Source organism: Monodon monoceros, unplaced genomic scaffold, assembly GCF_005190385.1.
Source record: "Monodon monoceros isolate NGI ecotype Baffin Bay Population unplaced genomic scaffold, NGI_Narwhal_1 Super_Scaffold_11, whole genome shotgun sequence".
Lineage (NCBI taxonomy): Eukaryota > Metazoa > Chordata > Mammalia > Artiodactyla > Monodontidae > Monodon > Monodon monoceros.
The window spans coordinates 83,244,809-83,382,231 of record NW_021703767.1 but is presented as its reverse complement, the minus strand read 5'-3'; the positions used below and the strand labels follow the sequence as shown (position 1 = coordinate 83,382,231).

Sequence of the window (137,423 nt, the reverse complement as noted above, 5' to 3'; positions counted from 1 at the left end):
TGTCAGTGAGCCCAGCTTTCATATATAAACCAACCAATCTCCTGTCCAAAACTCCAGCCGCCTCCTTAACTCTCACACACCAAACCAACATTTCCCATGCCCTAAATCACCCTAGGGCCAGGTACCAGACTGCTAAGAACCACCCCTTGTGTCACCAAACCAGCTGGGATTATTCAAACTAGCCAACCCTAAACTGTTTACCCTGCTATGCCTTGATACCCATGGAAACCCCAGTAAAGGCTCTGTCCTATGCTTCCCCCTCATTTCTTTCTGCCTCCTGACTGACACTGGTGCTTCCGCTGTGGCCCTGTGTGACACACTGTGCTTCTTGTTTCTAGGAGAACTGTAACACTAAACTTTTCTTTCAATGGCACTGACTGCTCCGTGTTATCACCCAGTCACCTCTATAAATTAAGACTCATAAGTCACAGGTTCATGTTTATGTTTGAATAGCATGTTCAGCACAGAGGTGCTTAATGTTTTAGTGAATAAAACCACCAATTCTGTTTTTTATACGAGAGGCTATATACCTTAAAACAGGATTTTTTTTTTTTTTTCGCGATACGCAGGCCTCTCACTGTTGTGGCCTCTCCCACTGCGGAGCACAGGCTCCGGACGCACAGGCTCAGCGGCCATGGCTCAGGGGCCCAGCTGCTCCGCGGCATGTGGGATCTAACCTGACCGGGGCACGAACCCGTGTCCCCTGCATCGGCAGGCGGACTCTCAACCACTGTGCCACCAGGGAAGCCCCAAAACAGGATTTTTGAGTCATAGTTTGATAAACAATAATCAATGCATATGTAGTACAACCAAAGTGCCAATCGGTCCAAAGAGTCAAGGCTTTGAATACTCATATCTTTTTATTTAGAGAAAAACACGGTTGTGTGATAAAGGAGGAAAGAGGATTTTTAAACATATTTACGTTCTTAACACACTCCTACTGAGATGTGATGGATGATACCAAAGATAGTAAGGCTTTATAGGAATTCAGTGTCTGCAGGTGAGTAAACAGAGGAGGTGAAACAAAACAGAAAGCAACACTCCAAGAAGCTTTCTAGCATGGTGTGACAGCTATGGAAATAGACCTGACTAGCCTCCAACCACAGAGAGCATAATTGACCAAATGATGCCCCAGCTGCTGGCTTTGAAATCCATCTTGCATTTGTGCTGAGCCCACACACCTCCTACCAGCTGCTTTCAGCCAGTGACTTGTAACAGGGATACTAAGGCACACATGTTCCTTCTGATGGTGGATTTGGGCTCCAGGACTCCCCTTCTGCCTTGTGCAACCTTCATAAGACTACATGGCAATGTAAGATGCTTCTATCCAACCTTCTTTCCCTCTCCTTCACTTGCTTCTGGGGTCTAATGGCTCTCCCAGCCTTCTCTCTCTCTCTCTCCCTCCCTCCCTCCACGTTTTCCCTCACAGGGCATTTTCTTACATGTTTTTATTAAAATCCTTGCACATTTGATCTCATCTTAGCATCTGCTTCTCACAGGACTAGCATATGTAGCAAGTGGAAAAAGAATCCCTTGGGAATCATTGCCTTAATGATAAAGTTAGCACTGTGGAGTGATCCACTAAACCTGGTTTTCTGATAAGTCCTAGTTGTTACACTTAGACTAGGCTTGGTGGCAACATAATGTGAAAATAGGTTTTGAAGTCAGAGCTGTATTCAAATGTCAGCTTTAACATTTACTGCTTGTGTGTCTTAGGGGTAAGATGCTGAAACTTTCTGGGCTGCAGTTTCCCCTCTTCCTACTTAGGCTTGTTGTGAGGATTAAATCAGAATATAAAAGCATGTAATGTCTCAGCAAGCAGCCCTTCCCTGATTGCTATGTATTTCCTCACTTGACAGAAAGCTGCTGGAGGGCAGGGCCTGTTTCATTAGATTAATTCCACAGCATCTTACCCAGTGCTTGGCATCAATGGGAAGAAGAGACCAAAGCCCACTACTTGGCAGTGGTGCTTAAATCAGGAATGGTAGTTCTTAACAGCTGAGAGGTTCATTCGTTTATGTACTCATTTATTTATTTGACAAACACTGGCGTCCTTAATGTGGATCAGATAGAATGTTTCCTCTGGGATTACAGTAATGAATGTGACAGTTCCTGTTCTCAAAGTTTATAGAATGATGGGAGAAGCAGACATATGAATAGATAAATTCTACATATAGTATGATAGAGGAACTTATAGGATTCCAGGGACTGAGAGCTGTGTAAATAGGAATAAAGAATCAGGACTTTCTAGAGTAAAGAGATTGTATGGTCTCTTCTTTCCATCTGCTGCCAAGAACTGGGTAAGGTGCTATGGGATTAATAAGACAGGCCCTGCCCTCCAGAGCTTTCTGTCGAGTGAGGAAATACATAGCAATCAGGGAAGGGCTGCTTACTGAGACATGGAAATAACATTACACTAATGTCCTAGTTTGTTGCATTTTCCACTTCTCAACTTGTGGTTTCCATATACCTACCATTCATAAAATTGTTAGCAAATTTTGACCTCTGACTCAGTCTTTAATTTTGATTTCTGCCATTATCCTGGGTCATTTAAGCATATAGGACCCATTCCTTTGCTCTAGCCTCACATTGTTTTGACCTCTAGTCAACAGACCTTCACTCCCACTCACTCCCAAGTAACACAGAAGGCCATTCCTCGGATCATTTCATCACCCAGAATTATTTTTCCTATGAAACCTTAAACTCCAAAGTCTTTCTGTCTTTTGCCACAGCCTTCCTTTCCTTCCATCTCTCTCATTCTGTGATTTTCCTTGTGAGTTTATCTAGATCTCCAGTCTTCTAACACCTCTTCATGCAGGCCCCTGGGTTACCCATTATCCCTTTCCAGCCTGCATTCCATCATCACAATGTCATTCCAACACTCACCAGCACTCAAAATTTGCTCACCCTTTTGATTTCCCGTTCCACTTATTCTCCTACTGCCTCCATGTGTATCATCCCAGTGGTTGGCCCTTCTCTGCTCCTACTCCCAAGCTATTGAACACAGGTAGAGAAAATCAGCTAATTTATAGCTCTAAAATTGTGTGATCTCCAACTTCAATTGGGCAAGATACTCTTGGCAAGGCTTCAACTCACTCGCCACTCTCCTGGCGTACTCCACTCTCTTCTCAGCAGTTGATCTTGCTTTCTCCTTCAGAGACTTAAAGGACATGAAGTAGAATCTCTCCTCCTATACTTATTTCCTATCGTCTCTCTTCTGCAGGATTTAGGTGTCCCTCCTCCACCTGAACTCTGAATCCCACTCAACCAGCATCTTAGGGACTTCCCCCTACATCCTTCTCTGATTTTCAGCCTCTCTATGAGCACTTTCCCATAGCATTTTTTTTTTTTTTTTTTTTTTTTGCGGTATGCGGGCCTCTCACTATTGTGGCCTCTCCCGTTGCGGAGCACAGGCTCCGGACGCGCAGGCTCAGCGGACATGGCTCACGGGCCCAGCCGCTCCGCGGCTCCACGGCATGTGGGGTCTTCCCAGACCGGGGCACGAACCCGTGTCCCCTGCATCGGCAGGCGGACTCTCAACCACTGCGCCACCAGGGAAGCCTCCCATAGCATTTAAACATACTCTAGCCTCTCCCATCTTTAAAATCCTTTCTGCAGCCCCAAGTTCCTTTCTGGCTCTACCCTGTTTTTCAAAAGTCTCTCCTTTGCCTCACTTCTTCATACACCGCAATCTGGCTCACATACCCACACCACTACAGAAATCACATTTGCCAAGAGCTCCAATTACATCTTTGTTGTTAAATTCTAAGTCCCTACCTTATTTAACAAATTTGATGCTCCTGATGACATTTTCCTATCTTGTCTATAGCCATACTTTTCCTTCTCTTTCATGGGCTCTTCCTCTGCCTCTGCCCTAAATCCTCAATCATCAGGCTTTCTTCTTACCCTGCAGATAATTATCCTGGGTAATTTTATCCACCACTATGGTCCCAGTTATGACTATATTTAATGGATCCTAAATCTAAATGTTCAGACAAGATACTTATATCCAAATGTCTTCTAGAAATTTCTGTATGAGTCCTTAATATGGGACTACTAGAACCTGAAACTCAAAAGCAGCTTTCTCCAAAAAGATTCATCTTGTATTTTCCTTTCTGGTTAATAGCAACAAAATTGACTGAAACCTAAGAGTAATTTTTCCTATTATTCAATCATGCATTCAAATTTTGAGTACATACCTTGTGCCAGGAACTCTTCCTCTTTATATCTAAATCGATCTATCTGTCTATCTATCCATCCATCTTACTTTCCCTCCTCCCTACCAATGCCTTAGTTCAGGCCTTCATTATCTCTATGGAAGAGCCTTCTAAGTGGTTTGCCTAAGATCAAAATTCCTTGTTGGCATGTGACTGAAACAACACTATCTGAATAGGAAATTTATTGGAAGGTAGCAGAGGCTCGCAGAGTTGATGAGGCAGCCAAGTATCCTACCTAGAAAATAGGCATAAACTGGGGCAGCTCTAGAGAGCTATGAAGCAGGACACACACAATTATCTTTAAGCAAAAATAATCTGGATAGAACATCCCTACCCAGCCACCATGCTAATAAATTTATATTTACCTCACTGACTCCTCGATTGAAATCTGCGGTGGAAACACTCAGCTGACACCAGTTCATGTACCTGACTGGCTGCTAAGGGCTAGTGGAGAGAGAGGGAGAGAGAAAGATCTGAATTCCTTAGGGAGAGGGAAGCTTTGTTTCTTGTCAAAATCAATACAATTTGGAATTCCCCAAATCTTGGGTGGGGTGGGGGAGAGAGGAGGAATGCTTCCTGGGCTTACCCATCTCTGTGCCTTGGTTTCCTTCTCCTGGAATGCCTGGCCTCCAGCTATCTCCCCTACATTCTCTGAAAGAGCTAGGATTCATTTCCTCAGGGGAGCTTCCGTGATCACCCTCTTCCCATCCTGTAACCAACCAGAGCCCTATGGGGCCTTCCCAGAACAGGATCCCCTCCCTCATATCCTTGGCCTGCCTTTTGTCTATAGATAAACTTTAGTCAAAGAATAAATTTAATCAGAGAAGTGAGAAAATGCAGAAAGGAAAACAGTCAAGCGAGACAAAATAATAGTTTAGCCGTTAAACAAAGTCAAGGACCTTTGGTTCCTTCTCAAGGGCTATGGATGATATTCTGAGCCACATCCTCTGAGCTGTTTTGCAGATACTGAAACCCCCACCAGGTGGAAGAAGTTAACTGTATGCTGCCCACAACACGTAGACCCCAGGCCGGTTGGAACCGGGTTGATGATGTTGACTTCTGATCATCACCACCAACCAATCAGGAGAACGTCCACGAGCTGATCACACACCTCACCCTATCTTTAAAAATCTTTTCCTGAAACCATTTGGGGAATTCTGGTCTTTCAAGCACTAGCTGCCCTGGACTCCTTGCTTGGCCCTGCAATGAACGCTGTACTATCCTTCACCACAACCAGGTGTCAGTAGAGTGGCTTTACTGCGTGCGGGCAAGTGGACCCAAGTTTGGTTTGGTAATAAGCCCACTCTGAGTTAGATGGGCTCTTGTGTGCCCCCATTACCTCCTTGATATACCTCTGTGAGAGTACTTTACTGTTTACTTGACTCTTTACCTCCCTCTCCCAGATTATGGACTCTTCAAAATTGGAAACCATCCCTTATTTGGTGAGGTCCAAGAATCTAGCCAAGAATCCAGCCCAGAGGAGAGGACCAGCTGGGGTAAGATGCCTTTGTAGGTAGTTTTGGAAAGCCCAAGGTCACTTGAAAGTGAAAGGAGAGAGAAAGTGGCTAGAACGTGGGGTGCCAATGACAAATGGCCTGTTTTGAATTTGCCTAGACCTGAAAAATTTCATCAAAATGTGTTAAATCATATTTTTAATGATCTCCTGGCATCTTACATAACAGTGACTTTCCCTGATCTTATCATTAGCTTTTGGGTTTCTGTCTAAATCTAGGTTCAGCAATAACCCTCTCCTTGCTTCTGAGTCCAGATCAAATGCTACCTCATCTATGATGCCTTTCCTGATTCCCCAAACGGATTTATTTTTCACTCCTTGAGGGCAAGGACCAAGTCTGTCTTGTTAACCTAACTCTATCCCTAGGACCAGGCAAAGTGCCTGGCACAGAGTAGGTAATGAATATTTATTTGACTGATTATCAGTATGGGAGGCAGAAGGGATATGTTGAAAAATAGAGGAATGGGGAAGTTATAAAGCCTCCAAATTTCTTTAGTGATTCCTGGTTTTGTTCACACCTACTGCTTCTCTCTTGTTCGCTAACTGGAAGTCCTGATGGGTTGTTACCCAATATTTCATTCCTGACTTACTCTGCTACTGCTATCCCTAACCCCACCCCTACCCCTACCTCCACAACTGCTATGATCCCATTTTTTATCAAAAGTATATAAATTACTTCTGGAATAGTGGTGTGAAGAGTTTCACAGACCCCCACCTCAGCAAAACAACTGTAATTGGGGAAAATTATTTTAAAAATAACATTTAAAGTCTCTAGAAATTATCCTAAGGGCGTATAATAAGTAAAGAAACATTTATTCAAAAAAATCTGCTGAAACTTAGTAAGAACAGAGTCTGTAGCACTTAAACCACTATGCACGCTCTACCTCACTTTCCCTCCCAACTCAATGTGACAGAAGCTACACTCCAAGTGGATGTGGTCAAGAAGATGGGACTCCCCTGCTCCCAGGCAAAGAGGTCGCCACGGGAAGGGCAGGCCACCAGCATTTCGCATCCCCCCACGACTCCATGTTGCCTAGGCTAATTTCCAGGTGAGTATTGCTGAGAGGTAGAGGCACCTTTCCTCCAGCCAGCCCCTACTTGGATGGCAGACGTTCCACACCAAAAAAGGCAGGTCAAGAAGACCAGAGCCTACGACCCCAGCATAGCACCCTGCTTGTAAAGCTGACTGACTTTATTTCTAACAGAGTGTGGAGATGTTCAAACTGTCCACCACAATGGTGGTAGACAGTTAAGAGAAGGCTGGTAGCTCCAAGAGGTCAACAAACACAGGTCAGCTAGTTTACCAGTGAGAACTAGGGAAAGAAACCGCTAAGAAGACCCCTCCTGCGATCAGAATAAATCTCAAAGGCTGGCCTTAAAAACTAACCCTGCAGAGGAGTCAAAATTAAATTGAACTTCATAAAAGTTTAAAACTTCTGTGCTTCAAAGGATACCATTGAGAAACTGAAAAGACAATCCACAGAATGGGAGAAAATATTTGCAAATCATATAATCTGTTAAGGGACTTGTATCTAGAATATATAGTGTACTAGTTTCCTGAGACTGCCATAACAAAGTATCACAGGCTGGGTGGCTTAAACAACAGAAACTTATTGCTTCACAGTTTTGGAAGATAGAAGTCTGAGATCAAGGTATCTCGATTTCTTCTGGGGACTGCGAGGAAGAAAATGTTCCATGCCACTCATCTAGTTTCTTGGTATTTTCTGTCAATCTCTGGCATTCCTTAGCTTCTGCTACATCACCCTGTTCTCTGCCTTCATCTTCACATGATGTTCTACTTGTATGCATGTCTCTCTGTGTCCAAATTTTCCCCTTTTTATAAGGACACCCACCATATTAGATTAACCCCACCATAAAACCTCATTTTAACTTGGTTACATCTGTAAAGACTCTATCTCCAAATAAAGTCATATTCTGAGGTATTGAGGGCAAGGACTCCAACATATCTTTTGGAGGAGACACATTCAACCCACAACATATAGAGAACTCTTACCACTCAATAAAATAAAATTAAAAAACCCAATTTCAAAATGGGCAAAAGATCAGAGTAGACATTTCTTCAAAGAAGATATACAAATGGCCAATAAGCAAAGATGCTCAATATCATTAGTCATTAGGGAAATGCAAATCAAAACCACAATGAGCTACCACTTCATACCCACTAAAATGACTATAATAAAAAACACAGGCTTTGGGGTGGTTTTTTTTTTTTTTTAGTTTAAATAAATTGAATTTTTAAAAAAGACAGATAATAACAAATGTTGACAAGGATGTAGGAAAAATGGAATCCTCATACACTGCTGCTGAGTATGTAAAATGGTACAGCCACCTTGGAAAACAGTCTTGCTGCTCCTCAGAAAGTCAAACATAGAGTTACCACTAACCCACCTCCTAGGTGAGTACCCAAGAGAAATAAAAACATATATCTACACCAAAACTTCCACAGTGCTTATAACAGCATTATTTATTTGTAACAGCCAAAAGGTGGAAGCGACTCAGAGGTCTATCAACTGATGAATGGATAAATAAAAAGTGGAATTTCATTCATTAATAAAAAGGAAAAGAGAACTGATACATGCTACAGCATGACTGAATTTTAAAAGCATTATGCTAAGTGGAAGAAGCCAGTCACAAAAGGTCACCTATTGTACAATTCCGTTCATATGAAACACCCAGAATAGGCAAATCTATAGAGACAGAGGTTGGTTGGTGGTTGCTTAGAGATGGAGGGTCTGGGGGAAATGGAGAGCGACTGCTAATTGGCATGTGGTTTGTTTTGGGGTAGTGATTGCGCAATTCTGTGAATATATTTACTACAAACCATTGAATTGTATACTTTGAGTTAATTATATGATTTATGAATTATATCTCAATAAAGCTGGTATATTTTTAAAATTTGTATAAAATCTTTCAGGAACCTCATCCTACCCAAAGTTGCTATTAGAACTGTAGTTGACAGTGAGAAAGAACAAAGGTTCTTCCTTGTTTCCAGTGCAGTTTTCTTCCTTGATTTCTAGAGACAATAGGACTTTGCCCTGCTCAGCATCTCCTTACGTGGACAGGGAGCTGACTTATGGATAGATAATTACAATACTGTGTGTGAAGACCAGTAATAGGCACATGATGGGTATAGTATGGAGAGCAAGCACAGATTTTTGAAGCCTGACAGCCCTGGGTTTGAATCCCAGCTCTGCTACTACCAGCCTCTGTTTCCTCTTTTTAAATCGTGGACAATAATAATGAGCCATGGGAATGCTGGAGGAACTAAAGGAAATACTGTCATCAGAGCATCTATCACAATGTCTATCACAAGGCCCTGCACAGCAGTGCTTCTCACACTTCAGCTGGCATGGGAATCATCTGGGGATCCTGTTAAATTGCAGATTCTGATTCAGTAGGTCTGGGGTGGAGCCTGAAACTCTGCTTTTCTAACAAGCTCCCAGGTGATGGCCCTAGTGTTGGTTGAGGACCACCGGTTAAGTAGCAAGACTCTAAAGTACCCTGCGTATGAAGTGCCAAAAGAGTGTAGAGGAGGAAGCAGTAAATTAATTCTTCAGAAGGGAAGCCAGAGCTGGACTTTCCTTGAAGAACTGGTAGGGAGTTTGCCAGGAATGAGAAGGGGGATGTACATTCCAGACACGGGGAAGAGAATGATTGAGACCTTGACATAAGAGTGGCAGGTGACCTCAGAAATAACTTACGGGGACTTCCCTGGTGGTCCAGTTGTTAAGACTCCATGTTTCTACTGCAGGGGGATAGGGTTCGATCCCCGGTTGGGGAACTAAGATCCTGCATGCTGTGCGGCCAAAAAAAACCCAAAAAAACTTATGGAACGTGGTGAGCAGCGGCCAGAAACTGGGAAGGTAGGTTGTAAATGATTTAAACCTGATGTTAAAGAGTTTTAATTTTAGCCTAGACAAGTGGTTCTCAAAATGTGGTCCCTGATCAGCACCATCCTCAAACTTGTTAGGAATATACATTTTAGGACCCACCCCAGACCTACTGAATCAGAAACTCTGGAGGAGTGGCCCAGCAATTTATGTATAAACGAGTCCTTCAGGTTGTGCGGGTGCACAGTAAAATTTGAGAACCACTGGCCCTAGGTAATGGGGCCAAGGCACTGAGGTGTTTTAAATAGTAGAGTGAAGTGATCAGATGTGTTCTAGAAAGTTGACCCCAGTGGTTGAAACACACTAGATAGGGAGAGTAGGAAGGCAGCACAACCAGTTAGGAGGAGAGGGTAGAAGTCCAGGTGGAAAGGGTGGGCACCTGGACCAGGGCAATGGTGAGGGAATAAAGGAGAGAGGGCTGACCTAAGAAGAATTTAAGAGATGGATTCAGTAACACCTGGAGACTAACTGGATGTGACCTGTGAAGGTAAACAAGGAGTGGATGATTCCAAAGTTTCTATCTCAGATAACTGAGTGGGTGGTGAAACTAATCAAAATAGTAAGAGAAGGGAGAAAAGTAAGCCTTGGCTGGGGAAAAAATGAGTTTAATTATGGATAGGCTGAATTTGCTTCAGGGCCATACAAAGGGAAATGTCTTAAATGCACTTGAAAATAATGGTCTAGGTTCAGGTTGGAGGCCCAAATTCATGATCTAGATTTGGAACTTGTTGGTATGTAAGGGGCAGTTGAAGCTGTGCCCATGGAGAAAATTATTCAAGAAATGAGAATAGAACAAGGAGAGAAGACACAGAAATCTCAGTATTCAGGCATAGGCAGAGAAAGAGGAGCTGGGGGTGGAGACTGAGAAAGAGCCATCTGAGAAGTTGAGAATAGGAAAGAAGCACATTGAAGAAATCTCGTGTGTCATAAAGGAATGTGGTTGGCTGAAAATAACAGAAAGTCTGGCCACAAGTTGTTTAAACAAACAAATGATGTTTTTCTTACATAGCAAGTTGGCAGTCCAGGCCTGGTACCATCATAAAAGACCCAGGCTCCAGCTTTCTTTCTGTCCCGTTTTTAAGGTGTTGGCTTGAAACTCCATGGTTGAAAGATGGCTGCCGTACTTTCAGGCATCACATCCAAACTCAAGGCAGGAGGAAGGGGACAGAGAGGCTGAGGCAGGACTAGCTACAACTCTCCCCTTTCTTTGGGAGTCTCTCTTTTTATTCACTGAACTTGCGGTTTCATCTTCTTGGCTACAACTGAGTCACATGGTCACTCCTGGCTTCAAGGGAGGGTAGGAAATTGAGTGTTTAACTTTCTGGCTCCTATAGAAGAAGGCAAGGGAAAAAGGGTTGGGAGTGGATGTGACATCTGCCAAGCTGTCATTTTTGCCACATCTAAAAGGAGAGTTCCAAGGAGAGAGACACGGTGACGAAGGGGGCCAAGGAGAGGCACAGCTTCTCAGCCCTATGCTGTTGCATAAATAAATCTTTTACACAAAATATAAATGTCAACACTGTACAAGCAGTATAAAATTGAGTCAAAAAACAAAGCAAAACAAAACAAAAAGCAGCTTTCCCAGCTATCATTCCCAATATTATGATTTTTTTTTTTTAATCTTTACAACAGACTGCCTGCATTTTGGGCTATGAAGATCCAAACTCATTCTATACACAAACTCTGACGACTGAAATTCTCCAGTTAGTGTTTTCTATAGTGAATAGAATACAAAGCAGCTCAGAAAACTGACAGTTTCCCCTCCTTTTGTTCCTTTTATAATGTGAACAATTCTTCTCTAGGCACATTTATGACTGTTCTGACATTATCTGATGCTCAGCTGGGGACACCAAACCTGGATGAGTTTACTCTGAACATATGAATAAGGCATTTTTGTAAGCACAGAAGGAGAAACATAATGGCCATATAAAGTATGAGTTTAGGGCTTCCCGGGTGGCGCAGTGGTTGAGAGTCCATCTGCCGATGCAGGGGACGTGGGTTCGTGCCCCGGTCCAGGAAGATCCCACATGCCGCGGAGCGGCTGGGCCCGTGAGCCATGGCCGCTGAGCCTGCACGTCCGGAGCCTGTGCTCTGCAACGGGAGAGGCCACAACAGTGAGAGGCCCGCGTACCGCCAAAAAAAAAAAAAAAAAAAAGTGTAAGTGTTTGGAGAATAAAAGTTATTATGCAGGTGGTATGTCTCACTGCCAAGGTCAATTTATAGACGATTACTCTTCCCAACTAAAATCCCCTGTTCACTTGCATTTTAAGAATCCGAGATCTGACTACAGGGGCAACATCCCACAATCTACCATTGGGTGCCCCATGGTACAGGCCAAATAAGCCTCCCAATATCAGGGTCAACAGGATAGCACTCTGGGCAGTAACTGCTTTTCGAAACCTGATGTATATGCAATATGATTTGTTTTGGCTTCATCTAGGCCACCAGAGGCCTCTTATTATATTTGGGAATGAGGGCTGTTTACAGCCAGGACTATACCTCTTGACTGAGGGCATTTGTGGAGCATTTCTAGAACAGATGAGCCATAAAATAGGAAGCCAGGAAAAGATCATGATAAAAGCTACCAGAGGATAATATAAGTAAATACCATCAAGAAAATTAAAGTATATAAAAAATTCTGTCAACAAATTAATAAGCTTAGCACTAGTGTCATTATTTATCTTTAATAACAGAGGGCTGTAGTGTAGAAAACCACTTTAAAAACAATAAACAATAAATGAAAATATCACAGTATTGTATTAACTAGACACCTAACAGCTGATGAAAGATATAAGGAAATGTAACCAAATTAAAATCAGAAGTCTTCGGTCTTTAAAGCTTGACCCAGAAGTTTAAGCAGGACTATTTTTGTACATTCCCCTTTTTACATTGTCTAGATTCCACCACAATCAAATCATATTACAGCTGAAATTGTATATTTATGTTAACTTTACAAGAAATTTTCAGATATTTTTAGCCTGTGCCCAGAGATGACTTCTTTTTGTTTTTTAAACAACATTATTGAGATACATGCTTTTGCTATGAACATTCCTGTACAAATTCAGTGTAGACATATGCTTCATTTCTCCTGGGTATTTGTCTAGGAGTGTAACTGCAGGGACACATGATAACTCTGTGTTTAACATTGTGAGAAACCGCCAAGCTGTTTGCCAAAGCGGCTGCACCATTTTACATTCGCATCAGCAATGTATGAGAGTTCCAAGTTCTCCTCATCCTCAGTTTCATATGAAACAAATACAGAGAACCCAACAACTTCCAACCATAGAAAGTTTCCTTTCAGGGCAAATACCCATTTTTTTTTTTTTGCACCAATGAAAATGTTTTGCATCATCTTCCCCATTCCCCAAGTCTGCATTTGTGGTGACTGCCCAATCCACACAGAGGAGAAGCACAATGCATGGATTCTTTGTGGGTTAGGATGAGGTCCAGTAAGATCTTTAAGGGTGGGATATAGTTTTGTCAAAATCCAAAAAGGCCAACCAGACGTTTGGTTTCTTGTTTGGACTTGGTTGTGGACAATCATTTATTTTTAACAACCCGAGCATAATTCCCAGGCACTAACTACTTTAACAGTTTGCTTGGCACTGTACGTGTGAGGTTCTCATTTTAGAAGTCTAATTAGTGACTGCATCCTGGTAGGAGAACCTCATGACCACAAGGGCTCCAGGGGTCCCTGTTAATCTTCGGAAGGGTGGTTGGTCTTCCCAGGGTGGAGGCCAGGAGGATACTTCCAGCCTGGGGATCTCTGGGGCAGAGCTTAGCAAAATTGTCCATCTGAGCCAGATTCCCCTCCCACTCTCAGACAGCCTGAGCCTCACCACCCTTCCCAGGCTTTCCTTGGTTATCTGATTGCTGCTTTCAGTCTGCCCCACCCCTCCCCTCCAGTGGAGCCCTGCAAGAAGCCAGGGGCTGCAGCTCCCAGAGTGAGCCTCCCTTCCAAATACCAGCTCCTTCTCCTGGGTCAGTGCCATCATTCCTAGAACCTTCTTGACTAACTTTAATAATTGTTGCTTTTCCTTTCACTAATACTGTACGTTTAACATTCACCCCCACCTCCCTCCTCTCACACTTTTACTAAGGAAGGGACTGGTGAGCAATCGAAGTCACCCCACCCCCTCTTCCACTTGAGAGACTGTAAGACCCCAAACTGACATAAACCGTATTTTTCCCCCAAGACTTGAAACTAAGTTTAAGCATACTGTCAAAGTCTCCCAAGACCTCAGTCTCAGATCAACCTTATCTAAATAAAACTGTCTGAAATTGAAAAGTTAGTTATTTAATATTATGTTGCCTTCGCTCTGTGTCATTTTCATCTTTTATACTTGGGAATGATAGATCCCAAGTGTGTGTCAGAAGCGTGACTGTTTCAGAAGCACGGAAACATAGTTATGAGTTTCTCATACACATTTAACCTAAATACTAACCTGTTTTTATCAATTCTATCTGACCAGATAACATACAAACAGAAATTTCACAAATAAATAATTTTAAAATTCTTACCCATAGAAGTTAGATGCCTTTAATATTTTTAATATTCTACTTGGTATAGATAAATAATTCTCCAATATCAGAAAACAGCAGTGCAAATAAAACAATAAATGGCAACTGATGCTCAGACTGGGATGGGGTTTGCCAGGGACAGGAAAACAATAGGAAGTGGTGGAACCATGCCCTGCAGGCAACAGGGCTTTTCTAAATGGGATTGCAGCTTCCCAGCTGCACCCAAGGTGTCTAAGCCCTCAGGCCCTGGTGCCAGATAGCCTGGGTCTGCAACCCAGCTCCACAACTTCTTAGCTCTCTGATAAGTTACTCAACCTTTCTGTGCTTCAGTTTTCTCTTACTTAAAGTATGAACCATAAAAATCAAGTTGTTACTTAGATTAAATTTGTGAAGTGCCTGGAACACTGCCTGGTTCATAGTGTTAGCTAGTATCTAATTATAGCAATGTGGGCCCAGGTTACCACAGCTTGATTTTTCCTTTTTGCTTTTTTAAAATTTTATTTATTTATTTTTGGCTGTGTTGGGTCTGCTGCCGCGCGGGCTTTCTCTAGTTGCGGTGAGCGGGGGCTACTCCTCATTGTGGTGCACGAGCTTCTCATTGCGGTGGCTTCTCTGGTTGCGGAGCACGGGCTCTAGGCATGCGGGCTTCAGTAGTTGTGGTGCACGGGCTCTAGAGCGTAGGCTCAGTAGTTGTGGCGCGCGGGCTTAGCTGCTCTGCGGCATGTGGGATCTTCCCAGACCACGGTTCGAACCCGTGTCCCCTGCACTGGCAGGCGGATTCTTAATCACTGTGCCACCAGGGAAGTCCCTTGATTTTTCATAGAAGGGGAAATCCAGGTTATTATGTGATATTTCTCAACATTTGGAATGTTGTCTTGTATAAAGCAAAGTGTGACATGGGCTGTGACTGTGCAACCCCTCTGAACTGTGCTGTCTTTTCTCCAATCTCATCAGCTCTCAGAACTACCTGTTGACAAGGGTATGTTGACAGCGCTACCCACCAAGTTCTCTGAGCCCCAGAATTGTGTGCACAGATGCCTGTTTAATGTCTTCAGGTAGATGTCTTAAACTTAAAATGTCCCAAGAATTCTTGATTCACTCACCACTACCCCCAACATAGAAAACCTGTTCTCCCTTCAGTCTCTCTCCTCTCAGTAAATGGCATCACCATCCACCATCTGCCAACTCCAGAAAACAGTCCCCCTCGGATCTTCTCCTAATCTTCTCCTTCCAGGCCCCCCTCCAGTGCAGGAGGCCTGGCCAAGGAGGGGCCTGAAATCCAGTCTCCAGCTGTGGGCTCCACTGCAGGGCACCATCTGCTTGAAGGCTGGGGCTGCTTTTTCTCACTTCCCTGGTCTTCTCCCAGTTCATTACCAAGTCTCTCGGTAGCTTCCCTCCATCTCCGCTGCCCACTGTAAGGTACCCTCATTTTTCACCTGGATGATCAAATTGCTTTCCAACTGTGTGGCTGCTTCTTAGCTCACACACCCCTCCAGTCATTCCCCACCCATTTGCTAGGTCGAATATATTACCTTAAAAGGGCAAGTTGAGTACATTACTCCCTTGCTTAAAACACTTTGATGACTTCCTGTTGTTCTTAAGGTAAAGATAAAAATCTTAACACCACCTACCTGCATGATCTTGTTCTTGCCTGACTCAGCCCCAAACCCAGCCACTCTGCTAAGTTACCCTGAACTTCTCTCACTTTGTCTTAGGCTTTATTGGGACCCGACAGCTCCTACTGCTTTCAGTTTCACTTAATATGTTTTCAGGGAGGCTTTTTCTACCTCCATATTAAATTTGGTCCCCCTGTGCTGTGCTCTCTTAGCACCCTGTCCATTTGCTTCATAGAGCTTATTTCTGCTACTGAAATGTACACACTGTGTGCGTATGTATACAAATCCGTAGCTGTTATTTCTCTTTAAATGATGAAAACTTTCTGGTGGGTTTTCATTCCTGTTGGGGAGTGGGCTAAATTTAAGCTTGCCATACTTCTCAGCCATAAAATTTCACTCAGCCATGAAATTTTGCCATTTCCAGCAACATGGACGGACTTGGAGGGCATTATGCTAAGTAAGATAAGTCACACAGAGAAAGGCAAATACTGTATGATATCATTTATATGTGGAATCTTAAAAATACAACAAACTAGTGAATAAAACAAGAAAGAAGCAGACTCACATATATAGAGAACAAACTAGTGGTTACCAGTGGGGAGAGGGAAGGGGGAGAGGCAATATAGGGGTAGGGGGAAAAAAGGGTTATTATGGAATACATGAAATCACGTCTGTGAAACTTTTGAAAATCGTAAAGCACTATAGCATTTCAAGAAACTTTCATTTGATTAAAAAAAAATACTCCGGAAAAACAAACAAACAAAACTTGCCAGTGAAAGTTATATGGTCTTAAACCATCTCATTTTGGGTAAATATTCAGTCAATTGAAAGTTGTAGTACTATCAGAACTTACCCCTCCCCACTCTTGACTTCCCAAGATGGCCTGTGGGATCAAAGGGAAGCTTCGAGGGAGTGGCCAGAGGGGTCTCAGATCTGTGTGCAGAGCTGTGAGCCATAGCCTGGGTCCTCACTGGCCTTTGCAGCCATGTGCCTAGTCACACCTGGTCACCAGGGCCCTACTGGCATCAACTGCTGAGGTTGTTGGCTGTCAAGCTCATGATCTGTTGCTTCAGCTCCTTGAGAGTCTGACGTCTCACCTTCCCACCCCGACTCCTTCATCCCTGCTCCTCTCACCAGCTGACCTAGGAGCACTTCAGCTCTTGCTGGGGTTTTTAGCTCTGCCCATCCTTGGGGTCTTAGCCACATCATTACCTGCCAATTAGTCCACCATAAGGCCTCTGGTTTAGGATCACCTGGCCCCTGGCACAGTGCCCATTGGCCTGTCCATGGCTCTAACCCATGCTACTTTCTGCTTGCCTGGCAGAAGGCATAAGAGAAGTCTGGGTTTCTGGCACACCATCTGAAAATTGTGGAGACCCAGCAGCACTATCTCAGATTCCTCTTTCTCACTAATGCTGCTGTCTGCTCCTAAGCCCTGATCAATGTGAGACTTCTGCCAGAATTGGGCAGCCTTCCAAGCTGGGCCAGGAGAAGTGGGCTTCTAGCCTCCTCCACACTCAGCTGGATATTTCTAAGCCCCTGCCTCAGGGTTAGACCCCCAAAGTAGGAGAATACAGACATGCCCATGCTGACCACTTACCCTACCTCTTTCTCCATCAAATTTATTTTTATCTCTGCGATTCCCATTCTCTCTTTGGGTTTTAGCTTAAAGCTAAGAGAGTCCTTTCCTGGCCTTTCAGATTAGATTGACGGTAAATTTCACAAGGGCAGAAACGGTTTTGTTCATTTCTGATCCTCAGTATCTAACATAGTGCTGGGCACACAGTGCCAGGACATAGAATAGAAACACACAAAAAATTTGTTGAACAAATATTGTTAATCTGCCTTTACCCTTAATAGACATTAAGATCAGGAGGCCAACAGTGACATTTTATAAATCCCTCTATTCCCTTATCATGCGGGGCTTTGGAGTAAGTTCCTGGCCCTGCTATTCATTTATTCAACAAATACTTCTTGAGTGCATACTATGTGCAATGCACTGGGCTTGCAATTGGAGATATGAGTAAATCCTTTAAAACATTTTTATTAAACACATCCAAAAAATTGATAACATATACGTAAAGTGAAAAACAAATTATAAAGTGAACCCCCTCTAGACCTTGGTAATTCCAATGGTAAATCTTTACGTAGTGAGGAAAACAGATTGGAGGGGGACAGAAATAGATACCTGGAGACCACATGGGAGGCTACAGTGTCCTTGGGCAGAGAGATGATGGGGTCTACTCTAGGGTGGTACAGGGAGAAGGAAAGGGAAGGTTGGGCTCAAGAGATATTTAGGTGGAAAACAGTACATGATGGATTGTTACTCACTAGTTGTATGACCTAGATAACCTTTCCGAGCCTCAGTTTCTGCATCTGTAAAATAGGTTAGTAATAACTATAGTTATTTGTATCCCTAGCACAGAGCACAAAGCTTGGTACAAGATGACACATACAAAAATCATAGCTACTGTGGTCCTTGCTGTAGAAGCTTCATAAATGCCGGCAGAATGAATATTCTGTCTTTGGGCTGGAACTCGCCATCTTTCTCTAAGGAGGAAAATAATATATGATGGTGCCTTTACCAGAACCGGCGCCCATGCTCCCCAGGTAGCGGGGCAGGGCTGGGCGGTGCGGGCCAGCGCGTCCCGGCCCGGGGTGAGAGTCTAGGACAGCCTCAACTCCGCCCCGGCCCCGCCCACAACCTCGCGAACTCCGCCCCCGGAACCGCGCGCGTCGCCACCGCCCTTGCTGGTGACGTCCGGGCCGGACGGGTCGGGCGGGCTCTGCCGAGCAGTGTGCTTCCGCGGGCTCCGGGGTCGCTGGGGCCTCGTGGCGGGGCGGCTCCACGGGGCTTGGCCCGCTGCCTCCTCTCCCCCGTACCCTCTCGCGGCGCCCGGCGGGGCCTGCGCTTCAGCCGGAGACCCGGAAAAAGGGTGAGTGTTGGCGGGAGCGGGATGGGACCGTCGGGCGCGCGCTCCGTTCTCCGGGCATTGTCTGGGCGGGGGCGGCGCGGGCACGTGCGCGCCCTTCCCCCACCCCGCCGGACGCGCTGGCACCCTGGCTGAGGGGAGGGAGGAAGGGGGCGGGTGACTGACGAGAGGAGAGGATCCGAAGGAGGAGGCTGGGTCCGGGGTGAGTGTGTGTGCCGGGGGAGTCTCCGCAGCGGGAACCCGGAATTTGGGTGTGTGAGGGGTGTCATTTTTTAAGGGACACCGCGCTCTCTGAGGGGATGGGGGTCCCCTGGGCCCCACTGGCGGGAGCTTTTAGCACGTTAAACCTGGTGGCCTGCGATGGGATTGGAGACGAGATTTGGCCCCAGCACCGGCAAGTTGTGGATTTATCAGCAAGAATCCTGGAATCTTTCTCCAACCTGTCGGCTTCCCTACTGTCTCCTTCCACCGTGAAGGATGAGTAGGATTTAGAAAGGTTGGAGGATACTTTAGAGATGGTGCCCGAGTTAAAGCACCAGAGGTGTGAGACAGTGCGGGGTGGGAGTGAAAGGCTGCTTTGGTGGGTTGCGGCCAGATTGCAGAAGACAATGAGGTTTATCTCATAACCTTTTTTTTTTTCTATTGTGAATGTAATTATGTTGCGGGAAAATATCACCAGTAATTCTACAGCCCTGACACCTCATTCTTAGAATTTTGATATTTGTTTGCTACTGTTTTCTTTTAAGCTTGTAACAGTTACGGAGTTGTAACTACAATTTTCCATTCCCTTTTCTACTTAACATGTAAGAATATAATATTATGTAGTATTCAGCAATATAATTTCCTCTTTCTTAATAAGCAAGTAGTAGGTATTCATCATAGAAAAATTTAAAAATACAAGAAAAATGAGGAAAAGTACCCATAGTTTTACTGTCCAGAGATATTATCATGGAGTGTATATTTTTGGTTTTGTATGTTCTTTCAAAGATAGGAGCAGGTGAAGCCATTCTTAGGAATTTAGTTGTTTTTTTTTTTTTTCTTGCGGTACGGGGCCTACTCACTGTTGTGGCCTCTCCCATTGCGGGGCACAGGCTTGGGACGCGCAGGCTCAGTGGCCATGGCTCACGGGCCCAGCCGCTCCGCGGCATGTGGGATCTTCCCGGGCCGGGGCACGAACCCGTGTCCCCTGCATCGGCAGGCGGACTCTCAACCACTGCGCCACCAGGGAAGCCCGGAATTTAGTTTTTATGAGAACTCTTTTGAAGGCTGTAAGAAGGAAAGTAGCATAATCTGCTGGGCGGAGGAAGAGGGCAAGAGCGGAAGCTAGAAGATCGGTTAGTTTACAGTACCTTGGACTAGGTCCATGATTGTGGAGATGGAGAAGAGTAAGTAGAAAGATTAACAAATATTTTGGAGGTAGAATGAACAAGACTTGGAAATGGATTGGTGAAAGGGAGAACTCTTTGCTTTTTGATACTTGTTTTGAGCAACTTTGAGTAGATGGCGGCATTCGCTGAGAAGAATGGAAGAGAGAAATTTGAGGTGGGAAAAATCATGAGTTCTGTTTTGGGTGTATTAAATTTGAAATGTATATTAGATATGAAGTTGGTATGTTGAGGAAGCAGTTGGATGTACAGGTTTGGAGCTTCCAGAAGAGAACCTAGAGCTGGAGATAAAAATTTGGGAGTACTCAGTATATAGATGATATTCAAAGTTATAGGACTACCTGTGATCACTTAGGGAAAGAGTGTAGATAAGTGAAAATTGAGTGAGCCTCAGGCACTATAATGCTTGGAAATCTCATAGAGGAAAAAGATTGGGCACAGAACAGAAGAAACAGCCAGCGAGATAAGAGAAAAAAGCAGGAGACTGGTGTCATGGAAACCACAAGAGAGAAGTTTCTGGATGATGGAGGCTTGGTCCGTCAGTGCTTCTGAGATGTTTAATGAGTTGCTTACTTGGATTTGGCAACGCAGAGGTTATTAGTTTGGTCATTGGTATTATTATCCAGAGTACTAGAAGTAGGAGGTAGAAACAGATGGGAGTAATTGAATGGGAGTGGGGAAGTGAAGACAATGAGTGTGAATTAGAAACAAGTGCCCCTTGTTCAAGACACCTTATTTTCATCTCCCCCCAAACTAAATTTAATAGATGAAAAATTGTGTCTTTAATGTTTCATTCCTTGATTACTAGTATGTTTGAATATTTTTTCACATTTATTGGCCATTTGTGAATTTCTTTTCCTGCCCTTTGTGCGTCTTTTTATTTGTGTTTGTCTTTTTCTGATTGACTTTCTAATTGTCAAGAATTATCTAGATACTAAAAATATGTAGCCTGATACAGAGCTTACAGAATTTTCCCCCTTATGTGTGTCACCATTCCCCACCCCCTGGGAATAAATTGAGTTTATTACCTGTGCTCCATCAGGAAGGGCATGGTTAATAATGGAAAAAGCATACTTACCATTTAACTCCTATGTGTACTTTTTTTCAGGTGTAGTAAAATACACATAACGTAAAATTTACCACTGTAACCATTTTTAAGTGTACAGTTCAGTGGTATTAAATACATTTATATCATCGTGCAGCCATCACCACGATCCGTCTCCACAACTCTTTTCATCTTGTAAAACAGAAACTCTAAACTTCTCATTTTCCCTTACCCACAGCTATTGGCAATCACCATTCTGCTTTCTGTCTCTATGATTTTGACTAGTTTGAGTACTTCATATAAGTGGATTCAGTCAGCAGTTGTCTTTTTGTGACTGGCTTATTTTACTTAGCATAATGTACTGAAGGTTCATCCATGTTGTAGCATATGTCTCAATTTCCTTCCTTTTTAAAGGCTGGATAATATTCCAGTGTATGTATATATCACATTTTATCTTTTCATTCATCTGTTGATGAAAAATTGAGTTGTTTCCATCTTTTGGCTCATGTGAATAATGCTCCTAGGAATGTGGGTGCCAAGATATCGGTTTGAGTCCCTGCTTTCAGTTCTTTGGGGGTATTTACACAGAAGTGGAATTGCTGGATCATACAGTAATTCTATTTTTAATTTTTTGAGGAAGCGCCACACTGTTTTCCATAGTGGCTGCACCATTTTATATTCCCACCACCAATGCACGAGGGTTCCAGTTTCTTCACGTCCTTGCTAACGCTTTTCTGCTTTCTGTTTTGTTTTTCTAAAGTAGCCATGCTAATGGCTGTGAGATGATATCTCATTGTGTTTTTGATTTGTACTTCCCTAATATTAGTGATGTTGAATATCTTTTCGTGTGCTTATTGACCATTTGTATATCTTTGGAGAAATATCAATTCAAATCCTTTGCCCATTTTGAATCGAGTTCTAAGTTTTGTGTTTAGGTCTTTGATCCATTTTGAGTTAATTTTTGTACCTGGCATTAGTTAAGGGTCCAAATTCATTTTTTTGCACATAGATATCCAGTTTTCCTAGCACTATTTGTTGAAAAGACTGTTTTTTTCCCCATTAAATGGTCTTGGCACCCTTGCCAAAGATCATTTGAGCATATATGCAAGAGTTAATTTTTGGGCTGTTTTATTCCATTGGTCTATATATCTGTGTTATGCCAGTACCACGCTGTTTTGATTACTGTAGCTTCTAGTAAGTTTTGAAATCAGGAAGTGTGAGTCCTCCAGTTTTGTTCTTTTTCAAGATTGTTTTGGTTATTCAGGGTCTCTTGAGATTCCATATGAATTTTGGGATGGGTTTTTCTATTTCTGCAAAAAATGTCATTGAGATTTCAGTAGGTATTGCATTGACTTTGTAGATGGCTTCGGGTACTATTGACTTTTTAACAGTATTAGGTCTTCCAGTCCATGAAAATGGGATGTGTTACCATTTATTGGTCTTCTTTAATTTCTTTCAGCAATATTTTGTAGTTTTCATTGTATATATCTTTTACCTTCTTGGTTAGTTCCTAAGTATTTTATTCTTTTTGATGCTATTATAAATGGAAATATTTTTGTAATTTCCTTTTCAGATTGTTCATTGTTTGTGTATAGAAATGTAACTGATTTTTATGTGATGACTTGGTATCCTGCTACTTTGCTGAATTAATTTATTCTTCCAGTTTTTTGGTGGAATCTTTAGGGTTTTCTACATATCTTCCCATATTAAAATTCCTTTATAGTCATTCAGTGGATACACTGTAATTTGCTATGGACTATTTCCAGTTTTTTATTATGAAGTTTTTTATTCTAAATATATAGAAAGTGGAGAACTAATATTTAAGTTGTAGATCTGTTAAGTACAGCCCATATATGATGTGTATCACCAGTCTTGAGAGTATTTCCTTAGTATAGATTCCAAGAAATACTTGATCCTCCTCTCTTCTCATTTGCTCATGCAGAATAGAATTCTTCATTGCCATCTCCTTAAATTGGCCCCCCACCTCCTTGCTTTTAACTAAACCTGCCCCCCTTTCAGTCTGTTTTCTACACTGCCACTGAATGGAGGGTGAGGGTCAGCATTGGTGCACTTTTTCCTCATAGAAAACAAGACTTATGAAGCAGATTGTTTCTATAGCATCTGTTCTGTGGGAGTTAGAAAAAAAATTTTTGAAGGCTGGGGTGCACTTCATGGATGAATTGGAATTTATTTTGATTCTTGAAGGATGAATAGCAGAGCACAGGCTCAGTAGTTGTGGCGCACTGGCTTAGTTGCTCCGTGGCATGTGGGAGCTTCCCAGATGAGGGCTCAAACCCGTGTGCCCTGCATTGGCAGGCGGATTCTTAACCTCAGCGCCACCAGGGAAGCCCACCATTGTGTATTCTTTATACATTTTTTGACAGTCTGTATTTAATAGCTGTGTGTGTGTGCGTGTTTAAATTGCTTCATTGAGGTACAATTGGCATACCACAATCTGCACACATATAAAGTGTATAATTTGATAAGTTTTGACATATTTATGCATCTGTGAAAACATCACCACAATCAAGATAGTAAACATATGCATCATCCCCCCAATTTTTCTAATGCCCCTTTGTGATCCTTCTCTCTCCCTTCCCCATCGTTGCCCCATACCACAACAACCACTGATCAGGTTTCTGTCACTATAGTTTGCATTTTGTATAAATGTTACCATTGTAGTATATACTTTTTTCTTAAGCTGGCTTCTTTCACTCAGCATCATTTTGAAATTAATTCATGTTGCTGCATGTATTGGTTAATTCTTATTTTATTTTTTTAAGTTTATTTATTTATTTATTTATGGCTGCCTTGGGTCTTTGTTGCTACGCGCGGGCTTTCTCTAATTGCGTTGAGCGGGGGCTGCTCTTTGCTGCGCTGCGCGGGCTTCTTAATGCAGTGGCTTCTCTTGTTGTGGAGCACGGGCTTCAGTAGTTGTGGCACGTGGGCTCAGTAGTTGTGGCACACAGGCTTCAGTAGTTGTGGCTCGCAGGCTCTAGAGCGCAGGCTCAGTAGTTGTGGCTCACGGGCTTTGTTACTCCGTGGCATGTGGGATCTTCCCGCACCAGGGCTTGAACCCATCTCCCCTGCATTGGCAGGCAGATTCTTAACCACTGTGCCACCAGGGAACTCCCTGGTTAATTCTTTTTTATTGAAGAGTATGTTCTATTGTATGGATATATTGCAATTTGTTTATCCATTTGCCTACTAATGGACATTTGGGTTGTTTTTAGTTTTTGGCTATTACAAATAACATTGCTGTGAACATTTGTGTTTTTGTATGGACATAGGCTTTTATTTCTCTTGGGTAATACCTAGGAGTGGAATGGCTGGGTCATATGGTAGGGAATTTTTAATTTTTTTTAAGAAACTCCCAAGCTGTTTTCCAAAGTGGTTGTACCATTTTGCATTCCCACCACCAATGCATGAAAGTTCCAGTTGTTTCACATTCTCTGTAGTTGTGTCTTTTAAACATATAGAGAAGTAAGAAGAAAACAGAAAGAGACATAAACCCTTTCGGCATTTTCCTCCCCCAAATAATGCATGTACATGGTTAGAAAATTCAAACATTGTAGTCAGGAATAAAATGAAATGCAAAACCACTACCCAGAGGCAACTGTTGTTAAATCATTTTTTATCCTTTCTTCCAGAAAAACCTACACAGGCATCTACCCGCATATTTTTGGGTTTCTCTGCTCTTTCCCCTAGTTTACACAGAAAGAATCAAAGTATACACACCATCTGCACCTTGGCTTTTGTTCACTTTACAATTTATTTTAGAGGTATTTCCATATCAACACATTCTTTTTAATGGCTACATTGCAGAACATTTTTGCTATATGAAAACATGAATATGTTCCAGTGCAATTGATATAATAGGGAACTATTTTGAGTATAACGTGAATTTCACATTCGCTCATGCGTGATTTCATCTGCAAGAAATGCTAGGTGAATGCAGAAAACGGCACCTGCTGAATTGAGCCATGGCAAAAATACACAAGCCACATGCAGGCACACACCTCAGACATCCTCTAGCAACCTCAGTTTGCTGTGTTATGAGCCACACCCATCCACATCTGGTGTTAAACTTTTCTGTTGATTTCAGATTAGCCTCATTACCACTTCAAGGTAACTCAACAAGCTGTAACTTTTCAATGCCCACTTCCACAAGCAAACTTGAGATCTTTTTCAAGGCAAACTGCCACGTTTATTGTCGCACGTAGGTATTTCTTAACCATTTAATGTGTAGAACTGTGCTGCCATTTTTATAATATTAGATTCCTTTTTTTATTTGATTCCCTTTTTTTCTTAATGTCACTGATAAAATTTTTGAGTGTTGGGCCCAAACCCATTTTTCCTATAAGCCTTGTGGTTTTTGTTATGCAATTTTATACAGCGTGGTGATTTTTAGGAATGCATATGTCACATTACAGTGGAACTGATTTATTCCATAGTATGAATGTACATAATTTCTTTTAAGTTTTGTTTTTAAAAATTATGAAATACATCATATGTATATTAAAGAGCACATATAATAAGGAGGTATGTTTCAAAGAATAATAATAAAGTAACAAATACCTACTTAGCTATCACCCAGCTTAAGACATAGATCAGTCGGACTTCGCTGGTGGCACAGTGGTTAAGAATCCGCCTGCTGACACAGGGGACGTGGGTTCGAGCCCTGGTCCGGGAATATCCCACATGTTGCCAAGCAACTAAGCCCGTGCGTCACAATGAAGTGTAGACCCCGCTCTCCACAACTAGAGAAAGCCTGTGCGCAGCAACGAAGACACAACACAGCCATAAATAAATAAATGAATTAATTAATTAAAAGGAGATCACTAATACTTTTGAACCTCCTTGTGTTCCTCTCGCCGATCATTTTATACCTTTTTTGAATATCTGAAACATTTGATTAAAAAACTAAATTTGAAAGTGTTAACAGTCCGTGCCTCTGGTCTTCCAAATGTTGATTAGGAACTGGTCTTCCTAAGGTTGATTCCCCAGGTGACTGCCTTGCCCTCCTGCAAGTGTACACATAGCATGTACACGCATACTTGGGGAAGGATAACCTGTAAATAGATTTCTGTTTAAGGTTAATGTATAGTGGGTTTGTCATTGTTATTATTTATAATGCCTTTATTGAGTTCTAACTCACATACCATAAAATTCACTCCTTTAAGCTCATGCAGCTCAATATCAAAAAAAACAAGCAACCCAATCCAAAAATGGGCAGAAGACCTAAATAGACATTTCTCCAAAGAAGATATACAGATGGCCATCAAACACATGAAAGAATGCTCAACATCATTAATCATTAGAGAAATGCAAATCAAAACTACAATGAGGTATCACCTCACACCAGTCACAATGGCCATCATCAAAAAATCTACAAACAACAAATGCTGGAGAGGGTGTGGAGAAAAGGGAACCCTCTTGCACTATTGGTGGGAATGTAAGTTGATGCAGCCAATATGGAGAACAGATGAAGTTTCCTTAAAAAACTAAAAATAGAACTACCGTACGACCCAGCAATTCCACTACTGGGCATATACCCTGAGAAAACCATAATTCAAAAAGAGTCATGTACCACAATGTTCATTGCAGCTTTGTTTACAATACCCAGGACATGGAAGCAACCGAAGTGTCCATCAACAGATGAATGGATAAAGAAGATGTGGCACATATATACAATGGAATATTAGTCATAAAAAGAAACAAAATTGAGTTATTTGTAGTGAGGTGGGTGGTCCTAGAGTCTGTCATACAGAGTGAAGTAAGTCAGAAAGAGAAAAACAAATACCGTATGCTAACACATATATATGTAATCTAAAAAAAAAAAAAGATTCTGCAGAACCTAGGGGCAGGACAGGAATAAAGACACAGATGTAGAGAACAGACTTGAGGACACAGGGAGGGGGAAGGGTAAGCTGGGACGAAGTGAGAGAGTGGCGTGGACATATATACACTACTAAATGTAAAATAGATAGCTAGTGGGAAGCAGCTGCATAGCACATGGAGGTCAGCTCAGTGCTTTGTGACCACCTAGAGGGGTGGGATAGGGAGGGTGGAAGGGAGACGCAAGAGGGAGGAGATATGGGGATATATGTATATGTATAGCTGATTCACTTTGTTATACAGCAGAAACTAACACACCATTGTAAAGCAATTATATTCCAATAAAGATGTTAAATAAATAAATAGAGTAAACAATGTAAAAAACCAATTCACTCCTTTAGAGTGTAATACTTGGGGGTTTTTTTGGTTTGTTGTTTTTAGTATATTTACAAAGTTGCACAACCATCACTGTATCTAATTCCAGAAAATTTTCATCAATAGGTAGATTTTTGTAAATAGGTAGATTTTCTAGATTAGGCAGTGCTAAAGAAAAACCAATTTTCTGAAAAATGTCTTATGTTTTAAGGTACTTGTTTTCTTTCTAGAATCTCAGCTCTTAATAGAAAGGCATGAGACTTATCCCCATAGGATTGACTGTCAGTTTGAAAGCTCCAGTGAAAAAATCCCTATTTAGTGAAGTGTGCAAAATTTGGCTTAATTTATGTATTCTCAGTGACTGTGGCCAAGAGTTGGACACAATCTTGATCTGGTCCAGTTCCTTTCTTTCCTTTTCAGCCCTTATTTGTAGACAAGTCTTTTTTTTTTTTCCTCTTTTTGCTTCTCTTGGAAAGAAAACTTTTATGGCTTCACAACTGAAACAACAAGATTGTCATATGAGTCAGAATTGTCACTTTAGATAATTCCAGTGATTTTTGTCTGAAAGTGGCTCTAAGGAAGTTACTGGAGTGTTATATGGCCTACCTTCTGTCAACTTAAGAAGAATTTACTGTAAATATATCAAAACCTGTAAACTTCCCAGATAGCTCAGTCTGTCTACAAAGAGTATGTTTAAGAGGTCGGGTAAAGGAAGGGTAAACCTACCTAAAGCCAGCTCTCCAGTTGTTGCACTAATGGATAGAAGCAGGGCGTTCATAATTTAGAATAGCTGTTTGATCCTAAACTCTTTTTCTTGTTACTTTGTAAGACTGGAGACAGAATACTGTCCTGAATGGATCCTGGGACAGACCTTATATACCAACTTTTGTAGTCTTAAGCAGTTTTATTTATAATAGGAAAGTAGGTGTTTTTGACCTGGAAATATATAATACTTAAATAATGAAACAGTTTTTTTGAGCTCAGCTGTCTAACTGTCCCATTTTGCTCACCTCTTAACATGTCACACTGGGGACGGCTACATAACCGAGTGGATCACATCAGTTTGATGCAAATGACCAACGTCTATCAGCTTCCCACCATTCTGGTCCAGTGTAAAATTGTGGCTATTTTTATTTAAAAGACATATTTTTTCCCATATCAGGTGAGTTGAAGAAACAGTGATTGTGTTGGCTGACACAGGGCTCAAACCTGTGTCCCCTGCATTGGCAGGCGGATTCTTAGCCACTGTGCTGCCAGGGAAGTCCCAGCATACAGTATTTGTTTTTCTCTTTCTGACTTACTTCACTCTGTATGACAGACTCTAGCTCTATGCATCTCACTACAAATAACTCAACTTTGTTTCTTTTTATGGCTGAGTAATACTCCATTGTATATATGTGCCACATCTTCTTTATCCATTCATCTGTCGATGGACACTTAGGTTGCTTCCATGTCCTGGCTATTGTAAATAGTGCTGCAGTGAACATTGTACATGTCTCTTTTTGAATTATGGTTTTCTCAGGGTATATGCCCAGTAGCGGGATTGCTGGGTCATATGGTAGTTCTATTTTTAGTTTTTTAAGGAACCTCCATACTGTTCTCCGTAATGGCTGTATCAATTTACATTCCCACCAACAGTGCAAGAGGGTTCTCTTTTCTCCACACCCTCTCTAGCATTTATTGTTTGTAAATTTTTTGATGATGGCCATTTTCTGACCAGTGAGAGGTGATACCTCATTGTAGTTTCGATTTGCATTTCTCTAATGATTAGTGACATTGAGTATCTTTTCATGAGTTTGTTGGCAATCTGTGTATCTTCTTTGGAGAAATGTTTAGGTTTTCTGCCCATTTTTGGATTGGGTTGTTTTTCTGGTATTGAGCTGCTTGTAAATTTTGGAGATTAATCCTTTGTCAGTTGCTTAGTTGGCAAATATTGTCTCCCATTCTGAGGGTTGTCTTTTTGTCTTGTTTATGGTTTCCTTTGCTGTGCAAAAGCTTTTAAGTTTCATTAGGTCTCATTTGTTTGTTTTTGTTTCCATCTCTCTAGGAGGTGGGTCAAAAAGGATGTTTCTGTGATTTATGTCATAGAGTGTTCTGCCTATGTTTTCCTCTAAGAGGTTGATAGTGCCTGGCCTTACACTTATAGTGTCTGGTCTTTAATCCATTTTGAGTTTATTTTTGTGTATGGTGTTAGGGAGTGTTCTACTTTCATTCCTTTACATGTAGCTGTCCAGTTTTCCCAGCCCCACTTATTGAAGAGGCTGTCTTTTCTCTATTGTATATTCTTGCCTCCTTTATTAAACATAAGGTGACCATATGTGGGTGGCTTTATCTTTGGGCCTTCCATCCTGTTCCATTGATCTATCTTTCTGTTTTTGTGCCAGTACCATACTGTCTTGATTACTGTTGGTTTGTAGTATAGTCTGAAGTCCGAGAGCCTGATTCCTCCAGCTCCGTTTTTCTTTCTCAAGGTTGTTTTGGCTATTTGGGGTCTTTTGTGTTTCCATACAAATTGTGAAATTTTTTGTTCTAGTTCTGTGAAAAATGCATTGGTAGTTTGTTGGGGGTTACATTGAATTTGTAGATTGCTTTGGGTAGTAGAGTCATTTTCACAGTGTTGATTTTTTCAATCCAAGAACATAGTATCTCTCTCCATCAGTTTGTATCATCTTTAATTCTTTTCATCAGTGTCCTATAGTTTTCCGCATACAGGTCTTTTGTCTCCTAAAGTAGGTTTATTCCTAGATATTTTATTCTTTTTGCTGCAGTGGTAAATGGGAGTGTTTCCTTAATTTCTCTTTCAGATTTGTCATCATTAGTGTATAGGAATGCAAGAGATTTCTGTGCATTTTGTATCCTGCTACTTTACCAAATTCATTGATTAGCTCTAGCAGTTTTCTGGTAGCATCTTTAGGATTCTCTATGTATAGTATCATGTCATCTGCAAACAGTGACAGTTTTACTTCTTTACCTATTTGGATTCTTCTTATTTCTTTTTCTTCTCTGATTGCTGTGGCTAAAACTTCCAAAACTATGTTGAATAATAGCGGTGAGAGTGGGCAACCTTGTCTTGTTCCTGATCTTAGAAGAAATGGTTTCATGTTTTCACCATTGAGAATGATGTTAGCTGTGGGTTTGTCATATATGGCCTTTATTATGTTGAGGTAGTTTCCCTCTATGCCTACTTTCTGGAGAGATTTTATCATAAATGGGTATTGAATTTTGTCAAAAGCTTTTTCTGCATCTATTGAGATTATCATATGGATTTTATCCTTCAATTTGTTAATATGGTGTATCACATTGATTGATTTGCATATATTGAAGAATCTTGCATTCCTGGGATAAATCCCACTTCATTGCGGTGTATGATCCTTTTAATGTGCTGTTGGAGTCTGTTTGCTAGTATTTTGTTGAGGATTTTTGCATCTATATTCATCAGAGATATTGGCCTATAGTTTTTTTGTGACATCTTTGTCTGGTTTTGGTATCAGGATGATGGTGGCCTCGTAGAATGAGTTTGGGAGTATTCCTCCCTCTGCTGTATTTTGGAAGAGTTTGAGAAGGATAGGTGTTAGCTCTTCTCTGAATGTTGATAGAATTCGCCTGTGAAGCCATCTGGTCCTGGGCTTTTGTTTGTTGGAAGATTTTTAATCACAGTTTCAATTTCAGTGCTTGTGATTGGTCTGTTTATATTTTCTGTTTTTTTCCTGGTTCAGTCTTGGCAGGTTGTGCATTTCTAAGAATTTGTCCATTTTTTCCAGGTTGTCCATTTTATTGGCATGGAGTTGCTTGTAGTAATCTCTCATGATCCTTTGTATTTCTGCAGTGTCAGTTTACTTCTTTTTCATTTTTAATTCTGTTGATTTACGTCTTCTCCCTTTTTCTCTTGATGAGTCTGGCTAATGGTTTATCAATTTTGTTTATCTTCTCAAAGAACCAGCTTTTAGTTTTATTGATCTTTGCTATTGTTTCTTTCATTTCTTTTTCATTTATTTTTGATCTATCTTTATGATTTCTTTCCTTCTGCTAACTTTGGGGTTTTTTTTTGTTCTTTCTCTAATTGCTTTAGGTGTAGGGTTAGGTTGTTTATTTGAGATGTTTCTTGTTTCTTGAGGTAGGATTGTATTGCTATAAACTTCCCTCTTAGAACTGCTTTTGCTGCATCCCATAGGTTTTGGGTCATCGTGTTTTCCTTGTCATTTGTTTCTAGGTATTTTTTGCTTTCCTCTTTGATTTCTTCAGTGATCTCTTAGTTATTTAGTAGCGTATTATCTAGCCTCCATGTATTTGTATTTTTTACTGTTTTTTTCCTGTAATTGATATCTAGTCTCACAGCGTTTTGGTTGGAAAAGATACTTGATATGATTTCAGTTTTCTTAAATTTACCAAGCCTTGATTTGTGACCCAAGATATGGTCTGTCCTGGAAAATGTTCCATGAGCACTTGAGAAGAAAGTGTATTCTGTTGTTTTTGGATGGAATGTCCTATAAATATCAATTAAGTCCATCTTGTTTAGTGTGTCATTTAAAGCTTGTGTTTCCTTATTTATTTTCATTTTGGATGATCTGTCCTTTGGTGAAAGTGGGGTGTTAAAGTCCCCTACTATTATTGTGTTACTGTCGATTTCCCCTTTTATGGCTGTTAGCGTTTGCCTTATGTATTGAGGTGCTCCTATGTTGGGTGCCTAAATATTTACAATTGTTTTATCTCCTTCGTGTATTGATCGCTTGATCATTACATAGTGTCCTTCTTTGTCTCTTATAATAGTCTTTATTTTAAAGTCTATTTTGTCTGATATTAGAATTGCTACTCCAGCTTTCTTTTGATTTCTATTTGCATGGAATATATTTTTCCATCCCCTCACTTTCAATCTGTATGTGTCCCTAGCTAGGTCTGAAGTGGGTCTCTTGTAGACAGCATGTGTATGGGTCTTGTTTTTGTATATATTCAGCCAGTCTACGTCTTTTGGTTGGAGCATTTAATCCATTTACATTTAAGGAAATTATTGATAATGTGTGTGTTCCTATTACTGTTTTCTAATTGTTTTTGGTTTGTTTTTGTAGGTCTTTTCCTTCTCATGTGTTTCCTACCTAGAGAAGTTCCTTTAGCATTTGCTGTAAAGCTGGTTTGGTGGTGCTGAATTCTCTTAACTTTTGCTTATCTGTAAAGGTTTTAATTTCTTCATCAGATCTGAATGAGATCCTTGCTGGGTAGAGTAATCTTGGTTGTAGATTTTTCCCATTCAGCACTTTAAATATGTCCTGCCACTCCCTTCTGGCTTGCAGAGTTTCTGCTGAAAAATCAGCTGTGAACCTTATGGATATTCCCTTATATGTTATTTGTTGCTTTTCCTTTGCTGCTCTTAATATTTTTTCTTTGTATTTAATTTTTGATAGCTTGATTAATATGTGTCTCGGTGTGTTTCTCTTTGAGTTTATCCTGTATGGGACTCTCTGTGTTTTCTGGTCTTGACTGACTGCTTCCTTTCCCATGTTAGGGAAGTTTTCAGCTGTAATCTCTTCAAATATTTTCTCAGACCCCTTCTTTTTCTCTTCTTCTGGGACCCCTATAATTCGAATGTTGTTGCATTTAATGTTGTCACAGAGGTCTCTGAGACCGTCCTCAATTCTTTTCATTCGTTTTTCTTTATTCTGCTCCCTGGCAGTTATTTCCACCATTTTATCTTCCAGCTCACTTATCTGTTCTTCTGCCCCAGTTATTCTGTTCTTCTTTCTAGAGTATTTTTAATTTCGGTAATTGTGTTGTTCATCACTGTTTGCTCTTTAGTTCTTCTAGATCCTTGTTAAATGTTTCTTGTATTTTCTCTGTTCTGTTTCCGAGATTTTGGATCATCTTTACTATCATTACTTTGAATTCTTTTTCGGGTATGTTGCCTATTTTGTCTTCATTTATTTGGTCTTGTAGGTTTTTATCTTCTTCGTCTGTAATGTATTTTTTTGTTTCATGTTTTTTTTTTTTTGTTGGGTGGTGCTGTATTCCTGTCTACTGGTCATTTGGCCTGAGTTGTCCAGCCCTGGAGTTTGCAGGCAGTTGGATAGAGCTGGGTCTTGGTGCTGAGGTGAGGACCTCTGGGAGGGCTCACTCCGATTGATATTCCCTGGGGTCTGAGGTTCTCTGTTAGTCCAGCGGTTTGGACTCAGAACTCCCACCACAGGAGCTCGGGCCCGACCTCCATACTGGGAACCAAGATCCCACAAGCTTCGTGGCATGGTTAAAATAAAAAGGGAAGAGAGAAAGAATAAGAGGAGCAGTACAATATCAAGAATAAAAAACAAAATAAAATTCAAAAGATAAAAAATATATTAGTAGAAATAAAACTATAATTGAGACAACTGCAGCAAGGTAAAAGAAAACCACAACAGAAAAAAGAAAAGAAAAGGGGGGGAACAAGTCAAAAGGAGGGATCACTAACAAAATATAAAGAATAAAATAAAGTTAGAGAAATAAAAGATTTATTAGGAAAAATAAAAATATAAAAGAATCAAGAACAATGAATCAGCAAGGTAAAACAGAAACCCAATCTAAAAGAGGAAAACAGAAAAGAAAACAGGAAAAAAAAAAAAAAAAAAAGCCTTGGCTTTGGGGGCGGGGTTGGGGGGGGGGGGGAACTTAGGCAGGGGGGGGGTTTAGGGTGGGGCGGGACCTAGGCCAGTGGGGGCGGTGACATTTGAGCGTGGGTCGGGGCCTAGGCGAGGCACCGTTCAAGCCTGGGTCCAGTTCTCTGCTCAGGACCTGTGCAGAAGGGGAGAGGCAGCACGTGGAAAGGAGGGCCTCTGGAATGTGGAGTTCCCTGGAGTTTGGAGGTAGGGCACTGAGTGAGGGTGTGTGGGTGGGGTTTAGGCCCCGAGTGTTGGAGAGGGACTCCGAACGTAGAGGTGGGGCCCAGGGTGGGGGTGTGGGGTGGGGCTTGGGTTCTGCACAGCGGGAAGGAGGCTCTGAGGACAGAGGATTAGGCCCAGGAGCCCAACAGGCTTCCTGGTGCCTAAGTGGACAGGGAAAGCACTGGCCCCGTTCCCTTCTGTTCTTCCGTGCCCCTCCCCAACCCTCTCCCCCAGGGCCTCCCCTGTCACCGCTGGCCCCCTAACTGTGGGTGGGTCCCGCTGGGTGTAGGAACTCCTCCGCTATCCCAGCCGCCTCTCAGGGGTGCCGGTCCTGGAGGTCTGGCCTTACCTTTGCTCCCCTTTCCGTCCCTCCCACTCCCTCAGGACCTGCACGGCTGGAGGGGGCCTAGGTGGGCAGAGGATCAGTCCCAGGATCTCAACAGGTTCCTGGGGGTCCAAGTGGACAGGGGAAACCTGGCCACACTCCCTTTTGATCTTCTGCCCTCCCAGCACTTCCCCAATTTCCCCCTTCTGGCGTGGGATCCCTTCCCCTCCCCTAGCCTCCCCTCTGGGGAGCCAGTCCGCTCCTGCCTCCATTTCTCCTCTCCCTTCACTCCCCCCCATGCCGCATGTCCTACCCGGTTGCTGGGGGTCCCTCCTGTCCCCTTCGGTGTCTGTGGTCCCCCACTGGTGCCTGGTAGGTGCCCTAGTTGTGAGGAGGCAGGCATTCTGCGTCCTCCTAGTATGCCATCTTGACTCCACCTCTCCTGATCTCTTTTTTAAAATTTATTTTATTGAAGTTTAGTTGATTTGCAAGTTGTGTTAATTTCTGCTGTACAGCAAATTGATTCAGTTATACGTATGTATACATTCTTCTTTTTCATATTCTTTTCCGTTATGATTTATCACAGGATATTGAATATAGTTCTCTGTGCTATACAGTAGGACCTTGTTGTTTATCCAGACAGAAGTTTTAAATTTCTCACCATTCTGAGTTAACGTGATGAAATCTTGTGCCATCCCAGTTCTGTCCCACCTGGGATGTGAATCATCCCTTTGTCCTGTGTATTCTGCCCATTAGTCACTTAGTAGCCATCTTGGTATCACATCAACTGTTGAGGTATCAGTGCTCATGTTCAAGTCATCCTTATTTTACTTAATAATGGCACCACAGTGAAAGAGTGGTTATGCTGGCAATTCAGATATGCCAAAGAGAAGCCGTAAAGTGCTTCCTTTAGGTGAAAATTAATAAGGAAAGAAAAAAGTTGTATGCTGAGGTTGCTAAGATCTGCCTTACAAACGAATCTTCCATCTGTGGAATTGTCAAGAAGGAAAAACAAATTCATGCTAATTTTTTTTTTTTCACACCTCATATTGCGAAATTTATGGCTACAGTGTGTGAAGAGTACCTAGTTAAGATGGAAAAGGCATTAAATTTGTGGTGAAAGAGATGAACAGAAGACAGGGTTCATTACTGTTCTTTGTTTCAGGCATCCACTGGGGTCTTGGAACGTATCCCCCACAGATAAGGGGGCGACTATGGTAGACTGGATTTTGTGTATAAGACCTGGCTTAGAATAACTAGGATGGAGTTTTTTTTTTTTCTTTTTTAACATCTTTATTGGAGTATAATTGCTTTACAATGGTGTGTTAGTTTCTGCTTCATAACAAAGTGAATCAGCTATACATATATCCCCATATCTCTTCCCTCCTGCGTCTCCCTCCCTCCCACCCTCCCTATCCCACCCCTCTAGGCGGTCACAAAGCACTGAGCTGATCTCCCTGTGCTATGCGGCTGCTTCCCACTAGCTTTCTATTTTACATTTGGTAGTGTATATATGTCCATGCCACTCTCTCACTTCGTCCCAGCTTACCCTTCCCCCTCCCCGTGTCCTCAAGTCCATTCTCTACGTCTGTGTCTTTATTCCTGCCTGCCCCTAGGTTCTTCAGGACCACTTTTTTTTTTTTTAGATTCCTTATATATGTGTTAGCATACGGTATTTGTTTTTCTCTTTCTGACTTACTTCACTCTGTATGACAGAGTCTAGGTCCATCCACTTCACTACAAATAACTCAGTTTCATTTAGGATAGAGTTTTTGTTGCTACCAACTTAAATGAAAATTAGAACAAAATCTTCTCTTTTCCCTTTTAGATTTCCTTTGATCTGAGTCTTTCCTATAAATAGGCTACTTCAGATTGCTTGTATTGTGAAAAATAAGCATAATTTTGGGAAGAAGATTTTCAGTTATCAGTATCAATGGGAGATGACAGCTCTATGAGTAATCTTCAAATAGAGGAAAAAATTTAAATTGACACTGAAATATATATTTTGATTTTTTTGAAAGGACTTCTTCATGCCTAATGATTTTTGTCAGTATGATATTAAAATGGTTATTCTTTCTCAGCATGCACATTGGGCAGTCTTTGAGAAGCCTGGATGGTGTTGGAGTAAAAGCTGCTGCTATTTTTAGTTTGCAAGGTAAGGTATAATTCATGAAATGGATCATATGTATTTGGATTACTGAAAGTCAGTTACATTTATGTATTTCTAAAGGTCCAATGTTAGACCTATGCAGTTCAAATCACCTTGCTTCTGGAGCTCCCCAATGCTTTATTTATTGCTGGTAATAAAACCTTCTAGTCACGATGCACAGTTCTTTTAATACCCTGCTGGACTGGATTTGTATCTGCTTATATTCACAAATGAAAACTGGTTTCTCGTTTTCCTCTGAGGATGCCTTTTGACCACATCTCCATAGGTTTAGATATATTGTTTCCTTTTTGCTGATTTTTTTTTTTTTTTGCTGTACGCGGGCCTCTCACTGTTGTGGCCTCTCCCGTTGCGGAGCACAGGCTCCGGACGCACAGGCTCAGCGGCCATGGGTCATGGGCCCAGCCGCTCTGCGGCATGTGGGATCTTATTGGACCGGGGCACGAACCCGTGTCGCCTGCATTGGCAGGCGGACTCTCAACCACTGTGCCACCAGGGAAGCCCTGCTGATAATTTTTAAATAGTCTTATCGAAATTTCCTTCTTTCATATCATAGTGAGTTTTTGTTAATAATTTCATATTTAATTTTATCAAAATCAGAGAATAAAGCTGTAACATTTCCTAATTTTGCAGTAATTGAGACTTTCTTCATATAACTTATATACTTTAATTTAATGAATTTTTCTAGCTATTTAAAATATGTTTTGTTGGGTTCAGAGTTGTATGTATATATTAAATCTGGCTTGTAAATTATATTATCTATATCATCTGTATTTTAATCTGTTGTCTTCTTGATCTTTTAAATTTCTGAGAGACATATGTTCAAATTCTTCTCTAATGGTTTTCTTAAATTCTTGTAGTTCTGGTTTTGTGTTTTGTATGTCTTGACATGATGCTGTTTGATTTATAGTTTATGACATATCTTTATGATTGTGTCTTTTAATAGTAACAAACTTTTTTGTATTAAATGGTTTTTGCCTTAAATTATTCTCTCTGCCAATAATCTTGCCATGTGTGCTTTTTGTTTGCATGTGTCTGTGTGTAATTTCTTTGCATATCCCTTTATCTTAAACATTTAGCTATAATACCTTTGAAGGTATAGCAATATCAACAAATAGATTTGTAAGTATTATAGGAAGAATGATGAAAGCTAGTAGTTTGTTCCCTGTGGGTATTTATATTTTGGCATGTATTTTAGTTATCCCTTCACTTATTTATTCAGTAAATAATTTATTGAGACCTTCCAGGACCTTTGGAGAGGGAATATGGGGAGAGCTGTGTTCGGTAGTATGATCAGGGAAGGCCTTCTCTGATAAGGTGGGCATTTGAGCTAGCATCTGGTAAAGCTAACCTGGGGGAAGAGCATTCCAGGCAGAAGGAACCATAAGTCCAAAAACCCTAGGGAATGATTGAGGTGTTTTTGAGGAATAGAAGGAAAACCAAGGCTTACTTGGTGGTGCAGTAGTTAAGAATCTGCTTGCCAATGCAGGGGACACGGGTTCGAGCCCTGGTCTGGGAAGATCCCCTATGCTGCAGAGCATCGAGGCGCGTGCGCCATAGTTACTGAGCCTGCACTCTAGAGCCCGCGAGCCACAACTACTGAGCCCACGTGCCACAGCTACTGAAGCCAGCACGCCTAGAGCCCGTGCTCTGCAACAAGAGGAGCCACTGTGATGAGAAGCCCACGCACCGCAGCGAAGAGTAGCCCCCGCTCACAGCAGCTAGAGAAAGCCCACACACAGCAACAAAGACCCAATGCAGCCAAAAATAAATAAATGAAATAAATAAATTTTAAAAAAGAACAAAAATAAAAAACATTTTAAAAAAAAAAGGAAGAAAATCAGTGTGTCTGGATCTTAATGATTAAGGATGGAGAAGCAGGCAGGGCCCAATTCATGTAACATTTTGTAGGTCATGTTAGGGAGTATGATTTTATTCTAAGAGTTATGGGAAGCCACTGGAAGATTTCATGCAGGAGGGGGCATGTTCAGATACGTTTGTATAGTCCTTTTCTGAGCTGAGCTACAGTTTACATACAGTGAAATACACAGATTTTAAGTGTACAGTTGGAATGAGTTTTTAACGATTACATGTACCCGTGTAACCCACACCTTTAAGATAAAAAGTATTTCGGGGCTTCCCTGGTGGCTCAGTGGTTAAGAACCCGCCTGCCAATGCAAGGGACATGGGTTCAGGCCCTGGCCCGGGAAGATCCCACATGCCGTGGAGCAACTAAGCCCCTGTGCCACAACTACTGAGCCTGAGCTCTAGAGCCTGCAAGCCACAACTACTGAGCCTGCATGCCACAACTACTAAAGTGGACACGCCTAGAGCCCGTGCCCTGCAACAAGAGAAGCCACGACAATGAGAAGCCCGCACACTGCAACAAAGAGTAGCCCCCGCTCACCGCAACTAGAGGAAGCCCGCGCACAGCAACGAAGACCCAACACAGCCAAAAAAAAAAAAAAAAAATGTGGTGGGCCCCTGTGCAGACATGGCCAAGTCTGAGAACCACACCATGCACAACCAGTCCTGAAAATGGCACAGAAATGGCATCAAGAAACCCCAATCACAATGATATGAATCTCTTAAGGGGGTGGACCCCAAGATCCTGAGAAATATGTTTTGCCAAGAAGCACAAGAAGGGCCTAAAGAAGATGCACGCCAACAACACCAAGGTCATGAGTGCACATGCTGAGGCTATCAAGGCCCTCGTAAAGCCCAAGGAGGTCAAGCCCAAGATCCCAAAGGGCAGCAGCCACAACCCAGTCAGCTTGCCTACATCGCTCACCCCGAGTTTGGGAAACAGGCTTGTGCCCGTATCGCTAAGGGTCTAAAGCTTTAAGGCTCTGCTGGCCAAAGGCCAAGGCCAAGGCCGCAGTTGCAGGTACAGCTGCAGCTCCAACTCTAGTCCAGCTCAGGCTCCCAAAGCTGCCTAGGCCCCCACAAAGGCTCCAGAGTAGAGGCCTTTATCTACCAATGTGAGGACAGAAGGACTGGTGTGACCCCTGGGCTGCTGTCTGCATGGGACTGGTGTCCTCCTGTGCTATTTGTACAAATAAATAGGGGGAAAAAAGATATAAAATATTTCTGTCACCCCAGAAAGTCTTTATTCCTCTTCTCAGTCCGTCTCCACTGCCAGCACCCCAAATACTATTCTGTTTTCTTTCACCATAGATTAATTTGTGTGTTCTTGAACTTCATGTAAATAGGATCATTCAGTATGTGCTCCTATTATGTGTCTGGCTTCTTTTACTTACCATAATGAAGATTTATTCCTGTTGTTGGTTGGATCAGGAGTTCATTGGTTATACTACAATTTGTTTACCCATTCTCCTGTTTTGTTTTTTGTAGACATTTTTGAAATGTCTATCTGGCTAATAGAGGAGAATGGATTCTCTCTTTCACATGTTTAATAAAGGAGCACTAGTTGTCTTATTTACAGAGGGGAAAATATTTTGTTTGAAATGAAAATTACAGAAAGGACAGGGCTAAAGAATTATAAAATCATTATTAACATGTTAGGAGCATCTGTCTGTATGGAAGCAGATGGAAAATGATTGTACTGTTGCTCCCCATCCCCCTTCTTAAATCAGATAGGAAAAGTCATCTTGAGTGAAAGCATGAAATACAGTGGTTCTGGTGAGATTCAAATGCCATGAGGATCACAGAATTTTATATTGAGAAGGTACCTCACTTAGTAAAGTTTCCAGGAACCTTATTTATCAGATTTTATTCCTTTACCCAAGAGTTGGCCATATCTTGTATGATGTGGTGTTTGCAAGACAGGGTTCCAGGACTAGATTCTAGAGATTCTAGGTCTTCTCTAACATGAGAACTAAGACCTTTTACTAATAATTTCTAGTGACTCTATATTACATAATTTTTGGTTTAAATTGTACAATTTTCCTTTAAAAATTATTTTTCTTTTCAAAGTATAGAGCATTAAAAAGTTTTGTTTTTGGTATTTAACCTTTCTCAAAAACTTAGACTTGTTTATGTTATTTGAATGGGTGTGATACAGGGTGGTTTTGCTTTCTTACATTGTATTACAGTACATGGGGGGAGGAGAATGTGTCTTTTTAAAGTTTAAATTGCCAGTGTTTACTTTTTATAAAGAAGCTATTTCAATGAGAGAAAAATTTTAAATTAGAGGAATCAGCATTACATACATTTCTGTATTTGGATTTGGTCCCATGGTATGGAGAAAATCCTTTCTCACAGACAAATTATGAACAGTAACTGATTTTCTTTTTTAACAGTTTACCACATCAGTATTCTTTTCAATTTCATTTGATTCAAACCCTTAAGAGGATTAGTAGGACATTTTGTTTCAAAGTTGAACCTGACAATATCTAACAACTGTTCGTATTTCCTTTTCATAAATCTCAAAGACAGACAAGAAGAATCCAAAACTTACTATTACATGGATCATTTGTTACACATTCCACATACTTATTACATCATGGTGAGAGCATGCCTTGGCAGATGTGCCTAGCCTTAGGTAGCATATACTTGAATGTGGCATGTATGTCCTTTAGTATTGTTCTTGGTAGAACAGAAGCAGACCTCAATTACTAAAAATGCTCAGTACAGACCTAAATCTTCCTCAGCATGTTTATCGGGGGGAGCTCAAACCTATGCCCAAAGATGACAGGAAAGGCTTTATTACAGGGGCTGCATGAAAATGTGAATTACCTTGGCAGCATAAGTTAATTCATTGGTGGTTTCTTCCTTACCCACCCCACCCCCTTGCACCTCCAAAATCTTCTTTTTTCCCTTCTATTCTCTCAGTTTTAGAGCAGAAGTCAAAAGAGAATTTTGCTTTATCCCTTAAGTGAGGGTAAAACACAATACTGTTTTCTTCAAGAATCCCCAACGTTTTGGGGGAGGAGCCACCGTTACTCCTGAGAGTACTTGGGGAGAGAGGGGGTGTGGGAGGAGAATATGGAGATTATGAAGTCCGCTGAATGGATGAGTGAAGGTGATGCTGGACTCACTCATTTTTACAGATAATCCAGTAAGACTCTTGGTAAACTGTAGAAGACAGGTGGTCACTGAGGAAATGGTATGGTGCAAAACAGATTGGAGATCTGCTATGATGTATCTACTTCTGATACCAGGTTTATCTTGATAGTAGGAGGTTTTGTTGTTGTTCTTTTTCTATCTGCATTAGGGAAAAAGGAATGAGGTTTATTGATTTTTAAGAAAGTATTATTTATGTAATTGCCCAAGATTTTTTCAGGTTGTCTATAACTAGTTGCCGACCAAATGGAGAAGGCTAAAAGAACAATACCCTACTCTCACTTTTTATGAGCTTTAAAAACAGAAAATAATAGTTGGATTCAGGACTTCTCCAAAAATATTCATTTATATTCTAAATTAGAGCAGGTAGGTAATGATTGTGAACAAACATTAAATGGCTTGATTTAGGATGTTTATAAATGCTTGGGGGGGGGTGGGCAGGTAGGATATTTTAAAGTTTAGGGCCATTATACAAAATAACAATTATAGGAAAAATATTCTAGATCCAGGATTTACATACATATCATTACATAATGAGTCTCTCCCAGCTGAATCAAGTGAGTCTACCTCAGAGATTGGTGAAAGAACTGGACTAAGAGCTGAGAGGCTTTTAAATTGTTATTTCTGTCTTAACTTTGAGTGAACAAAAAAATAATTATTTTTGAGTTATATTTTATTTTCATTAATTTTATTTTAAAACTGTTTATTACCTCAATAAATACATTTTGTGTATTTTTGCCTTTGGTTAGGTAAATAATCTCCATCAGTGGTAGAGGAGAGGTTTGGAAATTAGGGAGCTCTTCTTGTCTTTTCTGTCATAGATCAGTCTTCTAAGGGGCAACTCATCTAACCTCCCTGGACCTCTTTTCTTATCTGTCAGTAGACCCTCGCTGCCCAGTAAGGGACCCACCAGCCACAGGTTGTTATTGAATGAACCTTTGTAATGTGGCTAGTCCAAATTAAGGTGTACTCTAGGTGTAAAAGACTTAGTACAAAGGTAAGAATGTAGAATATCTTATTGTTAATATGTTTATATTGATTATATCATTGGAATGATAATATTTTGGGTACATTGGTTAAATAAAATATATTATTAAAATTAATTTCACGCACTTCTTTTTCCTTTTTTAAATGTGGGCACTAGAAAATGTTTATTTCCATTTGTGGCTCACATTATGTTTCTTCTGGATAGTGCTGATCTGTACAGCATTTCCTAAACTGACTCATGAAATAATAAGTGCTCAGTGAAACACAGTTTGGAAGAGGAGCAGTGTCCAGTGGAACTTCCTGCAGTGATAAAATGGTCTGCATCTCTGTTGTCCAATTTAGTAGCTACTGGCCCTGATGGCTATTGAGCACTTGAAATATGGCTAGTGTTCTGAAATGTAGGAAAAGGAACTGAATTTTAAATATTATTTAATTTTAATTAACTTTAAGGAGCCACATATGGCTAGTGGCTAATGTATTGGGACAGTGCAGATCTAAAGATTTATGGGACGGTTTTATTTAAAGACTTGTATACCTAGGACGTGTTTACCATATTGCAAGCTTGTTAGTTTAATATAAGTCTATACAGTTTCTGTTTATTATGAATAATAAAAAATGATCAGTAACAATAATATTTATTAAGTACTTGTTATATAGCATGTACTATGTAAGTACCAGAGGGAGGATTTGTATAATAAATTATTTACTGAGCTATATTCTGTAATATATTTGATGCATTGTGGTTTCCAGGATATTGTGGACTTACCATGTTTTCATGAAAATCTGGTTTCTTTTCTTTCTATATGAGGTCCCTTCTGTGAAAGCCTGGCTCCTTTTGGAAGGTCTGAACAATGTGCTGCCTTGTTAAAGGATTTTCTTTTGAGAGGGAAATGCATGCTTTGTAACAGATGCTGATTTTTTTTTAGTGAACTTTTGAAGTTAGTTATGTTCTTAGCTTTAAAGGGGATGTGTGTGTGTATTTACACAGACTTATAAATATCAGTATTATGTAATATTCCTTTTGTATGTGTGTACACATACATGTATTGATATCAGGCAGTGTTATTAATTAATGTATTATTGCTTCACAGTGAAGAACGAATGTCATCATGTCTGGAATCAAGCGAACAGTCAAAGAAACTGACCCTGATTATGAGGATGTATCTGTGGCCCTTCCAAATAAGCGGCATAAAGCAATTGAGAATTCAGGTAGAAATTCACTTGCCTTAGGAAATTATTTCTTTGTTGACATATGCCTCCCTATAAGATTTATAGGAACTAAAATGAAATGCATGTCCACTATTGTGTATATTTTGAAGAGGTTTGTGAGAGGGATTAGCTAAGTGCTCTGTTTAATAGTAATATACCATGTGTGGCAGGCTGGAACATAATCAGGTAGACTGTGAAAGCGTCAGTAATGAGACAGGCTCTGAGTTTTAGCTATCATTGTGTGTTAGGTGTAATCATAAAGTCTTAGCAATGTGTGTACTACAATGTGGTATCATGTGAGATGATTATAGGTGGTACATGGATTAAGGTTTTTTATTTTAATCATTAATGTTAATGTCTATAGAAAAGAATGGTCTTATCAGACTTGCAGTTTCATGGCTACTGCTTAGGATAAGGCTAACTTTTTTTTTTTTTTTAATTTTAATTCTATTGGAGTATAGTTGATTTACAATGTTGTGTTAGTTTCAGGTGTACAGCAAAGTGATTCAGTTATACACATACATATATTCATTCTTTTTTAGATTCTTTTCTCATATAGGTTATCACAGAATGTCGAGTAGAGTTCCCTGTGCTGTACATATATGTCCTTGTTGGTTATCTGTCTTATGTATAGTAGTGTGTATATCTTCATCCCAAGTGTGTGTATCTTCATCCCAAGCTCCTTATTTATCCCTCCCCCCAAGGGCTAACACTTTTTAAAAATACTATTTAATGGCGTTAATTAGATGTTTCACATGGTTCTCAGATGTGGTAGGTAACTTGAAGGTGGTATATGAATGATGGAAATTTGGGAAACACTGATCTCTGCACTTAGCTGGTGGTGGCTTAGTTAAGGCTCAGAGGCATTAAATTACTTGCCCAAGATCATTTAATTAGTTGAAGACCAGATCATCTGTAGTTACCCAGAATGTTTTAAGCTGTCTCAAGAAAAGTGGCTATATTTGAGTTTCTAAATCAAAATACTGCTAAAATTCATTACTGTTTATTTAAAAAATAAATCTATGTAAGTTATTACAGCTAGATGAAGAAGGTCTCAAAGTCATAGATAAGGTGCTGCAGCTCCACAGAGATCAGGCCTCCAAGGTTAAGTGGTGAAGGAAATTCCGGTCTGTGTCAGTGCAGTCAAGTCATATGTACCCCACAAAAGTCTCTGTGTACCGGAAGTGATTAAATCCAGTTCCAAACAATATAAACATTTCACTGCAACTTTTCTCTCCATTCAGTTGTAATTTTATTTACAAGGATACGTCATTTGCTTTCAATAACAAGCCAGATAAATATGAAAGTATCATGAAACTTAAATTCATTATTCAAATGCATCACATGGCATATCTTTTTTGTAATAAAATAAGAAAAGGGAAAACTTATTGTTTTAGGAAACATCGTAATTTCAATTTAAATCTAATGTAAGTTCGCAAATACGTAGCCTAAGCAGGGACAGTTTTTTGTTACTAAGTGCCAATTTGCTGTTCTTCTTGGTGGCCATTCTCAACCTAATTCCTAATAAAGATTTTATTTTTATTCTTCAGAATTTTTCTCAAAGTAGGTTTGGTAGGATGCTTCCCTTTTTTTAAAAATATGAATTTATTTGTCCATCCACCTCACTGCAAATAACTCAGTTTTGTTTCTTTCTATGGCTGAGTAATATTCCATTGTATATATGTGCCACATCTTCTTTATCCATTCATCTGTCGATGGACACTTAGGTTGCTTCCATGTCCTGACTATTGTAAATAGAGCTGCAGTGAACATTGTGGTACATGTCTCTTTTTGAATTATGGTTTTCTCAGAGTATATATCCAGTATTGGTATTGCTGGGTCATATGGTAGTTCTCTTTGTAGGTTTTTAAGGAACCACTATACTGTTCTCCATAGTGGCTGTATTAATTACATTCCCACCAACAGTGTAAGAGGGTTCCCTTTTCTCCACGCCGTCTCCAGCATTTATTGTTTGTAGATTTTTTGATGATGGCCATTCTGGTGGTGTGAGGTGATACCTCATTGTGGTTTTGATTTGCATTTCTCTAATGATTAGTGACGTTGAGCATTCTTTCATGTGTTTGATGGCCATCTGTATATCTTCTTTGGAGAAATGTCTATTTAGGTCTTCTGCCCATTCTTGGACTGGGCTGTTTGTTTTTTTGATATTGAGCTGCATGAGCTGCTTGTAAATTTTGGAGATTAACCCTTTGTAAATTGCTTCATTTGCAAATATTTTCTCCCATTCTGAGGGTTGTCTTTTTGTCTTGTTTATGTTTTCCTTTGCTGTGCAAAAGCTTTGAAGTTTCATTAGGTCCCATTTGTTTATTTTTGTTTTTATTTCCATTTCTCTAGGAGGTGGGTCAAAAAGGATGTTGCTGCGATTTATGTCGTAGAGTGTTCTGCCTATGTTTTCCTCTAAGAGTTTTATAGTGTCTGGCCTTACATTTAGGTCTTTAATCCATTTTGAGTTTATTTTTGTGTATGGTGTTAGGGAGTGTTCTAATTTTATTCTTTTACATGTAGCTGTCCAGTTTTCCCAGCACCATTTATTGAAGAGGCTGTTTTTTCTCCATTGTATATTCTTGCCTCCATTATCAAAAATAAGGTGACCATATGTCAGCACTAGTTTTAAATTGGCCGTCTAGTGGCATATTTTACGGGGAGAAAATGATATGGGTGATTAAGGGTCCAAATTTTGTCTGCAATTTTTTTTACACCCCAAAGCATGGGTGGTGATTTTTTCATATTACAAACACAGGATCATTATGCAAAATCCCAGGTTTTTCAAGCAGTCATTCGACTCTTCTTTTTTTATTCAAACTACATTTTATTCAAACTACATTTCATATCTGATGTTTTTAACTCTTTGAATTGCATATTACTTTGAGTAGTCATTATCTGAATTGAATTGCCTTCAGAGACATTTTCTGTCCTTTTGAATTCTTTCTTTGCTGGTTCCTTCAGGTAGTTGTAATCAGAAACTGCTGAATTGCATGCTAGATCCTAACTTCCTGCCTTCTTATGAACTGCTCTTGTGTCACAGACTACCTCTTCCTCTAGCTAATTCTTTACTTTCTTTTTCCTTGGGGTTATGGTTTTTCAGAAGTCACCACGTATTTCTCTTGGAATCTTCATGGGTTTCTTTTTCTTTTTTGGTAATTTTATTTTGATGTGATTTCAAACAGAAAAATTGCAAGGAGAATTTGTATGTCTTTTGTCCAGATTAATTCACCGATTGTTTACATTTTGCCTCATTTGGTTTATCATTCTTTTCCCCCATCCCCAATCCATACACACACATACTACACAAATGCATGTATGCATGCAGGTATATATGCACATCGTTTTTTCAGAATCATCAGAAGATACATTAGATACTTGTAAACACATGTGTCTTTCCTAAGGACAAATTTCTTATGTAACCACAGTACAATTATCAGAAGCAGGAAATTTTAACATGTTACATTACATTATCTAATCTGCTGTCCATATTCAAGTTTTACCAGTTGTCCCGGTATTTTATAACTATTCCCCCTCTCCAGGATCACACAATGCATTTAGTTGTTATATCTCTTTAGTCTCTTTTAATATCCTCAACTTTTCTTTGTCTTTCTTGATTTTAGTATTTGAATGTATAGGCCAGTTATTTTGTACAGTGTCCTTCAATTTAGGTTTGTCTGATGTTCGCTGTGATTAGATTCAGCGTTTTTAGCAGGAATGCCACAGAGTGGTGGAGTCTTATCAGTACATCATATCAGAAAACATGCGAGGTCAGTTTGCTTGAATATTTGGTGATGTTACCTTTTCGTTATTGATTAAGGTGATGGCCATTAGGTTTCTCCACTTCAGAGCTACTGTTCCTGGGTTTCTTGTGTTGCTTTGCTGACTTGAATCAAGGCGGCAGCTGATTAATTGGACCTTGGATTATTGTATGTTCTTTGTGCAGCTCGAGATGCTGCTGTGCAGAAGATTGAGACTATTATCAAGGAACAATTTGCACTTGAAATGAAGAATAAGGAACATGAAATTGAGGTCATTGACCAGGTATTATGATGTTAAATTAAAAATAAAGGAACAGAACTATTGAAAAAAACTATGTATGATGAATTTTTTAAAATCTGTTGAGATGGAATTATGGTATATTTTTCCCCTTTGCTGTTCTTTTAAAAGTAGCTTTCTCGTTTTTGGAAAAAAAGACCTGCGCCTTTTTTTTTCTTTAAATGACATTGCAGAAAAAGATAAAGAAAAAAATCACTTGAAATTCCATCCCAAAAGATAATTCCTCTTTGCTTTTGTGCTCAATATCTTTGTGGACATTTCTCAATGAATATGCATATATACATACAAATACATATTAATATGTCTATATACTCTTGCAAACATCGTATTTTGTCATTTTTTAAAATATTTTGCCAATCTGATAGGTGGAAAATGGTCATTTCTATTTGTCTTTCTTTGATTATTAGACAAGTTGAACCTTTGGGTTCATTTACATTTCTTATAAATTGTATATCTCTTCTGTCATTTCCATTTTTTAAAGTAATTAAGTAATATTTATTTTAGCGACTAATTGAGGCAAGAAGGATGATGGATAAACTTCGTGCCTGCATTGTCGCAAACTACTATGCTTCTGCAGGACTTCTGAAAGTTTCTGAGGTAAGTTTTCCCCATATGCAGTCATTTCTGACCACCCATATTGTTGTGTGAAGAGAAATTAGTCTTGATGTGAAATCCCTGCCTTCAAAACATTTCTTATATTGACCATTCGAATTCAAGAAGCCTAGCCTGCCTTCCTGGGAATATACATAAATTTATCATTGTGTTCAACCATATCCTTTAATTATACCTCTCTACATTGTTATTAATCGTTAAGTAACATTTTTTTCTTTTTACTTAATTGTTCTGTAACTAATAGTTATCACTGTTGCTAGGCTTTGCAGATACAAAGATGAGTGTGACCCTGTTCTAACTTGCCTTATTCCTCTTCATTTGATTATGGATGGCTTTGGAATAAATTATAGATCGATTGATTTTTCTCTGACCTTTTACTGCTAATGAATGGCAATTGTTAGTTTCAGTAGATTTATTCTATTCAAGAAGCCCTGATATTTCCCCCTACTTTTTGTGAAAATTTTCAAATATATAGAGAAGGTGAAATAAGCACTTGTTTATGCATCACTTTGCTTCAACAGTTTTAACATTTTGCCATGTTTGCTTCATCTTATTTTTGTCTAAAACATTAAAAAGTTAAGTTCCAAGCATCGTGATGCTTCATCCCTAAATATTTAATCCTAAACGTTCGTCTTCTGTGTAGTCACAATACCTAAGAGAATGAGTTTCTAATATTATTTGATAACTAGTCCATATTCAGATTTTCCCAGTTGTCCCCAAAATATCTTTAAAGTTGGGGTTTTTTTTTGTTTTTTGGTTTTTTTTGGACAGGATCCAATCAGGGTTCATGGGTTACATTTGGCTGTTTTGTTTCTCTTGTCTCATTTTATCTAGAACAGTTCTCCCACCTTTTTTTTCCCTGTGATATTGACTTATTTGAAGAGACCAGGCCATTTATGTTGTAGAATGTCCCACATTTTGGACTTTTTTCCCCTTGGGTTGTTCCTTCATTCCTTCTGTTTTTCTGTAAAATAAGAGTCAAGTCTAAAGATTTGATTAGATTAAGGTTGAGTCTTTTTGGAGATAGTACTTCATAGGTAATGCTGTATACTTCATATTGTATCACATTAGGAGACATAGTATCAGGTTGTGCTACTGTTAGTGATACTAAGTTTAGTCATGGTTAATGTGATTACCACTAGATTGCTCCAGTTATAAAGGATGGGGATAGGATTGAACTGATACAGAAGTATTTCTTCTTGTTTGACGTTTTGATAATTTCTGCGTAAGTTTTGTTTTTTCTTAAGTTTTTTCCAGTTAGAATTAGATAATTCTCCTCTTGGGCAGTACTGGCTCAATGAGAATAGTGGAAGGGCTGCAGGGAGCATAGTAGCATGCTGCTTTGCATCATTCCCTGTGGTTTTTACAGATAAGAGGTACCTGCCATGTATAGGCTTTTGTGTTATCCTGTGGAGCTTTAAGGTATTAGGTATTGGTGATACTCCTGATGTTATCTTAGAGAAATCTGAAGCATTATTTGAGTTTAATCTTAGATGGTAGATAGTTGTTTCTTCTACTGCAGTAGTTTCCATATTACATTTTAGAGTCTGAATTACTTTGCTCAAGCTACCATAACAAATTACCACAAGCTTGGTGGCTTAAAACAACAGGAATTTGGGACTTCTTGGTGGCGCAGTGGATAAGACTCTGCGCTCCCAATGCAGGGGGCCCAGGTTCGATCCCTGGTCAGGGAACTATATCCCACATGCATGATGCAACTAAGAGTTTGCGCATGCCACAACTAAGGAGCCCATGAGCCACAACTAAGGAGCCCGTGTTCTGCAACTAAGGATCTGGAGAGCCTCAACTAAGGAGCCCACCTGCCGCAACTAAGACCCTGCGCAACCAAATAAATTTAAAAAATAAATAAATAAAGGAACCAGACTTTAAAAACAAAACAAAACAAAACAGGAATTTATTATTTCATGATTCTAGAGGCTAGCAGTCCAAAACCAAGTATGTTGGTGGCTAGGCCATGCTCCCTCTGAAGACTCTAGGGAAGAATTCTTCCTTGTCTTCTCCTAGCTTCTGGTGGTTGCTAGCAGTACTTGGCATTCCTTGGCTTGTAGCTGTATCGCTCCAATTTCTGCCTTTAACTTCACATGGACTTTTCCCTTTGTGTGTCTTCTCTGTTTCTTTCTGTATGCAACTTTACCTCTTTTAAGAATACTAGTCAATTGAAGTAAGGCCTACCCAAATCCAGTATGACATCATCTTAACTTGATTACATCTGAAAAGACTGTATTTTCAAGTAGCCACATTCATAGGTCTAGGTGGACATGAATTTTTGGGAGACAGTGTTAACCCAGGGCAGATTCTAAAGTCATCTGTCATATGGCTTGATATTAGACTCAACAAGATGGACATTGTGAGCTAGCAGCTGCCTGACATAGGACTGTAGCTACTCTGAAGAGCTGGTTATTCATTTAATGTTTTGATGCCTTTTTTTTTTAAACCATTAGCAGTACTGAACTGTGCTATTTGATAGTCTAGAAATGTACTGATTTTTATCTTGTATATTCTGATTGGGATTTATTTAAGGATATTTAGGTATATTTTTATCTTTTAGGATCTGCCAATTAATTATTTTTAGTTTGCTCTAACAAAATACATTTATAGCTCTAAAATAAACCTTTATTATTGTTGCTTTGACTCTGAAACACTAGTCTCTGGCTCCCTTTTACTTGCTAAAACAATTATTTTAAATTTCAATTAAGCAATTTCTAAAGCTGGGCTTCCTAGGAAGTAACTACAGTATAACAACACACTATTTTATATGCAAGTAACAAAACACAGAAAAATACCCTAGGCAGGCTTCAGTACTGGACTGAGGGCAAACTATATATCATTATTAATCATTTTAAACCATTCTATGCTACATTTTATTCCTACGCGGGAGCTATTTTACATACACATTTTTAAAAATTTTTATATTTCTTACAGGAATGTTTTATTTAGAGCAGTTGATGTATTTGTATCAAGCAATGTGAGGTTTATTTTTTTTAAGTCAAATCTGACTTTCCATGTGTTACTATATATATTTTTTTTTTTTAATTTTTTAATTTACTTATTTTTGGCTGTGTTGGGTCTTCGTTGCTCCCATGGGCTTTCTCTAGTTGCAGCGAGTGGAGGCTACTCTTCATTGCGGTGCGTGGGCTTCTTATCTCAGTGGCTTCTCTTGTTGCGGAGCATGGGCTCTAGGCGTGTGGGCTTCAGTAGTTGTGGCACATGGGCTCAGTAGTTGTGGCTCACGGGCTTTAGAGCGCAGGCTCAGGAGTTGTGGCGCATGGGCTTAGTTGCTCCGTGGCATGTGGGATCTTCCTGGACCAGGGCTCGAACCCATGTCCCCTGCATTGGCAGGCGGATTCTTAACCACTGTGCCACCAGGGAAGTCTCTATATATTTATCTTTACTTTTCACTTACCTTCTGAGGACTTGCATCTTTAGCTTTTAGTGTTAGGACCTTTGCATAATTATTTATCATTCTCTAGTTTTTGTTTTGTTGATTTGGGCCACGTTAAGGAGTTTGGACTTCATTTTATGGGAGTGGGGTGATTTTGAAGGATTTTAAGCATGACTGGAAATAGATAAGCGTTTTTGGGAAGATCAGACTTCTGCCTACTTTTGGTGGATATGATTAAAAGTTTGTTTTGCTTACCCTCATTTTTGCAGGGATCAAAGACATGTGATACAATGGTTTTTAATCATCCTGCTGTCAAGAAATTTTTGGAATCACCATCTAGGTCATCATCTCCTGCCAATCAGAGATCAGAAACACCATCAGCCAATCATTCAGAAAGTGATTCTTTATCTCAGCACAATGACTTCTTATCTGACAAAGACACTAACAGCAATGTGGACATAGAGGAAAGACTCTCAAGCAACACAGAGCAGAGACCAAGCCGAAATACTGGAAGGGTATAGTTGGATGGATGGGAGGGAGCCAAAAGAGAAGGGAACCAGTATTTATTAAGAATGCACATATTATTTCATTTAACCTTCATAGGAACCATAGGATATAAGTTAATTATATCCCTTTTAGAGATGGAGAAACTGAGTCTCTATGACGTTTAAGTTATATTTTTTCACAGGTATCAGAACTGAGAATTAAACTTTTGTTTTTTTATATTTGTCCACAGTATCAGAACTGAGAATCAAACCTGTGTCTTTTTGATTTTACAGTTCAAGGCTCCTGTGTACCGCACAACTCCTAGATGCCATTCATGTAGATTTGAAAGAAACTTAGAGGAGTTGGCAGTACTGTGTCCACTCTATCATGTTTATTCTCTCAAGAGCAGTGGCTCTTCTTCAGTTTCCTCTTTGAAATTTTATGTTCTAAGATGCTTTAATAACTGGAGGAAATTTGAAAAACAATAAGTAGAATTGAAAACTGTTTATCGCTCTTTGATCCTGTCAGTTTGTAATTTGAATTCCCATCTCAAGCTGCTCTGATCTTCTTGGTGTAATACTTGGCTATAGAATCCTTACTGGATAAGACCAGTGGTTTTTCTCAGCCAGATGTTCTGTGATAGAGGAAATTCCCAGGCTGCTTTCCACATACTCAGACATCAAGGATTTGATTATTTTGATAAAATTAAAAATGTTTTTGATTATAAATTCATATGTGTTCATTTTTGAAAATTAAACTGCAGAAAAATAAGAGAGAGTAGAAAAGTCATTCATAATGCCACCACCCAAAATCAGAACTCTTAGTGTTTGGATTTAGTTGTCTCCTTCTCATGTACTTTCTGGGGAAATACTGCATATGTTTTTCTTTTTTTAATTAAAATGAATTTAGGTCACACTAGTCATAGGATTTAGAAACCTACTACCTTTTATGTAATATGCATGCTCATGTTTATGTAACAGATACTTAGTGTTTACTGTGTACCAAGCATTTTTCTAAAAACTGTACAAAACCATCATCTGAGATAGATACTATTATCATCCTTATATTATAGATGAGGAAATGGAGACAGAAAAGTTAAGTAATTACCCAAGCTGACACATCTAGTAAATGTAAGGGCCAAGGCTTAAACACTGGCTGTCTATCTCCATAGTCAAACTTTAAATTAATCATTATGTTTATGTTACGTCTTATTGAAAAATTTGTAATAGTACAGAAGATTGAAAAGAAAGTAAATTCCGTTGACCCCTTCCCCCATTTCCATATCCCAGAGGTAACTGTTGTAGTAGTTTCTTGTGTATCCTTCCACATCCTATTTGCATATACAAAGCAGCTGTTTATGACTATTACAAACACACACACATATGTGGAATTACAGTGTACAAACTTTTTCTATAAACTAATGCAAAAATTATAGTAAAATTATTCTTTCATGCTCTGAGAACAGCCACAAAGCCAGAGAATTTTGTAATTGAAAAAAAATTGAGTTAGTCCATCCATACCTTTTATGATTTTGTGGTTTCTGCCTATTGAAAATTGTCTAAATTGAAAATTAAACTTGATTATGATTTTTTCTAGGACACTTCTGGTATTACTGGCTCCCATAAAACAGAGCAGCGGAATACTGATCTTACAGGAGATGAGACTTCACGACTTTTTGTAAAGAAAACAATAGTAGTGGGCAATGTGTCCAAGTGAGTATTCAGTTGAATTGTCTCATTTTCAGTCATCCATTTTTGGTAATACTCTGGCATACTCTTATTATCACAGTATTACAGTAAGTATAGGCCTCAAGGATTCTTTTTCCCAAACTCTTAGTTGTTTTGAAAGTGAATGAAAGTCCAGAGACTTGAGACTGCTCCAGTGTGTCTGCTAATCTTTGATGTAGGATAAAATTGTGCTTGGTAAAAATTTTGTAGATGTGAACTTTTATGCAAATGGTGTGTTTTATTAAGCATGTAACTGTGGATGACTTTGGAGGAACTTTTGACTTCTTCTGGCCTAGTTCTATCCTTAGGGGCCTTACCTATTCCTAAAAATGTTTATTTGGTTGCCCAAATTGAAATGTTTTAAATATATAACAAAAGGTTGTAGCTCAGGTCTTGAAGACAGAATTCCTTCAAGCTAAAGGGCTATCTCTTTAACAGTATTATCTCATGCTGTCTTGTGGTAACATCATCATTTTTGCCGAGTATCTAGGAATAGATAAAGACATCATAAATCTTCAAACAGCGTAAGAATGTTATTTCCTCACAAAGCCTTATTTGCCCTTCTCCTCACTAGGCATATTTATTTCCTCTATGCTCTCTTGTCATTTTTATCATATTATATAGTTATTTCCTATTTTCATATATTTTTTCAAATCAGGCTGAATCTCTTTTGGGTAGACAGTATATCTTGTTTGTTTTTGTATCTTGTAGTAGTTGGTGTTCAGTAAATATTTGACTGATGAATGAATCAGTATATTTATGAAAATTGTAATTAGATTCAATTACTGAAAATAAAGGATTCAGAATTACAGTAAATATCTGGGGAGGGGGAATCAGATCTCGGGGGAGTCTTCCAAGTCCCAATTGATGGACCACTGATAACAAATAAGAAGTACATTAAAAATCTCAGGATAATAAAAACAAAGATTCTCAATGGTCTGTGTCGTAGTATTTAAATAGAAGCATGAAATATGACTAAGGCAATTAGGTTTCTGTTGCATGGATTATTTTATTTTATTTTATTTTATTTTTATTCGTTTTGCGGTACGTGGGCCTCTCACTGTTGTGGCCTCTCCCGTTGCGGAGCACAGGCTCCGAACGCACAGGCTCAGCAGCCATGGCTCACGGGCCCAGCCGCTCCGTAGCATGTGGGATCTTCCCGGACTGGGGCATGAACCCGTGACCCCTGCATCGGCAGGCGGACTCTCAACCACTGCACCACCAGGGAAGCCCCTCATGGATTATTTTAGAATTAGCATGCATTCAGCTAAGGGGACTAATATGAAGTGTTGAGGTCTCAACTATAGTACAAGACAGGTCAGCCCAGAAAAGGCCAAAACTAGAAATTCATGAAGACTCACCAGGCCACCAGAAGATTGGGGAGAAACAGTTACTGACATTTTCAAACAATTATGTCTGATTTGTAGGTTTTGGTGTTTAAGACCAGCTAGAACTTAAAATACTGGTTAACCATGAATTTTAAGTAGAGAGGAATGATTGGCGTGAGAATTATAAAGTCCTTGTTTGTTCTGGAAGAGGATAAAAATATCGATTTACTTTGGACTTTGTTAAGAATGCTCATTAACATATCTAAGATAACAGTGAAAAGAACAGACATAGAGATTTAAACTTTAAAGGTAGTAAGGGGTTGGACTTCCCTGGTGGTGCAGTGGTTAAGAATCTGCCTGCTGATGCAGGGGACATGGGTTTGTGCCCCGGTCCGGGAGGATCCAACATGCCATAGAGCGGCTGGGCCCGTGAGCCATGGCCGCTGAGCCTGCGCTCTGCAATGGGAGAGGCCACAACAGTGAGAGGCCCGCGTACTGCAAAAAAAAAAAAAAATCCGCCTGCCAAATCAGGGGACAGGGGTTCGAGCCCTGGTCCAGGAAGATCCCACATACTGTGCGGCACAACTACAGAGCCTGTACTCTAGAGTCCGTGAGCTGCCCACAAGCCACAACTACTGAAGCCCGCGTGCTGTAACTACTGAACCCCACGCACCTAGAGCGCGTGCTCCGCAACAGGAGAAGCCACCACAATGAGAAGCCTGCGCACCGCAACGAAGAGTAGCTCCTGCTTGCTGCAGCTAGAGAAAGCCTGCGTGCAGCAATGAAGACTCAACGTAGCCAAAAAGAAAAATGTAGTAAGGTGTGAGGAGAATTGAATGAAGAAAAGGGGAAAACCCCCCTGATTCCAAAGGAAGGCAAGCAGGAGCAGGAGAAGGGATGTGGAAACGAAGAAAAAAAGAAAAAGACAAATAGTATAAAATAATTTAGTAGCAATAAATCTAAATGTATCAACAATCATGAAAAATGCATATGGATTTAATTATCTAATGAAAAGAAATAGTTATACTGAGATAAAATAACATCTTTATGCTAATGCATTTGAAAATTTAGATGAAATAGAGAATTCCTAGAAAAACACAACTTAAAATGACTCAAAAAAGGAAAAACCTTGAATAGTTTTAGAACTACTAAGTAAGTTTAATTATTGATTTTTAAAACATTTTCTTCATAAAACCAAATTAAACCATGAGGCTTAGATTGCTTTAAAGGCTGAGTGAACAGCTAATTCCAATTGTGTAGAAAATCTTATGGGGAAAAAGAGAACATTTGTCAGTTTACATTATGAAGATAGCATAAGTTTGTTAACAGAGCCAAACAGGGAGTTCATAAGAAAAGGAAAATTATAGGACATTGACACTGATAAATATAGAGATGAAAGGGCTGAACAAAATCGTTAGCAAACTGAAGTCAGTAACTAATGATAGTACTTCATGATCAGGAAATGCAAGTTTGGATTAACATTAGAAATTAATAAATATGATAAAGGACATAAAACATGACCACCTCAAAAGATGCAGAAACATTTGACAAAATTCAAGTCTATTTGTGGTGAATCCTCATGGCAGACTTGGAATTTAGTTAATCAGATAAAGAATATCTCAAAACACCTTCAACAAATATACTCAATGGTAAACAATTAAACACCTTCCCCTTTAGGTTCAGAACAAGACAAGAGATGCTCAGTGTTACTACTCCTATTCACCACTGCACTTGGAGATACTAATAGAGTCATAATACATTAGTAAATATGAGGATTAGAAAAGAAGAAACAAAGTGTCATTATTAATAGATGATATAATTGTCTACACAGAAAAATCTAAAACAATTCTTGATAGTTTTAGAGTTACTAAGAGAGCTTGGCAAGACTATTGAATTACAGTATCAATACACAGAAGTTGATTGTGTTTCTGTATGACAGACTTAGAAAACAGTTCTAAAAAGATGCATTTACGGGTTTCCCTGGTGGCGCAGTGGTTGAGAGTCCGCCTGCTGATGCAGGGGACACGGGTTCGTGCCCTGGTCCGGGAAGATCCCACATGCCACGGAGTGGCTGGGCCCGTAAGCCATGGCCGCTGATCCTGCGCATCCGGAGCCTGTGCTCCGCAACAGGAGAAAAGATGCATTTACTATAGCAATAAAAAATACAACATAAACAAAAGATATGCTAGCCTTTCATGAAAATGAATAAAATTTTATTAAAACACATGAAAGAACTAAGTAATTAGGAACTTCTCTGGTGGTCCAGTGGTTAAGACTCCATGTTCTCAATGCAGGGGGCACAGGTTCAATTCCTGGTCAGGGAACTAGGGTCCCACATGCCACAGGGTGTGATCAATAAATAAATAAATAGATCACTATACCATGTTCAGGATAGGAAGGCTCAATATTGTAAAAGATACCACTTCCCCCTAAGTTGATATGTAAATATTCTGATTAAAATCTCAGTAGCGTTCAGGAAATTCACAGGCTGGCTTTTATTTGTGAAAAACCAAAGGGTCAAGGTGGGACATGAATACTCCTAAAGAAAAACTAGATTAGGCAACTTGGCCCACTGCATTGCTAAGGATAACCATAGACATAGATGAAAGTATAGAAGTCCATGACCATATTTTACAACAAAATGTAATAAGGGGGCCTTGTGAAATAAAGACAGAGCTTCAAAAGGGAGGGCTAAGGATTCTAGTTTTACCATGGTCAGGATTTCAGGGAATGGCTTGTTTTGGCTTTTAAAAGGCAAGAGACCAGTTGCATCCTTCTTGGCAGCAATGGGTAGGAAACAGAAGAGTTCAAAGTTCTAGCACTTTGAAACCTGAATGAAATCAACCCAAAGGCTGGAGGTTTCCTAACCCAGGAATAAAGTATGCCAGTTTATTTCTACCTAATGTACCCACTTAGCAGGAAAAGCAAGATTGATTTTTTTTAATTGCATGGTGATAATCAGAAAACAAAACAAACTTTAAGGGAATGCCCCTTAGGCCAAAAAAAAAGTTTAAAAGAAAAGGGTTAACTGCAAAGATTCACTTTGGTTAGCTGTTAAATATTGAATGAATTTCAGGGGTTTTTTAAATTGAAAAGTTTCTCCCACCCTTATCCCCTGGCAACCATTTTTCTACTCTGCTTCTATGAGTTCGACTTTTTTTTAGATTCCACATCAAAGTGATACCAAGCAGTATTTGTCTTTGTCTGACTTATGTCACTTAGCATAATGCCTTCAAGCTCCATCCAGTTTGTCACAAATGGCAGGATTTACCTTTTATCTCAGAACTGAATATTCCCGTGTGTGTGTGTGTGTGTGTGTGTGTGTGTGTGTGTGTGTGTGTGTGTAGTGTGTGTAGTGTGTATGGTGTGTGTATGTGGTCATATCTTTATCCATCCCTTTTAAAACATTTTTTTAAACTGAAGTATAATTGACCTAACAACATTATATTAGTTTTAGATATGCAACATAGTGATTTGATATTTTTATACATTGCAAAATGATCACCACGATAAGTCTAGTTACCATCTATCACCATAGCTATACATTATCTGTATATTACGTGACTTATTTATTTTATAACTGGAAGTTTATGTCTCTTTATCTCCCTCATCTATTTCCTTCATCCACCAACCCCCTCCCCTCTGGCAAACAGCAGTTTATTCTCTGTATCTATCAATCTGTTTCGGTTTTGTTATGTTAGTTTTGTTTAGATTCCACATAAAAGTGAAATCATAGTGGGTTTTTTTTCTTAAATTTTATTTATTTATTTAATTATTTTTGTCTGTGTTGGGTCTTCGTTTCTGTGCATGGGCGTTCTCTAGTTACGGCGAGAGGGGGCCACTCTTCATCGTGGTGCGCGGGCCTCTCACTGTCGCGGCCTCTCTTGTTGCGGAGCACAAGCTCCAGACGCGCAGGCTCAGTAGTTGTGGCTCACAGGCCTAGTTGCTCCGCGGCATGTGGGATCTTCCCAGACCAGGGCTCAAACCCGTGTCTGCTGCATTGGCAGGCAGGTTCTCAACCACTGCGCCACCAGGGAAGCCCATAGTGTTTGTTTTTCTCTGACTTATTTCACTTAGCATAATACCCTCTAGGTCCATCCATATTCTCACAAATGGCGAGATTTCATTCTTTTTTATGGCTGAATAATATTCTATTGTATGTATATACCGCATCTTGATTCCATTCATCTGTTGATGTATGCTTAGGTTGCTTTAATATCTTGGCTATTGTAAGTAATGCTGCAGTGAACATAAGGGTATATTTATCTTTTTGAATTAGTGTTTTGAATATGGTTGGAATTTCCAGAAGTGGAACTGCTGGATCATGATAGCCATTCTGACAGTTGTGAGGTGATATCTCATTGTGGTTTTGATTTGAATTTCCCTGATGATTAGTAATGTTGAGCATCATTTCATGTGTCTGTTGACCATCTCTGTGTCTTCTTTGGAATAATGTCTATTCAGGTCCTCTGCCCATTTTTATTTTTTTATTTATTTATTTTTTTTGCGGTACGCAGGCCTTTCACTGTTGTGGCCTCTCCCGTTGCGGAGCACAGGCTCCAGACACACAGGCTCAGCAGCCATGGCTCACGGGTCTAGCCGCTCCATGGCATGTGGAATCTTCCTGGACCAGGGCACGAACCCGTGTCCCCTGCATTGGCAGGCGGACTCTCAACCACTGCGCCACCAGGGAAGCCCTCTCTGCCCATTTTTTAATCGGGTTGTTTGTTTTTTTGATGTTGAGTTCTATGAGTTCTTGGTATATTTTGGATATTAACCCCTTATCACAGATATGTCATTTGCAAATATCTTCTCCCATTTATCAGGCTGCTTATTTGTTTTGTTCATAGTTCCCATCAATGTGTAAAAGCTTTTTAGTTTAATGTGGTCCCATTTGTTTATTTTGGCTTTTGTTGCTCTTGCCTGAGAAGACATATTAAAAAAGTTATTGCGAAGACTAATGTCAAAGAGCATACTGCCTATGTTTTCTTCTAGGATTTTTATGGTTTCAGGTCTTACATTTAAGTCTTTAATCCATTTTGAGTTTAATTTTGTATATGGTTTGAGAAAGTAGTCCAGTTTGATTCTTTTGCATGTTGCTGTCTGGTTTTCCCAGCACCATTTATTGAAGATGCTATTTTTTACCCATTGTATATTCTCGCCTCCTTTGTTGTAGGTTAATGGACCAATAAGTGTGGGTTTGTTTCTGGGCTCTCTGTTCTGTTCCGTTAATCTATGTGTCTGTTTTTATGTTAGTACCATACTGTTTTGATAACTGTAGCTTTATAGTGTATATCCATTCATCTCTTGACAGACACTTGTTTCCTTGTCTTAGCTATTGTAAATAATGCTGCAGTGAACATGGGAGTACAGATATCTCTTTGATATCCTTTTTTATTGTCTTTGCTTATATATACAGAAATGGGGTAGTTTTTAATTTTTTGTGGACCCTCCATACTGTTTTCCATAGTGGCTGCATTTACATTCCCACCAACAGTGCATAAGTGTTCTCTTTTCTCCATATTCTCACCAACACTTGTTATCTCTTATATTTTTGATGATAGCCATTCTAACAGATGTGAGATGATAACTCATTGTGGTTTTGATTTGCATTTGCCTGATGATTAGTGATGTTGATCACCTTTTCATGTACCTTTTGACCATTTGTACGTCTTCCTTGGAAAAATATTTACTTCCTCTGCCTATTTCCAAGTCAGGTTTTTGTTTTGTTTTTTTGCTATTATGTGAGTTCCTCATATGTTTTGAATATTAACCCTTTATCAGGTTCATGATTTGCAAATATTTTTTCCCATTCCATAGGTTGCCTTTTCATTTTGTTGGTGGTTTCCTATCCTGTGCAAAAGCTTTTTAGTTTGTTGTAGTTCCACTTGTTTATTTTTGCTTTTGTTGCCTCTGTTTTTGGTGTCAAATCCAAAAAACCATTGCCCAGACCAATATCAAAAAGCTTACCCCTTATACTTTCTTTTAGGAGTTTTATGGTTTCAGGTCTTAAATTTAACTTGTTAATCCATTTTGAGTTTATTTTTGTGTGTGGTGTGGATAGAGGTTCAGTTTCATTCTTTTGCACATGGCTTTACAGTTTTCCCAATACCATTTATTGAAGAAACTATCCTTCCCCCATTGTATATCTTATCTCCTTTGTCGGAAACTAATTGACCAGTCGGTGTGGGTTTATTTCTGGCCCCTCTATTCTGTTTCATTGATTTATGTGTTTTTATGCCAAAACAACACTTTTGATTACTGCAGTTTTGTAATATAGTTTGAAATCAGGAAGTGTGATGATGCCTGCAGCTTTGTTCTTCTTTCTCAAGACTGATCTGGGTATTCAGAATCTTCTCTGGTTCCATACAGATTTTAGGATTGTTTTTCTATTTCTGTGAAAAATGCCATTGGAATTTTATAGGGATTGTATTGAATCTAAATTGCTTTGGATAGTATGAACATCTTAACTATTAATTCTTCCAATACATGAGCACAGAATATATATTTATTTGTGCCTTCTTCAGTTTCTTTCATCATTGTCTTATAGTTTTCAGTGTACAGGTCTTTTACCTCTTTGGTTAAATTTATTGCTAAGTATGTTATTGTATTTGATGCTCTTGTAAATGAAATTATTGTCTTAATTTCTCTTTCTGATAGTTTGTTGTTAGTGTATAGAAACACAACTGATTTTTTATGTTGATTTTATATCCTGTAACTTTACTGAATTCATTTATTAGTTTTAACAGTTTTGTGGTGGAATCTTTAGGTTTTTCTATATGATATTATGTTGTGTGCAAATAGAGACCATTTTACTTCTTCCTTTCCAGTTTGGTTGCCTTTTATTTCTTTTTCTTGTCTAACTGCTCTGGCTGGGACTTACAGTACTGTGTAGAAAGACGTGGCAAGAGTGGACATCCTTGTCTTGTTCCTGATCTTAGAGGAAAAGCTTCCAGCGTTCACCATTGAATATGATGTTAGCTGTAGGCTTGTCATATGTGACCTTTATTATGTTGAGTTATGCTTCCTCTATACCCAGTTTGTTGAGAGTTTTTATCATGAATGGGTATTGAATTTTGTCAAATGCTTTTTCTGCATCTATTGAGATGATCATATGATTTTTAGCCTTCATTTTATTAATGTGGTGTGTTGCATTGGTTGATTTGTGGATGTCAAACCATCATTGCATGCCTGGAATAAATCCCACTTGATCATGTTGTTGATACTTTTAACACATTATTGACCAGGGGATTTTTGCAGAAACTAACACCTGTGGCTGATGGTCTGTTATGTAAGTGAATATTGAAACACCTGTGTTTGAGTAAATATCAGCAACGTTTTTTTACTTAATGTATTTATTTGAAACTTTGTACATGTCTTACTAAAGCATTCTGGTATTTCGTTAGAGTGTGATAGGCAGTATAGCAGGCACCTCTGTGCAGGGGAACAGAGCATCTATTACAAATATACCATGTTTCAATGCACTTTCCCCTGGAATAGCAGACTCTACACTTTCTGGTGGCATTTTTTTTGGGTCCTGTGGGTATTATTTCCTCTAGAATATATTCTTTTATTTTACCTGATAGTTGACAAGGTGGATCTTTGCGGCGCACTGTTCTAGAAACGCCACAAGAAGGACCAGGTGTGGGACTACCGCTGTATTATCAGAATGGTCAATTCCCCATTCTCTAGCTACTGCTAACAAAAATTGCTTGTAAGTCATTTTATTCTGTGCATTAAGGCTGCAATAAATTTTAAACACATTGAATAAAACTGCAATTACTCAAATATAAACCTACTTTCTTATACCATTTTCGAATTCTCCGGAGGATATTGAAGTTTGCCAGATATTGATTGGATCGATCAACTCCCTTCATGTATTTATTATACCCTAATATACAGGTGGGCTTAGTTATCTGATGGCCAGTCCTCCGTCTTCTTTTCCTGTAGTTGCTATGGAGGTGTCATGAATAGTTGTCACCATGAGGACTAGCCTCTTGTCTTTCCATATAAGAAGAGTCACTTCTCCCTTCCATAAGAATGTCATTTCACCCCTCTGTAGATTTTTAGATTTCTCCTTTAATTGGTTTGGTAGACCACGATTCTCTCTTACAGTCCCACAAACTCTTTTTTTATTTTTCAACAATATTTCAGATGTGGACACACTGTTGTAATAATTGTCTTGGTAAATATAGTGCCATGAACCGAGATAAGGTTGTAGGACCAATAATATTGTTTCTTGCAGTTTCTTTCCTTCACCCATGTAAATCTCAAAGTTGCCTATATATCCGGTTTCACTTTCACTCACCATCCTGACCAAAATTCCATATTTTGTAAGTTTTCTGGGATTATAGGTTTTGTTTTCTTTTTTTTTTGGATTATAGGTTTTGAATCTGAGTTGTCCCCTCCACTTTATCATTGCCTCCTCAAGTGATAGCTCTTGTTTGGGTATATAGATCGATTGAAATTTTGGTAGAAAATAATCCAAAAGAGGTTTTTGAAATTCTGTCTGTAGCAAGTGGAGTTTCTGAGTTATCGGTAAAGTGAAGAAATACCATTATTTGTTGAAACCTTCTCGTCATAATCTTTGGAAAGATTGGTGTTTCGGGATCAGTCAACCAGTATTCTTTCCAGTGTGACTTTCTTAATTGTCCCATCAAAATTATTTTTATTTTATTTTATTTTTTTTTGCGGTATGCGGGCCTCTCACTGTTGTGGCCTCTCCTGTTGCGGAGCGCAGGCTACGGACACGCAGGCTTAGCGGCCATGACTCACAGGCCCAGCTGCTCCGTGGCATGTGGGATCTTCCCGGACCGGGGCATGAACCCGTGTCCCCTGCATCGGCAGGCGGACTCTCAACCACTGCGCCACCAGGGAAGTCCCCATCAAAATTATTAATCCAAGAAACTTCTTCATGTCACTATTGGTTACATCAGTCCATTTTAAAGCCTTATCATACTTTTTATTTATTTATTTTGTGGTACGCGGGCCTCTCACTGTTGTGGCCTCTCCTGTTGCGGAGCACAGGCTCCGGACTCTCAGGCTCAGCGGCCATGGCTCACGGGCCCAGCCGCTCTGCGGCATGTGGGATCCTCCTGGACCGGGGCATGAACCCATGTCCCCTGCATCGGCAGGCGGACTCTCAACCACTGCGCCACCAGGGAAGCCCCTTATCATACTTTTTATATGATTTTTCATTCTGTTGGTAATACAGGTTTGTTTGAGAACCGACCAACTTGAAAAAGTCATTACCAAAAATTAATTCTGTTATTTGACTAACACTTTGCGGGTTATTACATTCAGTAGTTACACCTGATACACCTGTAAAGTCTTCTAATTTTCGTGAAGTGTTGTCTTCAAACCACTCTTCCGTAGAAGCAAAGGAGCATTCTCCAGCACCGTGAGTTTCATTTTCACTTTCCGTATCAGAATCAATCACTAAGGTTTTTTGTCTTTTTGTTGGTCTAATAATTCACATCGTCTGAATCAGAACTATATTCTGAAGAACTGTCATCTTCTGAGGCACTAGTGTATATGTCACTGGGACAGTCAGAGAAAGTATCTGTATAAAATTCACTGAAAAATTCTTCTTCACTCAAAATTGGTGATGCGTCATTTTTGAAAATTTTATGGTAATAAACTTGCATTTATAATATACACAAGATTGGGACAAAAACCTAACAGAGCAAAATGTGAATGATAATGACAGTCATAAGTTGTATAATGAACCCTTGATCAATTTTAAGCTGTAACAACTTCGCACTGTGATGTTAATTGTATCACTCTCTATTGATACGTCTCCAGTCAATAACGTTCGGGTAACAAAAGACGCATTATTACCTCTCAGGTCAGTAATGTGTCAATGTACTGTTGAATTCTGTTTACTAATGTTTTGTTGAAGAATTTTGCATCTACTTTTATCAGGGATACTGGCTTGTAATTTCCTTGTAGTATCCTTATTTGGCTTTGATATCAGGGTAATTTTGGCTTTGTTAAATGAGTTTGTTGGGCTTCCCTGGTGGCGCAGCAGTTGAGAGTCCGCCTGCCGATGCAGGGGACACGGGTTCGTGCCCCGGTCTGGGAAGATCCCACATGCTGCTGAGCGGCTAGGCCCGTGAGCCATGGCCGCTGAGCCTGCGCGTCTGGAGCCTGTGCTCCGCAACGGGAGAGGCCACAACAGTGAGAGGCCCGCCTACCACAAAAAAAAAAAAAAAAAAGTTTGTTGAGTGTGCCCTCCTCTTCTGTTTTTTGGAAGAGATTGAGGATTGGTACCAATTCTTTAAATGTTTGGTAGAATTTACCCTTTAAAGCTATCTGGTCCTGGAATGTACTTTTTTGGGAGGTTTTTACTAATTCAATCGTATTGGTACCAATTCTTTAAATGTTTGGTAGAATTCACCCTTTAAAGCCATCTGGTCCTGGAATGTACTTTTTTGGGATGTTTTTACGAATTCAGTCTCCTTATTAGTAATTGTTCTGTTCAGATTTTCTATTTCTTCACGATTCAGTCTGGATGAGCTGTGTATTTTTAGGATTTATTCACTACTTCTAAGTTGTCTGGTTCGTTGGTGTTTAATTGTTCTCCGTCTCTTATGATCCTTTGTATTTGTGTAGTATGAGTTGTAACATCTCCACTTTCATTTATAATTTTATTTATTTGAGTCTGTTGTCCCCCCCCCCCCTTTCTTGGTAAGTCTGGGTAAAGGTTTTTGTCTATTTTGTTTATCTTTTCAAAAAACAAGCTCTTAGTTTGTTTGATCTTTTCTACTGTGTTTTTGGTCTCAATTTATTTCCACTCTGATCTTGGTTTTTTCCTTCCTTCTCCTAACTTTGGGCTTAGTCTGTTTTTTTCTTTCTAGTTCCTTACAGTGTAAAGTTAGATTGTGTATATGAAGTCTTTCTTTTTTCTTAATGTAGGCATTTATCACTGTAAACTTCTTTCTTAGAACTGTTTTTGCTGCATCACTTAGGTTTTGGTGTGCTCTACTTCCATTTTCAGTTGTCTCAAGATATTTTTTGATTTCTCTTTTGATTTTTTTTTCACCTATTTGTTGGTAAGTAGCATGTTGCTTAATCTTCACATATATGTAAATTTTCCTATTTTCGTCTTGTAATTGATTTTTAATCTTGTTTCAAGTAGTAGTTAATTGGTTTGTTAGGAAAAAAGAATTCGAGTAGTTTTTTTTTTCTTTCTCTACTCTAGGTACATACCTCCTGATAAGAGAGAAGAAAACGACCAATCAACCCACAAGTGGATGGTATATGTCCGAGGGTCTCGTAGAGAACCCAGCATTAATCATTTTGTCAAGAAAGTTTGGTTCTTTCTTCATCCCAGCTATAAACCAAATGACCTTGTGGAAGTTAGGTGAGCACACTTGCGTTATTAAACCTGAGAAGTACAGATTTACTGAAGTGGAAGGAAAGTGATTTAACTTGAGAACACTCCCTTGAAATTCTTGTGTCATTAATAATTTACTCAGTTTCGGCTTTTAGTCACAGTATAGTTTTAGCTGTGGTTCCCTCTTGCAGATTTCTGTCTCACTGAACAGGTACCATCCCCTTCTGTCAGGTTGTTACCATATGAATTATATTAGCTGATTCTCCTCTCCTCTGGAAATAGCTTAACTTGTTTATATAGATACAATGTTACTGTTTTTTATGATTATCAGAATATAATAGAATTAAATAAAGGTTTCTGAAATTACAGAAATATTTAATGTTGAAAGTTCTCCATGATCTCACCTTCTCAGAAGTAACCCTTAATGATATTTTTCCTGTATATATAAACCTAGTATAGTTGTTGAGGTTCTTTGTTGTCATTATTTCACAAAGATCGAATGATAATATATATTGTTCTGAAATTTGTTTCATTTAGGTGTATTCTTTACATCTTTATGTGATGTTACGTATCACATATATATTCATTATATGACTGTATTGTGGAAGTGGTTGTGGGTCTTTATCAGTGAAATCTCCTGTATCCTCAGCTTTCTTCAGAACATTCCCTCCACTCCTGACTCTTAAGTAAAACATGGCTATCTCCTGAGAACACCACTTCTCCCAAGAAAACTTTCAAGTGGCAGCTGTTTTTTCTCTCACACAGCGTGTACCATTGGGTCTAAAAATGGGGTGCATGTCTTTCTTGCTCATATTTGTGGCTTCTAGACCACCTTTTCCCTTTTTCTCTCTAAAAACCTCAGCTCCTTAGAAACTTCGTAAGATCTGCTGCTCCTCCTTGTCACAGGCATCTACTGATTTCCCAGTCAATCCTCTCTTTCAAAAACAGTTTTAGCACCTGGTGTACTGATTTTCTGTCTAGCAGTGCTCTTTTTTTTTTTTAATATTTATTTTATTTATTTTTGGCTACGTTGGGTCTTCATTGCTACTCACGGGCTTTCTCTAGTTGCGGTGAGTGGGGCTACTCTTCATTGCGGTGCGCAGGCTTCTCATTGTGGTGGCTTCTCTTGTTGTGGAGCACAGGCTCTAGACACATGGGCTTCAGTAGTTGTGGCATGTGGTCTTCAGTAGTTGTGGCTCGCAGGCTGTAGAGCGCAGGCTCAGTAGTTGTGGTGCACGGGCTTAGCTGCTCCGCAGCATGTGGGATCTTCCCAGACCAGGGCTTGATCCCGTGTCCCCTGCATTGACAGACGGATTCTTAAGCACTGCACCACCAGGGAAGTCCCTCTAGCAGTACTCTTGCCCTCATTCTTAAGGGCTTTGGCATGCAGATAGACAGTTCGTCCAAAACCCTGGTCTCCCAGTTCATTGATAACCTCACTTTAATAATAAGGTTATGGTAGTGATATACCATAGAATCTAAGCTGAGTAAGGAGAGAAGGAGATTACATAAGAGCAGTGATGGGTAGTGCAAACTGGTGTGGGCAAGAAATGGAAATCTCTGTGGGGGTCAAAGGCATGGAGTCAGAAGATAGGAGTTGTTGGTCAGAAAGTCAAATACCTGGAAATGAGATTTTTTTGTAGCTAATATAGAACATTTATCTTCTTCATATGGATAGTTATGCATTTATCAGTTACCAGCTGATCTGTCCTTTAATACATACTAAATTCTGACATAAACATGGATCTGATGCTAGATTCTGTTAATGATTTTGATTCCTGTACTAATATTATACTATTTTTTTAATTAATTAATTTTTGGCTGTGTTGGGTCTTTGTTGCCGTGTGCAGGCTTTCTCTAGTTGTGGTGAGCTGGGGCCACTCTTCATTGTGGTGCAGGGTGTGGGCTTCTCATTTCGGTGGCTTCTCTTGTCGTGGAGCACGGGCTCTAGGCGCAGGGGCTCAGTAGTTGTGGCTCGTGGGCTCTAGAGCGCAGGCTAGTAGTTGTGACTCACGGGCTTAGTTGCTCTGCGGCATGTGGGATCTTCCCGGACCAGGGCTGAAACCTGTGTCCCCTGCATTGGCAGGCGGTTCTTAACCACTGTGCCACCAGGGAAGTCCCTATACTATTTTAATTGTTTTGCTTTATAGTATATTCTGATGTCCGGTAGAGTATGTTCCCCTGATTATTATTATTCTGCAGTTTTTGTCTTGGTCATTCTTGAGTAAATATGTTGTTCCAGATTAGTTTAGAATCTCTGTCAAGTTATGGATTGAAATTGCATTGAATTAATGATTAATTTTCACACTTTTTATGATATTGAATCTTTTTGTCTTGTCTATCCTGGAGGATCAGTCAGTGTAAACAAGATTTTTTTCTTTTAATGTTTATAAAACTTCCTGTATTTTCTTGACATATTTCACTGGATAGAACCTCAGAAAAGTGTTGATAGTCTGTTTTTTTCTAATGGTAGGGTTTGATAGAGGAGCAATTACATTCTTAGGCTCTCAAACATTAGTATTGAGAAGGCCTTGTCTGTGATTTTGTTTCAGTCTATATCTGATTCATGAAATCTTTCAGAAATACCCGATACAGCTCATCTAGCCTCACCTGGAATTCCACTGGTGACTTAGACTTGTTTTCTTTGCTAGGAATACCATCTTCCTATTGTCTGTCTTCTTCACTTACACACACATGCACATATGCATATGTACATGCACACACTGTCTTTCTTAAGGTCTGCTGTTTATGCTTCAAGACATAACTCAGGTTACTTTCTCAGTGAATCCTTCTTTGCTCTACTTTCTTACAGGGGTTAAAATACAGTAAATGATTGTTTACTTGAATTCTTGGGATAGTAACAATATTTTATAGTTTAAGATAGCTTACAGAGTAACAGTATTTTCTGAGTTTAGATAAACTGACTCCAGATAAGTCCAGTATTTTAATACACATATTTTAGTGAGTTTGGTAAGAAATAGTAGGTGAGTTTAAAAAGTACTTTGTCTATAAAAATATAAATAATAAAAAGAATATATGGGGCCTTCCCTGGTGGTGCAGTGGTTGAGAGTCCGCCTGCCGATGTAGGGGACACGGGTTTGTGCCCTGGTCTGGGAAGATCCCACATGCCGTAGAGCGGTTGGGCCCGTGAGCCATGGCCGCTGAGCCTGCGCGTCTGGAGCCTGTGCTCTGCAATGAGAGAGGCCACAACAGTGAGAGGCCCGCGTACCGCAAAAAAACAAACAAAAAAAAAAAACAAACATATATATATATATATATATATATATATATGTTTTAATGTCCAGACCAGCAAGAAATTCCTTTATATAGTAAAAACAGCAACAAAAATACTGTTTTAGGAAAACATTTTATTTAATATAAAGCATGTGAATCAGTTAAAATGTATTAATCATATTTTGTATTGATGATAAACATCTGATTTACCAAAAATGGGATTAAAAACTCATTACATAAAACCCTAATACTTAATGATGCAAATCAATGCCTATTTTATTTCTCAGTTCTCATCCCAGGAATTGGAATTTGTGAAACACACTGAGTTCCTTTAAGTTTTAGAATATATCATGCAGTAATATATGAAGTTGCATTTATTAAGAAATCTTTACTAATCTGCAGGTAAAGGTGGCAAGTCACACTTATCAGGTTGTATTGTAATGGTCTGAGGAAATTCAAGGAAAAGGTCATACATATCGCTCCTCTTCAAATTTCTCTCTCATCTTATACATCTGTAGTATCTTCTGTTAATAGTAAATGAACTTTGTTTTCTGAAATTTCACATCATGGAAATAGCCTCTGACAATTATTTTCTGTCTGGTCCATGCCACTCTGACAGTATTGCATAACTGGCTGTGGTGGTATATCTGACCAGTTAGTTTTTCACAGCTTGTGAATTGCACCATTACTACATACCTTTCCCAAGAGCATACTTTCCCATACTTTATTAACTACTGGGTTATGATTTCTAAATAGTATTTTAAAAGAGATCCTTGCTTGTGTGCTTCTGGTGTTTAAAACTCCTGAGAAATAATTTGTTAATGATCAACCACATCTCTGTGTTTTTATAGCAAGTAATGTATATAAGTTTATTATTACACTTATTAATTTACATGTATGTCTCCCTTACTAGATTTAGAACTTCTCGATGTTTGGGACCTTTTCTTAATTCTTTCCCTCCCTGTGATCTAGCACAGTGTCCAGCATGTAGTAAATGTCATTTCTTGTTGAGTGAATTATTGAATTCATGATGTGAGCCATTCCATTTGTAGGTGGCTGTGTTTGTTTGGAAGTTTTTAATTATATTGAGCAGAGACCTAACTTCCTTTAACTTCTAAACAGTACACTTCCCGTTTATTTTGTAACACCACACAGAATCAGTGTAGTCCCTTTTCCATGTAGCTGTTCAAATATTTTGAAAGCAACTGTTAGGTCTCTTCTCCTCCAAGCCAAATATCCACATTTGTTTCAGTTGTCATCCGTGTGACTTTGTTTTATGTTCCTCTGCCATCCAGGTTATATTCTCTGACACACTCTGGTTTGTCTGTATTCTTTTTTTTTTTTTGCGGTACACGGGCCTCTCACTGCTGTGGCCTCTCCCGTTGCGGAGCACAGGCTCCGGACGCGCAGACTCAGCGGCCATGGCTCGTGGGCCCAGCCACTCTGCGGCATGTGGGATCCTCCTGGACCTGGGCACGAACCCGCGTCCCCTGCATCAGCAGGCGGACTCTCAACCACTGCGCCACCAGGGAAGCCCTGTCTGTATTCTTAAAATATTCTTCTTAGAGCTGAACTTTAAATTTCAGGTAGGACAGAACATTAACATGTGTCATAGATTTAATTATAAATCTGTGTTCTTTACAAGGCTTTTAAGGCGGTTCTTGTGTCAAGTATCTGAAGTAATGTGATGAGTAGGTGAAATCTTTTCAGCTGCCTTGAAACTTGGGGATAATCTTTATCTTTGGACCAAAGCACATGTATGTTCATCGTGCACTCTGAATCTCCTCATCAGAGCACATTACCTGATGAAGAGCATAAGTAGATTCTGTTCCTATAGACCATCTGTTTTCCATTTGGTTCAGTTATTCCTTAGCCAACTTCTAAAAAGCTGTGACTGTAAACTTTGCTTTTAGGCACAAGATAGTCACTAAGTGTATGCTAGGCTCAGGACTTGATACAGCGTTTGCAGAGATGAAGAACACTTGGTTACTGTGTCAGTAGAGTATTCCTGCCCTTGGTGCGTAAGAGACTAGAGTGTGCTCAGCCCCCAAGGGAACGCCCCAGTGAGCCTCTTCAAAACGTTTGTATCGTTAAAAAAAATAAGCATGGGCCCTGGAGTTTAAATCTCACATCCACTACTTATTTGCTGCATGACCTTGGGCTAGTTATTTAGCCTCACTGTGTCTCAGGGGATATTTCATATTGTGATTTAAAAATTAGATGAGTTAATAGATATAAAGGGCTTAGAACAGTGGTAGGATCATAGTAAACAATATAAGTGTTTGCTTCTGCTGCTGTTATAAGGAACAGAATGTGTTTACCCTGAAAAGAAGAGAACTTAGTGGAATGTTTTAGTTTTTTTGAAGGTCATGTGGAGGAGGAATTTGTGATTGTAGAAGGCGTACTAGAAGTAACATGCAGGAGGAAGATGAAATATTTTTATAACAGAGCTCTTTAGAAATGTGATAGAGAGTGTTACTAAAGTAATGAATTCTGGGTCACTAGAAGTGATCCTAAAAGACTGGTTGCCCATTTGAATTATTTGGGTGAGGAATTGTGCTTCATTCTGTATTTTTAGGAAAGCCATTTTTAAAGCCTAGTATTCTGTGGGTTGTCTTCTTGGTTATTGATACATTTCACCCTCTATGAGGAATCTAGAAATATAGAAGTCTGTTTAGGGGAAGCAGTCCCCTTTTTGTGTGAAATACATATGTCTTTTGAAGTATAACATTTCTGTAGCTGTCTTATCTGTTGGTAGGTCTTGGATTCCTTTTTTGTTTCCAAAAATACGGTTAGGGAGGAATTTCCTGTTAAAAAGCATTGTTCCTTTTTCCTGATTTGTCTGTCTTCTGTCTTCCCCGGCAGCAGTCCTTCCTGTCCATTCACTAGAGTTTAGCCTATGTACACAAATTGAGGAGCACAGCTGATTTACTATATCCTTTGTAAGAGAAATTCAGCATACAAACCATGAGATTGACGAATATTGCAAAGTGAATTTGGGCCTTCCACTTAGCTTTACTGGAATTTAAGTGACTAAACTTGTCATCAATAGAATTTCCCTTAATTATTCTTCTTAAGTCCACCATGTCTGTAGGCCCCACTGTATCTCTGGCTTTGGATTCCTTTTCAAGCTGCTGTCTCAAGTCAGCATTCTCATTTGACCCCAAGCCTGTCTTTATTGCTGTCTGAACCTATGCTGACATCATGGCTACTTCTCTTACTAACTCAGCTGGTTCCTTCCATCCAGGGCACTGTGTTTCTTTGCTTTCTTTTCTCTAGTTTATAATACAGCTGTTGCTTCCTCTACTTTCCAGGCTTCTCTCACACTCAGGGATTTTTCCTGCTTTGGGCTCTCCAGGTGGCCTCTGGTTTTGTGCCTGATGATTCATATCTGTTCCTAGACTCCTCTCAGGTTGTGTTCTTGGACTCTGCCCTTACTGAATTCGTGTCCCTCCTTAGTTTTCCAAAAGCACATCCTACTGAAAGTTCCTTTCTCCCTGCAATCTTGGCATTCTCTCATTATAGGAATTCCAAGCCATTGATTCATAATGAACATTATAATTTTAAAGTATTCTCTCTTTCCTCCATTAACTTAAACCATATTATTCTTGAGTACATGAAGGTCTCAATTAAATTTTTAAACTTTTTATTCTGGAAAATTCCAGACATATATTGGGTTGGCTAAAAAGGTCCTTTGGTTTTTAAGTAAAAATAAAAGACACATTTTTCATTTTCACCAAGAGCTTTATTGAACAGTGGATTCACCGTTTTGTTCCACTACCTTCTGCCAGTTTTCAGGCAACTTCATAATTCCATCTTTCCAAAACTTTTTATCATTTTGAGCAAAGAACTGTTCTAGGTGCCTTTTACAGTCTTACAGGGAATTGAAATTTTTTCCATTTAAGAGAATTATGTAAAGACTGAAGTAAATGGAAATCCAAAGGTGCAACGTCTCGTGAATACAGCAGATGAATCAGAACTTCCCAGCCAAGCTGTAACAGTTTTTGCCTGGTCATCAAAGAAACATGCGGTCCTGTGGTATCCTGATGGAAGAAGGTTATGCATTTTCTTTTGACTAATTCCGGATGCTTTTGGTCGAGTGCTGCTTTCAGTTGGTCTAATTGTGAGCAGTACTTGTTGGAAATAATCATTTTGTTTTCCAGAAGGTGCTCATAATAGAGGACTCCCTTCTAGTCCAACCATGTACACAACATCACCTTCTTTGGATGAAGACCGGCCTTTGGTGTGGTTGGTGGTGGTTCATTTCGCTTGCCCCACAGACAAAGCTTCCATTCCACATTACCGTACAGTATCCACTTTTCATCGCCCGTCACAATTTGTTTTAAAAACAGACTGTTTTCATTATGTTTCAGTAGAGAATCGCATGGGGAAATATATGGTCAAGAAGGTTTTTTTGCTTATGTGGAACCCAAACATCAAAGCGATTAACATAACCAAGCTGGTGCAAATGATTTTCAATGCTTGATTTCGATATTTTGAGTATGTTGGCTATCTCCCACGTGGTATAACATTGGTTCTCAATTAATGTCTCGATTTGATTCCTATCAACTTCAACTGGTCTGCGCGACCGTGGAGCATCGTCCAGCGAGAAATCTCCAGCACACAGCTTTTGCAAACCACTTGTGACACATTTTGATCAGTCATAGCACCTTCTCCATACACTGCACAAATCTTTTTTTGCATTTCAGTTGCATTTTTATCTTTCTTGAAATAATAAAGCATAATATGCCAAAAATGTTGCTTTTTTCTTCCATCTTCAATATTAAAATGGCTACACAAAAATTCACCAATTTTGATAAGTTCTTTTTTAAACGCACGCTGATATGACAGCTGTCACAATACAGTCTAATAAAATTGTTTCAAATGAAGTTAAAGACAACTAAGTGCTACTAGGAGCCATCTTACTGAAAAAAATGAACGTACCTTTTGGCCCACCCAGTACAAAGTAGAGTATATTGAATCCTCACGTACCCAACACCAATTATCAACAGCATGCCAGTCTTTTTCTCATCAATCTTCCTTTTTATTCTCTTCACAAATTACATTTTGACTGCTGAAAATTCTCTAGTCCAATTAGCATTCACACACATTCCTCTCTATTCACTAAAATTATATAAAGTCATATATAATTTAAGTCTTCTTAGTAGATAGTTTCAAATAAATTGTCACTTTCAGATTGAGCATTCATGATTTATCTTGTTTTTGCCAGAGTGGAGGAATAAATGATTGTCTTGGGGTAGGGAACATACCTCACAGCCTATGTCTATCAAGTAGCAATCAAGGATTCTGGCTTTAATACTGCGACATCCATCAAATCACCTTAGTTCCCTGTCTGTGAAAATAATGACATTGGATTGTATGGTATAAGTGTCTTAGCTCTAAGTATTCAGTAGTTGAAAGCTTAATGTAGATTTGAGTTGAATTTTTTATGATTTAGCATTTTAGGAAAATTCAGCGTATTGATTTAGCATCAAGTGAGGAAATCTAAATAATTATTAGAAACATGTGAAGTTCTAACTTAGCCATTATGGGAAAACTGTTCTTTCTAGAATGAGAGAGTGGACATGGACTAATACATTAATATCTGCTTTTCCCTAGAGAGCCTCCTTTTCACTTGACCAGAAGAGGCTGGGGTGAGTTTCCTGTCAGAGTTCAAGTACACTTTAAGGACAGCCAGAACAAGCGGATAGATATCATACATAATCTGAAGGTATTGTAACAAAACATTGCTCCCCAGAAATGAAGTATCTTTTTTTTGTGTGTGGTACATGGGCCTCTCACCATTGTGGCCTCTCCCATTGTGGAGCACAGGCTCCAGACATGCAGGTTCAGCAGCCATGGCTCACGGGCCCAGCCGCCCCGCGGCATGTGGGATCTTCCCAGACCGGGGCACGAACCCGTGTTCCCTGCATCGGCAGACGCACTCTTAACCACTGCGCCACCAGGGAAGCCCTGAAGTATCTTTGTTCACCTCCACTTAAAGTGGTGGGTTAGCCCTCTGAGAGAAGTGGCCACGGATAGTGGGAGCAGGATAAATCTTTTTGAGTGTGTTTTGCTTACTGCTACAACACTTGCCTTCTGAAGGCTGGGGAAGGGGTCACTTTACAGCAGAATGTATATTCTTTAAAAAGATGAACTGGTCAGATAATCAGAAGACTTGAATCTCTGATCAGAGCTCATTTGTACTGTGCTACCTGGGGCTAACAAGTAAATGAAATCTTTTTCTGTTTAATCTGTATTTTACTCTTTACATTTTAATTTTCTGTAAAAAGAGGCACAAATAATAAGCCTTGTCTATTTATCTCTTAAGGATAAAGATAGAAGTGAACATATTTTAGGAAATATTAAGTACTGTGGAAGGTTGTAATACTTTTGAAATCCTTAACTGATATATCCACATGGTTTATTATGTAACCATCACAAATTTTATTTTAAAAAGTGTTTTTTATACATGGGAAAAACTACCATTATAGTAAATGAAAAGCGTAGAGTATACAACTATGTATATAGTATGAGGTCAACCTAGATTTTAAGTAGGTGGAAAAAACACAAAAGAAATACCCTAAAAAGTTGGAGTAATTGAAGTAATGACATTGTGGGAGGTTTCTTCTGCCCCTTTTTTCTGTATGTGCATGTGTGTGTTTTTCTTTTCCAGTTTTGTATAATAAACATTTAACTTTCATAGTTGGAAGACAGACCATTTTTTTAAAGTGCCCCACATCCCTCGCTGTCGTAACCTCGTGTACATTTTCTCTCCGTAAAATATAATCCTAATATTGAACTTCTCCCAAAACGCCCTTTGTGATTTACCACATTATTCTCATTAATTGCCCCCAAGTGAATCTGAGTACATTTTCATAATTCCTGTTTTGTTCCCTTTGTTTCACAAATGTACCCTTTTCAACCTTAAGGCCGCCTGAGATTTGTCCTCCATTGTTGGTAAACAGCACTACTTAACTTCATGTTTAAGTTATTTTCTAGAGATTACTGTAAAACAAGATTGCCTTATAACCTCAGAGAAGAACTGAAACCAAATAAAGAACATACAGCCACTTTGTTCGGAGGGGCAGGATATGTTCCCACTTACTTAGAGGAAGGTCTGAAATAGTTTTGCTTTCCTCTTAACTTATTTTAAGCACTGTACATACCATCTTATATTGCACTGGGCCCAACCCTAATCCCTAAAATAAAGGGAATTGTTTACATAGTTTTTATACATATTTTATTGTCCTTAGAGTTCCTGGTGAATGATTGAGACAGTTTTTAAAGTATTTCTTACCAGATTTTCCTTAATTTTACTATATATTACATGTTGATTGGCCTTGAGAACTTAAGCACCTCTGTTGTGACCACTGATCTTTATTTATTCTGGAGTATCATTTTTCCTGCAATTTCTTTGTTAACTCTCAGAACCATCTTTGATTCTTCCCTCTGTGTTCTAAATATTTGTTCACTTGCAGACCATTAATTTTTCTTTTAGACTACCCTTCGCCCTTTCCACTCTTACTAGGCTATTCTTATACTCTGTCTCCTGATTAGCTTCTTTAATGCCAATCTGTCTTTTCTCCCTCAGTCCATTCTGTACACCGCCATCAGATTAGTCTTCCTAAAACAGGAGAACCATTATGTTGTTCCTCTCTGAGAAGCTTTGATTGAATTCCTGTTATTCAGGTTCAGACTCCCCTGCCTACTATTCCAGGCTCTTCACATTTTGACTTGACATACTTTACCGTAAATTATCTCACACTAATCCCCTGCATGAATATCCTACTGCAGCCAGGTCAGTCTGGTCATGTCCCAGAAATGCCTTAGGCCATCTCTTAAGTCTTTTATGCTCTTCCCTCCTCGAATGCCTGTGTGTATTCTTTCCATTCTTCACGTTCCTATGTAGCTTTTCCTGGCTATTAAAGTCCATAGCAATCCCTCTGTATTCTGAAATTCTGTAGTACATAACAATCTATATTTGATACTGTAATAATTACATTATATACTAAATACTCTAAGTGTTAAGAGTTCAATAAAATTTAAAGTTTCTGGGATGAAATTCGCATATCTGCATCCCTGACAGGTAGTCATCTAACCTCTCCTCAACCATCACTGGAGCACAGTAATTCCCAAAACAATCCATTTATCCATTTAGTAAATAAACTTTTAGAAGCTTCTTTCATAAATTTACCTAAAACTGTTACCCGTTTCTCCCCCGCCCCCCCTTCTAACCTTGATCTCATTTATCCTAGTTTGATTTCTGGAATAGTACAGAACAGGACTTTGTTTTCTTTTGTAAGAACTCTAAAAATGTTTAATGATAGCGTTTGTGTCTCTCCTTAAATCATTTCTTTCTCAGCCAAAACCTGTTCTTGTAACGTTTCTTGTATGCTGTGCTTTCTTTCCAGTTTCTCTTGTCATTTTGATAATAGTTCTGTTTTATCAGTGTCTCTCTCAAAATGTGGTCCCAAGAATAAAACATAGGCCAGTGCAGATTACAGAGACTATTATATCTGTGCTCTGGAGAATATGCAGAATGGATGTAGCCTTAAAATTGCCCGTATCTTTTTAACAGTCAACCTGTTGGCGAAGGTTTAAAACTCCAGATGTCTTCCATGGTGCTACTATAAATCTACCCTCTATTGCCTTTTCTATTATGAACACTAGGTCTCATAACTGAGTTGTCTTCTCTGTGTTGCCTGCTAAAGAACTCAGCCAGACTGAAATCTACTTCTTGCAAGCCTTTAGAATTTTCTATTTACTAGCCTATCCCTGGCTTCATTTTTTCCTCCATCTCGCCTTTCCTTTTCTTTCCTTTCTACCCAACTTAACCATTTTTACCTATTGATCTTACTGTATAAGATTTATATGGTAAGCTGCCACAAATCCTTTTTTTAAATTTTAAATATAAAGTATAAGAATAAGAACCTAACCTCTTTGTATGTAATTGTAAACTTTTTTATTTATATTATTGACATTCCCTCAATTTATACTCCTTTCTCTCCTCTAAAATAAATCATCCATGAAGTTAATATACTGGTAGTTATTAGTATTGCCTATATTGCCTAAATTTTCATTCATTTTTTGCACAAGTGCTTAGTAAATATACCCTAAGTATATAATTGTGTCATCACACTGCATGTATATTTTTATAGCCTGTTTTTATAATAACTACCTATATGTCTGAGGTTGTTTTTATTTATTTTACTCAGTTTTTCTCTCAGAAAATTGAGGGTTTTTATTGACATGATGAATTTATACGTTATGAAAAAGTAGAGCCTATGATGTGAAGACTTGCAGTGAAAGGGGTTTTAGATAAGACTGTATCCTAAGCTTTATAAGTAAGCATAGTGAAACTTAATACTCTTCTGTCTTTCAATAGCTGGACAGAACTTATACTGGCTTGCAGACTCTTGGAGCAGAGACGGTAGGTTATTTTCCTACAGTATTATTTGGGAACAAGTAGAATGAAAATTGATCTTCATTTTTAATTAGGAAAAAAAATGAACGCTTAATTTTATAAAAAGTTTCTCTCCCCCCTTATTTACTTATTTATTTTTAAATTGTGATAAAAGACACATAAAATTTACCATTTAATCATTTTAAAGTGTTAGGTGGTATTAAATATATTCACATTTTTACGCAGCTGTCACTACCATTCATCTCCAGAGAACTCTTCATCTTGGAAAACTGAAACTACCCATTTATAATAACTCACCCTCTTCCCGCAACCCCTAAACCACTCTTCTATTTTCTGTCTCTATGAATTTGACTACTCTAGGTAACACATAAGTGGAATCATACGGTATTCTTTTTTGTGTGTGACTGCCATATTTCACTTAGCATAATGTTCTCAAGATTCATCCACGTTGTAGCATGAATAAAAATTTCCTTCCTTTTTAAAGGCTGAGTAACATTCTGTTGTATGTATGCATCACATTTTGTTCAACCACTTTTCTGTCAATGAGCACTTGCGTTGCTTCCATCTTTTGGCTATTGTGAATAATGCTGCTAAGAATGTGGGTCTCTCTGTTCGTGTCCCTGTGTTCAGTACTTTTGGGTGTATACCCAGAAGTGGAATTGCTGGATCATACAGTAATTCTATTTTTAATTTTTTGAGAAACCACCACACTGTTTACCATAGCAGCTGCATCATTTTACATTCCCACCAACAGCGTGTAAGGGTTTCGATTTCTCCACATCTTTGCCAGTGCTTGTTGTTTTCTGCTTTTTTGATACTATCCAGGGAGTGTGAGGTGGTATTTCTTTGTGGTTTTGGTATGCATTTCTGTAATAATTATTGATGTTGAGCATTTTTTCATGTGTTTATCAGCCATTTATATATCTTTTTTGGAGAAATGTGAATTCAAATCCTTTGTCCATTTTTGAATTGGGTTGTTTGGTTTTTTGTAGCTGATTTTTAGGAGGTGTCTCTATATTCTTGAGATAATCTCTTATCAGATATATGATTTGCAGATATTTTCTCCCATTCTGTGGGTTGCCTTTTCACTCTGTTATCGTGTCCTTTGATGCACAGAAGTTTTAAATGTTGATGTAGTCTAATTTATCTGTTTTTTCTTCTATCTGTACGTTTTGTATCATATCTAAGAAATCATTTCCAAATTCAGTGTTATGACACTTTGCCCCTATATTTTCTTCTAAGTTTTATTGTTTTAGGTGTTATGTTTAGGCCTTTGATCCATTTTGAGTTAATTTTTGTATATGGTGTAAAGTAAACTTCCACTTTCATTCTAATGCATGTGGATCTCCAGTTTTCCCAGCACTATTTGTTGAAAAGATTGTCCTTTTCCCAATCAGTGGTCTTGGCACCCTTGTCAAAAATAATTTGACCATGTATGTGAGAGTGTATTCTATTCTGATGGTCTGTTTGTCTGTCTTTATGCCAGTACCACACTGTTTTGATTACTATAGTTTTGTAATAATAAATTTTGAAATCAGGAAGTATTAGACCTTCAACTTTGTTTTCCCACCCCATCCTCCCCCTCCTTTTTTGGTATTCATGATATATCAGCAGTAGCCATTATGATTAGAATTAGCTAAGTTAAACCTTACTCTCTTCAGGGAAATGTGCTGTGTTATGCCAGAAGTTATTTATTGAGCACATACTATATGCTAAGCACTGGTTCAGGTATTGAGGATACAAAAATGAACAAATGAGAGTAGCTACTACTCTCAAGGAGTTTTATTCTTGGTTGTATTGAGAGTAGGGAGAAGGTATATGGTAAATATAAAAGCAAATAAGATAATTTCACTTACAAATAAGTGCTATAAAGAAGAGAGTAGCCGGAGGACAAGTTGGGTGCTTTAGCTAGGTTGGTTAGGGAAGGCCTCTCTGAGAAGGTGACATTTGATTGAGACCTAATGGTGAGAAAGAGGCAGTGATGCTGAGATTGGGGGAAAGAGTGTTCTAAGGTGCAGAAACACTAAATGGAAGTTCCCCAATTTTATGATTGGTTTCATTGAGTGATCTATTAAGCCAGATTAGATTACATTCTGGGATAAATCCTTTAGTTATTGAGATTGAAATTGCCTTTGAAGTATGAATAGAAATCATTTGCAATGTCTGTTAGAGCACCATGTTTTGAGACAGGTTTGGGGCTTTCTGTGACATTGATGATGGATTCATGAGCCCAGTTGTTGCCCGATCGTGTAGGTAGTGGATGTTGAGCTCCATCGGCATTCGCTTGGAGAAGACACCGTTTATCCTCAGTCCTCCGAGTCAGACATCTCAGATGCCCCACCATCCTTGCCTTTGACCATTCCAGCCCCTGGGAAAGCGTCCTCACCAGTAAAGCAGTCACATGAGCCAGTACCTGATACCTCTGTGGAGAAAGGTAGTATATATTTTTCCTTGTATGGAAATGCATTTTTACCTTGTATAGAGCAGTCATTATGGCGTGTTCCTTTCCATCACTTGATGTTGAACTGCTGTTTTCAGTGCCTTATGAGTGTATGGAAAATAAATTTTGCATAAGTAGGCATGCTGCTCTTCTACACAGACCTATTATGAAAATAGCCAAGCCCTTACTCTTCTCAGAAGAAATTTTTAATGCAGCTTTATCGACATTTTATAGAACACAAAACTCACTGAAAAACATTACATTTTTATTCTTTGATGAATATAATGGTTTCCTCTAATATGTTACAGGAAGACTTTCTTGTTTGGTCCATAATTGTATGAAAAGAAGTTCAAATATTAGTATCTAATCTTATTTAAAATACAGTATAAGACTTATCATCAACAAATGTATTTTGACTATGGCATCTTTTTATTTAGTAAGTATATAAGTATATAGTTAAGTATTTAAGTGTTCACTTATATAACATATACAAATACGATATAAAATTGATTCTAAATGGTGTTAGTATGATCTGTAAGTCTACGTTTAATGTGATGTTAATATTTTAGTTCTTTTATAAAAATCTCAACTTTATTGCTCTTAAGTTTCAGTTGCATCCTTTTTATGGGCATTTAATAAAACAGGACATCATTAGATTAAGCTAATGCTTTCTTTTGAGTTTTTCTTCTCTAAACAGTTTGTCAATTCATATATAAAGAATGGGAGAACATAATGAACTTATAAATTTTATTATATAGTGTTAGCTAATATGTTTTATAATTTTTTGAAAGAAGCATTTTAATGAAACATGATTCTAGGCATGATATTTACATTTCACCAGAAAATACATAAAGCAGTGTTAAATACCAGTCAACTGTATTTATTTTACTACTGGTAAATGGCTTAAATGGTTCTTGAAATGGTGAGGGATTTCAAAGTGGTTGATGACTTATTTGCCTGTTTCATTTCAAGAAGGATTCCCAGCCAACACTGAAGCTGAGAGACACACTACATTTTATTCTTTGCCATCTTCATTGGAACGAACACCCACCAAAATGACAACATCCCAGAAAGTCACCTTTTGTTCTCATGGCAATTCAGCTTTTCAGCCAATAGCATCAAGTTGCAAAATTGTGCCACAAAGTCAGGTTCCTAATCCGGAGTCACCTGGAAAATCCTTCCAGCCTATCACCATGAGCTGCAAGATTGTCTCAGGTATACGTGGTATATATGAATTTGGTGTGTGTAAAAATTGTTAGAATGATAAAGTACTATGGCTTTTTTTTTCTTTTTTTTTTTTTAGTTTTTTTTTTTAGTTTTTCTAAGCAGGGTTTTTGTTTAGTTAACAAGCAAGCTCATCACTGTTGATTAGCAAAGCAAAAGTGTCACAAAACAAAAACAAAAGTCATTCATATGGAAACAATTTTTGAATGAGGAAAGAAATAAAATTCAAAGCAGCCAAATTTTCATCTAGAATCAGCACAGGTAAATTGTTTGCTAGGATGTATGGAGGAAACTAAGGTAGGAATTAAGTTTGGGAATTATATATGGAAACCAGAGTGACTAGTAATAGAAAAAAATTAGATGCCTTTTGGTTTGTAGTTAAGCTTCAGGGGTTGGTTTGGGATTGAGATATCTTTTATACTCTATAACCACACTACAAATTTACTCATTCCTATGATCAGTAGGTCGTTCTGAGGTTTCATTTTCACTGAGGTTGAATTGTCCATTACCGCGCAACAGTTTATGTTAGGTAAACTTCTAGCAGAAATATGCTTTATAGTTTTGAGTGTGCCACCTCACAAAAGACATGAAAGTGAGTCAATAGAAATACGTAGGCAGTGGGAGACTTCTATATAATTGTTAAATGAAGGGGGTGGGGGGAGTGTTCAGTGCTAAAAATAGCTAAGCAGAAATATGATCCAAGTCCTTGAAATTGATAAAAGGTAAAGAATGTATAATTTTACCTACCAGTTAGAAGCGTTTTGGAGCTTGCTGCTTCAGAGGTGGAATAGGCTGAACATATAAATTGTTTTGAAGGTTGGAGAAATTCATGGATAACAGATTTGATCAGTAACTGTTGAGGATGTTTAATGATGTATCTGTCGGTAACTTCTGAGAGCTATGGGAACACGAATCTCTGGATTGTGGCTGTGACATGGTATTGAGAGAGACTTTTGTTTTGGTGGATGAATTTCATATTTTCCTATTGGAAATTCATTGCAAATCAAGACTTGGTTCCTAAGTCTAGCTGTTCACTTGCCTCCCTAACTTCAGTTTCTTCAAGTGTAACCAGTATTATAACAACCTGCCCAAGTTGTTGTGACCTGGGGATGCAGCAGTTCCGCACTTGTGTAAAGCACTGTGTTTTGAACTTTAATGTGCCTGCTGGGGTCTCTTGTTAAAATACTGATTTATTGATATATTTGGTAGATCTGGGGTAGGACCTCAGTATCTGTTTCTAACAGGCTGACTGCTGCTGCTGCTACATGGATAAGGATGTAGAGAGTAAAATGCACTAACCCCTGGCCTCAGCTGCTGCGGCTGCTCCCAGTACCTGAAACTTACAGCCCCATTCTCTTTTCCCAACTTGTCGCCTTTGTACTGGTGGCCCTGCCCCTCTTCCATTTTCTTTAGCGTCCTCTTAGATGGGCTGAATATATCTATTTTGTTTAGTTTATTTTGTTTCTCTTTTTATTAATAAAGGTTCCCCTATATCAACCCCAAGTCCATCGCCATTGCCTCGAACCCCAACTTCCACTCCAGTCCATGTGAAGCAAGGCACTGCCAGTTCTGTTATTAATAATCCTTATGTTATCGTGGACAAGCCAGGGCAGGTTATTGGAGCCACCACTCCTACTGCAGGTGTGTGTTTGAATGGAACAATATTCATGCAATCCCCAAGATTTGATCTTTTTCAAAGGTGGAATCCTAATGTGACTTAGTAGCCATATAATGGGAGAATGAAATCTTCAACCATGAACAAGAGGAGGGAATACATAAGAGTGTGTGTGTATATATATATATATATATATATATATATATATATATATATATATTCTTTTTTGTTTTCCAGTGCTATTTGAGGGAAGATTTACTTCTTGTAAAAGTTATATTTTTAGGAATTTACTTAAGTTTTATTTTTTAATTTCTTAAGATTCATAGTGAACCATAATTAATTTTCTAAAAAAGGGAAAAAAAAGAATGGATTTTATTCTCATTTAGAAGACATTCTTTTTAGGCAATGTGTGATTAACTTTTCCAAATTAAGCTTTAGAGCAAGAATAGCTTTGTGAACCGTACATATTTTTCCCCAGTGAAATAAAAAAGTGATCTTTACTTTTCAGTGAATAAGATAAAACTTGCATGTGGGAGGGAAGCTGAACCCTGTAGTTATTTAAAACAAAAAACAACTCTAATAGGAAGCATAAGAAGTCTTTGGATTCCCCATATTTATCATCATAACCTCATATAAATACAGAGAGCGTTTCAGGTTTCTTTGAGATACTTTCACTAACATTTTATTTATTCCCTTCAATTAAACTGTTTAAACACGTGCACCTCTGTGTAAACTTTCCTGTAGCTTTCACTTCTAATAGAAATATTGAAAAGAGAAATAAGAGAAATAGCTATAAAATAATGAGACTGATTTTTTTCTAACATGTTTGATTTTAACACAGATTAATGTGTGTTGGGCCTTTCCAACTATTTTTTTAGAAAGTTATGTTCTTTAACAATGATTATAATTGTGGGACTCCTTTAAAAAATGCTACTTTCAGAGATTCCCTTTTGAGTACACCTAAGGATGTCAAGTAGGTGTCTTTTGAGGATGCTTAGTTTTAGAAATCAGCCAAAGTCTCTGCAGGCAAGTTTGGTAAATGGAGGAGGTGACCAAGTACCATTTTTAGTCTTGACTTACTGTTGACTGTAGATAATGTGACTTATTTTGATCAGACCCTAAAGCCAGTTGTACTGATGGAGTATAAAGCGTTTAATGTCAGCATTTTGGAGTAGGTATAACCTTCTAGTGAAACTACTTTGAAGGAACTAGCATTCAGTTGAATGCATACATTTTGGCACATTGTGAAATAGCCAACACCATTATGTTACAGTATCTCTTTCTATATAAGTGCAGAATATATAATGTCTACTTACTTTACTTATTCTTCTACACTTCCTTACTAGCTTCTTGTCCCTTTTTAGGTTGATGAAGCGGTCAGCTTCACAGGATGAATCCTTAAGTGTTTTTTTTCTATAATAATATCATGGTTGTGAGTTTTCAGCCCTTCAAAATGAACAATAAATAGTGGGGAGAAGACAAGGGTGGTGGAAAATGGCTTTAAAATTCCATTTTGTAAATTTTACTTTGTTTATACTTTATTTGTAAATCTACCTTGCTTATCAGGAAGTCCTACCAGCAAGCTCTCTACTGCCTCTCAGGCTTCCCAAGGAACAGGTTCCCCGATTCCTAAAATTCATGGAAGTAGTTTTGTAACATCTGCTGTCAAGGTAACACTCTTATTGCGCTTTGCTAGTTTCTAAACGTGGTACATTCAAGTTGAGCCAGAATTTGCAAGTGATAATGCAGATTTCATAAAGTAGAATCTTCAAGCTAAGAAGTATCATAAAGATCAAGTACTTCAGACTCCCCTACCTTACCTATGATTTTTTTGGACAGCTTTGTTATACATTTTTCTTTACAAAGTAATAATTCGTATCTTTCCACAGTGTATTTTCCCCTTCCCCCGCCTTCTTCAGGATAAGAAGTCCTTTGAAATTTAGAATTCCAAATATGATCTGACTTGTTCAGATCATAGTGCTAGATATCTGCTCACTGTTCCGCAGAGACAGTCACTGCTGTTGACTTAGTTATTCAGCTTATTTGTTATTGTCTTGGCTACCTTAAGGCTAGAGCCTCTGAGGTATAAACTCCTGTTTGAGAATTCCTGAGAATTCAAAGATCATCTCTTACATGACTGGTGCTAACACAGCATTTCTTATATCTAGGCACTTAATTGTGATGATACTGAATAGTTTCCTGATCCAAGGCGAGGTTTTTCTCTAATGCAGTGTAATCTGTGAGCACTGTGTTCTATGAATGCCTGAATTTTAAGAATTCCTTGAAGGTCTTAATTTTCTACCAGTGTATTTTTGCATGTTTGTTGATGATATTTTCATTACATAGTTAAACAGTGTTCTTAACTTTGTTTCTTGCCCCCAACATTTATTTATGGAAAATTGCCTCTGAGACTTGCCTTTTGTATTTGAGAATTAGAGACAAATGACAGTAATTTTGAATTTTGACCTTTGCTGTCTTTGTATTTGCTAATTGTTCAAGTTCTTTTTGTTGTATTGTTTTTAAAATTTTTAGTGAAAAATTTCCCCCTGCGTCCTGGGTATTTATTCCAGAGTAGCAGATCAAGTTGCAAGTACTGTTACAAGGGTGTGGTATACTGAAACACTGTCACTGCCTGTTACATTCATTTGTTTATTTAGTGCGTAGACCTTAGGGATAGAAAAGAAATAGAATACAGTACCTATCCTTTAGTAGCATCTGGCAGGGGACTCGACATGAAACCAATGAGTCAGCCAAATATTACAGGTAGTATGATAGGAGTCTTTCCAGTTTACAGTGGGCACAGATGAGTAGGTTCTTGCCAATTTATAGCCTTACTTTGAATTGTCTTTTCAAGCAATATTAAAATGCAGGTGTAGGGACTCAGAAGCCCGCAAAGAGTTTTGGGCTTTTTGTTTGTTTTTGTTGCTAGGGAATGTCACAGGTTTGTATTAAATATGTGACTAGAGTGAAATCACTCACTTTATCCTAATTGTACAATACGTATTTTTACAAACACAGCAGGAGGATTCTTTGTTCGCATCTATGCCACCTCTTTGCCCAATTGGGAGTCACCCTAAGGTTCAAAGCCCCAAACCTATCACTGGAGGACTTGGAGCTTTCACAAAAGTAAGTATTCATGAGAGGATTATCCCACAAGTGGATAAGCTCTTGTTACAGAATCTTTTTGTGGCATGTTGGAGTTGATTGATGCTACTACCCCACATCATGGAACTTTTTAGTATGTCTCATCTCTAAGACTGGATCCTACTTCTGAGACATGCTTCCATTTATTTAGTGGTGTTCACAGGGCAGCCCTTGGAGTCTAGCAAGATATCTGGGAACTTCCTGGTGCCGTTTTGCCACCAATGTCTAAAACAAATGACGAGGTTGGTTTGCAGATACACTGGATCAAGTCCACATCCTACTTTTGGTCCCTTTAATAGCTATTATGGGCTATACTTAAGCAGTATTTTTACCCTTCTAGTGGAGTCATTGTTTACATACAGGGCTTCATTAATTCATTAATTCCTGCAGACAGAATAAATTCAAATATTAGTAGCATTTTTCATGGGCTGTTTATTCATTGTCATTATCATGTTTGTTGCAAGGTAATCATCAAACAGGAACCTGGAGAAGCCTCTCATGTACCAACAACAGGGGCTGCCAGCCAGTCACCACTCCCTCAGTATGTGACTGTGAAAGGGGGTCACATGATAGCTGTGTCCCCTCAAAAACAAGTCCTAACTGCTGGAGAAGGGACTGCCCAGTCACCAAAGATTCAGCCCTCTAAGGTTTGTGTTGGGTAAGGATGGGGAAGTCAACATGTCAGTGAACGTTGTTTGCCTAAGTAATGGACAAGTGCTGAAAAGGGTGACGGTGTTGATGGTCCCGGGAAGACATGTGGATGAAAGCCCTGTAGGAAAAGCAGATAAGTTGGCGTTTAACCCACTTGTTCTTTTCATAGTTATTAACAAGAGCAGGGACATGGTTTATAGAGGGCCCAGGGACAGTTCAAGAGGTGAAGGGATGCCGTGTTATCTCTCTGGCAGTGAAGATGATTGACGTCATGGACACAACTTTACACTTGATTCAAGTCTAACTGACAGGATCGAGGTCCACTGTTTTACCTGTTTATTTCTGATAGGAGACTGCTATAGTTTGCACCTCTGATGTCTTGACTGTGTGATCTGTTAAATGATTCTTGGCTCTTTAGAGAGTTTATTTTCTTTATAATTTGGAGGTTTGGGGAATTTACATATTGGGAGAACTCTAAAACAGAGATACATGTTTCCCTGCATCCGTTGTACTTAGGAGTGCCAAAGTATATCATGCTCTTATTTGCATATTATCTGTAATCCTCAGACAACCTTTCAAGGTGGATATTTTCACTGCTGTTTTACAAATGAGGAAATTGTGGTTCTGAGAGGTTAAGCAACATCCTTGAGAGCATACAGCTAATAAGTGACAGAATTTGAACCCAGGTCTAGTTGACTCCAAAATTCCCCATTCCAGAACTATTAAAATTTGTGAGCCATTGTCTGTAACCTAAGCATGCTTTTAGAACATCCAGAGTTAAATAATCTTACTTTTAGGGCAGATATATCCTAAAGCTATTAAGAGTACTATGTGAAGCGCTTGCTTTTCAACTTTAAAATAGGTTTTAGATATTTTGGTTAGTCTAGATGGCTGCATATAGATTGAGTTAAAAATTCATAGTCTTATAGGTGGTTCTAAAATCTGTAAGAGTTCATTAACCACTTTCCCAAACTTTTCTGCTCATAAGACTCAACTGATGATTAAAAATGTCAGAACTTCTTGGTGACCCCGGGAATCTGGATTTTTAACAAACTCTCCTACTGACTCATATGATTAGGTAAATTTAGGAACCATGGAACTACAGCATCAAATTTGACTTTGGGGGGCTTCCCTGGTGGTGCAGATGGTTGAGAGTCTGCCTGCCGATGCAGGGGACACGGGTTCGTGCCCCGGTCCGGGAAGATCCCACATGCCGCGGAGCGGCTGGGCCCATGAGCCATGGCCGCTGAGCCTGCGCGTCCAGAGCCTGTGCTCCGCAACGGGAGAGGCCACAACAGTGAGAGGCCCGTGTACTGCAAAAAAAAAAATTTGACTTTGGGGATTCCATAGCCAGAATCACTAAAACAGGCAACCCCCAACTACTTCCTGATGCTCCTTCTGTTGTTTTGGCTTCAGGGATAAGCATTTTGTTCAAGTCCTTTCGTGAATCAGTTATTGTCATCTGGTCTTCGTACTCAGACACATCCTGTATGTTGTTTAAAATCTATTTTGCTTCACCTAGAAATACATGGTATTACTGATTTAGGCTTTTGAATCATGATAGCATTGCTATTTATGCTCAGAAGCTCTGAAAAGTTTCTGCTTTTTGCCACTTTTGCATTTTGCAAATCTACTCACCCAGTAATACTGAACAACTGTATTGGCTTTCTTGTCACATTCCCACCTACCTAATGGCAAGGTAGGACCAAGAGAAAATGGCCGGGTTTGTGCTAGAATGCCTTAAGTGTAAAGGTACCTGATAAGAAAAGCCACAGAAGAGTGTGAAAAAACTACAGAGAAGCAGAACATGAAACAAGACATCTATCCCAGAAATTTAGTACAAGCTTTAGACTTGAGATAAAGAGCTGTCTGCAAGTACAGGGTATCCCTGGTTATTGCTGAGGTGTAGTCAGAGAAAGTATGCCAGAAAACAGGAGGGTGAACAGAATGGTACTGTTTCACTTTCCACACAACTTTGGCACAATAGAAACACAGTTTATCTTTTTCATAAAAGTAGAAAGCGGTGCTGCTTTTGACATGAAAAGAGACAGTTGAGGAATTGGTGGTTCATATGGGAAGGAAGCAGTGTGGTGTAGTTAAAAGAGCATGAGCTTGTTACACATCTCAGATCTCAGCCACTCATTACTTGTGTGAGCTGGGCAAATTTATCTCTCTCAGCCTTGTTTTTTCATCTAGTAAAAGGAAATAATACCCTTTGCCTTTCAGTGCTGTAGGAGAATTAGAGATCATTGTATATAGAGGGCCTAGCACAGAGCAGGTGCTAAATAAGTGATAGCAGCTAAAGTTATGTGAGGATGAGTCCTGTGTATATATGTGTGAGTACCATGTAATAATTACTGTCATTGAGAACTGAATCGTAAGTGGCTGTATTTTTCAGCATCCAGGGAAAAATCACATATACAGAATCCTCACCTTCAGGTTGCTAAAGTAGATTCTGACTTGCAAAGGTCTGTACAGGGCACAGGGAGGGCAGGAATAGAAACACCAAATCAAAGCATGAATCAAAATTAAGTATTTATAACAGTACAGAACAAAGGTGAAACTAAGGAAATTCGGAATGCGGAGAGCAGTGCTGTGGGAGGGGAAGAGGAGAGAACAGTTGGTAGGTGATTTCAGGTTCTAGGCCAAAATGTTGTATTAAAAAGGAAAACAAAACTAATTTGGGGTTACAGTGTCCTACTCAAGAGACTTGCTTGTGGTGTCATAGACAGCTGTGCATAGGGTTTTCCCCAGTAGAATGCCAGACTTCCTCATTCTCCTCAGTGTTTTAGAATAAAGGGGGGTTGTTTATCTTGTGAGCAGTTTGCTCTTGGTGGACAAGCTCTGCTAGTAAAAACTGCCCTCCTGTGGCCAGCATGGTTATGTTTTATTTGGCTCTCGGAGGGATTAGGTGTGTCATATTCTGGACATTTTGAAGCAGTTGAGTGTGAGGATAGAGGTTGGCACAAGGAGGGAAAAGCAAGTCAGATGCATGGAATTGGAGGAAAGAAATTAAAATAGGTACATGTATGTATTATTTTCCTTTTTTTAAATTGAAGTATAGTTTATATATAATATTATATGTTACCAGTGTATTGTATAGTGATTCACAATTTTTAAAGGTTAAATTCCATTTCTACTTATAAAATATTGACTGTATTCCCTGTGTTGTACAGTATACCCTTGTAACTTATTTTATACCTAATAGTTTGTACCACTTAATCCCCTACCCCTGTATTGCCCCTCCTCCCTTTCTGTTCCCCACTGGTAACCACTAGTTTGTTCTCTGTATCTGTGAGTCTGCTTCTTTTCTGTTATATTCACTAGTTTGTTGTATTTTTTTTTAGATTCCACATATAAGTGATATCACATGTATATATTATTTTCCTTTAAGATCTTTGCTGTCTTTGTTAATTTAGGAACATGAAAATAGATTATGTGTAATTTAGCTTATACAAGGGATTATTAAGTGTGATATATTTAGGAAATGTAAAGACAGACGTCTTAGAAAAAAGTTCAACTACTATAACAAATTCCCAAACCAGGAGCTTAAATAAGTTTACTTCTCTCACACATGAAAGTCTGGTAGGCGACCCTGGTGTGTTGGTTCCACAATCATCAAGAATCTAGACTCCATCTCATTGCTCTGTCATTTTCAAAATTTGTTTTTCAGCTTGTGGCCTATGATAGCCACTTCATCTCATGCCACCGTGCTCACATTTCTGGCCAGCAGGAAAAGGGAAGGGAAGAGGGTTTGGGGAGAGCAGAACCAGAAATTTGCACTCATCACTTCTGTTCACATCCCTTTAGCCAGAAATGAGATGTCAGACCTAGGTGTGAAGGAGTTGGGAAATATAGTAGGTATTCTGTGTGGCCATGTCCCTCGCTGAAAATCGGGGGTTCTGTTACTATGAGAGAGAAGCAAAGAATACATATTGGGGTTCAGCTGGCAGTTTCTGCCATACCTTAAAAATAATTTTCTGGATTAAGAAGCTTTTTTTTATCAATGCAGAGAAAAGTTCTTGATTAGTAGGAAGAGTTTGTATATCTCCACATCTCTAGGGAGAATGAGTGTGCCCAGCTCTATAGCTACAGTAACACTCCATGTTGCCTATATAATGAGGCTCATACAGTCAGAATGAAGAGATTTGGATAATCATCAGGGATTGTTTTAACCAAGCCAGGATAGCTGGGAGTTTTCTCTTCTCCATTCTAGATGAACTTATTTCTCCCCCCCACCCATTGGTTCTTTGATTTTTTTTTTTTTTTTTTTTTTGCGGTACGCAGGCCTCTCACTGTTGTGGCCTCTCCCATTGCAGAGCACAGGCTCCGGACGCGCAGGCTCAGCAGCCATGGCTCACGGGCCCAGCCGCTCCGTGGCATGTGGGATCCTCCCAGACCGGGGCACGAACCCGCGTCCCCTGCATCGGCAGGCGGACTCCCAACCACTGCGCCACCAGGGAAGCCCTCTTTGATTGTTTTGTTTCTTCCTTTCTTGCCCTCCTTCCTTAAACGTACATAAAAGTGCAGAGACTATTGTAATGAATCCTACATGCCCATTATTCCATTTCAGCAGTTACCAGCATTTTGCTGACCTTCTCCTCCTAGAATATTTTAAGGCAGATACGAGATGTTATCTATATATTTTGATTTCTGTTTGATTAACTGAACCTTAAGATCAAGGTCCTCTGCCCTGGCCACATGCTGAAGATAGTGACAGGTGTTTATCCTTTGGCTTTCTGTCCTGAGTCTCTACATAGTCTCATAGATCACCAGTCTTCAGTTCATAGTGACAAGTGTTGTGCTGGCTGCAGCTGTCATTTACTGTGTACATCATGCTGGCTAGGCACTTTATAAACTTATTTTCATTTATGCCTCATGACCTTATGAGATATTTTATAGATGAGATATCTAAAGCTAAAACTCAAAGAGGTTAAATAACTGTGCAGCTGCTAACTGATGGAACAAAACTGGGAAAGGAGGTCTGACTGCTTATAAAAACCTATACTCTTTCCTCTGTGATACACTGGTTTATAACAATTGGTTAGGGGACCATTTTCTTTACATCAGCCATATTGTCCAAGCACATGACAAGTGTATTTTACTATATTCACATTCTTTGAAAAGGAACCATGTATGATTTAGTGATTATTTAACTTAAAAATCCCATTCATCAGTTGTTATATGGTTTGTCATTTTGTTCTACCTTAAGTAATGCTATTATTTTTTAATTTGGGAAGATTCTAAAATTTCAGTAAATACAGAGAATAATATAATCAATATCCACATATCCTCCACTGTGAATTAACATGTTCATATTTAATTCAACAGTTTTTTCTCCAAATAAAATATGACTAATAAAGTTGCAGTCCACTTTGTTCTTCCCCAAAACAACAGTCATGAATTTGGATGTGTAGCTTGACAGTCCATACTTTTTATGACATACGTAATAGCCGTAAGTAACATGTAGTGTTGTGAATTTTGAAGATTTACATAAAAGATATTTATACTCATATTTTTCTGCAACTCCCCTTTCACTCAATATTTGTACTTGCAAAGTCTGTTGATGTTGATATATATATAGTTCCAGTTCATTCATTGTAACTAACGAATGCTATTCTGTCAGTCTGTCTTATACCACATTTTATGCATTCCTCTATCTGTAGACATTAAGCATATTTCATTTTGTAGACATTAAGATTACTTACAATTTTTTGTAATTACAAATAATGCTACCTTGGACTTTCTGTGTATGTTCCCTTGAGCACATGTCTAAGATTTCTCTGGGATATATCCCTACCAGTAGAGGGTGAATTTTCAATTTTAGTAGATATCCTAGTACTTCTCTGGAGTGGCTGTACAAATTTACCTTTCTACCAGCAGTAAACAAAAGTTTCTGTTTCCCCATATCCTCTAGCCAATTCTTGGTATTATCAGGCTTTAAAATTTTCCCCTCCAATCTGATGGTTGAAAAGTACTTTCTTCTTTATCTTTTTTGCCTTTAGAAGACAGATCTTTTCCCATTCTTAAAAAAGAATGTAAAAGTCTTTTTATCTAGTTTCTGGTGAGAAGTTCTTTTTATGAAATAAAGAATTAGGGACTGTGAAACACTGCCCCAATTTTCCATTAATTAAGTTGTTTATTCTAATTGAAAATTGTACTATTGACCTTGTTTTAAAAGAGCTCTGAAGTATTCTTTTACTTGAAAAAATTTACGGTATTTTTAGAACTAGGTACTTCTAACTTTCATTCTTTGGGTGCTGGGATCTTTTTTTTTTTTTTTAATTGAATTAAATGTTTTTCTAGCTTACACTTTTTCTTTTTTAATGAAATGTCTACCTTTAAGGAAAGGAAAGATTAGAAAGTATAGAAAAAGATAACTTTTTAAAAAAATAAGTTGGAAGAGGTGTCACATGTTATACCATATAATAAATGACGTGAATTGTTAGATGTTCTAGTGATGGAGAAATATTGCTTCAGATGGGGATAACACAGAAGAGGTTACTGAAGAGGTGATATTTAAAAGTATGTAGTGGAGTTTATAGTTCATATATGAGAATGTTTATTGCAGTTTTTTCATAATGTGAAGTTTAAAATTATCTAAATAGTCACACAGTAGTGAAATATTTACTTAGATTATGGTATATCTATTCTAATACATTATTTTTTGGTCATCTCAAAATGTTTTTGAAAAATAACAACAGTGGAAATGGTTGTAACATGTTAAATTTAAAAATTATAAAACTATATGCATCCTAATCTTTGTTTCAAAATGTACATTTAAAAGAATCAGAAGTAAATACTACATTAAAAATATTAAGAGGGCTTCCCTGGTGGCGCAGTGGTTGAGAGTCCGCGTGCTGATGCAGGGGACACGGGTTCGTGCCCCGGTCTGGGGAGATTCCACATGCCGCGGAGCGGCTGGGCCCGTGAACCATGGCTGCTGCGCGTCCGGAGCCTGTGCTCCGCAACGGGAGAGGCCACAACAGTGAGAGGCCCGCGTACTGCAAAAAAAAAAAAAAAAAAAAAAAAAAAGATTATTTCTGATGAGTAGAGTTTTTTTCTTTATACCTCTGTATTTCCTGTGTTTTTTTTTAAAAAACACACATATTTTTATAATTAAAATAGGTTATAGATAGTAGCTGGGGTTAAGACCAAAGCTGTAACATTTTATTGTAATAACATCCAGACTGAGAAATACTGCTGTTCACATCATAGGTAGAATTCCTAGATGACTGAATTAGACTCCATGTGTTGTTATCTAGGGGTTTGCTTTTGTTCTTTGCTGGAACAGAGTGACTGTGCTGCTTTAAGACCCCTCAAGGGACTATGAGAAGAAGCACTTCTGGGTTCTCCTTTGTTTTGAACAGGTTGTTGGGGTTCCAGTTGGGTCTACCCTACCTTCGGCAGTGAAGCAGGCAGTGGCAATCAGTGGTGGCCAGATCCTCGTAGCCAAGGCCAGCTCGTCTGTCGCCAAAGCAGTTGGTCCAAAGCAAGTTGTGACCCAAGGAGTTGCCAAGGCAATTGTGAGTGGAGGTGGAGGAACCATTGTCGCTCAGCCGATGCAAGCCTTAACCAAGGCTCAGGTCACTGCTGCTGGCCCTCAGAAGAGTGGATCCCAGGGTTCAGGTAACTGATACTAATCGGGGGCCCTTTCAGCAGCAGCCCCTTCCAAAACGCTCTGTGCTAGTGATTTTATTTGCTATTTGGTTCTCTCTAGAAAAACCTAGTATGTTGATGTTTTAAGGAGTATATAAAAACATGTTAATCTTTTTCATGTAACATTTTACATAGAGGCCTGTAAGGCTTTTGCTCTAAGTTGTGTGTGCGCATGTGTGGGTATGAGCAAGAATAGTAAAAATAGAGGGTGTTTCTTGATACTGCTCTCAAGTCTGAAGAATAATTCTCATTTGTCCTTATTTCCACGTTGCGTTCTATTTCAGACTTATAGTCCTGGTATGGTCATTTGCCAGCAGCATTTTGAGATACTTGACTAAGGCATTCTCTACTAAACAAAAGTTTAAATACTTTGAATGTGTTTTAGTCCTTAATGTGTTGTTTCTGTGAGTGCATGAAGAAATATACCTCAGGTATTTGATATTTACTAATTTTTAAAGGTCTTGATGAGGCTAAAGAATGGTAGCATTGAGTTGGGAGGGTAGTGGAGGTCCAAAATAAAGATTTCAGAGGTGAAGAATTGCTGCTGATGACAAAGTTCTTTTGTGGCATTAAAAATGAGTGTTTGAGATGGGCCAGAAGAAGTGACCTTTGGAGTTTGGAAGATATAGCACTGAGAAGGCAGAGAATTAAGTAAGTCATCTATAGTGTTGTCACTGAGAATGAGCCTTTAGCACAGAGCACAATACTTTGAGTCCGGAGTCCGCCTTCAGCTAATGAGGGGAAGTGACTTGGGAGTTCAGTAAATGAGAGCAGAAAAGAGAGGGAGATGGTATAGCTAAGTAGGAGCCTCAAAAGAGGTAGGGCTTTTTTTCCTCCCCCTCTGGAATGAGCTGTGATAATGGTCTGAAAGTTTAACTGGAGAGCAAAAATGTTCCTTTCTTGGTCCTAGCCCTCTGATATTGAGGTAAGACAGAAGACAGCCCGTAGCTAGGGGATTTCTGGGGAAGTCTTATCTTCAGAGGACTGATGAGTTTAATTACCACAAAAAGAGATAATGTTCAAGGAGGTTGATGTTCTAGAGGGTGTAGTGATCACAGCAGGAATTCCTGGATTGGGGTGCCTGGTGAAAGAGTCAGGGAAGGAAGAAAGCATGAGGAGATGGGTTCAGATCAGGGACCGTGAGCCGTGTGGAGATGGGACTCCGGGTGCGGGTGGCAGAGAGGTCTGCAGTCCTGGCGTGGCTGCGATGCACAGTGGTGTAAGATGAGATTAGTTCTGGTCATAGTGAAGAGGGATGGCCCTCAGTTTAATGTCAGTCCCTGATATTGGGTGCAGCTTCCAGGGTTCCTGCCTCCCAAAGCTTTGCACAGTGAAGTGGTCCTGAGAGGTACTACTCTAGCAGGTGGCAGGAGGCTGAGAGTCCTTTCCCTGTGGGACTCACGTGGTCCTGTAGGCTCCAGTTCCTGGAGATTCCAATACAAAGTAACTGCAGAAAGTTTTCATGTTTAGAGGTTTCACAGCCATGTGCATCGAGAAGTAAATTCTAAGGGGTAAGTGAAAGCTGTTTGACATAGGTGAGACTTTTAAAAGATGAATTATAGTTTCATAGTATATGTGCCAGTTGTTGACTGTAGCATTTTTTAGTTCTTAGAAAGTGAGGGAGACTAGAAGTCTTGTTTCAAATCAGTAGATTCATCGTTACTAGAAATTGACTATAAAGGGGCTTTAAACAAATGAGAAGCAAATGTGTATTCATCCATAGAGAGGGTGATTATTTTATTGACTGTCTAAACAACAGTACTTTTGAGAGTTAAGAGTCACTATTAATTATAGTGGGACGTAGGTATAAATTGTAACGGCTTTGGGCAAACCAGGACATATGGTCACTCTATATACAGATATAAATTTCTTTATAGTTTGTAGCAGGCTCTTCTAGTATGTAAATATTTTAATTAGCAAGATAATGAAAAATGTCAGCCTTTAAAGCACTGTGCATCTAGGAAGCAAACTGTAGAGTTTATTGTTTGTTAGTGTTTTTGAATAAGTATTTTATTACTCTGTGTATGTTTTAATTTTAGAGATAGCATTGCCCTCAGTTCCAATTTATCTTAATGTTTTTCCTCTTTCTTTTTTTCCCTCTATTCCCTTCACCATTTTAGTAATGGCGACATTGCAGCTGCCAGCCACTAATTTGGCCAACTTGGCAAATTTGCCTCCTGGCACTAAACTCTACCTTACAACGAATAGCAAGAACCCTTCAGGAAAAGGAAAGCTGCTGCTGATCCCTCAAGGAGCCATCCTGCGGGCTACCAACAATTCTAGTTAGTCCATCATTAAATCATTTGGTTCTTGGGTCTCTGGGTACGTTCATCTCATCCACCTGAGGGGCAGTTCTTACCTGTTTCAGGAAGCATTTTCATAGCTCTGTTTGCTCAAATGGATTTAAAACATGCACACATTTTTAACTAGAAGTGGGTTTAAATAATCATAGTCTTAGGAGGTGACACTGTTGTCTTGGATTTCTCTGCTCATAGTCTGGGTTTGGGAACAAATTACAGTGAAGAGGTATGGCTACTGAGCCTGTGTTGGGAGAAAGCTGTATATGTGAGCTGGAAATAAAGAAGACTTCTTCCTGTCAGTGGTATCTGAAAACTGGTGACACCTGAGAAGATTGCTGGAAGCCTGTTTTTATTTTGAAGGGGATGGGAGTAGGATTGGAATCAAGTGTCTCTGCTTGCCATTATTTAGATGTGCGTCTTAAGTTTGCTAGGTTTGGAGATGGCAAGAGAAATACAGGCTCAGCCTTAGTGTGTAAGATGTAAAGCCCCAAGGAAATTAGGTGGTTTATCTAGGCTTATATAAACTTTTGCTTTGACATATAGAGAAAAACAATCTGGGTAGTGTTGAAAAGGAAAGAGTAAGAGGAATTATTTTCATCTGAGTCAGAAGTGTAGTTGGTACAGCAGTTAGGTTCATTTGAAATTAGTCACTTGCCAAAGCGCAGTGTTGTAATTGTAATCGAGCAAGAGCTCGTGTGCCCGTGGTACAGAAAACCGTTTCTGACAGTGGGAGTTTGCAACAAAGTTAGTGTTAATTGCAGGGCACCAAGCAAGGGAGTGGGAAACAAGTCTCAGATCCACTCCAACTTGGTCTTTGAGTTCAGGGTTTTTCAAGGGGAGGAACAAAGAAGCTGGTGTTAATCATCATCTTGTGATTTTCTTAATCATAGTTCTGGGTGTCAGGATGTCTCTGGTTTACATTTCTCTGGCCAGGTGGTCCATGGCTTGGGGGTCTATGAGCTCATCTTGCCCTAGGGAAACAAACATCTGAGTTTTTACCTTAGCGGCGTTATCTACAACAGCACTTTTAGTACATTAATGACGTTGTTAACAACGGCAGGTTTAGTCATCTGACTCTGGTTGATTAATGTTCAGTTAGCACAGAATTGAGGTCAGAGGGGACAAGAAAGGGAATAAAGTTTTGGATAGAGAGATTAATCATAAACTCAGCAGGGGAATTTGGTTTTAGGGGGACTCAGTTTCAAAAGCTAGTCAGCCATTTTGTTTACTGACTGTAATGGGTGATTTCCACTCTTACCCTGGTGTTTTTTCCTCATACCTAAGTAGTGGTGTATCAAAAATTTAGATATGTAAGAGAAAGACAATGTAAGTCTTCCAAAATTCATCCAGAGAGCTACTTAGAGTGTAGTTTACATATATAATGTCACCAAAAGGGAAGTAAGAAGGGTACAAAGGCTTTAAAGTGGAATTTGAAAAGCAAAAAAGACCTGGAGTCGTTATAAATATGAAGAAAGTCTTGGTTTTTTCCAGAGCAGGGGGGGAGATGGAAAAGAGAGAGTATTGCAAAATTACACTAAATTCCAGCAGTTTCACTGAAATTGAATCAGATGCCAGAAAGTTTGGGAGCACTTCTCTGAGCACATTTAAGTGTTGGTTAAAAACACTTGGTTAGAAAATGAATCTGACTCTCGATCTCTCACAACTAAGCTAAAACACTTGCAAAGATAAGTTCTTCATTGTAGTACAGTACTCAGAGCTGAACTAGTCGACCATCATTCAGTCAAACGTAAATATATTTCAGTCTTCAGCGTTAGAAAGTTCTCACTCTTGTCACGAACTTGTACATTACAAAAAAAAGGAGGAAAGAAGGAAAGGGAAGGAGTGGAGCCCTAAGGGAAACATCTCTCTGGGCTCATCTGTTTTTTCTCTTAAGCCTTCTCTTAATACTTTGTCATTGGTTGTGTTTTCAGACCTCCAGTCTGGCTCAGCTGCCAGTAGCGGTGGTGGTGGCGGCGGTGGCAGTGGAGGAGGAACCGGAGGAGCCCAGAGCCCTGCCGGCCCTGGAGGGATATCCCAGCACCTGACGTACACATCTTACATCCTCAAGCAAACCCCTCAGGTCTGCTCATTTGTGACTGGTATCTTTTAAATCAGTTATTTAATGACTGCCTTTAATTATAGTGGATTTACCTTTACGGCTCTGGGATCAGGTGTCAATACTAACATTTTAGTCATGTTATAAATCTGTATTATTTTGGGTTTGCTTTGTTTTGAGAGAAAAGCGAGTGGAGATTCAGAAGGACCTACGTAACTTATCCAAAATCTCTCCGCTAAGCCTAGTGGTCGGGTTTGGATTTAAACCCAGATCTTTCTGAAAGATTTTTGCTATGCTGTTGCCTCTCGTGGATTTGGAATAGTATTAATGTGCAGTTGAAAATTTTCTCCTAGACGTAACCAGAGAGATAGTATCAAGTTATGGTTTGGAGTTCCATTGGATTCAAGATTAGGAACAGGCTTCTGCCTCCTTTCTTTCCTCTTGTCGCTGGTCTTGGCTCCTCTCTAAGGAAGGGAATGGAATTTTGGTTCCAGATGTTCTTAGTGAGAGTAGATAGTTATCAGTCTCTGAAAGATTAAATCCAGCTATGAGGGGACTAGATTGTAAAACTTGAGCTTCCAACAGCCTGCTCTGTAACTCCAGTGCAAAGTTTGAGAAGTGGGGATAACTGTTGGTAGTGACACTGAGAGCAGAGCTATTCTTTTTAATCATTTTGATGAGTTGTAGAATTGAAGGGTAGCATTGTCGCTTATAATATGGGACCTTGTGATTTAAAGAATCAGAGCAAGTCATTTGAACTTAACAAATTACTGATCAGGTCTTTATTTGTTTGTAATTTAGGGCACGTTTTTAGTTGGCCAGCCATCACCCCAGACATCTGGAAAACAGCTGACTACGGGGTCAGTGGTGCAAGGAACACTGGGAGTCAGCACATCCTCTGCACAAGGACAGCAAACATTAAAAGTCATCTCTGGACAAAAAACCACTTTGTTTACCCAGGTAAATACACACACACACACACACACACACACACAAATATTTACAGCTTGTCTCTTTCCACAAAGAAATTATCGTTACCTAAGAAAATAAGCAATAAAATAGTATAGAAAAATAAGAATAAAATCATAAGATTTGGGAAAATATAAGTAGAATGAGAAGATAAGACCAGAGAGTTGTTTAGATATGCAAATAGTAATGTCCTGTATGTTTAATAAAATTTGCCAAAGCAAAATGAGAACAATGATAAGTTATAAAATTCACACTATTTGTGAGAGGAAAAAAAATAACCACACAATATTTTCTTAGAAGAAACAAAGATTTTCTAGACACTTCATTCTAAAATTTCTCTGGAGGGACTTCATATAGGAGATTCTGAATAGTGTTATAGGTGATTTCAGCCGTGATATCTATATCGTAAGTAAATGCTATAGGGAGTTTGGTGTGTTTCTACAGCGCCTTTAGCATAGGTGGAAGAATAATGACAGGGAATTTTAACTGGGCAAGGGATATCATAATCATCTATAGCTAAATCTCAAAAACTTACCAAATGAAACAAAGTGTAGAAGGATATAGACAGTGTGGATATCAACAAATAATGCACTTTTTATGACTGAATGTAGATCAGCAGTTCTCAAAGCATGAAATGATATTGGATTTTTGTCAAATGCTTTTACTGTGTCTATTGAGAGGATCCTATGGTTTTTCTTTTTTAGTTTAATAAGGTAAATTACATTGATTGTTCAAATGTTAAACCAACCCTGCGTTCCTAGAATAAACCCTACTTCATTGTGATATGTTATCCTCTTTTAATGTATTGTTGAATTGAATTTGAATTTTTGCAAGGGATATTGGTCAGTAGTTTTCATCGTAATTTCTGTCTGGTTGTTTTTTTTTTTTTTTGTGGTACGCGGGCTTCTCATTGTTGTGGCCTCTCCCATTGCGGAGCGCAGGCTCAGCGGCCATGGCTCACGGGCCCAGCCGCTCCGTGGCATGTGGGATCTTCCCAGACCCGGACACAAACCCGTTTCCCCTGCATCGGCAGGCGGACTCTCAACCACTGCACCACCAGGGAAGCCCTCTGTCTGGTTTTGGTATCAGAGTAATGCTGGCCTCATAAAATGAGTTGGAAACTTCTCCCTCCTCTTCACTTTTTGGGGAAGAGTTTATGTCAACTTGATATTATTTCTTCCTTAACCGTTCAGAATACACCGGTGAAGCCGTAATGGCTTGCAGTTTTCCTAATTGGGAAGGTTTTTAACTACAATTTCAATTTATTTAATAGATATATTGATAAGACTGACTATTCACATTATTTTGTCTTAAGGAGGTTTGGTAGTTTATATCTTTAAAGGAATTTTTTTTTATTATATCTAAGTAGTCGAATTTCTTAGAACAAACTTGTTCATAATTTTCCCTTATCCTTTAATGTCTGTAGAATCTTTGGTAATGTCCCCTTTTTCATTCTTGACTTTGATAATTATGTATCTTCTCTTTTTTTCTTCATCAGTCTAGCTAGAAGGTTTATCAATTTTGTTGATCTTTTCAAATTGCCAGCATTTGGTTTCCTTGAGTACTAAATTCCCTTTGGTCAGATGCTCTTTGCTGTTTTAAACAGGTATGAGGCCCCAGAATTCTTTAGGCAGTTCTTTAAAATCTTAGCTAATTTCTTCTAATCCGCTCATGTTGCAGCCAGTGCAGTGACTTTCTTTCTGTTCTGCCACAGCTAAGGTGTTTGCTGTTGCCTTTTATTAAGGTATAATTTACATAGAATAATGCACAGATCACAAATATACTGCTCAGGGAATTTGGACAAATGGGTATGCTCTTGCAAGCACTATCCCAGTCATGATATAGAGCATTTCCATTACTCTAAAACATACCCTCATTTCTCTTTCCAGTTTTTTTCTATCACCATTTTTCTGTCACCATAGATTAGATGTTTTAAAAAATTATTTATTTTATTTATTTATTGTTGGCTGAGTTGGGTCTTCGTGGCTGCACGCGGGCTTTCTCTAGTTGTGGTGAGCAGGGGCTACTCTTCGTTGTGGTGCGCAGGCCTCTTATTGCGGTGGCTTCTCTTGTTGTGGAGCACGGGCTCTAGGTGCGCGGGCTTCAGTAGTTGTGGCACACAGCCTCAGTAGTTGTGGCGCACAGGCTTAGTTGCTCCGCAGTATGTGGGATCTTTCCAGACCAGGGATCGAACCCGTGTCCCCTGCATTGGCAGGCGGATTCTCAACCACTGCGCCACCAGGGAAGCCCCATAGATTAGCTTTTGCCTGTTCTTGAACTTCATATCAACAAAATTATATAGTATATAGTCTTTTATGTTAGCTTCTATTGTTGAACAGAATGTTTCTGAGATTTACCCATGTGTGTATTGATTATTCTTTATTTTCGTTATTTTTCTTTATTTTTGGCTGTGTTGGGTCTTTGTTGCTGTGCGCGGGCTTTCTCTAGTTGCAGCAGGCGGGGGCTACTCTTTTTTGCGGCGCACGGGCTTCTCATTGCAGTGGCTTCTTGTTGCAGAGCACAGGCTCTAGGTGTGCGGGTTTCAGTAGTTGTGGCATGTAGGCTTGGTAGTTGTGGCGCACGGGCTTAGTTGCTCTGTGGCATGTGGGATCTTCCCGGACCAGGGCTCAAACCCGTGTCCCCTGCATTAGCAGGCAGATTCTTAACCACTGTTCCACTGGGGAAGTCCCCTTCATATAGTTCTAATTAGCAAGACTTTCTTGGGGATGCAGTATTCGGGGGGTGTATGTAGGTAAGGATTAAATTGTGCCTATTAACCAGGGTAACTTATTACTCCAATCCATTTTATTTCTGCAGGCGGCCCCGGGGGCACAGGCATCTCTAATGAAAATATCTGATAGCACATTGAAGTCTGTGCCAGCCACCTCACAACTCTCAAAGCCTGGAACCACAATGCTGAGGGTAGCAGGAGGAGTTATTACAACTGCCAGTTCCCCAGCTGTAGCCCTCTCAGCAAATGGTCCTGCGCAACAGGTGAGAAGTAGCATGATAGTGGAAAACCATAATGAAGCATAAAAGCAGTAAAAATGTAAGATATTCATCAGGCACACTATTGGGCCATATTACTTTTTTAAAAATTCAAATACAATTCACATACCATAAAATTCACCATTTTATTTTAATTTATTTAATTTATTTATTTATTTTTGGCTGTGTTGTGTCTTCGTTGCTGCTCTCGGGCTTTCTCTAGTTGCGGCGGGCGGGGGCTACTCTTCGTTGCGGTGCACGGGCTTCTCATTGCAGTGGCTTCTCTTGTTGCAGAGCATGGGCTCTAGGCAACTGGGCTTCAGTAATTGCAGCATGCGGGCCAGTAGTTGTGGCTCCATGGGCTCTAGAGCACAGGCTCAGTAGTTGTGGCGCACGGGCTTAGTTGCTCCGCGGCATGTGGGATCTTCCTGGACCAGGGCTTGAACCCATGTGCCCTGTATTGGTAGGCGGATTCTTAACCACTGCGCCACCAGGGAAGCCCTATAGTGAGTTTTCAATAAAGTTCATATTGTTCCACTTTTACATTCTGAGGTTATGTCCTCTTATGGGGGGGGGTGTTGAAATATCCTTTTATAAAGTGATATAATAAGTGGTGAATTTTTTTAATGTGGTAATCCTATGATACCTCCTTGCTTTAAAATTTAAAAAATTTCCTGGTCCGTGAAATCTGAAACTGTAGGAACCACCAAACTAGAGAAGCAGTTTTTTTGAATGGCATGACATTGAATAGGTAGCTAATAGCTAATAGCTAATTTTTTTTTTTTTTGCGGTACGCGGGCCTCTCACTTTTGTGGCCTCTCCCGTTGCGGAGCACAGGCTCCAGATGTGCAGGCTCAGCGGCCATGGCTCACGGGCCCAGCCGCTCCGCGGCATGTAGGATCTTCCCAGACCGGGGCACGAACCCGTGTCCCCTGCATCGGCAGGCGGACTCTCAACCACTGCGCCACCAGGGAAGCCCGCTAATAGCTAATATTTATTGGGTATGCTACATGGCAGTCACTGTTCTAAGTTATAGTACTTTCTTCTTAATATCTATTATTTCTGGTCCTGTGGGTTAGCAGTCGGAAGGAACAGCTCCCAGTTCATCATCATCTATGACTTCTGTAATGAAAACTTCTGGGCAGCAGCAAGTGTGTGTGAGCCCAGCCACCATGGGACCCTGCAAGGCTGCTACCTCCTCTGTCATCAGTGCTACGTCCCTGGTGTCCACACCAAACCCCATCTCTGGAAAGGCCACAGTATCAGGTCAGTTGTACCATAATATTATTTCTCGCTCCCTTCTTTGGGCTAGAGTATTTGTGGAAGGTCTTACATAATAACAGTTTTTAACAATAAATTGTTAAAAATCATTAATTCGGTAGCATTTTCCATATTTTCAAGTCTGAAATGTTTTTATGGATTGAATAACAATTCTTAACTGATATAATAAAACATTAGCCATCTGGAACTCTTCTGGGTATTTATCAGCAGTTTTGCATGGAACTCATGGTAAAACATCATACATCTCTTTTTGCTTTCATAAAGTACATAAAATTAAATTAGCATTGTTGACTCCAAGACATGATTTTTTTTTAATAAATTAATTTTATTTATTTTTGGCTGTGTTGGGTCTTCGTTGCTGTGCACGGGCTTTCTCTAGTTGCGGCGAGTGGGGGCTACTCTTCGTTGTGGTGCGCAGGCTTCTCATTGCGGTGGCTTCTCTTGTTGCGGAGCACGAGCTCTAGATGCGAGTGCTTCAGTAGTTGTGGCACGCAGGCTCAGTAGTTGTGGTGCACGGGCTTAGTTGCTCTGCGGCATGTGGGATCTTCCTGGACCAGGGCTCGAACCTGTGTCGCCTGCATTGGCAGGCGGATTCTCAACCACTGTGCCACCAGGGAAGCCCCAAGATATGATTTTTAACAGTAGTTATTATATTGGGTAGTGTTAGAATGACATGCTTGAGCTTTGGTAAGATGTATCGTTTCTCTGTGCCCACCCTGAATGGCCCCGGAAGAGTGTGCCTTTTACTTCTTTGGGTAACATAGAGCACAAATCCTGGAGCCAGATTGCCTAATACCTACCTCATAAAGTTGAGACGATTAAATGAGTAAATATAAAAAAGCTTAGGGTACCGTCTGACATGTAGTTGCCATTATATAAATAATTGCTGCTGTTATCATTTTTAGTGTCATCATTGTTGTTAGTCCACATTCCCTTATCTGCAATTCTGAAATCCAAAAAGCTGTGAAAACCAAAGGTTTATTTATTGTTGTTTTTCCCCATAATGAATTTTAGGGCGAAATCTGACCTCCATTGACAGGCTGTTTATACTACTTAATATGAATATTCATCTTTTGCCACAAATAGTAATGTGTTTGATTACATTGTACTGTCCCAGATGCCAAGGGCTGATATAATATACAGCATTACTTCTCAAACTTGAAAGGTCAACTTTGTTTTACTATAATCTAGTACAGACAGATACTTCTGTAAAATACAATAAAAATATCACAACAAAGTCAAACTGTTACACAACTTCTGAACGCTCAGTATCTGTATTGCCTTGTTGCAGATGAATAATAGTTTACCGACTGGCACTGGTATACAGAAAAATATATATGATACATATTCATACACACATGTATACACACACACAAACACAAACACATACACACACATACCTTACTATCTCTGCATAAAGATTGTGGGTATTCTTCACTGTTACTGCATGTAGTTTGCTAAAATAAAAGCATAGGCTTGTGAGCTTTTTGGTCTATAAATAAATCATCTTAACGACTCTTGGGTATTAAAAAAAAAAAAGATTGTGGATATTCTTGTTGTTCTTATTATCACTGGATTCCATACATGAGTCTAAATCAAGCCCCTATGTTTTGTTTGCTTTTTGGGTAGAGACCAAAAGATTAAGGCTGGTTTATTTTTCCCATGATTTCTACCTCCCAGTTAAAATCGACCAAGTTTTTATGTGGGGAGTGCTAGTTCTCTGCTAACTGAATGTTTAGAGGTACTGGGTTAGCACTGGAGTAGAAATTGTAGAAATAGAAGGAATTACTAGTTTAAGAAACGAATGCCCTCCTTTCTTCTGATTTTTAAATGAAGTCTCTTGCTTTAAGTTCTAGTTTCCTGAGATAGTGCTGATGAAACTTTATATTATTTTCATAAGAGAATCAAACTGTTTTCTACTGACCATTTTGTGTGTGTGTGTGTGTATCCTTTTTTTTTTAATTGAGGTATAACCTTTAATTTTTCAATTAAATTTTTTGTGTGCATTACAAACTTTTGAACAAGATTGCCATTGTGACTAGAGCAGAGTAAGCAAGGGAAAGAGAACTAGGAGATAAAGTCAGAGTGGTGGGGGCCAAATCACATAGGGCCTTTGTAGGTCACTGTAAGAACATTGATTTTTACTTCAAGAGAACCCATTGGGGGGTCTTCAGCTAAGGAGTAACATGAGCTGCCTTTTCCTTTTAACAGGTCACTGGCTACAGCATTTAGACTAAACTATGGGGCACAAGGTGGAAGCAGGGAATAGACCAAGAAGTAGACACTAAGAAAGAAACTTTGATGATGTATTAGGGAGCCCTGGCAACACAAAACTAAACGGAGTTCCAGAAAGAAAACAGAAAATAATGGGAAAGAAATGATCCAAGAAATGAAACAGTTTATCCCCAAATTGAAGGGCATGAACTTCCAGGTTCAAGAGGCACAGTGTCCAGCACAATGAGTGAAAGATGGCTCACATGAAGGCACAGTTTGTTCATGAAATCAGAACACCAGTGACAAGGAGAAGATCTGAAAAGCTGTCAGAAAAATAAACAGAAAAGTTTAGAAATTACATTATCATTGGGCTTCTCAGTAGCAGTGCTGGAAGCTAAAATATTGCTTTTCAAAGTTCTAGGGGGGAATTCTTGTAGTCTAGAATTCTGTAGTTGGCCAGATCTTTACTGAGTATGAGGGTAGAAATATTTTCTGACAGACAACGTTTCAAATGTATTTTCTATGACCTTGTCTCAAAACATAACTAAAATACATGTTTCACCAGAGTGAAGAGGTGTAGACCAAGAAAGAGGACAAAAATAGAGAGGAAGGCAAAGGGAATTCCCAGGGTAACTGTGAAAGGGCGCTCCCCGAATGAAGGCTTTGCAGCAGGCCTAGAAAGCAACAGTCCAATAGAGCGTATCAGAGTCCCAGGAAGGATAGCTCTTATTTTAAAAATGGAACTGTAAATTATTTAGGAGGTTTGACCATGTGGAGAGCTGTATAAAGGGTGATTTATAGCGTTTTTGAAGGACATGGGAAGACTTTAGTAAGATGTTGAAGGAGAACTAAATAAGCAAATGAAAAAGAAGGAAATTATTAACTCCAGAAAATGAGATCGAGTCATAGCATCATGATATTCTTTGGATCAGTAGAGACCAATATTGGAGGAGAGGGAAGAGCAGGTATAAATGCCTTACAGTGCTTATCTACCTTAATAGTAAGTCAGTGTGTAACGTCAAAATGAATCAAGGCCTACAATATACACATTCTCTTAAAAAATGCTGAGATAAATATTAAAACACCAAAGGGTTAAAAGTGTATGCTACTGGGGAACCAGATGAAGAGAGGGAGTTGGAGCAAAGGATGGCTATTTTTAGTTATATGCCTTTTAGCACTTTTTAACTTTTCAACTGATGAGCATGTAATGTTTTGATAGAAATAAGAATTTTAAAAATACGAAGAAACCAGGTCATTGTTGTACTCTTGGAGGGCACATCTCAGCTAAGTAATTACTACTTGACTGATCTAACACTCATCTATTCCAAACAACGATTTTCTTGTTTATTTAAGGCTTTGTTCTTGAAAGTATTTAAGACTATTCCTGTTCTCTCTCTTTTTTTTTTTTTGCGGTACGCGGGCCTCTCACTGTTGTGGCCTCTCCCGTTGCGGAGCACAGGCTCCGGACGCGCAGGCTCAGCGGCCATGGCTCACGGGCCTGGCCGCTCCGCGGCATGTGGGATCTTCCCTGCCCCCGTGTCCCCTGCATCGGCAGGCAGACTCTCAACCACTGCGCCACCAGGGAAGCCCAAGACTATTCCTTTTCTTAGCTCAAGCTAACTGCATTCCAGTGCCTTAAAGTATCTTTAGCCTCTGTCGCTGTTTTTTTTTAAAAAAAAAAATTTAATTAATTAATTAATTTGGCTGCGTCAGGTCTTAGTCGCAGCAGGCAGGCTCCTTGGTTGCATAATGCGAAATCCTAGCTGCAGCATACATGTGGGATCTAGCTCCCCAACCAGGGATCGAACCCGGGCCCCCTGCATTGGGAGCTCGGAATCTCAACCACTGCGCCACCAGGGAAGTCCTGTCTGTCGCTGTTTTTAAGCAGTTGTTATAATATGTGTTTGTGTTGTATCTTGTGTACTCTCTTTTTGTCACTTTTTTACTGGCCCTCTGAATGTCTAGAATAGTTTTATAATGGAAATGGGAGTATGGAAATTCTTTTAAAGCAAAGTGGGAGAGGATGAACCTTTCTAAAATAAGTGGAGAATATCTGGTTTGAAAAATAAAGGCTGCACAGAGATAGGAAATTATAAGATATGGTGAGTAGACAGACTAAAGTATTAGATATGTAAAGGTTGTTGTAAAGAAGATGCAGATAAATTAGGACCAGATTAAAATGGACTCTGGGGGCTTCCCTGGTGGCGCAGTGGTTGAGAGTCCGCCTGCCGATGCAGGGGACACGGGTTCGTGCCCCGGTCCGGGAAGATCCCACATGCTGCGGAGCAGCTGGGCCCGTGAGCCATGGCCGCTGAGCCTGCGCGTCTGGAGCCTGTGCGTCTGGAGCCTGTGCTCCGCAACGGGAGAGGCCACAACAGTGAGAGGCCCGCGTACCGCCAAAAAAAAAAAAAAAGGACTCTGAATGCTTTGACTAATTTTGGAAACATTCTCTAGGCAATCCAGAGCCAGAGAAGGTTTTTAAGTAGGAAAATGACAGTTATCCAAATCAAAATACAAAATTTTACATCCAGTTTGTACGTATCACAGCTATATACAAAACAAATTGTCATATAAAACAAACATGGAAAAGAACTATCTCAAAATGATGATACTGGTTGTCTCTGCAGTAGGACTCTTGGTGACTTTTCTCTTTTCTATTATTCCCACTTTTCCAAAAGTTTTTGTATTACTTTATGATAGCAGGGTAAAAATAAATCATTATCGTTGCATCTTTGCTTCGTTGAGAAATCAGCTGCATCCATTGCCTCATGCTTCCAGCTCTTTCTTTATTGAAAGGGTAAATGTCCTAAGAATGTCCTCCTGTGAGAAAATATGAATGCTGAAGAGGGCATGAACTTCAAGGAAGCATCTGATCTTCAGCTTGGCTTTATCTTCCAACTTATTTTAGGATTGTTAAAGATTCATTCCAGTCAGTCCAATCCCCAGCAGGCTGTTCTGACAATCCCCAGCCAGCTCAAACCACTCAGTGTAAACACATCTGGAGGTGTGCAGACTATACTGATGCCTGTGAATAAAGGTGAGTTCTTCACCTGTGGGTGTGGTTGTCTCTGGGTCTGTCTGGTGGGAAAGTCTGTATTCCATCACTTGGTGGCCGCTCCTCCCTTTTTTAGCCTGCCCTTGAGCTGTCACCATACTCCCTGGCACCACCTCTAGGACTGAAAGTAAAACCCAAATGATCCACTGACTTCTAAATAACTGCCCATTTCTTAAGTTGAGTAGAGGGGTTACATTTTAAGCATTTATGAGTGCAGGTTAATTGGATTTTTATTTTCTGAGTTTAGTGACAAGCTCCCATTTCCACAGTTGAAGATACCAGCTCATTTACCCTGGTACTAATAGTAAACAGCCACCTTGTCAATCACTGTATTAAAAAAGGACCATATCTGTTGTACTGAAATTGTTTTTGTGCTAGTAGCCTACAGAGGGGCTACCACCTGGGAGTTAGATCATTTTCATTAAAACAATTTCTATATTTCTTATATCCTCCCCTCCTTTTTTGCCTGTTAGTGGTTCAGTCATTTCCTGCCAACAAATCGCCTGCCATTCTGCCTGTAGCTGCCCCAACTCCAGTTGTCCCCAGCTCTGCTCCAGCAACTGTTACAAAAGGTATGTAGTTTCCCACAGTATATTTGCCCAGAAGTTTTGTGCAAGACATTACTGTAATATACTCCCTTGAATTTCAGCATCCATGAATCAGTCACTTCAAAAATATGTAGAGTGTTTATATATAGACTTGACATTAAGGGAAATAGCATCATTTCTGCCCTCCAAGAACTTATAATCAGGTTGAAGAGAGTTGCAGTAGACAGCAAGCAATGATTGATACATGCAGGGTAGGTGATCTGGAAAACGAATGCTGAAGTATTTCAATCTAGGATGTCTGGTCAGGGAAGCTGGGGGTGTTTAGGTGGGTAGCACTTTTGTGTAGCACTTTGTATGGGACACGGATTATAACCTGGACTTTAGAGTGAAGCATTTTTAGCTGTGGAGGGGTCAAGGGGCATGCCAGATTAAGGGAACAGTAGAGACAAAGTCTCAGAGGGTTTGTTTGGGGGAGGAGACCAATGAAAGGGACTCATCTGGGGTATGTAGTTGCGGTAAAGGAGCTGTAGGTAGGGCCAGACCTTGGCAGCTGGCAGTGGGGACATTTCTGACTGTTGAGTAGATGGAGATAGTGCAGTGGGTTAACACATTTTGACATTTGTAACATCTACAATAATGATAGCTACCATGTGTAAGAGCCTAAAGTGTACTAGGCACTATGCTAGCTGCTTTATATATATATCATTAATTATCACAGTACTTTAGGACAGCTATTACGCCCATTTTGCAAACGAGGAAACTGAAGTTTGGAGATACTAAGTCCATACTTCCCAAGTCTAGAAAACTAGAAAGCAGTACAGTCAGAATTTGAAATACTTCCCAGGCATGCCAGGATGTCTCATAATAGTCTTGTGAAGAGATGGATTTGGAACTTAGAGCATGACCATCCAAAGCAAGGGTTGGCTGACTGCAGTCTCTGCTCATTTTTTAATGAGCACATGGCCATGCCCATTCATTTACATATTGTCCATAGGTGCACTGCAACCTCAAGAGTTGAGTAGTTCCAGCTGAGATCATATGACCCACAAAACCTAAAATATTTACTGATTAGTTCCTTATAGGAAAAGTTAGCTAGTCCTGATGAAAGAATTGATACTAATCTAGACCAGCGTTTCTTCTCAGCAGTAGGTATATATCATAGGCCTTCCTCATACAGATTCTGATTCAATTAATTTTGGACTGGGGCCACAGCATCTCTGTTTTGATTTTAATTGAGGAAAATTTTGTGTAGTAAAGTGCAAAGATACTAAGCATACCATTTGATGAGTTTTGACAAATGCATAAACCCAAGTAACCAATATTGCATTCAAGCTATAGAAATTTCCATCACCTTGTGCCCCCTTCCAGTCGATTCCCATCCCGTATAGGCAACCACTGTTCTGATTTCTATTATGATAGATTAGTTGTGTCTATTTTTAAACTTTATGTGAATGGAAGAACATACATTCTTTTGTGTCTGATTTCATTCACTCACTGCAATGTTTTTGAGATTCAACCATGTTGTTGGTGAGTAGTATTCCACATTGTAGGGATGGATGGATATACCATAATTTGTTTATCCTTTCTCCTGTTCGTGGAGATTAGGGTTATTTTCAGTTTGGGGCTATTATATGTAAGTCTCAGCATATGTTTTCATTTCTCCAGTAGAATAGCTATCTCAACCTGAATATGGCTGATTATATAATTTTGTAATTGTCTGCGTGCCAGATTAAAGTGAGTATACTTGCGGGAATTCCCTGGAGGTCCAGCGGTTAGGGGTAGGCGCTTTCACTGCCATGGCCTGGGTTTAATCCCTGGTTGGGAAACTAGGAACCTGCAAGCCATGCAGTGTGGCCAAACAATAAGTAAATAAAGTGACTATACTTGCACCTATAGAACTGGAGTATCTGAACTTTTTCTGAGGCCTTCCTTTTGTTTTTTGAAGTCTTGGAATCACTAGGGGTTGGGGGAAGATGTATTGCTAACAGTGAGATTAGCGAGGTCACTCAATACAAGTCTGTATACATACAAAAGCCATTTTGATTTCTATATAGAAATTAACTGCTAACAGCCCACTAAACATTTCTGAGAGAAATTTAGAAGATCTAAATAAATGGAAGGATATACCATTATAAATATAATAAATTATAAATAATTATAAATATATTATTTAATTATATTAATTTACTGAAAGACCTGATATGTTATTAATCCTCCCCCCAAATGACATAGATTCAATACAGTCCCAGTCAGAATCCCTACATTGTTGTTTTTGTGCTTGTGCAGAAATTGACAAGCTAAATCTAAAATGTATATGGGAATGCAAGGCCTAGAGTAGCTAAGACAGTCTTGAAGAACAAAAAGCCAGGGGACTCGGGCCACCAGATATATATATACTGTAAAGCTACAGTAATTGAGATAGTGTAGTATTGGTTCAAGAATAGACAGAATATAGGGGTGGGGTAGTGGGAGGTACAAACTATTGGTTGTAAGATAAGCTCAAAGGATGTATTGTACAACACAGGGAATATAGCCAATATTTTGTAATAACTGCAAATGGAAGATAACCTTTAAAAATTGTTTAAAAATAAAAATTTTTTAAAAGAAACAAAAAGAATAATTGAACAGAAAAAAGAGCCCAGAAATAGACTCACGCATATATAGTCAGCAAACTCAGTAGGGAAAGGATGTTCTTTTCAATAAATAGAGCTGAGTTAATTGGATATATCCATTTGGGGAAACAAAACTTGGCCCCTGCCTTACACCATAAACAGAAATTAATTTGAATTGGATCATTGACTAAATGTGAAGGTAAAACAATAAAGCTTCTAAAAGAATATGAGAATATCTTCATGACCTTGGGCAAAGAGCACACAAGAAAGCTAGCCATAAAAGAAAAGATTGATAAATTAGACTTTATTAACACTAGGAACCTCATTTTATTAGAGGGACAAAATTAAGAGCGAAAGTCAAGCCACATCCTGGAAGATAATTTGCAATTGCATCAATTATATTTGACAAAGGAGTTCTGTTCAGAATATACACAGACCTAAAAATCTATATGAAAAAGACTGACACTGATTTTTTTTAAAGAGCAAGAAATGTAAACAGGTACTTCACAGAAGAGGATATTGAAATATAAGGAAATGAAAAGTTGTTCAACCTCATCAGGCATCAAGGGAATGCAAGTTAAAGCCGTAGTGAGATACTATTCTATCACCAAAATGAAAAGAACTGAAATTACTAAGTGTTGGCAAAGATGTGAAGCAACTGGAACTCACATACACTGCTCATGGGACTACAAATGGATATAATTACTTTGGAAATCAGTTTGGCAGTTTCTAATAAAGTTAAACATATATCTGACCTATCAGCAGATACACTGCTAGGAAACCGCATGTGTATGTCCACCCAAAGGTCCGTTAACATTGTTATTTTTAATAGCTAAAAAGATGCTGACACAAAAGGGTAGCACAGTATGATTCCAGTTATATGAAATTTAAAGTGGACAAAAGGTGGTTATCTTTGGCAGGAAAGAATGCCAAAAGCGTAAGGGAGCCAGGTTGAGGACTGGAAATACTCTATTTTGACTGGAGTGATGGGTACATGGATGAATACTTAGGTAAAATTTATCAAACTGTACCCTTAGTATTTGTGCATTTTATGCAAGTTATGTTATGCATCAAAAAAAAGGAAAGATGCACTAGTAGATCTCATTTGTAGACGCTTGCTTTTATGAAACTATTGAAGGATGTGGAGTAGGAAAATGACACTAACACGGTCCTTTAGGAAATTTTTCTGGTGCTCATGTACAAAATGGGTTGTTAGGGAAGAGACTGAAGGCAGGGACGCTGATACAGAAGCAGCGAGTGTGTATTCACAGTATTTTGATCAAAGAAGACTGTGAAAGTAAAGGAAGACAATGCTCCTGAGACATTGCTCTCTTCCATCAGTAGATTTGGTGATATTAAAAGCTGCGTGTGATTAGCTTGGATTTTTCCAAGCACAACGTATCTGATTTTTGCTTTTTGCCCTGTGTCTTAGAACACTAAGATAATGCTAAAAGTTGATAAACTTAGCTGGAGAGATGATAAGCAAAAGGATATTAGAACTTAGAACAGGCCAGCATTGTATTCTAATGTGGCATTGTTCAAGTGTGTGTGTGTGAGAGAGAGAGAGATAGATCTCACATAGCACTGTGGTTGGCCCTCTAAGAAATATCTAAAAAGCCACTTTATTGCGCCACCTTGTCATGAGACGCAGGCTAACAGTGCTCCCTTGTCTGCTGATCCTGCGATGATAGGCGCCGTCTCAGCGCCCTGGCCACGTCTCTGCAGCAGCTGCCGTGGCAGTGTCCTCACTGAGTTTCCATGGAAGAGCTTTTGTTTCTGCCCGCACGTGTCCTTCCATCATTGAACCCTAACAGTTCTCTCATTGTTGCTCTTCCCTTGTAGTGAAGACTGAACCAGAAACACCTGTGCCCAGCTGCCCCTCTCAGGATGGTCACACAGCAGTGAAAACAGAAGAAAGTTCTGAGCTGGGAAACTATGTCATTAAGTAATTATTTCAGTCCTCTCTAAGGGAGTTGTGCTTTTGGTGTGTTTATGGTACTTTTAAAAAAACCATCCCTGAGACAGCTGCATATGTGTAGAGTTGTGTGTATGAGTTAAGCCCTTTGATGGGTGGAAACCTTCTGTCCGTGTGTGGTGAACAAGTATTACCATTTGCTGCACAGCTCAGGAGTCTTCATTTAACCCCTTGACGTGACCTCTGAGCAGCACTTGATTTGTTGCCTCAAAAGCCTCCACTGCAATTACAGATCTCCCTCCATTTGAGCTTACCAACACAAAGTTTCTTTGCTGAATCTTTGGGTATGAAATTTTTCATGATGTAATTACTCAGGTGTGTATACATTTTGTGTCGGAGTATCCACACACCTGCCTAATCTTAAACAGCTGTCTTTTCATGGCCCATACAGACTCAGTGCTTCGTTTTTGTTTTTGTTTTTTTGCGGTACGCGGGCCTCTCACTGTTGTGGCCTCTCCCGTTGTGGAGCACAGGCTCCGGACGCGCAGGCTCAGCGGCCGTGGCTCACGGGCCTAGCCGCTCCGCGGCATGTGGGATCTTCCCAGACCGGGGCACGAACCCGTGTCCCCTGCATCGGCAGGCGGACTCTCAACCACTGCACGACCAGGGAAGCCCATCAGTGCTTCTTCTAAAAATACTCCCAGAGATTTTCTAATTTCCGAATTGGGAACCCACCTCTGACTGCATATTTTGAAGTATTTCAAACTGCTGGGAATGGTAGAAGCTTAGCCACTTGCACGTGACAGGTGACAGCATGAACTGTAATAACCCTAAGATAGGCATTGTATGATAGAGTTCCCTACTCTAGTGACAATCACATTGCAAAAAGATTACGTGGCTATTTAATTTTAAAATATAGATAAAATGAAATGTCGGGTTTGCATAATTTGTCATTCTTGGGGTTTCATCTTAGTGTTGACTTTTTAAGCATTGAATGCTCTTCATTTATAAAGAAGGCTATGCATAGAAGGAAGGACATACCAATATAGTTGGTTTAAATTTTAATTCCCTTGGAAAGGAGAAATATATACATAAATTCATATGTGTTATATGTGCGCGCACACACACACACACACACACACACACACACACATACACACACAGTTAGAAACTGCTCTGTGTATTCCCTACCTTAATTTTCTTTTCTTTGTCCTTCTCAGGATAGACCATTTAGAGACTATCCAGCAAATCTTAACAGCAGTAGTAAAGAAGATCCCTTTAATCACTGCAAAAAGTAAGACAATACTGAATATGTGGATGCATTTTTTTTAAAGCTGTGAAGTACTTGGGATATTAAGTCAACTTGAATCACTTGGTGTTGTAATTAATACTGACATGGTAGTTATCATAGAGGGTTTTAGCTACAGCTGTAGCTCATTTGCAGGGTTTTAGAATTAACAATATCTTGGTCAGTTAGTCTTACTATTTTCACGGTTTGATCTGCAGAAGGAATTTTTTTATCTTTCATCTAACACTCACTCTGTAGAAATAAACGACTGTCAAGACCTCCTGCAGTGATGTCTCCTCTATCCCTGCCCATTGTCAGCAAGACTGAACAGTTTGCTTCTCAGCCCCAATTGCTCTGACAGAATCAACAGCCCTCACCAAGGGCATGACCGACAGCCTGTGGATACTTAGGCTTCGGCTCTCGGGCAAGATCACCCGCGAACATTTAGAGGGAAGGGATGAAGCAGATTATCATTTCACATTCATGGGAATATGAAAGCAATAGGCCAAGTACAGACTACCTTGCTTATTTTTTCCAGCTGTAATAGCAAAGAAACTATTTTTTTTCCCCTCAAAGGGGTCATTTCGAGGTAGCTCAAAGTAAACTCAGTGATTTTTCTAGCCCAGCAGGAAAAAAATTTTTTTAAAAATTCAGATACAAATACAGAATATTAGAGCTGAAAGGCAGTTCTGGAACCGTCTTTCCCAGTGGTCTCATTTTACAGTTAAGAAAACTGAAGCCCAGAGAGATGATATAGGTTGCCCAAGGCAGCTTAGTGAATGGCAAGGCCAAGGCTATATCTCAGGTCTCCTGTTCCCAGTGGAGTGCCATTTCCACTTATTTTAATAGGTAGTCTACTGCCATGATACTTTCTCTACCAGAGAAGCTGATTTCCCAGGGAGGGCTGTTGTTTTGAGAACACACGAATGAGTGTGTTATGTTGCATCTGAACTTGCCTGTTAAGGAACATAGCCAATAAAGAGGTCTAAAGAAACTTTTGGACATGCTTCCAGCAAATAAGATTTTATTTAAATCATAACTTTATTCAGAGTTTGCTGGATATGTGCATTCTAGGTGAAGATGCCAGCTGTTTTTCTGCAAAATCTGTGGAGCAGTATTATGGCTGGAACATTGGGAAAAGGAGAGCTGCTGAGGTAATCCCATGTTTGCTGCAGGCCACCACTGAGAGCCTATTAGAGAAAATAACCAAAACACATGTGCATTCTGGCTGCTTCCATAAACCTCGTCACATGGAGCAATGATAAATTTTGCAGCATGTTTCGTTAAATTTTTTTTTTTTAACTTTATTTTTTGGCCGTGCCGGGTCTTCATTGCCGCACACTGGCTCTTCATTGTGGCGCCAGGCTTCTCTCTAGTTGTGGCATGCGGGTTTTCTCTCTCTAGTTGTGGCGCGCAGGCTCTGTAGTTTGTGGTGCTTGAGCTCAGTAGTTGCGGCGTGAGGGCTTAGTTGCCCCGTGGCATGTGGGATCTTAGCTCCCCTACCAGGGATCGAACTTGGGTCCCCTGCAATGGAAGGCAGATTGCTTTACCACTGGACCACCAGGGAAGTCCCTCGTTAAATATTCGATGGTAGAACTTTTTCCTTAGTTAAAAATCTCATTCTCCAAAGACATGTAGCTAGCCTTTGAAAGATCTACTTTTTCCTGCATTGGTAAAAATTTCTAAAAAATTTTAAAGAATTATATTAAAATTAAGTCAAGTATTTATTACTCAGTGTGGTAGCAACTATGCCAGACAGTAAGGTTATAAGAGGGAAGTAGCAGGTACAGAGGCATGCTTAGGAAGCTTTGAGAAAGTCAGTGTGATGAGTTTGGGTAAGGCTGGGAAGGCTGGGGAAGTGGGAGATCACAGGTTAAGACGAGGTGAAACACCTTGTAGGCCAAACCTAGGAATTTGAGTTTTATTTTATAAGCATTAGGTAAGAGTTTTTACTTTTTTTAAAAATTGAGGAGTAACACCATCAGATTTTTTTTTCCTTAGAAAAAAATGACTCTAACAAGTTAGCATGGTAGTTTAGAGTTGGGTGATTTATTTGAACACGCTAAGTTGAATTCTCCCCCTCCCCCCTCAATTTTTTTAAGTGGCAAAGAGCGATGACAATGCGAAAAGTCTTACAAGAAATACTGGAAAAGAATCCAAGATTTCGTCACCTGACCCCGCTTAAAACCAAGCACATTGCTCACTGGTGTCGCTGCCATGGCTACACCCCACCTGACCCCGAAAGCCTGAGGAGCGACGGGGACTCGATCGAGGATGTGCTGACCCAGATTGACAGCGAGCCAGGTAAGCACTGGTGGGACTCTGGCACCATCAGCAGCCGAGAAGTGTTTCCTTGGAGCACATGGTCACCTGTCAGCCTCCATGGTTCTCGGGCCACGTCAGCCCCAGCAGTTTTCCATGCTCTTTCCTTCAGCTGAGGTGAAGGGACCTGAGGACTCCAAGAGCTGCCTTAGAGAACAGGAGCCCACCCTGGGTGTCCCGCCCACCCCAGGATGGTCCCTACAGAACTATTTGTGCCCAAGTGTCCCAAGTGGTGTGCCCCAGCCAGGAATGTTCTGGCCCATGACATGCAACAGGAACACACTGTTCATTCAGGAGCCCCCCTTCCTCAGCATCATTTCTCCTTTGAAGACCTTCTTGATCTAACTCCTTTCCTTGTGGTAGAAGTGACTTCTTCCTTTGTGACCTTATAGCCACCCTCACACAGACGAGTCTTCTCCCTGAAGATGGGGACGATGTCTTATCTGTTACTTTATCTCCAGAACCTAGCCTGGAAGTGCACTGCCCAGTGCTGAAGGCACAGGTTTAAACAACTAATAATGTTGCAGATAAAATGAACTGTTTTATGATAAAGACACAAATAACTGAGCTATATGTGGGCAGGGGTGCAGGGGAGCTGGGTATAAAAGACATATGGGGAAAATATTTTGAATTTCACCTTAATGAATAAGGAGTGTTTTCTCCTCTCAGCCCCATTTCTGTAGAAAAACAGATGCTCCACCTCCCAGTCTGAGGGAACCTGGAGCACAGGAAGGGGTCTGGGGGGGTTCCTTTAAGACTTAGCACAAGTCCCATTTTCTCCATGAAGCTTTCCCCAGAGCCCTAACACAGGGTGGCCTCTCCTTTCTTTGATCTCCAGTGGTATTTAATATCAGAACCTTGAGGGTTTGTCAGATTTATATCTAAGCTCTTTGGAGAGCAGAGACCATGTCGATTACTTCTGTGCTTCACCGGTAGTGTATGTAAAGCACAATACTTTACCTGTACTAGGCTTTCTGTTAATATGACTGACTGATCTGTGAGCATCCTGCCAATAAAACAGAGAAAGCCAGGAGCTGGATGCTCTACCTCCATCCTGCTGGCTGCCCTTAACTCCATCTTGTCCCAGTCTGGACCTCACTTATTTATCTATAAAGTGAAAGGGATGCACTAGAAGATTCCCAGAGCCCCTGCTGGCTTTAAACTTCTAATACTCTTTGTTGGGCTTTGTATAAATCAACTTATTAAAGACTGGATGCATGGTATACACTAAAATGTTAGTAGTACTTATCTCTAAGCAGAGCATGGATGATTTTTAATTTCTTCCTTGTGCATTTCTAAATTCTCCAGATTTAAAATCTGGAAACAAATTACCAGTGGGAGTGGGGGGATGGCCTTGTTTTTGGTGGCATAAGTATGAATTATGTGCTGTTTTGACTTAGATTGTCCTTAACAGCACATAACGTTTTAACACAAGATGCCTGTCTTGGTGCTTGTCTCCCTTATGAATTACTAGTTCTCATAATTATAGATTCATAGAATTGTAGAACCAGAAAGAAGGTCAGCTCCCTTGATAACTTACCCTTCTTCTCTGGGTCTCAGGCTATTGGTCCCTTGGAGATGGACAGTCCCTTTCTTTTGTCACCACAGCTGTCATAAGACTGATTACCTCTCATTTAGAGTGCCCGTCATCATTCTCCTCTGCTGACAACCTCTGCCGGAAACTGGAGGACCTGCAGCAGTTTCAGAAAAGAGAGCCGGAGCATGAGGAGGAGGTGGACATCCTCAACCTCTCAGAGCCGTTAAAGATAAACATCAAAAAAGAACAGGACGAGAAACAGGAAGAAATGAAATTCTACCTGCCACCAACACCCGGCTCTGAATTTATTGGTGACATCACACAGAAGGTAGGGGACTAAGGCCTGTGCTGCTGGATCCCTAACCAGGTGCAAGGTGTTCAGCCTTAGAAACTGACACCAGACTTTCTGGTGAAGCAGGTGTATGATTTCCTTCTGCCTGGTAAACCTGGGCTCTGCTCTCTGGGCACCTGCCTTCCTACATCAGGGCCCTTGGGCAGGAAAATGAATTACATGTATAGAGAGGCTGCTCGTTGAACATGAAATTGAAGCAAAGGCAGCTAGGTGTAGGCAGTTTTTTACTTTTCATCTGCTCTTTTCTCATTTGCCTCAGTAGAAGCACCCTTCCCTCATGAGGCATGTCATAATGAGCTCTCCCTGACACTAATAGCTCCCAAGTGCCCTGCCAGGGTGTGGACGTGGCACTCAGTGCCCTTACGGTACAGGAGAGAATTATCTACCTACCTCCAGTGGAACGCAGCCTCACTTTAGCATCTGCCTGCTGCACGGCTGCCTGGGACCCAAGTGCTGAAAGACTAGTTTTTTTTCACCTACAGAAGGAGATGACAAGTGGGGCCGTTTCCAAGTATATCTTTATCACCTATTGCAAATAGGGCCTGAGAGTCTGATTCCAGGCTTTCCAATATGTTGCTCCCACTGTCAGAATTCATGGCAAATCCTACGTTCTCTCATGAAGGAGATTTGGGGGTAAGAGCAGGATTATAATAGCATTTTTAACAATCCCTTAGAAACATGGAGTGGTAGGATAACAGATTTTCGGGTTGTTATAGTCTGTGTTACTTCTCCATGAGTTTTGTCCAGAACGTTTGTGGAGTTATTCTTCCACCCGGACATCATCTTGGGTATCAGAAGCGTGCTTGTTTTTCATGAGGACATAGGAACAAATGGCTTTCTTCTGCTCTTCCAGATTGGGATCACCCTGCAGCCTGTGGCGCTGCATAGGAATGTGTATGCGTCGGTGGTGGAAGATATGATTTTGAAGGTGGGTGCCTGTGGGCAGCAGAGGGGGCCGTGAGCTGCCGTCAGGGGCTGAAGCGCTGAGGGGCCAGCCAGGCAGGACAGAAATGGAACAGAGATGACAGGCTTTACGATTTCTCAGCTTATTCGGGCTTAAAGTTTTCTCTTTTTTTTCCTTCTGATTTTTAAATGAATTAAATTGTAGTTCTACAAGAGTTTCTGTGCTGATGTCACTCTAATGATATCTTTCAGTGCCATTTCAAGTGTTTTTTAAGTAGCCTGAGGTGAGAGTCATAGGTCTCAGTGCTTAAAGAGGTGACTCACATGTCACAACAGTAGCCACAACTGTCCCACCCCTCGGTGAGAGGATGACGAAACCAGGTTCCTTACCCAGCCAGATCCTAGCTCAGCAGTTCCTTTCCTGGTAGATCTCCAGGAGCAGGGATACCTCACAAATAGTCCTCACCTGTCCTCCTTAAAAATAATGTCTGATTAATGAAAATTACCCCCTTCATAATTTCTCAGAATCATAGCCTCTGTAATTGTGGGCTATTATTTGTGGTCTATTATTCGAACCTTTAATTTCTTCCTTAAGGACTTTTGATCCTTAGATATAGCTGTTTCCAAGTTTAGGGTATGGGATGGGGGTCAGCTCTGCATCCCTTCTTGCCAGCAAGCAGGTGGCCCTTTTGAGAGTAACAGCATCTTCTGTTGTAGGCTACAGAGCAGCTGGTCAGTGACATCCTGAGACAGGCTTTGGCGGTTGGATACCAGGCAGCATCTCACAACAGGTACGGTTATCTCTTTAGTTGGTGGTATCAGGCTGACAGATATTTCCTCACAGTTTAGTTGCCCATCATGATGTTTTAGACCTAAGTCAGCTCAGTAGGAGGTGTCAGTGCTTGGGACATTCTCAGAGCCAGACAGACCTGGGGGGCCTACTTGGTTGTTTTGAGACAGTCTCGTGGTTGTGAGAGGTCTGTATCTTCCCCGTCTCTACTGCATAGACCCTGTTCAGTAGGACTCTCATATGTTACACGGTTGAACAAATACCAATTCGTTGCCATTGAAGATAAAAGCAGTGTTTCTTTCGTGTCAGGTTTAGGGCCAGGCACTGCGTATATTACCTAATTTGTTGTTCATTTCAGAACTCATGCTCCCTTTTTAGAAATCAGGAAACCGGGCTCTGAAAGGTAATCTTGCCTGGCTTTCCCAGCAAATACATGATAGAACCTAGATTTAAACTTAGATCTCACTGGCTCTATACCCACAGGCTCACCAGTGCTCTTTGCAGCCTCTCTAATTGTCATTGATTGGGACGCTGAATTTTGCTCTTTTCCTGGGCCCTGAATGAATGATAGACAGGCATTCCTTTCAAAGGAAACAGATTTATTTTATTCTCTTGTGCTTAAAGGCTGTCATAAATTTATATAACTTTAACAGAATACCTGAGGACATGAAGAGACCTAAATCAGAGGAATATGGTTAGGTCAGACTTAACAGGAATGTAACACATCAGGCAGTGTAGAGAGGTCTTTACAAAAAGTGAGGAACAAAGGAGTTCTAGTAATGCTGCTTCTTGTCCTGCTGGAGATCCAGGAGTGGGCGGAGTGCCTCTGCAGCCCCTGCTCGCCTCTCTGGTCCCAAATGTGAAGACATAGAGTGACCTGAGTGCTTTCGATAAGAACACTGAACGTCACACTTGGCCTGCCATAACTCCATCTCCCATCTTTCCAAGAGATGGGCTCTGTGGCGCATTGACTCAGCTTTCATTCGGCTGAGACTGAATTACAGCAATAACGTTCTGTTCTGCTTTACTTCCTTTCTCTTTTCTCAATCCCCAGTCTTTTTTTCTTCTTCTTAATCATTCAACCACCTTATTGAAATCCATTTCATGCCTGTGGTAGGAAGTCATATTTGAGCCCTAAATAGGGCTGACCGGGAAGAGGGTAGGCCACATCTCCACCAGAGTCAAAGGAATTAGTGGGAAAGAAGAGGGGGAGAGAGAAGGCACCTGCCCACTCCCCATCCCCAGAGTGGCCCTAAACCATGCCTATCACTCAGCATCATCCCCACCTACTAGAGCCTGTGCATGGGATGGTCCTTTCGGTAACTTAATTGCTTAAATTATTTAGATATTTGAGAGAATCACTAACACCTTTGTTTTTTGGACCAGGATTCCCAAAGAAATTACAGTGAGTAATATTCACCAGGCCATTTGCAACACTCCTTTTCTGGACTTCCTCACAAACAAACACATGGGGATATTGAATGAAGATCAGTGAACAGAATGAAGATGCCCCTAGGAAAGCAGGATTCGAAGTCTTGAACTGTGATGATTCTTCTATTTGGGAGAGAAGGTCGTTTTCTGTGTGCCTCGGAGTATGATGGCTACTAAACCATTGCCTCCACTTAGTAACACCAGTGTTCAGTCCCAGGTCAAATCCTTTTAGGAGAGAAGTTTGTTTCCCAATTCTAGAGTGAAGCCATGAGTGGATGCATGCTCTGTCAGCTTGAATCTGTTCCCTCTCTGTGCAGGCTCCATCAGGGTCTCCATCAGAGCAGGGTCAGGCCCCATGTATCAGGCCCTTCTGTCCTCTGCGTGTTTTCCAGTGGGCACCTTGGGCCTGAGTCTCCCTCCAGGAGGCAGAAAATGAGTCTGGCAAGCTAGAGATTTCACCCATTCTGTGGGCTGGGGTTACAGGCACCACCACCACCACCCTCTAGTTACCCTGATAACATCTGGAGGAGGGCTGGGCTTCGGCACTCAGACCCCAAGCATCGGCTCAGGAAGCAGTGATGCTGTGTGGAAGACACACAAGCCTGGGAGGCTGCAGACTGAGAATGCTTCTTTCATGGGACACAGGAGCATTACTACAACCAGTCTCAGAGCATTGTCAAGGGATGGACAGATCCCAGCATAGGTCAGGAAAAGGTTTGACTACAACTGAGAAGCTCTTAGCCATAGACAGCACCCACAAAGCCCGGGCACTTGGCAGACTCAGGCCAGCTTTGAGTGTGTGCCGGGCAGAGAGCGGGTTCCTCACCATTGGCGTGGTCTGCCGGAGCTCCTGCTGCTGAACCCACGTTGAGTGGCCAGTGGGGAGCAGCCCCTCGGACAGTTCAACCTGTCCAGTGGATTTGGTGTCTTGTTCTTCTCTGTCAAGGAGTTTTTCCCAAGAAAAGTGTTTTAAACACTTGTGAGTGCCTTAAAGGTAGAGAAAGGACTGTCAAAGGCAAGACACAGGGATGTCAGTGCTCAGAAGCAGTGAGAACAGATTGTGTCATAGGCAGAGGCCATCTCAGTGGGAGGCAGAAGTGGTCGGAAAAAGGAAAGTTAGCCGCGCCCTGCATGATGTCCAGTTTCATTATAGACACTTTACCCCAATCCTCCTGACAGTCTGTAGAAGTAAAGAATTTATTCTCAGCAGTTAGGAATCTGCTCCAAGAAAAACTGAAAGCTGTGAGTCAGAGCCAAAGAAACTTATCCAAGCAACATAATTCACGTTTTCACGAATCCTCTAGATGTTCCGAGTCAGAAGGCAGGGAGGCAACTACAAGAAATCTGCCCTTTATTCAGCATCTGAGGACAGCAGCTGCAGAGGGAAATTACTCAGTAAGGCATAGGGCATGTCCTGGCTTAGTAATAAAACAGTTCAGTAGTAAAGGCTCAGATGTTCCATACATAAAATACTCCAAGCAAGGTTAATGGGCAAGTGTAGACTCATTCAGCAGTGGACTGTGACTCAGAGCTAAAGGATGAAGATTTGATTCAAATGAGAACAGAGTCAGTTATTACAGGTGTGAAAGCCTCAAGAAATGATCTTTTTGCAAAAGAAATAGTAAGTGATTTAACAGTCCCCATATATGTTAATGTTGCAATGAAATGTATTTGTATCATAATATGTAACATAATTGTGTAACAAAAATATCTACAATAAATCTTCCAATATTTGTGATGGGTTTTTCTGAGTTTGGAGCACTACACTTTGGTAGGGTTTTTCTTACATTAGGTCAAAAAGAGCTGGGATGAGGCAAAGGTATAGGTGTTTGTGTACTTGAATGAATTCTTCCACTTCTTTCCAAAAAGAATTTGCAGCTTCTTAAAATAAGGATTACAGTTATATAAAAATCTGAAAAAGTTTTGGAAAAATGCATGTTGGTCCTGGCCACAGTGGTTTCTGACAGCTTGGAGCAAAGGAAAACTACCTCAAAGCCAAGGCAAAGATTAAAACAGCTCCTGTTGTCCAATCAAGAAGCACACTGGTTCGTCTGGCAAGAATGGGTCTGTGCTGAAGCCAGAAAGAAGTTACTCCTGTGACCCAGTCCTGCTGGGACCATCTGCTATCACAGTGGCTAAAAAATTACAGCAAGTACAGAAATATCTCAGAAATGACTATTATTTATATCCACTCTTAATAAGAACTAAAAGCTTTGAAAGCTTTGGTTCTTCAAAGGTAAGAAGTTATTTGGGGAGGAGGCCCTATAATACAATCCAAGTATGTAGCTTTCCTGGGACCAGGCTTCGCTTAGTGTCAACCTTTAGGGAGTTGATGGTCTGGAGGAAGGAGAATAGGGGCATTGACTAGGCCCCCTTCTTGAATGTTATTTGTGTCAGCCACGGTTTTGACAGGAGCCACGGGACAGTGTCACAGTACCTTAATCGGGGACTCCCTCTTAACTGACTGAAGGCGCCTGTGTGAGTGAGGCCAGCGGAGCTGATCCTGCTCAAAGGGTCCCCCGTTGGCCCAGGGTGGGCTGCATGGCCAAGGTTCTCTCAAAAGCTGCTTTTTGGAGTTTGGCCAGAAATCCTGGAGTTATTACAAGGATGAAAGTATTAGTGTTTGTAATGGGTTTTTCTGAGTTCGACTCACTACGGAGCCATCAGTCTTGGTCTAAATGACTGTGGGTGACAGGACCCAGGGGCCTCCCTGTGGTTGGGCCTCCTCACGGCTGGTCAACGCAGCTACTGCAGCGCTAACTTTGGTCATGGAATAATTAATTTGAACTCCTCTTTCCTTTGGCTAAAATTACCTAACAAGCAGATTAAACTGCTTTTTAATTTAATATAAAAATGCTAATTATATAGAAACTTTTAGCAAATATTGTAAGGTGTAAAAAATTTTTAATTATCCATAGTTCCCCTTCTCAAAGACAGCCACCATCAGTGTTCCAGTGCGTTCCTTTCGGTCTTCGTCTGTTTGTATCATACATATGACCTAGGTGAGTTGGGACCACGTGGCTGAGGCTGCTATTATCTCAGTGTTAAGGCCTTATGAAGACCTAGTGGGAGGAAGCTGCTGTTTCAGAATCCAGATCTAATAATTAATGAAGTCTAGTAAGGAAGGCTGTTGGGTTGGGGTGTTTTTGAAAAGCTGTTTGTTCCTGGGTGTGCAGGAATGCCTTCCAGAGGTCAGGCCTCTGTCAGGCAGTGGTGCTCCCACCGCTGCTGCAGTGCCAACACTGCCAGCATGGGGCAGCCTGCTTTACCCCCAGCTCAGTGAATGGGCTCTTGGGACAGGCTCTGGGGGAGGGATGGGCATGGCTGGCTATGTGGTGTGACACAGGCAGGGGCTACTGAGAGGGCCTGTCAGTGGCATCAGATGGACCAAAGCTGCAGATGGGAGTAAAGCAGGCTCCCGGGAAGGGGTGCTTGGGCAGGAGAGAACAAGTACAGCAGCTGTGCTTTGTTGGCCATGTACTGTACTAAGCACGCTGCACATAAACACATTCTCTAGGGGGTGGGGAGGGGAGTGGCATTACCCATACTTTGCAGATAAGGACACAGAAGCTTAAACTGCTCCCAGCTAGTGAACGGAAAAGCCAAGATTTGAGCCCAAGACTAGCTTCAGAGACAGTCCTTTTACCCTAGGCTCCTAGTGGGGTTGGGGGGAAATGGGTAAGTGTAAAAGAGGAAGTTCGTGGGTTCTGTTAAATATTACTACATACGACAGCAGTGCGACTGCAGCCCAGGGTCAGCGTTCTCAGAATCTACAAGCCTCCAAGGGAGAGCAGCAGTAGCCATGGCACATTAAAGTCCTCTTGCTAAGAGGAGATAAAGGAAGACATGAGAAGGCGTTCGTGTTTATAATTAATTTAAAGAAATGTTAAATTGAAACAATATGTTTGCGTTTTAGTAAAATCTGAGATTGTACCATTAATCTGTTTGCTTCTCACAGAATGCCCAGCACGCAGTCTCTTTTCCCTTAGAAGCATCTAACATGCAAACCAATGAAGTCTGAAATAACAGGACCCTTTGTGTAAGCATATGGTTTTGCTTTTCCCTTTAAAATGATTCTCTCAACATTTCCTTTGCTGGAAATGTGCCAGAGCTGGGAGCTAGCACCTCTGAGGGGACTGATGGCCCCTCGCAGCCTGAGCTGGAAACAGGGCTCCGCCTCCGCTCTGAGCTGCTTCTAAAACCTGAATGCCACCTCCTGTGGTGAAAGTAAATGCTCACCTGGCTAAGCCACCTGAGGGCTGGAAAGAGGTAAAGATCCAAAGGGAAATCCTTGAGCTTCCTTACCGAAACTGTCCTTAGCTTGTGCCTCTAATCTCTAAAAGGAACACAAACTCCTTCAAATGTTTCGAGGGCTGCTGTGCAAAGAGGGGACCAGGCTAGTTCCAGGTGGCTGCACTGGCTGGAATTTGTCAAGAAAGGAGAGGACCTTCCAAAAACAGAATGAGCTGCCTCAACAGCTAGTGAGCTCCCTGTAATGAGATGACGTTTTCAGGTCTTTCAGGGAATGAAGCTAGTGCCACCCTTCTCCCGAAGCAGCTCCCCGTTCTTAGTATAGTAGTTCCCATCTAGTCATCAGTACATTAATGGAACAAAACTGGAGTCAGTAATACTAAGGTAAATGTCATTCACTCAGTACTTCACTCATCCCAAGAAATGTTTTGTTAAAACCAGGGTCGTCTTGGCCATAAAGAAATTGTCTTTAAAACTGAAACCCTATGATTGATATTCTGCTTCTTTGGGAAACTTCTTCCTGGTTACTTAGCATCATCATGAGTCACATGCAGGTGATAACCTAAGATTTCTTCTACAGCCTGAACATGTGGGGCCGTTGGTGGGACTATCCAAGGACACCACCTTGGGTTACCATCGGTTATAAAATTGTCATGCAGCCTGCGAAAACAACAACGTGGACATTACTGGATCTTTCAAGGACCTGTTATGTCCATATTCCTCAGCCCCCAACGACCAATTCAGTTCACAGTAGAATTGATCAAGTTCTTCAGATTTAAAAAATGAAGGGTGGCCAAAAGAGGCAATTAAAAAAGATCTGAAGCCTTCCGCACACATCTCTGAGGCCCAGAGCTGAGCTGGGTGGTGCTGTGTCCCTCTGTGCCTCTGTTCTGCCCGCAGCCTCCTGCAGCTTGGAGAGGAAGTAGTGCCCCACGGTGAGAACGGAGGACCCTCCCCCTCTGACAGCAGGGGCCATCTGGTCCTGAGACCTCACCCAGTCCCCGGGCAGTGGGTTCTGATCCTCTGTGGCTGCTCGCTCCTCTCCGTGGGCAATCACACGTTGAGGATCCGGGGAGCTGAGGCCTGAAAGATGGCTGAGGGGTTAGGGGCGAACTTCTTCCTCACCTCAGGGACCTGGAAAATGAAATGTGGCCACAGATCAGCGGGCCTTTCCCTCGACTTTCCCCCTCCCCACAGCTCCAGGAAAAAAATCCCCTCTTTGTCCTTGAGAGTTGGGACTGCTAACCTGAAGGGTCTGCAGTTAACGCGGGGTTCCTGCGTTAGTGGACATTGGCCAGATGGAGCACATGGACCTTCGTTTCTCCCTGAAGCCTCTTTTGGGTTGAGTCAGGAAGCTGAACGGCCCCACCTCCCTTCCAGCTCCTCCTTACATGAACGCCGGGGCCTGGACAGCTTGTCACTAGGGCTCAGTGGCCAAGGGTAAGATTGGGATTTAGAAGGGAGGGGACACCCTTCTCCCCAGAGAAGTCAGCACGAGGGGGACACACATGTGGCTAACGACAAAGCATTACCTTGGCTTTCTGTTCGCGAGTGGCAATTGGGTGTTGAGACACCACTGTCCCTGGCATAATGCCATCCTACACCACCCAAACCTGACTCCTAGTCCCTAACCTGGAAGAAAAGCCTCTGTCCTCACACCCCCTGCAGCCAGGCACCCAGCCCCTCGCCCTGCAGCACCAGCTTCGGACTGACCTGGAAGCCAGCCCCGGGGCTGCTGTCCCATCCAGAGCTGTGGGTTGTGATGACTGTGGTGGGTTTCACCTTTGTGGATCTCGATGGCTTCACTCCAGTCCAAGCCTGGAATTCCTGTCTGGAATAGAACACATCACAACCTTGCACAGGGTCTCCCGTCCCTTCCCCTGACCCCTCAGAGGCCTCGGCCCTTGCCCTGTGCTTCTGGAATATTCCTGACCAATGTCCACTGCTGAGATGCTGCTTTGGCTGCAGATGTTCCTTTCTCCCCTTACAAAGGCAGAACTAGCAGACGAAGTGTACCCCAGACAGCTCCAGCGGGAATTTTCTCTCACGCTGCTGGGGAGCAGTGGCACAGGCTGCACGGGGAGTAAGCAGAGAGCTCAGTCAACAACTGGATCCTACTCATCCCGAACTGCGAGCTCCCGGCGTGTGCTGGCCCTCAGAGAGAGCACGTTCCAGCCCTGCCCTCCAGGGCTCCCTATCTTGCCTCCGGGCCACTTCAAGGGGCCCTAGAGGCCCAGAACCAGCGAAAGTCGCTCGCCTGCAGCCCACGTCGCTGGTGGCCCTTATGTCCAGAGGAGGTGATGGACTGGACAGCACACTGCACGGTCCTCCATACCTGGTTACAACTGAGGAAGAAAATGAGGCTCAGTGTTGTGTTTAGTTTTTAATAACTTGTCTTATTAACTCCTGCAAAAGAGTATAAATCGTAGTGACCATCTCAAGAAACTAAAGACAGCCTGGCGCTGTGGCTTTTGTATGGCGCTGTGCCCGCGGGCACTGATGCGCAGGAGCAGGGAGGGACGGTGGTCTGCACAGGGGGTAGGTGTTGGCTACCTGGAGGGAAGTGACAAGGCTGGCACGGCCTAGCTCCAAGTGCTCAGAGTAGCATTCTTTTGACAAAGACTTAATTCCTCAGTTCCTCTTAAAAAACAAACAAAAAACCTATTTTAATTCTATCAACTCCCCTACTAAATGGCAGAGACCTCCTGTGCCCACAGGAGCCGCTGGCCAAGGTGATGTTCTGAGGAAAAGGGTCCAGATGGCCAGAGGCAGCATCCGTATTTGGGCTGGGTCCACCCCAGCCTATCTCACCCCATCCACAGCCCTGGCCAGGTTTCAGGCCCTGAGATCAACAAAGCAGCCTTTTCTCCTTAGCACAGCTGGGCACTACTGGGCATGACACGTGTGCAGGGAGCAGCTGTGTCTGTCTGTGGCCAGCACTTGGGTACCAGGAGGCAAATTGGGCCAAGGCCCTATTGGATAACTTTTGCTTCCAAAGCTGCAAGGTTTCAAAGACCAGCTGCCCGAGCCATCTGCTACTCTGTTTCTCCTGGGGAAGCAGGTCCTCCCCTTGGTGTGCCCTTCTGTTCCCACACTGAGCTGAGCCTTGGGTCTGGCAGCCCAAGCCTGCTGCCCCAGGGTGGCTGCAGGGGTCCCAGAGCAGGAGGTGACCAGAGCCAGAGGCTAGAGCAGTGCCTGTGGTTCCTTGTGGGACAGGCTGTGCTGGAGCCCAGGTGAGAGGGAGGCCTGCAGTGGGGATGGAGAAGGGACGTTGAAGACAGACTCGACAGGGCCTGGTGACTGCCCAGGAGATGAGGAGGGCAGGCTGATGGCCTGCTGAGGAGATAATACAGGACTAGCTCAGTCAACTGTGCCCCCCCTCACCAAGCAGTTTCCACCACTGTCCACCTCATGTGAGCCTCAGCTGGACCTTGAGGGCCGCAGTCCCTCCTGCTGAGGGGCAGGGAGCCACCCAGGGCATTGCAGACCGCCAGACTGAGGATCCTGAGGCCTGGGTTCTCAGGCCAATATGGCTTCAAACAAATCCCTGAACTTCCCTAAGCCTTCCCGATGGGCACTTGGAAAAGTGGGAGTTAAGTCTGGCACTTTGACTGTTGGCCCTTTAACTGACTCACCCAGGAAGGAAAGAGGGAGACGACTGGGCCAGGGGTGCTGACACACCGAACTCTGGAGGGAAGGCTCTGGGAGGAGCTGGTCAGGAGGAAGGACCCAGGCTGGCAGTGGGCAGGACCCGCTGCCCTTCTGGCCGAGTGAGAGGCAGGTCAGTTCTCACCTGGAGACCAAGGGCCAGGTGAGGCAGGACCTGCTGGGGTGGAGAGGAGTAGCCACGAGCACTCGTATCCCTGGGCTCTCTGGATCTGTTCATTTCCTTTGCTTTGTAAATTTCTTTAAATAGTTCGCTTAGGTAACGTGCATCTTTCAAGAAGGCAGGTGGGATGGAATTGCTCATTCCAGTAGTAGAGCTGGGAGATGGAGGGTCCCCGAGGTCGGCTCGCACAGTGCTGGGGAGCCAAGTTCAGCAGTGGTCCTATGTCTCTGCCAGGTGACCCAGGCAGCTAAGCTCTTGCTATTTCTGCTTTACAGATGAGGAAAGGGTCAGAGGGGCCAAGTGACCCACCAAGTTTATATACCAGGAAGGAGAGCTCTAGTGAGTCCCAACTCTTGCCCAACTCGGTACTTTTCCACCACTGCCGGACACAGGTCAAGCAACTACCTGATTCAGTGAAGGCAGCATCTTAGGGGATGATAACCTATTAGGGGCATAGATTTGGTCTCTGAGGCAAGACACACTTGGGTTCTGCTCTGCTCTGCGTGACCTCGTGCCAGCCACTCAAGTTCCTCATCTATAGAATGGGGACAGCAAGAACTGAACTTATTCCAGGGCGTTATTGGGAAGTCTTGGGGAGATAATCTGTGGGAAGTCCTAAGCCTGGTGCCTGGTACGTGCCAAGCAGAGAGTAATAACTAGTACCTTTAGTATATCACTGGAGCTGGAAGGACCCAAGCAGGACTTTCAAACCTGCCATCTGCTCAGCAAGGGTGACGGATGGCTTCTAAAAGTCCAGCCTTTGCTTGGACACTTCCAGTGAGCAGGAGATCAGCACCACGTGACCTTACCCATCACAGTCAGTTCTAATTATTAGAAAACGCTTCCTTCCCTGAGCTGAAGCTATCTCCCTGCAAGTTCCGCCCCCGTCTGTGCCTGGAACATCAGCCATTTGAAGGCGCTGCACACCCAGGACCTCTGGCCTTCCAGACCTGTCACCATTCAAGGCCCCTCCAGCTGGTTCAGGGCCCCCTCGTGCAGCAGTCGGCACCGTCCACTGCGTGGCTGGGGCCCCAGTGCTGTGGCTTAGTGTCTGCCCTGCCCCTGACACCCCTGGCTGCATTTCTGCAGCTCAGCTTGAGCACACGTCCCCGAACACAAGACCCATCCTGAAACAGCCACTCCCCATCGAGTTTCTTAAAACCTGCATGCCCGTGAAGGAACCTCTGGGGAGACAGAATGTTCCACGTGTCTGAATTATGGTGGTGATGCCCAGGTGTATACAAAAGTCATCCAGCTGTACACTTATAATGGATGAATTTTACTATATGGAAATTATACCTCAATACAGTTGATTTTAAAAGTAATAAAATTGAAGGAGAAAGTTCATACCTTTTGGCCCTTAATTCCACAGGTAGGAATTCATACTAAAGAAATTATTGTATAAGCAAAGATCTAGCTACAAGAATGCTGATCAAAGGAGGTATTTTTTTCTCTAAAATTTTTTGTTAAAGGTAATACATGTACTCTTTTTTTTTTTAGAGCAGTGGTTCAGGGAATTCCCTGGTGGTCCAGTGGTTAGGATTCTGTGCTTCTATTGCAGGGGGCATGGGTTTCATCCCTAGTCGGGGAACTAAGATCCTGCAAACCATGTGGCACAGCCAAAAGAAAAAAAAAAAGCAGTGGTTCAAAAGGGCAGAGTGAAAAGTCCCTCAGTCTCCTTCCACCCCTGGCAGCATCCACAACTCCTTCCCCTTCTTCCTCTCCCTAAAGGTTACCATTTTCTCACACACCCATGCAGAGACATCCTACGCTTATTTCAGCAGATATGTATGTATCAATAACCCCTTTAAAAACACAAATAATAGCAGATGTGTCGTTCTGCATCTTTTTTGACATCTTCTATTATCAGTACATTCTGGGCTTCCCAGTAGCCCATCCTATGGCAGAGCTATAATTAACCAGTCCCCTACATCAGTAGGACAATGGAACTGTTTCCATTTTCTGCTGTACTGTTGTTGACACGTACCTTATACTCCTTAGCTCCCACCCCATGTTCTAGGTTACCTGTAGGGAAAATTTCTACAAGTGAAGTAACTAGATCAAAGGAACAGTGTTTTTAATAGCCCCAAATTAGAAACACCCTAAATATTTAACGACATGAGAGTAGGTTAATATTTGGACATATTATCAATATATGGATAATGTATATCCATAAGATAAAATACTGCACATCCATTAAAATTCATGTTGTAGAAGAGCATCTAGTAACACGGAATGACATCCACGATACGTGAAAGAAAAAAAAAACGTGTACAGTTACAAATCTAACTATGCAAGAATTATAAACAGATACGCACTCAAATGCATGTTAAGGATTAGAAAGAACTACGAGTTTGGGGTAGGATTAAGGGCATACTCATATTCTACACTGTAATTTCCGTAATTTCCAATTTTTCTGATCACTGTTGTTATAAGAAGAGAGAAAGCCCTCAGCTGTCCAGGGGCAGAACACAGGCCTGTCCTCAGTGAAAGCCACGTCAGCTGCCCTCAGTCACTCAGTGGCATCTCTAGGGGACCACCCACTTGGAAGCTCTGCATTTGGTCCTCACCACCAACGCCCCCACAGAAGGCGATCCTCAGGCAGTTGGCCTGCGAGCACCCCTCCTATGGCTAGGCCCACCTGGTGGAAGTTAAGGGGAAGAGGATTTTAACTCGGTCGAAGGCAGGCTTTCTGCCAGGACTGCCCGAGAGGGCAGCGAGTGAGGTAGTGAGCTCGCCGCCACGGAGGTGCTCGCTGGCTCACTCACTCCGAGTCTGGTCGGGGAGCATCAAAGGAGACGCTGGCAGTGCCAGAAACCAAAGGAGATGACCTCGGAGGCCGCCCACGGCTCTCTAAGTCGTGTGGGATGGGGGCTCTAGGCGCCTCCTCCCTCCCGCCCACCCTGGTCCTCCAGGCTCCCCAGCTCAGCCTCCTGGGACCACGTGGTTTGCGTACAATGCGCTCCCCTGCCCCCAGCCTCATACCTGTACGATGTGGTCGCCGCTGCAGCCGCATCTGCGTCGCCGACGGGGAGCACGTAGACCCCCCGGCTGTAGGGCGCGGGGGGCTTGATCCTGCGGCCGCCCGCTCCCGACCCGCGCCCCAGTGTTGCATCTCTGGGCCTCGCGGGCGCCGTCCACACGCCGAAGTCCCGCTGGTACTGAGTAAGCGGCACGTCCCGGCCGGGGTCCCGCGAGCCTGCGGGGGACGAGCCCCTGCGTGAGGTGGCACCGCCCAGGCCCGGCTCCTCGCTCTCGAGGTCGGAGTAGCTGTGCAGGGTCAGTGGCACAGCCACGTCGGAGCGGTCCAGCTGGTTCCAGCGCCGCGCCAGGCAGCAGAGGCGGCTGATGCAGGGCCACGCCATGCTGGCCCCGGCGCCTGGCGCTCGCGCTCGCTCGACTCCCTGCGCTCCGGGCAGCGCCGCCCCCGCCCGCGGCCCCGCCCGCGCCGCCGCAGCCCCGCCCCCCGGCCTCGGGGTGGCCACCCAGGGAGCGGAGGGCTGGGCGACAGCCCCGCGAGGCCAGGGCCGCCTGTGCAGGGCTGGAGCTGGGCGCCGGTGAAGGAAGAGGGTAAGGCTGGCGGGGTGCAGAAACGGGGCTGGGGTTGGAGGAACTGAAACCGCCTGGAGGCACAAGTGTCCAACTTGAAGAATGTCTCATAATTTAATCCAAAGTTCCCTAAATGCTATCTTATAATTTAGACCTGGCTTCGCAGAGGCCGAGGGCCGGATGGCGACAATTCCTAGCCGATCGCCCTCCGCCAGCCCCCAGGCTGCAGCTCGCCTCCCGGAGGGTCTGTTGGACTCCGCCGACAGGGGACAAGCCGTGGCTGCCAGATTTGCGCGAGGCTGCAGCGCGGGGCTCGTGGGCACGCAGGGGGAGACGCGCGATGAGGGGATCACAGGGAAGACTTGGGGCCGCGCTTCCCATAGAACGCGGGTTTAAATCAGCCGTTATGATGCCAAATTTGGGACATCCAATTCAGCTTCCACTGAGAATTGGCATTAGCCCTCAATTGATATTTCCTGAGGCCTAAAATCCCTAATTTTAAAGCATGGCCATAAAGGCTTGCTTATAAAGCTGCCACAAATCTTTGGCCACTATGCTATAAAAGTTGCTCTCCCTCCTGTGCAGAGCTAAATACAGGTAATCCTCCAGGTCATAGGTCAGTCTGTTTAATGCAGGACAGGGTATCAAACAGCTCCCTGGCCACACGCAACGGCTTCCTGAATATTTGACATTAGCCCTCAGTATGCACTGCAGACCAATTACTAGTAACACTGTTGAAACAGCACTAATTACCCAGTGCTCCATCTCAAGCATATACTTGGACAGTATCCAGCCTGCACCGCAGAGGGAGGACTGCAGTACAGCCCTGGCCATCAGAATACAGATTCCTCTCCCAAACCACTGCCTATCTTAGCTTGAAGGCATAGCAAAGTGACACAACGACTGCCCCAAGTGGCAGCAGTTCAGCTGCCTTGGCCAGGCCATGGCCCAGGAGGCAGCAGCAGAGGAGCCTG

At 40.7% G+C, this 137,423-nt stretch overlaps 2 protein-coding genes and 1 pseudogene across 7 annotated transcripts; 2 read left to right on the top strand and 1 right to left on the bottom strand.

The window, feature by feature from the left end:
- Nucleotides 1-18,542: 18,542 nt before the first annotated feature.
- YEATS2 (YEATS domain containing 2) lies at nt 18,543-126,377 on the top strand. Of its 4 annotated transcripts, none has more exons than XM_029215537.1 (32): nt 18,543-18,714; nt 36,603-36,676; nt 43,792-43,909; nt 47,859-47,956; nt 48,476-48,568; nt 52,256-52,501; nt 54,069-54,184; nt 66,731-66,892; nt 75,719-75,830; nt 79,488-79,532; nt 81,780-81,960; nt 82,942-83,181; nt 84,673-84,831; nt 86,372-86,475; nt 87,824-87,931; nt 88,414-88,596; nt 95,971-96,229; nt 98,380-98,541; nt 100,491-100,639; nt 101,417-101,575; nt 104,402-104,578; nt 105,652-105,838; nt 110,976-111,104; nt 111,596-111,694; nt 116,125-116,227; nt 117,418-117,491; nt 118,560-118,639; nt 119,588-119,789; nt 121,446-121,672; nt 122,550-122,624; nt 123,317-123,390; nt 124,776-126,377. In XM_029215537.1, the coding sequence occupies exons 3-32, from the start codon at nt 43,810-43,812 to the stop codon at nt 124,882-124,884; spliced, it is 4,212 nt and encodes a 1,403-aa protein (XP_029071370.1). In that variant the 5' UTR covers nt 18,543-18,714; nt 36,603-36,676; nt 43,792-43,809; the 3' UTR covers nt 124,885-126,377. The 4 variants fall into 4 exon arrangements, 3 of the variants coding, with proteins under 3 accessions (XP_029071370.1, XP_029071368.1, XP_029071369.1); XM_029215535.1 differs by having other exon boundaries at nt 82,939-83,181; XM_029215536.1 differs by lacking the exon at nt 36,603-36,676 and having other exon boundaries at nt 18,550-18,714; nt 82,939-83,181.
- Nucleotides 39,019-40,316, top strand: LOC114891328 (annotated as a pseudogene).
- Nucleotides 118,957-136,265, bottom strand: MAP6D1 (MAP6 domain containing 1). Of its 3 annotated transcripts, none has more exons than XR_003792449.1 (6): nt 135,886-136,265; nt 130,785-130,902; nt 130,066-130,205; nt 127,258-127,410; nt 121,348-121,498; nt 118,957-119,009 (listed from the first exon to the last, which is right to left on the bottom strand). XR_003792449.1 is itself a non-coding variant. In XM_029215539.1 (3 exons), the coding sequence occupies exons 1-3, from the start codon at nt 136,263-136,265 to the stop codon at nt 130,125-130,127; spliced, it is 579 nt and encodes a 192-aa protein (XP_029071372.1). In that variant the 3' UTR covers nt 129,740-130,124. The 3 variants fall into 3 exon arrangements, 1 of the variants encoding a protein (XP_029071372.1); XR_003792448.1 differs by lacking the exon at nt 118,957-119,009 and adding an exon at nt 119,806-120,226; XM_029215539.1 differs by lacking the exons at nt 118,957-119,009; nt 121,348-121,498; nt 127,258-127,410 and having other exon boundaries at nt 129,740-130,205.
- Nucleotides 136,266-137,423: the final 1,158 nt, after the last annotated feature.

Excerpts from the sequence above, each read along its gene's own strand:
- MAP6D1 (XM_029215539.1), bottom strand. The coding sequence starts at position 136,265 with ATGGCGTGGCCCTGCATCAGCCGCCTCTGCTGCCTGGCGCGGCGCTGG. Across the intron at positions 130,903-135,885 it reads GCGGCGACCACATCGTACAG|ACAGGAATTCCAGGCTTGGA; the intron begins GTATGAGGCTGG and ends GTTCTATTCCAG. Across the intron at positions 130,206-130,784 it reads GCCCCGGGGCTGGCTTCCAG|GTCCCTGAGGTGAGGAAGAA; the intron begins GTCAGTCCGAAG and ends TTCATTTTCCAG.
- YEATS2 (XM_029215535.1), top strand. The coding sequence starts at position 43,810 with ATGTCTGGAATCAAGCGAACAGTCAAAGAAACTGACCCTGATTATGAG. Across the intron at positions 83,182-84,672 it reads GAGCTGCAAGATTGTCTCAG|GTTCCCCTATATCAACCCCA; the intron begins GTATACGTGGTA and ends TTATTAATAAAG. Across the intron at positions 104,579-105,651 it reads CAAATGGTCCTGCGCAACAG|CAGTCGGAAGGAACAGCTCC; the intron begins GTGAGAAGTAGC and ends CCTGTGGGTTAG.